Source organism: Danio aesculapii, chromosome 9 (assembly GCF_903798145.1).
Source record: "Danio aesculapii chromosome 9, fDanAes4.1, whole genome shotgun sequence".
Lineage (NCBI taxonomy): Eukaryota > Metazoa > Chordata > Actinopteri > Cypriniformes > Danionidae > Danio > Danio aesculapii.
The window spans coordinates 8,371,460-8,475,144 of NC_079443.1; the positions used below are offsets into that span (position 1 = coordinate 8,371,460).

At 37.1% G+C, this 103,685-nt stretch overlaps 1 protein-coding gene across 1 annotated transcript; it reads left to right on the plus strand.

Moving 5' to 3' along the window:
* The first annotated feature begins 1,733 nt into the window (after positions 1–1,733).
* On the plus strand, positions 1,734–93,109 carry fam117bb (family with sequence similarity 117 member Bb). The gene is made up of 8 exons (XM_056464730.1): positions 1,734–2,563; positions 23,549–23,718; positions 58,655–58,747; positions 65,499–65,612; positions 86,693–86,836; positions 88,750–88,960; positions 90,985–91,108; positions 91,235–93,109. The coding sequence occupies exons 1-8, from the start codon at positions 1,909–1,911 to the stop codon at positions 91,491–91,493; spliced, it is 1,770 nt and encodes a 589-aa protein (XP_056320705.1). The 5' UTR covers positions 1,734–1,908; the 3' UTR covers positions 91,494–93,109.
* Positions 93,110–103,685: the final 10,576 nt, after the last annotated feature.

The window sequence follows — 103,685 nt, forward strand, 5'->3', positions numbered from 1 at the left end:
ACAACAGTTTCAATTCAGATAACAGTGCTTTCAATTCATTCAGTGCATTCAGATAAAAGCTTTACTTTACTTTGCCTTCAGTGCAGTGATCATGTGTGTTTCACACTTGCACACAAATACATAACATGATATTACTATTCACCATAGAGTGAGCATGTTACTATCTATCTATCTATCTATCTATCTATCTATCTATCTATCTATCTATCTATCTATCTATCTATCTATCTATCTATCTATCTATCTATCTATCTATCTATCTTAAAATGCTTTATGTTAAAAATGGATAGCTCATTCCTCAAAAGCAAGTATTGATGTCAATGAAAGTGTCAGTGTCATCAAGATGAAAAGTTCTGACCCCATTGTTTATGAACAAGATAGTCAAATGGCTTTGTCGTGTTTTCATAATGACGGTTTACTCTGTACATTTATTTTCCAATGCAAAAAAGTCAGATTTTGGTGACACTTCCTGAAAATGCTTAAGACAGCACTAGATACTATTTGCACAGCCATTTGAAAACTACAGTAAAGTTAGACATCACTGCATTTAGTGAGGTATCTGAGTACAAGACACTGAATATGTATGTTTCACATTTTTATGTGCTCTTTGCAGCTCTAATTTATTCACAGCATTGTGCAAAAGAATAAATACACCCTTATTTACAACAAACATAAACTTCCTTTGGGTAGAGCTGTGCACAACTGTAAACAACATTGCAGTACATATTGGAACTGAACCTACAACACACAGAGGTTTGTAAATCATTCATGAAATTGTTCAATTTAGAAGACATTATCAGGAAATTTTTTTATAAAATTTGCTACAGATTTTTACAACTAGTTCAACATTTTTAAATGTAATGACTTAAGTAATGAAATGAGGACTATTGGTTTTATATGAAATGACTATTCAGCATTCACAAGTTTAGTTAATTTTGACTGACATGACATGCAAATGTTATAAACAGCAGAGAGTTGTATGAAAGCAATTGATGCATGTCCAAAGGCATTCGCAATTTGTTGGAAGGAATGAGAAACTGCTACTGAGATGTGCACAAATGACTAATTGTTTTGAGAAATGCATTAACTGTTGTGCAAATGTAAATAGTGTTGTGAGAAATGCACCAAAGCCAATAAGAACAACTGTAAAAAGCAATTAGAAATTAGTATAATGGCATATTCTTTTGCGCTAACGTTGTACACTAATGGGATTGCTTCTGCTAACATTGATATATATATATATATATATATATATATATATATATATATATATATATATATATATATATATATATATATATGATGTAAATACTGAATTTATGAAATATTGTGATTTTATGTGTAGAGCGTGATTTCTTTTTATATTTCCTTGTATACTTTTTATTTATTTTTTAATTAAATGGATTTCACTGACAATTTACAGCATTCAACTGACAAAAAGTCTCATTAGGCTGTCAGACATAGTTGATAACTGCTCTTTTTAGACCCATTACACTCAAGAGAAGCATACACTAATAAATAATATTGATAAATCCTTTTATCCTACATTATAAACTATAATTACCTTCGTCACAGCGAAACCATGCAAACTTTTCCCTCATAATAAAATGTGCGTGCTTCACGGAATTAAAGAATCCACTTCCCAGCCAATCAGAAGTTGTGAGTGGAGAGCGAGCAGCCAATCGGAGGCGAGGAGGCAGAGCGCTGGATCGAGTTGACGGTGCGTGGCTCTGAATCTCCCTCAGTTTACTCGAGCTCGCGGAACGGCTCGCTGCGCCAGTCAGTGAGCTCAAAACGGTCTTTAAATGGAGTGACACGAGCACCAAAGAGCATTAATCACCTCAGGCGGGCTTAAACGCACGTTAAAAGTGTTTGTGTTGACTTCTGCGCGATTTCCCTGCGAACATAATGTCTCAAAGAGTTCGCAAAAACGGATCTCCGACGTCTGGAGTGACCGCGGGAAGCCCGAGCGGATCCCCGGGGATCAGCGCCGCTGGAGTGAATTTACTGGGTCGCCTGCTGCCCATGAAAGCCACGGTTCCCTTCCAGCTGAAAACGCAGCCACAGCACCCTCTACAGACACGGACGGTCCTGTCTTCCTCCTCCTCCTCCGGTAACGGTAAATGCCACAGCAGCGGAGCCCACAGCCGGAGCCCCACGCGATCCCTTTCCTCCTGTGCCGTTTCAGCAGCCACGTCCACTTCCTCTGCGTTCATCACACCAGCAGCGGCTTCTTCCTCTCCCTCACCATCATCTTCATCAAGAACTAGCCCCATTATCGTTGTCCACGCGACAAACCCCAGAACCGCTCACGCGCTGGTACCTGTATCCTCCTCGTCCTCAGCCCACTCAGGTGTGCACTTGGGCCCGCAGTGCTGCTCCCCTTCACAGCAGACCAGCTGTGGCTGCTCGGACCCTTCAGCCTTTACCTCTCATTTATCATCCTCTCCGTCTTCATCCTCGCCACTGTGGTCTTGCGGTCACAGAGCCAAACCCCTCCAGACCCCCGAGCATGACAGACTGTCTCCAGAGAGGCTCAGTCCCAGCTCACCTGTGTGCGCAGGTAAACCTACAGTAGAGCTCTTGATTTACAGTAGCATGAAGTCAGAAGTGATGGGCCACATGTTTACTTGACATCACTGTGGTAACTTGTAAACACACACATGGTCTCTAGTGGTTTGTGGGTGTTATTTCCGCTTTCTGAATATTTCACAGTAGTAATAATGTCTCTCATATTTCATAATAATAGAAGGGAACTAATGAGGCTTGTTGTTGCATTAGCAATGACTTGCATTAAAATGCATGCCATGTGGAATGTAGAACAGAGATTAACCTTTTAACTCTGAAAGCCACATATATGACTAAATATATCTTTGAGTAGCCTGTTTCTGCTGTAATTATGGATAAAAAGAACAAATTACAAGCATGTTGATACTTTTATATATAACAACTATGTAATAAACTAATAATTAAATGTAACTAATTGTTTATTAGTAACACATTTTATAAATTTATTTTAAAGTATTAGAAATAATAAAAAACAACTAATCTATAATAGATTTAAATAATCTGGATTTTAATTGGTTTAATACAACTAAAAGTATATATATATATATATATATATATATATATATATATATATATATATATATATATATATAATATATAAATCTGCATTTAAACACAACTGTACAATTACAGTAATAAATATTTAGTATTTTAATATAAAAAGTTTAAATTAAAAAAAAAATGGAATTCATGTAAATTTTAAATTTTTTATGTTTTAATTTTTATTTTTGCAAAAACAAAAAAATTTATTTATTCATTTTCCTTCGGCTTAGTCACTTATTCTTCAGGGGTTGCCACAGTGGAATGAACCGCAAACTATTCCAGCATATGTTTTACTCAGCGGATGCCCTTCCAGCTGCAACCCAGTACTGGGAAAAACAAACAAATTAATAAATGTATTAAATCAATCTATTGTGATGCATCACAGATGAATCTGTTTTTAATGCATTAAAATCATCTGTAGTTTAATGCATAAATTAAATAAAAAATAATTAGTTGTGTTCTGATTATCTGAGGTGCATTCTGGGATGCCCTGTGATGTTCCCAAGCATCAAGCATATATGGGAACTTCACAGAGCATTCCAGTTTGCACATCATGAAGCTGGTAGTATCAAGGTAAATATGAGCTTTTTTTTAAATAAACTTGGTTTAGATCCCATTATTTTATATTTTCTATCATTTCACAATTTTCATGACTTTATTGTTCTACAATTTTGAATTACTGTTTATTTAAGGTAACACTAGATAGTTTGGAATTGGAATTTAAATCTCAGGTGGGAATTGACATTTTGACAAGGGCTGCACGATATTGGAAAAATCTGATATATTTAAAAATATTTTATTTTTCTGCGATATGTATCGCAATACGAATACAATTTCACAAGATAGCTTGAATAGCTCTATTTGGAGGTTTCCTAGTGAGTCTAAGAGGATTCAGGTACAGAAATTTATTATCACTAGGAGTTGGATAAAATATCGATATGCTGATTTATCGTGATATTTCTGGCTCAAGGGCATAGATAAGCTCTTGACATTGCTGGTGACATACATCCTTAGAGCGCATGCATTGAACAGCACAAATTCTGTTTTGTGCGTTTAAAAACATGATTAAAGTACTTCATAATATAAAATAAACACTTAATAATACAAATAACAATCTTGTCTCGTGCTGCAAAAGTCAATTTACATGATTTTACTGCAGTCGAGCTTTGAGGAGGTATGAATGTAGAGAAATTTAGAGAGGTGTGTGACACAATTTTACTGTTTTATCCCAATTATTGATTTTCATAACCATGGAGGCCAAAATTAAAACCGAATTTCGATTAATTGTTTGAATAATTTGGTTTATAGTATTACGGTGAACTCGTAGTGAACTTGACTTTGTGCACTTTTAGGTTACTAACGGTTGATGGAGCGTTATTTCATTCTGAAGTCGATTAAATTACTGGTAGGGACTTTTCAGTAATTGGTGGATATTGGTCGGGACACGTCCCCTCTGTCCATGCCAAGCCTACGCCCTTGTTCTGGCTGCATTACATTATCGATTCTCTGATGCCAAGTATCGATATTTATCTATTACAATCCAAAAAAAAAATTTCTCACTTCGCTTTGTTTCATTTCCAGTTCAAATAGTGCTGCACAATATATCGTTTCACCATTGATATCGCAATGTGATCTTTTGCAATAGTCACATCGCAGGATATATGCAATGTTGAGCTTGTATTATTATTCATCCTTTACATGTGTTTTTGATGCCTGTGATTGTATGATTTTAAAAGCATGCGGGTATGAGAAATTGTACCATTTGTGACCTTAACCACAATTAATGTTATTAAATTATTTTTATTTTTATCATTCAATTACTGTAGTTGAGTACTATTAGACTCTGGAAATGATAAAACACTTTATTTTAATTGTATCTTTGTCTTGATTGTATTTATAGATTGTTAAATACTCACAACACATGCAAATGCACTGCAAATAGCACAGACCACATCGAAAATGTGTCCGGGGACCCCAAAAAGTTTATAGATTGTATATTAGATTTTATGGTGATGTGAATAGTAAACATTAATTCATCAGTCTCTGACTAAACATGTGCATGAAAATGCTCACAACACATGAACACACCATAATGCACTGCAATAGCACAGACAACAATGAAAATGTGTCGAGGGACCCCAAAACGTTTATAGATTGTTCATTAGATTTTATGGAGTTGCACTCCCACTGCAGAATCATCCCAATCAAGCCAACATTATAAATTCTTTCCAAATAGAGATATTCAAGTTATCTGGTGAAATTGTATTCATGTCGCAATATTTATCACAAAATATAGCAATGTAAAATTTTTCCAATTAAAAGTCCAATTACCTAAAAAATGGTTAGATCAAGTAAAACTATTGTTTTGTTTTCACCTTCAGAAGAAACAAGTCAAAAACAAACTAAATTATCCGCCAATGGGATAAGTAAAATAATCTTATTTTCGCTTAGAAATGTAGATATTTGAATTAGAAGCAAGACAAAGCTTTTTTTTTTGCATAAATCGTATGAAATCTGTATAAAGGATTTATTAAATATGAATAAATGTAAAATTATAATTTTTAAAAAATATATAAATTAATTTTTTGTGCCCAAATGTTTTAAACTCCCTCAAAATGCTCAGTCACAAGCCTTAAAAAACACATGCAAATGATAAACCTTCACTCTATTATGGTTAAACTTAGCAGTGACTCTGGAAATCATGTGTTCTGTAGCTCCTGGTCAACTATAATTCAGACTCAACATTGCATATCTTGCGATGTGACTATTGTGTATGCACACATTGGCGATATCAATGCTGAAACTATATAATTTTGACCTTCTTTTACAAATTCATTGATAACCCAATTAAAATGCATAAATATTTTTTCACACACACTTTTAGACAGAATGATGCATTATTTATGTAAGCTCTAATATGCAGATGACCCAAAGTTTCATAACATACAGTATCACACTGTTTTTCAAGTAATTTATAACTAACTAGCTCTCCCTATCAGGCTTTATGAATTTTTTTAGTGTTTGCAGGCTGCAGAGTATTTCAGATGTCTCATTCATAAAACAGCCTGTGGGGAGTCGTGCTGAGAGCAGGCTGTTGTGGTTTGAGGTGGCAGCTCCAGAGGATTTTCTCTTTTGCTGACTGGTAAAAATGCAAATATTTGGTTGCCAGTCACTGGTTTGGACCTTTGACTGTCAAAGGTTTGTTTTGTGATCAGTTTGCCAGCAAGTGTTGCGCTACGTTTGATTTACTGTAACTGTTTGAACTGGTGTTGTGACCGGTACCACATATTTCAAGAAAATGCAATTTCCTCAAAAAGGAAATGTATTTGTCAGCTTTTTATAGGCAAAAAAATCTGTTATGGGCTGTCCCACACCAAATATGCTGTTATTTAAGACCCACCTCGTAGACTGAAGTATAGTAAGTGCTGGTCGCGAAGCAGACCCCGGATTAATAAAGGGACTAAGCCAAAAAGAAAATGAATGAATGAATGAATGAATGAATAACTTGATTGTAATGCAATAATGTGCTCCTTTTGTAAAGCTACTTTGAAACAATAATAATTGTGAAAAGCGCTATACTAATAAGCTCAACATAGGCTCATTCTGAAACGTAGCCCTATATAGATTTCTGGAGATCGCGAATTATGTAGCCAGAAGTATGTATGACTGCAATTCATCTTTAAAACGAACGCAGCAGGGCGGTCACACTAGCAGCTGACCACTTACCTCCGTATGGACGGCTTTTCCACTGTTACCAGTTTGTCTAATGGCTCGCTGCATACGTCGGCGGACATGAGACGTTGACAGTGATGATGGGGTTCGAGTCCAGTGAAGAATGGTTTCAGAAGGTGGGCAAGACAAAAACAAAAGCCAAAAAATAAAATAAACAAGTAAATACAGGGTGACAATGTGGTAAAAATCAGGGGGCTTTTCTTTTTCTGGATTGCTTTTCAAAACACTGTCGGTTGGGTTTAGGGAAGTGGGTGTTCGCTAGTGGTGCAACGGTTTAATCTACTCACGGTTTGGTATGTATCACAGTTTTAGGGTCACAGTTTCGGTACGGTACAGTATGTGCTATGTTTAGAAAAAAAAAAATGGCCTTTCTGAAAAATTCAAAAAAAAAAGAAAAGAAAAAATCATGTTTACTGGGTAACGAACACTGATTAAATAAAAGTATTAAATGTTAAAATAAAATGCTTAAGAAAAATAAAGAGAGAAAAGGCTCAACTTTCATCTTGATTCAACAGTCTCAACCAATTATGCAGATTATAATTATGTCAACACATCTTGATAATTGAAAACATCTGGAGTATTGATTACTTCTGTTTACATTATGCATGCATTACCAAGGCAACAACGTATGTTTACTACCAAATATTCAAGAGAGCTCCATTTCCACTTCTCAGCACCATCGAAGTGAATTAAACTAAAGCAAAGAGAGAGCGTTTGGCTCTTCACTCTTAATTCAGCAGGAATAGTCGGTCAAGAAAAAAACTTCTCTTCGGAGACAGCGGGTAAATAAAATGAATAAATAGCGGGAGCAATAGGGTGTGGAAGAACACCCAGCGGGATCGCGACTTCAGAAACAGACCTGGGTCTAAACACAGACCTCGATCTGTTAGAAACCACTAATCTTTGCAACAACAAAAATCGACAATTGTTATTTTTTGTGTTTGTCTGAATTTGCATTGAGTGTTTTTTGAAACACTGATGGCAATGCGCTGTGTTTTGGTCTCACATGTGCTTTTGCGTGCTCTTTATTTCCTTCACGTGCTGTGCTGAACTCACAGAAACCCCACACACCAACACGTGAGGAAACGTGATGTCAACAACAGATTTACATACTAAGAGATGATTGGACAGATCACAGACATGTGAAATGTAATCGGAAGCGTACATAAGTGGATTTGTTTTTGCTTTGTTGCAGTTGTTTTATCACCAAACCAATATTAATAATGCATATTCTGAACCGCGGATCACAGGGCGCACCGATCCTTGGGAGGACAACAGGACGATACAATTTTTTACAGAGAACTGTTGCATCCCTAGTCGGCACTGGTCAATTGGTGCTTTTTAAAGCACTAAAAGTTGAGTTCAGGGAGGGGGGTGGGTGGGAATATCGGTCGGTTGGTTTGTCCTATCAGCGGCCTTTGGTGGATTTACGTGAGAAGAGCAGGCGCGAATGGCACCCGCGAGAGAAATTCGAGATCTAAAAAAACGTACACAGCGACCTCTGGTGGATTTGCGAAAACAAAAACTGCAAAAAAACATAGCTCCTGGCACGTATTTGGCATTCTCCAGAAATGTATATAGAGGTTAATTTTCAGAATGAGCCTGCAGTGAATAAACTTGAATTGAATGATCATCTGGTTATCTGCTTCAAATAACCCTTTTAGAGAGGGAAGGGTAGAGGTTATTGGGTTGGGAGTGTCATCCTTTGCGTCTTGGCCAAGACCCAGCCCTCATTGTTTTAGTAAATTACCCATGATTCTCTTGGAGCCTCCTCAAACAGCCTGCAAGGCCACGAGTATGTCTTAGCTGTGTTTCTGTGTCAGTGTTGTTTTCTTCTAGTCCAATAATGACACGATCTGTCTGAACAAGAGGAAACTTGATCTCAGGTCCACATTTGACTTCGGGTCAGAGATTCATATGCCTGCTGGAATGCCCTTGTGATTACTGTTTTAGTCTCCTGAGCCATGCCTCCCCTTTTCACTGTATCCCACTGAAAACACTCCGCTCTGGTATGTCCAGTAATTTTCCAGATCACCAGGCTTGCCTAAGATCCCATGAAAGCCGAAGCACACGAGAGGGACTGGAAAGGATGGAGAAAGTTGGGGAAAATCACTCTGAGAGATCTTGTGTCCGGTCATGTGCAGAACTGGCTGCTTTCAAAATTGTCGAGGAGAGTTTGATTGATTGACTTGTCAAATTAATTAGACAGTGAGTCTTTAATCAAAGACAAGTTCACAATAGCTGCTTTTCTAATGTATGGTACTGTACGGGACGACATGGCTCGGCTTGTTTTTTTTTTTTACCTCAGTTTGCTGCAGTGTAGTACCAATTGAAGTCCGTGGAATTATCACTGTAGATTCACCGTCTGTGCTTCTGTGACTTCCTGAAAAACATTTTTTTTCATGCAAAGCAGCAATACATTTTTGAGTATTTGAGTATACTGTAGCAGGTTTGGTGTCTCGTGTCACAAATAAAATTATGCTGGTAGTGACCATAGACTGTAAACATACATGCACGTAGTATCCATGACGTCACCTATAAGTTTCTAAAGAATGCAAAAGAAGCTACAAGTAGGCATGGCCAAGCGTTGGCATTTTGTTTGTGCATCATCGCACCGACCAGGGGATACCAAACAAGAGGCGGAGCGTGAGCAGAGCTACAGACCTCTGCTAGCATTTTGCTTAGATGGGGACAAATGCTAAATACTTCATTACCTGCAACTCGTTTGTGTTCTGACCACATGTGCTTGGTTGTACACTATGTCAATGAAGTATTTAATCTTTTAAAAACACTGTTGTAACAAATTGAGCCACTAAACATTGCTCTTATGACGTTTTTCTACAGGGGGATAATACAAATTACTTCCAAACACTTTAAATATGTGACCAAAATCCAATGTCGAGACAACTTTATATTGATGTCAAATCCTGACATTTATTCGTCAGGTATAGCAACTAAAATCTAACATCTGATAGACGTCATAGTGGTAACGTCCGGACAACGTCAAGCTGTAACATTATTAGACGATATTGATATTTTGTTGTTTTTAGGTGCCATTAGAATGTAACCCAAATGCAACATCTATTCGGTATTGGATATCCATGTTTGTTTCTCGATGTTCATTTCTAAACCAGATGCAAATTGCATTTTGCAAATTGCAACTGCTGGGTAGTCTCTGCTAAAAGATTGTGTTTAAACACCACATAGACTACCACATAGCAGATGTCTACAATTGTCATTTATAAAAATAAAAAATAAAAACAGTCATTCACTGACTGTCTGGGGTCTTTTGCAGCCTTCATTGCTCAAAGACCACCTAAAAGGCAAACTAAAACAACCAATTACAGTTCACATTCAGTAACGCTCTGTTTTATAATCGAGAGTCTATGCTGTGAACTTCACATACTTGTGAATAGGAGAGTTTTGCTATTTTCTCAAATAATTCAAGAAAAACTCAATGATAGTGTTTTCAAGACTTTCAGAAAAAGAATAATATTGTGTGAGCCTGGGACTGACAGTGACCAGGATAGAGAACAAGTGGGCACCAATAGCCTAGTGGTTAAGTGCGACAACATATAGCACCATGGTGCTCAAGGCGATTCCCAGCTCAAGGTCCTTTGCTGACCCTTCCCCTCTCTCTGCTCCCAATGCTTTCCTGTCTACAGCCTCTACTGTAAGAATAGAGAACAATGTGAAATTTACTTTCCTGCCCATAGACGCTGCATTAGAAACACCTTGAATACACTCAAAAATATATAGGCCTAAAAAATAAGATTTATGTATTCTAGTTGCATATAAAATCCATTTGGATTACATCTAACATAATTGTACTAATAAACTTTATGGGATTAATATTTGTTAATTATTTGTTAGGAGTATGGAGCCCCATCAATTTTGCCCCGGGATATTAAGTAAATCATTCATTCATTTTCTTTTCGGCTTAGTCCCTTTATTAATCTGGGGTCACCACAGCGGAATGAACCGCCAACTTATCCAGCACATGTTTTACGCAGCAGATGCCCTTCCAGCTGCAACCCATCTCTGGGAAACATCCAAACACACTCATTCACACATATACATCATGGACAATTTAGCCTATCCAATTCACCTGTACCGCATATCTTTGGACTGTGGGGGAAACCGGAGCACCTGGAGGAACGCAGGGAGAACATGCAAACTCTACACAGAAATGCCAGCTGACCCAGGCAAGGCTCGAACTAGCAACCTTCTTGCTGTGAGGTGACAGCACTGCCTACTGTGCCACCGCGTCGCCAAAAGGCTGTCACACAGCGGATGTGTCGCTCGGCGCCACGACACGGCGCGCACATGACAGTTGAAAGTATCGCACACCAGGTGCGCACATTCACATGCTATTTTAACCGAAACTAATCAGATGGCGCTCTGTGGCGTGGCTGAAAAATGAACAGTGTCCTGAATCGTGGCTGGGCGTCGCCGACAGCCACCGACTTGCGGCACCAGTGTGTGTACCCTGATAGAAACCTATGTTTAGAATTCTGAAATGTACGGCGCTGCATGGCGTGCTTCTGGTGTGCGACCTGCTTTAAGTAAACCAATCTCATCAAATTTAACTAGTTGGGCCAGGCTTTTACTACAGCTACTGTAGATATATTATACCATATTCATATTTTTTACCTGATTAAATCTAATAGTATTCAATTTTAATAGATTTAGATGAATCTGACAACATACATTTACAAAATCTGACAAATTTAACCAAATCAAAAGGCTACAAAGTGTTAATGATAAACTTCATCGTGATACATTTATTTGAGTGTACATTGTAAAATATATAATCACAAAATGTCAAGACAACAAATATTTTTATGCTTCTTTAAATTCATTTAATAAGTTAATCATGTTTCAACAATTTGTTTCAGGTTATACAAAGTTGAACTTAATATTTTTAGTCAGCTTGATGTTGAGATGACTAGAAAGGTTCATTTGATTCACCAAAAAATTGTAAGTGTATACTGTACTTTTTTGTAGTATAATGCAAAGATGATATAACACAAAGTACAGCTTTATAAGTATACATACGTTTTTTTATGATGCTTATGACCATTGAACGTGTCATAACGCTCTTGTAAAACATCCGTCTTTCAAGACAGCTGAAGACATGTTACAGTGTAAGAAAAACAATTTCTCAGAGAGAAGCTTAACTCTCCAACAATCCCAAAAAAAAGTGTCTTGTCATTGTCTTTTTTACAGTGTCCATGTGTTGAAATCAGTTTAGCTTTGAATGTGTTCCTCACCCATTGACGTTCATTGTTCTCAGGATTAGACGACACCATTTCTCATGAGCCGTCCGTGGTTGCAACAAAGCTGACATATGCCGGTGTGTTTCTCAATAGATCTGTTCTCGCTTTTGAAGATCTGCATGAGGACATTGTTCTGTTGCTCTTGGCTGGAGGGGGGGTTTACTGGGGCACAACCGCACTCCCAATCTTTACAGAGAGCGGGATGGTGCAGGCAGGCCAGGGCGAGACCAGGCTGATCTCTCTGTCCTCACAAAGAACACTATTAGGAGTCAGGTCACTATTACACTCTCTTACTTCAGCTGCAGGCCTCTTCTTCTGCTTGGGTTTGTGCATTTAGAGCTACAATGAGTCTTTTGAAGATCGCTATCCCTTCGCTGGATAATCAAAAGTACAGGATGGTTACTTGCATGCCCAAGAGCCTCAGTTCCATTCAAAGACACATGAAACAAATAATTATAATGTGCTGAATAACCTGGCGACATGATGACTGTGAATTGCAGAGCTTGTACAAACATATCCACTTCACTGTGATTTCTGTACTTAACATAATAAAAAAACAGGTTTCTGAATTAGACATTAAGCCATTTAAAAGGATAGTTCACACAAAAATGAACATTTCCCTGTGATTTACTCACACTTTTAAGTAGGCTTAACCTTTAGCTAATTTCTTTCTTCTGATGAACACGAAAGAAGATATTCTGAAGAATGTTGGGGGAAAAAAGCAGCCATTGACATCAATAGTAGGAACAAAAATACTATAGTCAATGGCTGCTTTTTGCCAGCTTTCTTCAAAATATATCTTTATTTGTGTTCAACAGAAGTGGATGAGTAATAATGGGGGAATTTTTGTGTGAACTATCCCTTTTTGTTTAGTGGAGCTATTATGTTTTTTTTCTGTCCCAGGAATGTGTCAGGTCAAAATACCCCAAATATCACTTACTATACCCCATTGGAAATGCCAAGTCTTTGGGTGGGAATAAAAATGAGATGGAATATTTCTTCAAAATATAATCCATTGTGTTTAACAGAAGAAACTCAAACAGGCTTGGAACAAGTGGAGGTTGAGTAAAATCATGGCAGAATTTTTGTGTGAACTGTCCAAAGTTTAGTTTAGTTTAGTTTAGTTTAGTTTAGTTTAGTTTAGTTTAGTTTAGTTTAGTTTAGTTTAGTTTAGTTTAGTTTAGTTTAGTTTAGTTTAGTTTAGGGGAACTATTAGGCTTTTTTTTCAGTCCCCAGAATGTGTCAGGTCAAAATATCAGAGAGAACCCTGAGCTCAAAAGTTCCTTCAGCCCGTGGCTCCCTCCCGTTGCAAGGCGAGAGGGGAGTTTTAACTCAGGTAGAATTCGAGAAATCCCCTGCTGTAGAAACTAATGAATAGATAGTGATTGCTCTTAAGAGATAGCTACTTGCTAAGTACATGCCTATGGTGCTGATTTGGATTAGTCAATAACCTAAGCTGCATGTTTTTGGACGATGAGAGGAAAGCGGGGGACCCGGGGGAAACCCACGCGAGCACATGGAGAACGTGCAAATTCCACACAGAAATGTCTGCTGGTTTTGTTAATGACCAAAACCAAATACGTCCTTGCTGTGAGGCAACAGTGCTAACCACTGGGCCACCGTGCCATCCATCTAGAAAAGGAGGAGGAGTTGGGGTGGAAGGGGAGATTCTTCAAAACGAAGATGTCTGTGGTATGAAACCTAGGGCACTTACAGTGGCCTAGGAATCGTCTGATAATAATAAATTTTAATAATAGGGGGGAGCTGCAATCAATCATAAGCACGTGATCCTCTCGAAATTAGTTTATAAATGAACTCCATTTTTAAGAAATTTTAATACCTGTAAACACTAACTTAGGAAAAACAAATACTATGGAAGTCAATGGTACCACATTTCCAGCTTTTTTCAAAATATATTTCTTTGTGTTGAGCAGATAAAAGAAACTCAAACAGGTTCAACCCAGGCTCATTCTGAAAATGTAGTCCAGTGGAGGTTTCTGGAGACTGCGAAATACGTCCTGGGAGGTACGTATTTTTGCAGTTTTTGTTTTCGCGAATCCACGAGAGGCCGCTACGTGCGCTTTTTCCTGTCTCTCTGTTCTCTCTGTTCTCGCATAAACCCACCAGAGGCTGCTGGATGACTGACTGGCGCAGACTAATCGCCAGACCCACCCTCCTCCTTCCCTAAACCCAACCAATTTTATCGATTGACCCGCCCATCCACTTACTTCCCTAAAACTCAACCAACGATTTTAAAAAGCCGTCCAGAATAAGAAAAGCCCTCGTCTGATTTTTACCACGTTTTCGGATTTTACCACATTCTCACCCTGTTATTCACTCGTTCATTTTATTTTTTGGATTCTGTTTTTGTCTTGCCTGATTTCTAAACTGCTCTTCCTTGGACTCGAACCCCATAGTTGTCATGTTCATCTCTCTGCGTCTCAAGTCCGCCGACGTACACGACGAGCTAACTGGACAAACTGGTTGCGACGGGAAAGCCCTCCACACAGGGTAAGCTGTGGTGCTCTCTAACCCATGTACTGAATAGTGCAAAGTTTTGATATCTCTGCTTCTGTTTACTAGATGTAAAGTTAAATAGCATGAGACGACGTAAAAATAGTGAAGTGAGACGACGTGAAAGTGAGAGTTCATCAGAAGTAACAATCTTGAGAAGTTGCTAATGGAGTTTTTAAAGCTGTTGTGCAAGGATGGATAACCAACGCACACGCAAGAACGCTGTCACAACTTTCACTGTGTGCTATAGCAAAACAACACAAACATGTTAAGCATGTTATGTAATGTTTACTCATTAATGGAATAGTTTACTTTAAAAAGTTTGATTTACTCACCATTTAGCCAATCACATGGCAGAAATTCAATGCATTTAGGCATGTAGACATGGTCAAGACGACCTGCTGCAGTTCAAACCGAGCATCAGAATGGGGAAGAAAGGTGATTTAAGTGACTTTGAACGTGGCATGATTGTTGGTGCCAGATGGGCTGTTCTGAGTATTTCAGAAACTGCTGCTCGACTGGGCTTTCCACACACAACCATCTCTAGGGTTTACAGAGAATGGTCTGAAAAAGAGAAAATGTGGACGCAAATGCCTTGTTGATACCAGAGATCAGAGGAGAATGGCTGGACTGGTTCGAGCTGATAGAAAGGTAACAGTAACTCAAATAACCACTCGTTAAAACTGAGGTATGCAGAAGAGCATCTCTGAAAACACAACACGTCCAACCTTGAGGCAGGTTGGCTACTGCAGCAGAAGACCACATTGAATGCCACTCCTGTCAGCAAAGGACAGGAAACTGAGGCTACAATTAGCACAGGCTCACCAAAATTGGACAATAGAAAATTGGAAAAATGTTGCCTGATCTGATGAGTTTCGATTTCTGCTGCAACATTCGGATGGTAGGGTCAGAATTTGGCATCAACAACATGAAAGCATGGATCCATCCTGCTTTGCATCAACGGTTCTGGCTGGTGGTGGTGGTGTAATGGTGTGGGGATATTTTTTTTGGCACACTTTGGGCCCATTAGTACCAATTGAGCATCATGTCAATGCCACAGCCTACCAGAGTATTGTTGCTGACCATGTTCATCCCTTGTGACCACCAATCTTCCAGCAGAGTAACGTACTATGTCAAAACGACTGAATCATCTCAGACTGGTTTCTTAAACATGACAATGAGTTTAAGTTAAGTTTATGTGACTGTACTCAAATGGCCTTCACAGTCACCAGAGCTCAACCCAATAGAGCACCTTTGGGATGTGGTGGAAAGGGAGATTCACATCATGGATGTGCAGCCGACAAATCTGTAGCAACTAGGAGATGCTATCATGACAATATGATCCAAAATCTCAGGAATATTTCCGTTACCTTGTTGAATCTGCAGTTGTGAAGGCAAAAGGGGGTCCAACGCGGTACTAGTAAGGTGTACCTAATAAAGTGGCCGGTGAGTTTATAATCAGTGGTATATTATGATCTCTGCTCATTGCAATGACAACATATATTACAACAAAAATTCTTTATCATGACAGGCCTACTTCTGTGCAGTTTTTATGCGATTTTTAGAATGGCCGTTTGTTCATTTATTAGCAGATGATGAAGCGTTTGAGGTCAAGAGTGCGTTTGGATGATCCTCCTGTGGGTTGAGAGATGTTTCTCAGAAGATAATCGTTATCTGTATCTGTATCGAACGAACTGGAGGCGTATTCATGGGTCTGTTGATGAATCGCTGTGACGTTATTATTGTTTCGGTCTAGTCACATTCACTCAATTTAGGAGACAGAAGTCAAAAGCACAGGTTTCCCAGGGACGTGGCTTATGGGTGTGTTATCAGTGTGTGTGTGTGTGCAGAATCTGCTGAGTGAGATGCAGGATAGACACAACATAAGAGCCTGCTGTGAATACACAGCGATGATAAGAGAATTCTATACGCAGCAGTGCATCATAGCATCCCTCATGTGAGCCAATCAGAGATGAGATAACATCCCTGACGGTTTGTCGTCTGTGCGCAGTGCTTGTTTGTGTACACGCACGAATGTGTATGTAATTATGTTGTGTATGTACACACATACATAATGCTCTGCCAGTCATTTAGCTGAAAATCAGTGCACAGTTAGGCCGAAAACAAACACAGATGGGAATGTTTGGCCAATGCATTGCAAGCGTGTGGTCCTTTTGTACATACTTGCCATGCATTACTCTGAAACTTAGTGTAAGATAGGGTTCAGCAATCGTGTGTTATTTACAATATAATTTGCTATTAATGGAGAAAGACTTCTTTTTTTTTGATGTTTTTGAATAATTTGTACACTGTAAACATTTTAGAATCAATCTTTCGTAACATTTGGTTTTGTTACTTAAACTTATTAAAATGTTAATCATATTTCAAGTTAATTTTTAAATCATGTAATATTTCAATTGATGATTTAAGTCAGTTTAATGTAATGCAATTAAAAAACTTAATTTGATTCTACTAAAAAAATGTAAGGCATCGACAAAAATTTTGCAGATTATAAACAGCATGTGTTGTATAAATTGTTGTGCGAAATTTAATTTGATCTTTTAAGTCAATTTAATATATATATATATATATATATATATATATATATATATATATATATATATATATATATATATATATATATATATATATTTAAAATGACTTGAAAACTTCATTTGATTTGACTTAAAACATTTATGGCATCGACCATGTTTTTACAGATGTGTGTTGTATAAAATGTTATGCAAGATTTAACTTGATATTTTATGTCGGTTTAATGAAATTGGTCAAAAATGGCTTGAAAACTTCATTTGATTTAACTTACAGAGTATATGAAGAGTTCAGATTCATAACCCTCTAAATCCATCAGACCTCTTTTTTTGTAAATGAGCATTTTCTATCAGGCTCCTCTGATTAGGTTGATTAGTGGAATTTTATATGTAATGATGAGGTTATTAGCTAGAAAATAAAATAACTTTTTTTTTTTTCAAAAATGTCACTTTAGACAATTCTCTGGTTTTTAACAAGGTAGATTTTCTTTTGCATCAAAACCAGCTAAATCCACTTGTGCTTTTATTGCAAAAACCTCTAAATCCACCTATTGAGACAAGACAGTGTAATTAGCTGAAAAATCACTAAAGATGCTATCAGAAATTATTTTACTAAATATAAAACACATTAAACAAACCACCTAAAATTAAAAAAATATATAAATCTGTCAAGTAAGTGGTGGTTTGTTTCACTGTGGTAACCTCTGATAAACCAGAGACTAAGCAGAAGGAAAATGAATGAATGAAATCTGTCAAGTGCATTAATCAATAACATTAAAATTGACATTAATTAAATCTTAACGATCTGTTGATTTGAAGGAAAAATGTTTGTTGAACATGTACTACCTGGCTAGGCATTCATTAGCTAGTTTTTTTGGCAGAAGTGGAGTTTAGCGGCTTTTGCATCTGGACTCTTTATATACAGTATGTGTTGTATAAAATGTAAGGGATTTTAGTTTGATTTTTAAAGAAATACATACTTTGTTGGCATTAATAGGCTAGTGGTTAGTCTGTCAACACAAGTTCAATTTCCGTTTCTTTCTGTTTCCCACACTTTGTAAAAATCTCAAAAGTCTACAGTCACCACTGTCCTATCTCACTAAATGTTCATTCATTCATTTTACTTTGGCTTAGTCCCTTTATTAATCACGGGTCGCCACAGCGTAATGAACCACCCAAAGGTAATGCACTGGCCGAGAATCAAATCTGGGTCAACTGCTTGAAAGGCAGCTATGCTCACCACTATAAATTAAATGTGAACAGTTATCATTAAAAAAGAAGAAATATTCTGCAAGTATGTATTAAAACATTAATAAATAATTCAAAATCTAGTAAAGAGTCTATCCTGAAAAAAAAGCATAATATGTCACGATAGTATTGTATTACTGTATTTAATGCAAGTTTGATGTACTTAAGAGACTTCTACAAGATTGTTTTTGTTAAAAATATCATGATCAAAAATCATGCTGACCCTTAATTTTTGAATGGTAGTAGCTACTGTACAAATATATACAAATTATAACGTGTTTAAAGCAAGTTTTATATTTAATCATTGTTTAGGACTATTTATGAAATCAGATATCCAGCTTTTATGTTTTAATTTCTGCAAACGGTATGAAACGTTCAGTTTCTTGCACAGTCCAATTGTTTTGAATAGTTCATTAGACCTCATTGTTAGGACAGGTATAGTTTTTGTGATTTAGATACATGCATCTTGGTGCATTTAAACAAAACAGATTTATTAAACAGATATATTTATTAAAATAATATTTTAATCTTCAAACATATTTGAGATATTGAAAGATAATGTAATTTAATTCAAGCAAAATATTGTAAAAATTTTACTATATGATAAAAATTTGGGTGTACTAGTTTTTGGACCGTTATCGTAATTTATTTTGTTAGATTAGATCCAGATTTGCCTTCAGTAGTGACTAAACTAATGTATATGCACAAATATAATGTTGTATAGCTTCCTATTAAAAATATGAATTTAAAAGGTAGATTTGTGAGGGGTGTACTGATATATGGTGAGCACTACATATATATATATATATATATATATATATATATGTATATATATATATATATATATGTACTATATAATCCTGTTGCACTGTAGAAGCTCTGTCACGAAAACAAATTCCTCATATGTGTGAACATACCTGGCAATAAAGCTCTTTCTGATTCTAATTCTGATATATATATATATATATATATACACACACACACACACACACACACACACACACACACACACACAGTATATGTAAATTTATGCACATACAATGTTTGGACTGCTAATTAAGCTATGTAGACAATTCCCTTCTTTTTCTTCCTCGTATGAATCCCCCACAAATCCTTAAAGGCTCCTATTGTTTAGATCCTCTCCCGTGTTGTTTAATGTGTAGTACACATGCACAAGTCAGGCAAGCTCTGCATTTGGAAATGTGACACAAGATCCCTCTTCTGCTTTTTGCAAGAATTGAGATTTCTGTCTATCTGTTATATCTAAATATAACAGAAGATCCACCCAACATTAAAAAGCAGTAGTTGTTAGTGTTCACAGCTGAGGACAACTACATTGCAGGTGCATTGGCTGATTTATTTATTATAAACATAATTAGTACATTTGAACTTGATTCTAAGTCAGAAAGTAATGACAGATGGTGTTAAAAAATCACTTAATTGTGAAACATACAGAATCCAGAACATGATTTCAAAAAAGAATTTTTATAAGATTTTCACAAATAGGAGCCTTTACATTTTACATTTACTTTAGCAGACACTTTTATCTAAAGTGAAGGTGAGGATAAAACAAGCAATTCAAATCATCAGAAAGTGCAGTATATACATGTTATGACAAGTCTAAGTATTTTATTTTATTAATTTTTTTTCCTTCAAGCATATGAAAAGAAATGGTGTCTTTCAGGTGGTTTGTCAAGCCCACTTACCCGTTTGGAGCACACACAAAATTGCATTATGTTTTTCAAGAAGTATCTAAGATGGTTTCTGGTGCATGTGAAAAAGAAAAAGAGTCCTACAGGTGGTTTGTCAAGCCCACTCACCTGACACTTTTTAAAGCCAAGCTTAAGACCCACTCGTTCAAAATGGCTTTTAATGCATAGTAGCCGTCTAGCCCTTATAGATCGCTGGAGTGTATACTATCACTTGAACTACAAATCTGCCACTGAACTGCACTACATTTCCCATCAGACACCACACACACACACCAGTTCCGGATCACCCATTATTGACCATACACAGCTGAGGCTTATATGGACTAATGACCTGGACTATATGTACACCTCTGATTCTCACACACATTGTTGAGTCCTGTTCTTGTTTACCTGTAACTTTACCAAGAGTTCTCCTTGTTTAGTTTAGTAGTGGACAAAGTGAGGCTTTATGAAACACTGAAACAGTTGAAGCAAGTGTGTCGAAGCTTCAAAACATTTTGAAACCCGTCTCAGCAGTGACCCCTAGTGGTAATTTTTTATGTATTACTCTGGAGCAGCTTCAGCAAAGAAACAGTTCAGCAAATTGAGGTATTAAACCCCACGTTGTAGAGTTAAAATTTTGAGTGATTTAGTGAAGCGGTGAGAGTTTCTGACTAGCATGCAGAGATAATAGGTTCAAATCCACGGTGAAGCAGCTATAGACATTAGTTTTTAAATGCTCTGTTCTTGTAACGTGTTTTGTTTTAACATTGATCCAACATCGGAATGAACAATTTGTGAATAAATGTGTCTTGTTTTGGTCTTAAAAAAGTAACATTATTAAAATACGTCAAGTCATAAACCACGGTCCACTAGGCTACATAAGATAGAGATTTTTTCTGACCCTGTCAATCTAACGCAGATTCGCCAGGTCTCAAAACACTTCTGAAATGACCAATGTTTTAAATCGCTTTAGTCACGTGACCTGGTGTTTGGAATCACCTTAGTTACATAACCTTTGTGTTTCGGCTCATGCTTCAGTGCAGTGTTTTGAAAACACCTGCCCTTCAGGATCTCGACACCACATCGAAATTTCACATCAGCCATCCTTAGTTAGTCTTTCCATGTTTGATCCCTGTCTTGTTTCCTTGTTTATGTTGTTTGCCACCTGTATCGACCACTTTGCCTGTGACCTCGACTATGCTGCTGGATTACCCTTATGCTCCTGGTACCTGTTGGCCATCGCCTGCCTGACAATTCTTAAAACTGCATATTGGATTCTCGCTTAATTGTCACGCCGACTCACCCTTTGGTTACAGTAACACTGACACTTTTCTCTGTTTTAATGTTTTGCTGTATTTTATGGATATTTCTTGTATTGTTTTTGCATTTTTTGTTTTATAGTTGTGTTGTATAGTTTGTTTTTACTGGTGTAAAGCACTTAGGTCAACCTTGGTTGTAGTAAGGTGCTACTGTATATAAATAAGGTTGATTTGATTGATGGATGGATGAAACTGCATTAAAGTCCGAAGGTATTTTGCCAGAAACATGGAGTGTTGAAAGTGAAAGTGTCGGTGCATATGGAGAAGAGAGAGTGTGTCCTACAGGTGGTTTGTCAAGGCCAGTCACCTGTGTGGAGCACACTCAGAAGTTGCATAATGTTTTGGGACATGATTAATTTAGTACCATTTTAACATTCATTTTATGCCATCAAACAAGTAGCAATTGTACTGACTTTTTATCAATACATTTCCAAACGTAAAAAAAAGTAGATCTTTTTGAGGATTGCTGTTCTGGTCTTGATCTGGTTTAGGGGGTTTTGACTCTAACACTAGTTGTTTGTTGCTGAAATGTGCGTTCACTTTCCCAGTAGACTATATCACAGGCAAACAAAGTTAATGGTTCCCCTCTGACTAGCTCCACTGGATACAACACACAGGGAAAAGCTGATGTCACCTACTGTATGTGGCAACAGAGAATGGGACTTTCTTAAAAACGGTTCTGAAAGACACTCACACTGAACTTCCTGTGTAAAACCCCTTACAAATATAACCTCTTCAGTGCTACACACTTGTACAATATGTGAGTTCTGTGTATTTATCAGTAGTGTAGATTAACATGAAAGAGAATTCTTTAAAGGGCACCTATGATGCAAAACTAACTTTTGAAAGATGTTTGGACAGAACTGTGTAAAGGTATAGTTTGCCCACTCTCATTCTGGAGTGACAAAAACCCAACAAGTCTCTTTTTTTAAATTTCCAGACGTTAAAATAGGATCCAAATCCCAGTGATTTTGAGGCTGACTACAACGTGACGTAAGAGTGTGGTTTTCCCTGCCCACTGAGTTGATTGGCAGGCACATATTGACATGTCTCTGTAGTAATGTGTATATAAACACGTCAACTTACTTGGTGTTTTTGACTAATGAGCTGGATTTCATCCTTATCCGTGTCTGTCTCTGTCACTGACTGCTGTTTATCTGATGTAACGCAGGAGAAAATGGAAAGAAGGAAGTGGGAACGGTTGGCAGAAAGAGCCAGCTCATTTGCAATTAAAGGCACAGGCTACACAAACAGCTACACTTTGCTTTGACTTCAAAATAGGCATATTCTGCAAAATCTGATGGATAATTTGAGTTGAAACTTTACAGACACATTCTGGAGACACCAAAGGCTTATCTTACATCTTGTAAAAGTGGTAAATAGGAGCTCTTTAAGGGGATATTTCACCCAGAACTAAAAATGTACGTATTTACTCACCCTCAAGTGGCTCCAAACCTTTAGGAATTCCTTTCTACCGTTGAACTCAAAAGAAGATGTTTTGAAGAAAGATGTAAACCGGTAACTACTGACTTTCATAGTAGAAAAGAGAAGTACTATGGAATGATTACAGTTTTCGTAAAGATTTGATACAAGTCAAAGGAGTGTGAATGATGACCGAATTTTCATTTTTTGGGTTTATAAAAGACTGGCAAGAAAAGGAAAGAAAGCCATTGATTGTGTGCTGGAAAGATCAGACAAGAGAACAGTGAAGGGGCAATTATTTGCAGATACACACCAAATGTAGGTCAAGACACTCGGGCTTGCTTCCTCCACGCCGCTCGAGCAGTTAATCAGCTTTAGTTTTTATTAAAAGAGCCACTGGACACCAGACTAATTCTGTCTCAATCTGCTGGGTTTTAGCATTCATCGCCACCAGCCCGGCGGACGTTTACACTCAAGCTGGTGTAATTGCGCAAACACAGCCGGACGGGCTCTAAGCGCACTGATGATGTGATGTGTTCATAACACGCAGCTTCTAACGTATGTTGTTCTTGTTTCCCTCCCATCTGTTTTATTCTCGCTCATCCATCTTTCAATCAACCCCCCCTCCCCATCCTTCCTTCCCCTCTTTATCTCCTCTGCCTTTTCTGGCTGTCTCGCAGACAAGCATAGACTTCCTGTGGCAGGGTCTTGGTGCACCACCAGCAGTAACGGTAGCATTCGTCGCACCTCCTCTTTGGATGCACTCACGGCCCCTTACCTGTCTGGACACTGGCCCCGGGATGCCAGCCACGCCCCCTGTGCCCCATGCATGCGAGACAAATCCACTCAGGTGAGCCGCTTCCCTTGCACACAAGATGTTATTGCTCTGTTTAACAAGAAGTTACCCAATATCTGACACACACACACACCTCCTGTCAATCAGCCATTGACATCTCTTCGAAAACTTTCCACCTAATACATACTTGCATAGACGCGTGTTGTGCAAACCAGCTGCATGAATCACCTGAGAAAGACTTGCTTTGTGCAAACACAAACCCATGAAAACACCACACACATGTCTTTTGAATAGCACAGTCAAGTTCAAGCAGTCTAAGCATTAAATCTGATTCCCTTTGCACCTTTAACTGTCTTGGAACTTAAAATTCAAAAATTAAAGTTTATTTGGTTTATTTAGTATTAATAGGTTAGTCTTAAGGTTATCTGTAAACTAGCATGCTTCAAAACAGGGACAACATTCTTATTTAGAAGATATAACCACTGGGTTTTTCACTTTAGGCAAAATTAATCTACAATACTTCTGTTTCTCATCAAATGTTCTGAACAATCCATCTCATTTACTCTTTCCTTGTTATGATCTCTTACCGTCTGGTAGAAGATAAAGAACCTTCCTCTCGGAACAGAACAGACTTAGGCCCAATCCCAATTCTATTTTTAATTCTATATTTGTACCCCTTTCCCCTTCCCCTTCCCCTTCCCCTTGGTCCTTAAAACCAAGTGTGAAGGGGAAGGGCTTCAACAAACAATTGGGACAGCACTACAGCACCTGCAGACGTCATCAGATGTCATCGCGATCTCTTGCTTCATATGAGATCAGACGATCACAACTGCTGTAGTTATTCCAGTTGTGTTATTTTTTGGTATTTATCTTCAGGAAATCCTCTTTAGGCATATATTATGTTATCTTAACGATCTAATGTGGCAATAAGATCGTAACTATACTGTTCATTTACACAGTGATCATATTCATCAATGTAAACACATTAAAACAACATTAACAATATAGCAGACACTGTAAAAAGCCCATTCCCAGCCACTAGACTTTTCTGACAGGGTATTCATATGTGAGAATGTTGTAGAACTGCTACACAGGAGTTGTTATTATGGATTATAGATCGCGAAATTTTGTGTTTTTTACTTTAGCGTTTTTTTTTAAGAATGACTGTAAAACACGAATGCCGTTATGAATATACTAAAACATATTCTTGTTTGTTTAAAAAAATCGTAATAATGACAAAAAATACTAATTTGTGGATCTCCCTACTTCCGGGTGCAGCTATGCTGCCTTTGTGGCTGGTGTATTCTGGGAAATTTTCTTACCCCTTGGTTTCGAGTGTGGTCCTGAAAAATCTCAGTTCAAAGGGCTATCTACCCCTTCCCCTTAGCCCTATGCCTTCAAGCTAAAGAGAATTGGGACACCCCTACCTCCTCACGGGAACACGCAAAACAAGGGGTAGGGGTAAGGGCTAAGGGGTAGAATTGGGATTGGGCCTTAAGAACTCCTATCCCAGTGTCAATCAGACTGTTGAACACTGATCGATAGTGGCCATATGGTTGTCTTCACCTATGTAATTTTTTTGCATGTTTTTTTTTAGAATTTTTATTGTGTCAAAACTTGCTGAAGTGCTCTGTGAGTTCACAGAAAGTTTCCCCTTTAGGCACAATAAAGTATTCAAACAAACAAACAATCAAATGCTCTTTGGTATTATATATGCCCTGCCCACTTCAAGATGCTATGGTTGATGTTGAATTTGGCCATTTATTCACATCTCAAAGAATGTTCAAACCGAGGGTTCGGCTAAGTAAAGTTTATTTATAAACTAATTTTGAGAGGAGCACATGCTTACGATTGACCATGACTAGTTCCGCATTAGTTAACGTATGATCCACCAATCGGATGATTCTTAACTCACCATAAATAACCAGAGTTTTTTTACCTCAGTTGTCTTCACCTTGAAGAATCCCCCCCTTCCACCCCCTACTCCTCCTCCCTTTTCCTTGAAGGGGCGGCACGGCGGCCCAGTGGTTAGCACTGTTGCCTCACAGCAAGAACATCACTGGTCAAGTCCTTACCAGGCCAGTTGGCATTTGTGCGGAGTTTACATGTTCTCCCTGTGCTCGCGTGGATCCTCCCACAGTCCAAAGACATGCTATTGACCATGAATTGACCAAACCAAATTGGCACCATATATGAGCTCTCAATCAGCATTATATCTCAATAGCAATCTCTAATTAGCTATTATCCATAAATAAGTAGGGGAGTTCTCGAGGCCTACCTGTACCTGAGCTTAAACTCCCCTCTCGCCCTGCAAACGGGAGGAAGCCCCGGGCTCAAGGATCTTATGAGTTCAGGACTCTCTCCTGGAACAGCATGCCAAACATTCTTTATAATCAATCATCAGCTAAGTGTGAACTCTTGAAGCACTTGCACTTGTCAAACTGTGTTAATCTGATCTCATTATTAGTTGTTTTGAAACATGCTTTATGTCCCACCCTGTCTTGTTTCAGTTGAGATTGTCAAACGATGAATAAAAATGCACATTTCATAACACTTTATGGCACCTGTAAAGACTATTTCACTCAAAAATGAACATTTATTCAGCATTTACTCACAATCGAGTGGTTCTAAATTTTCTGTTAAACACAAAACGAGATATTCTGAAGAATGTTGGAAAAAGCAGCCATTGATTTCCATAGTAGGAACAAAAATACAGTGGAAGTCAGTGGCTGTTTTCCCCAACGTTCTTCATTTTCCTTTGTGTTCAGTAGAAGAAAGACACTCAAACAGGTTTGGAACAAACAGAGGATGAGTGAATGATGGCAGAATTAACAATTTGGGGTGAACTATCCCTTTATCTTAGTTCTGCATTAACAGTTACTTTTATTTGTCGTGATACATTAAACTGATCCGGACTAACAGTGAAGATGTTTAGACTGTTATAGAAGTTTTTGTGATTCCCAGCTCCCTGGGACAGAACCATTTAGGGCCTTGGATGACAGATACAGTATGTTCTAGGCAATTGTTTTGAGAGAGAACAACAAGATATATTTCTAGTTTCAACAGTATTTCTTCTTTAGAAATTCCTCTTTAAAAGATCTATAAAACATTTCGGCTGTATGCAGAGTGACCCACATTTGGTTTTTGAGCACGGATCAGATGAACAATCTGTTGAACATAGGTTGCGATACAATATTACAACCTTGGTGGACATCAATTACATCTTTCAAATTCATTTTCAAGACACCAGTCATTTAAGTGCCACATGTCTGTTTCAAAAAATATGCAGTATTTCACAGTTGTAACTTACTGGGAGTCAACATTATATCACTTTTACTCACCCTCATGTCTTTTCAAGCCTACAGTATTTGACTTTCTTTCATCTGGAAAAAAAAACTTTAAAACAAAGCCTCAGTGTTCTTTGGTCTCTATAATAAAGTCAATAGGGGGTCGATGTTGTTGGCCAAAGTGAACTTCCATTGTATGGACAAAATAAGCTCTTGAAATGATCGTCTTTCATGTTTTACAGAATAAATAAAGTCTGGCAGGTTTGGAAAAACATGAGGATAAGCAAATGATGGCTGTATTTACATATTGGGGTGAACGGTCCCTTCGAGGCGAGATAAATTTAGCACAATCCTGGTCAAGTAAACAATTACAATCTTGTATTAAGCTTGATTTATTGTGCGCCAACAGAATAATGGCATAATCAAAATAAATACAAACTTTATTAACGGATGTGTGCAAAATAAACACCTCTCAAAACAAACCGTCACTCTTTTTACCTCTACTCTGGTTAATGAGTAGGCCACAAAGATGTGTTCTCACATGCACACTCTTGCCTTTGCTTATCAGCAGCTATTAACATCTATTACTGTGGGATTTTAATGCTGTTTAAACACAGGCGTTAATTTAGCAATGCCTGGAATATTTGACTATACAAAATAAGAGAAGCGTTGTGTGAAAGTTATTATGCATGAAATAAAGATAGGCTGTTGAGAGAGAGAGAGAGAGAAAAGGAGGAAGCCTCTCCCTGGTTTGTTGAGAGATGAGAGGAAACTGCGGCATATTTCTGGTGAAGGCAGATCGTCCACCATCAAGCTACATTCTTTCCTGGAGCTGCCTGTTTTTTCCAACCTATTTTTTCTTACAGAAGCACCACAGAGCCAGTCCATATCTGAACAATAACAAAATGTTATTAACGACATACGGTTTACAGGGACACTCCATAGGCATCATGTATTTTATACAGTGAAAACCACTTATTATATGTGGCCTTACACCACCCCCAAATTTTTAATTTCAATTCAGTTCATCTTTATTTCTATAGCGCTTTTACAATGTAGATTGTGTCAAAGCAGCTTAACATGGAAGTTCTTGTAAATTGAAACTGCGTCAGTCCAGTTTTCAGAGTTGAAGTTCAGTTTAGTTTAGTTCAGTGGTTTAAATTTCACTGCTGAAAGTCCAAACACTAAGAGTGAATCAATCAAGAATCAATGAGGAATTTCAAAAGACCTTATTAAGTATGATTTGTAGCCATTTTGAATTACAGGGACTCAAGGTGTGTCCCTGTAAACCAGCTTAATAGAGTACAACTAAGTCATACCCATGTTATTATACAACATTGTGTCCCTGTAAACCACATAAACCTATACACACACACACACACGCACACACACACACACACACACACACACACACACACACACACACACACACACACACAGACCGATCTGTTTCAAACTTTTAAGAAGATCTAGATTTAGCAATGCAACATTAAGAGGATTATAATGTTATTACTGGTGTAATAACAGAAACGAATGATCAGGACTACCAAACTGTCATTGAAACTAAAAACCCATCTTTTCCGAGAACCCCTGTGAACAAAACCAAGACCCCCTCTTCTCTCTCCCACCTCACCACGTGACAACCCCAAATCATTATTATTTCTGAGTGTGCCTCACACAAGTGAGTGGGCTTGACAAACCATCTGTAAAAAACACACTCTTTCAACACTTTAACCCTGGGTGTCCTCTGGGTCTCAAAAAATCTTAAAATGTCTTAAACCTTAAAAAAACTAAATGTTAGGCCTTAAAAATGTTTAAATTCACTGAAATATTGTGTTGTAGGACTTAAATCAAATTTAAACAGGTCTTAATTTGTCCAAGTAAAGCTACTCAGTTGGGCCGACAACCATTCAATCACCAACAATACATCTTAATAAAACCTTTTTTTTTATATTTAAGTTTTTTTTTGCAGGAAGATACAATTCACAACAGCTATTAGACATTTTTACAGCAAATTCCACAATTTAAAATCCCTAATCAGGAAAAAAATCCTAAAAACAATTACACGATTCCTCATGATAATACCAGGCCATTAGGAACAATCTTAACTCTGCATACAGTAAGTCTTAAAATTCATTCTTAATGGTCTTAAAAGGGTCTTAAAAAGTCTTAAATTTCACTTGATGAAACCTGCAGAAAGCCTGTAACCCGACACTTGCACCAGTCTTTGCACCAGGCACATTTTTGCAATCACTGTATATAAAAAACAACAGCAACAATTCCACCTTCTTACTCTAGCACTAGATTTTAGAGCACAAACATTTGCTTTGTATAATTAGCACTTCTGTGTATAGCTGTGTATCATCTTGTTAAATAGCTGAATTGCCTTCTATCTTGTAAGTTGCTTTGGACAAATATGTCTGCTAAATGACCCAGTTCCTTTAACCTAAATATACAAAAGAAAATCTTAGAAAATAAAACTAAATCTTTATTGTATTTGATGCCAAAATGTACAGTAACTACCAAAATGTAACAACAAAGAAGGGTGCATGCTCCTTACATATTGAACTAAGGGTGTACTCACACTAGGCTATCCAAACCGTGCTCTGTAGCATTTGACTCCAATTTCCTGGTTCGTTTGACAAGTGTGAGTGCTCCGTTTGGTTGGGGAGACCTGGTAGGAAGAGTAGGAAGAGTTGGTAGGAAGAGTTGGTCTGGGCGTGATACCCTTGTAGTGTGAGTTCAATTTGCACCTGGGCATGAGATGTGACATCACATTGTTTCATATGGATTCATTAATCATTTAAACTTTTCAATGAACGCGATCCAAACCCCTCGATGCACGTCAGCTGCCACCTTTAGCAAACCTCCTAATATGTGCAGCAGCATGATGGTTTTATGAAAATATATTAGCGGCAAAAGTGGTGGATCTATTTAGTACTAGATTTGACTGTGTGTAACTGCATCCCAAACGACATAAAAATAATACAAAACAACAAAACTAAAGCAATCAACATTGTATGGAGCGAGACTGCTTCTCTTCCTAACTGAACAGTCGCACCATCAATGACATACAGTGTGCTCAGGCTTGGAAGGTAAAAATTCAGTGCAGTGCGAGGGGGAGAGGGGAGGGGGGTACAATCATGCTCGGGCACAGTTCAAGGCAACCGTGCTAAGTGTGAGTACACCCTAAGGGGCCGGTCACACCGAACACGCTTTTTGTGTTGCGTTTTTTGGATGATTTTCTAACGTCCGTGAGCATTTTGCTCGCTGCTTATGCTTAAAGTTGAAAAACTCTGAGTGAAAAAGCTTGTTATGTCAGTCGCGTCTTTTTCATTCTCCAATCAAATGAAAGCAGAGGCGGGGCTTCCGTTGAGGTGCCTGCTGTGTTTGTGTTGTCTAGACAAAAACTGAGACTTTCAAAGATGGAAGAGAGGCTTGTTTTTTTTTTTTTGTTTTTTTGAAGGAGAGAGAGACTTGGAGTTGCTGTTTTGAATTATCCGTAGTTATCTGACTTCACAAATCTTGAATATCACAATATTATTAAATATTAAAATTATACCAATATCAACAGCAACACTCTCGCACAATACACAGCTGATTCAGTCATTGCCTAGCGACATAAAAAAGAGCACCGCGCTTCTTTTTTATTCTTGTCAACAAAAAAGGCAGTGTGGTGGGCCTCACGTTTTTAGAACGTACATGCGCTTTCGGTGTGATCAGCCCCTAACCAAGCATTTCTACAAGGAAAAATGTATTTTTATCAACCTTACTTATTAACCTGTTCACTTTTTTCACTTAAAGCAGCAAATTCACATCAAAACAAGTTTTATACACGATAGATTTACACAACGAAAAAATAGAAATATAAACATATTCACTTAAACAGAGTGAAAACCATAACACACACGTTGCCCGCCGAAAGACATTTTAAAGCTATGAGAAGGTGATCAAGTTTACACGCCGATGTTTGATTAACTTTTTTCCACTTTAAGGAATCTTTTTGGAATAAAAATTTCTATGAATGTTAAAATGTGCCTGAGAAGAGTCTTTAACTTTAAGAATGCACATAATTGAAAATACATACACAGTTGAAGTTAGAATTATTAGCCCCCCTTTGATTTTTTTTCTTTTTTAAAATATTTTCCAAACGATGTTCAACAGAGCAAGGAAATTTTCACAGTATGTCTGATAATATTTTTTCTTCTGGATAAAGTATTATTTGTTTTATTTCAGCTAGAATAAAAGCAGTTTTAAATTTTTTAAATACCATTTTAAGGTCAAAATTATTAGCCCCTTTAGGCGAAATATTTTTCGATAGTCTGCAGAACAAACCACTGTTATACAATAACTTGCCTAATTACCCTAACCTGCCTAGTTAACCTAATTAACCTAGTTAAGCTTTTAAATGTCACTTTAAGCTGTATAGAAGTGTCTTCAAAAATATCTAGTCAAATATTATGTACTGTCATCATGGCAAAGATAAAATAAATCAGTTATTAGAAATGAGTTATTAAAACTATTATGTTTAGAAATGTGTTGAAAAAAATCTTATCTCCATTAAAAATAAACTGGGGGAAAAAATAAACAAAAAAAGGGGCTAATAATTTAGGGGGGCTAACAGTTCTGACTTCAACTGTATATTTGAAGCTGTTGAGTCTTGTATTTATTTGAGTTTTACATCTGCTATCATGAGTGAGCAGGAAGTGATATCAGAGGCATGGTTTTCATTTAGATTGCTCAAATCCAGTCATCCCAGAATCATTAGCAAGAGCATGACAGATTATACGTCCTGGTTCTCTGGGGTTTTTTCTTACACTTTCTCATCAAAGTTTTTTAGCATGTGTGTGTGTGTGTATGTAGAGTGTGTGTTTTCCTCTGGAGATCCCAGATCTCCACCCAGCTCTTTTTGTCAGCAGTGTGTCTGTCTCACAATGAGCGCAAAGGGAACTTGCCGAGTTGGAGGCGAGTGTGGAATTTGGACGACATTTGCAGAGCTCGCTCTTTTTTCCCTGGACCATCACGCCAAAATAACCAGATCTTGGATCTGTACGCCGGTGTCAGTTGCCAGGGAGCTGAGCTCACACCTAGTGACCAAACAACAACAAGGAATGAAGGCCTTTGCTGCTCTCCCTGCCTCCTGTGTGCAGCAGAGAAATATGCAGCCACACACACACACACACAAATGCGCTCTGTGTGAATCTGTATACACCAGCTGTAACAGATTTATGGCACGTAAAGGATCAGCAGAGTGTGAGACTGCGTTCTGTGAGGTAGCGGTTTTGTGCTTCTATGGAGTGTGCTTCACACACGCGTTCAAGCTGCTGGATCTAATGCTGTAGGTTATGTTTCATGCTTCGTCAGACGTCCTGAGAAAGTCATGGAGACGAGTTGCACATAAGCCCTCTGCCACGGCACATCATAATTACAATAATAAAGAAACCTGATCAGACACGCACACTAAGCTGTGCTCAGAACTGTTCTCAAGAAGCCAGACTTGAAAACTTCCTCATTTAAGATAAATGCGTGCTGAAATTACATCAGCTCACACCCTGGGGAGAAGGTTGATGGAATGAAATTTCTGAAACACTTTTTTTAAAAATGGGGAATGGTTTTTTACTGCATAGAAACTTTTCTCATGGTTATGGACTGGCCCTCTGGGTTCTTGATGGTAAAAAAACAAACTACATTCGTCTTTGAAGTATACAAGATGAAATTTGTCGATGTTGAGGTATTTGTGTGGAAATACATTGTCATACCAGTTTTAGTAGTGCTTGCAAGGGCAAGTATGAGCTCCACTATTATTGTTGCTCATTGGAAGAGGAAAATTTTGAACAAACTCTTTGGCATGGCATCATTTGTGATTGATATCTTAAATAATGTGACTTAGGGATAGGATTTATTCGAAAAAATATCAATACCGCCTCCAAACTCAAGAGATTTCTTTTGTTATATCCACTTGTTAAGTTCTGAGATATGAAATACGGTCTGCTGCTACTCGTTTGAATGGAGAAAATACTCGTTTATGACCACTTTTTGGTCATAACACACATTAAAGTGAATTTTATATAAAATCATGGTGTACACAATAGTCTCTGGACTTTAACAATTTGGATATTTTAACAATTTATCAAAAATAAATCATTTTCTGGCCATTGGACATTAGACATGGATATATATATATATATATATATATATATATATATATATATGTTGCGATTGTGATTACATCTAAAGTATTACAACGCTTTGTAAACGTTTATTATTACCATTTGTTGAGTCTCTCCATACAGTTTGATAGAGCGCTTGGAACCGGAAGCCACTTCGCATGACATCACACTTAACAAGTGGATAGTAAATACAAATTTGGGGCAGAAAATGTTCCATTGGCAAATGTTGAGATTGTTTCCATTACTTTTTGGAATATAAAAACATTTTAACACCTGAAGTATGCTGTGACTCGTATTACAAAATTAATGGTATATAAAATGCAAACACCTTTAAGCAAGGAAAACATGCATAAAATGTTCACGTTCTAATTTCTGCTAAACTTATGCTTTTGTGTAGTGAATTTCCCATTCCTACAAGCAAATAGTTTCAATATCACCTTAAATACATTTATTTAGGCTAGATGTATATAATAAATGTTGTGAATGCCACTATAATAACTGTTTGTTTTTTACTTTGTCATCATTTCTTTCTGTTTTCAGCTAAATTTAGATGATTTTCTTTGGAATGAGTGAAATCTAAATGCATATACTGTATATAATATTCTCATTGTTTATGATAAACTAATAAAAATCTAAATAAATAAGTAAAAATGTATTGTAAATTGATAAATTATATATACAGTGGGGGGAAAAGTATTCAACACATCATGTTTTTTTTTTCTGGGAATGATATGGAATTAAACCAGAATTTGGTAAAAACCCAAACAATGCAAACATAAAAATAAAACAAAACGAATTAAAAAATAAAAGAATTGTTAAGTTTAATAACAACAGAATGACACAAGGAGAAAGTACTACTGAACTACTGAAAATGATTTTATGCTTTATATAAAAGTTTTTTTGGTAATGGCAGCTCTCATATGGAGAATGAAGTCACGTGAGTTTTTTCACAGACTTCAACAGAGTGTAAAAATCTTGATGGTTCTGTGTGTCTCATCTATCAAATCTGATCTTTAATTTGTATTTTCTATTGGATTCAAGTCAGGTGATTGGCTGGGCCATTCTACAGCTTGATTTTCTTTCTCTGAAAGCATTTGAGAGTTTCTTTGGCTATGTTTTGGATCATTAGCTATGTTTCCATCCACCTATTTTTATGTGCATTTTGCATGTGTGCAAAAAAAATGGTTGATGGAAACGCCAAAATGGGTATAAATTTTGAAAATGCACATAAAATCCTACTCTGCACATAACTGAGTAGGATAAACTTTTTATTCGACAAGGAAAGATGCGCATAAACTACGATGGAAACACTTTTACCACACAAATTTCAGTATGCGCATTAAAAAAGGTCATACGATTTTGTGATAAGAGATCACGTGATGATGAAAATGTGTGTGAATGGGCAAACCAGCAGTCTGAGCACACTGTAAAACATCTGAAATGTTGTTTTGGTCATTCTTTTTGATGACCTCTAGAAACAAGAGCGTTTGTGCTCCGCATCTGATACCTTCAAACGCCACCGCGCGTTCACTGCGTGTCAGGATTGCCTTCTGAGGCGCAAGTCATCTATTAGGTGAAGAAAAAAATCAACGCAGCTTCTACTACTGCAGCAAATTCAGTTTTTACGGTTGATATTTGGCGCCAGTTAATCAGGAAGTGACGATTTTGTTCGCTTTGACTCGTCGGATGGAAACGCTGCTTTATTCGCAGGTCATTTATGCGATAATCCAGTTTTGCGCATAAAGTTCATTCGGATTTTTGGGTAGAAACATAGCTAGAGTGAAATGTTCCCCCTGGTTTCGTCTTCATCATCCTGACAATGTAGAGGTTGAACTGAAGCAGCTAATATTAATTTACACTGACAAAGGGCAGAGAGTTGCTTAATAACTCCTGAAAGATTTTAGTTGCTGTCTGGGCTTTTCACCCCTTTCTAGACCTTCCATTCTTCATGTGTTTAATACTTTTTTCCTCTGTGTCATTTCATTTTATTACACATAACTTCATTTATAAACTAATTAGATTTGTTTTCTTTGCACACATGGATTTCTGTGGTTGCTATGAACACCTGGTGAAAGTTTCAAGTCAACAACACCTTTAGAAATATGTTTTCTGAAAAATGGCGATGTGTTGAATATTTATTTCCCCCGCTGTATATATAATTCTGTCTTTAAACACTGTGAAAACTTGATTATAATAATATTTAGAGGCAACATAAATTAAATCAATCTAGCACTGCCTGAAATATACTATACTAGGGGTGCTCAAACTAATTTTTGGAGGGCCGACGTCCTGCAAAGTTTAGTTCCAATCCCAATCAGACACACCTGGGCTCAGCTCTTACAGATCAAGCTCTTACTAGGCTTTCTAGAAACATCCTTGCAGGTGTGTTGAGGCAAGTTGGAGCTAAAATCTGCAGAACACCAACCCTCCAGGACTGAGTTTGGGCACCCCTTTACTATACCATGCCTTAAATATATATTATACAAAAAGAATATATAACGTATCATTTATAATTTCAAAACTAAACAGAAGTATTATGATAACATTTATTTTTATTATAAAAAGTTGCTTACAAATTATGAAAAGGAATGAGCATGTTACTATTGTCCTTTTTAAATGTGTACATATTTGATCGCTCTGCAGTGTCTGGCTGATTTTACTTTTTGGCCAGGTTAAAAGAAGTTCAGATTTCAGAATGTCCTTTTCAATTGTTCCGCACTGTGCCCTACTTTTTTTAAAACTCAAGAACAGGTTCTGTATGAATGGCCTCTCATTGAATAGATAGACAATTACATATTTATCTTTCAAGACGGCAAAATGAACCCCATCACCTCATTTAATGCAGTAATTTGTGAAGTTCAATAGAGACATGTTGTTGAGCTGCCACACAGAACACCCTAGCAACATGCCAACAATTCCATTGCAACACCAAGACAAGTCACATCAATAGGTTTTGCATGGACAAACACCGCTCACATTTCCTTTAGTCATGTCTTTAAAAAAGGCATGCTTTCATTTGAACCACCTACAACTGGACCTAGATTTGGGTTGATATGTGTGGAATGCGTGTGCCATCAGAGAGCTCTCAGTTTATGGAGATAAATGTGTGCACGTGCATTCCTTTCCCAGCATGTAGAAAGACGCTCACCTACATTAAGCAATCACACTGATTTTCTGACGTGACAAGTCCTTTTTTAGGCCAGAAAAATATGCTGTGGGATACATCTGCGCTGTCGCCAGGGGGATTTCCATTAGTAAGCTTTACAACACCGCTTACCTGCGAAAGAAAAGTGTTAACCTTTAACAAGCGCAGTACATTTGTAACCGTGTGCACATTCGGCCCACAAACCTCAGCGGCCCTGCCAGCTTTGTTACTTTTTAACAAGAAAGTTCTTTTTGTCATGATAATCCCCTTCTGCACTGACAGGCTAAAAATCTGAACTATTTTCCAACAGTGGTGTTCAGTGTTCTGAAAGCCTGTGGTAAGGTTTGGCTCTGCCTCAGTAACAGGCCTTGTGTTCTCCAGTGCTGGCGAAAGAGAGACAGGTGAATGCCGAATAACAGCCCGTCCGAGGGGAATTCACGACTTGTATTCCCTTCTGTGTGGCGCTTATAAGGTTACAGAAAAGCTTAGCTGGCAGATTATTCAGACAGTGCTCAGCTCTCAACTGAGGACCTGAAACTGCCTTCTGTCAGGGTTTTAGTGTACCGTTCCCAACCCCTCCAGCCCCACTATCAACAGAGAAATATGCTTAAATGTCAACAGTTCTTTTATCAGTTTTTGCTAGGTGTGTGTCAGTCATTTCTACTGGTGTAGTGTGTCATAGTGCACAACAACCAAAGTCATGTCTGTAGCTTATGTTTAATGTTTTCGTCCATTGTTCCATGATGAGTTCAGTCATGTGGGTGACACTAGCCAATAGGAGCATGTAATCACTTCTGTAAACAACTTGTACTGAAATTACAATCAAAACTAGCAAAGCAGTATCAGACAATTACATTCATAATGTATGTGGATTCTTGATGACAGTAAAATAAATTATAAATCCAACACAGGCTCATTGTGAAAACATGCCCCTGTATACATTTCTGGAAAGCGTGAGTTATGTAACCAGAGTTACGTATGGCTGTATTTCGTCTTTAAAACGAATGCTATGGGGGTGGTTTGACACCGCTGATGGTTTCTTTTCGCGCTGCCAGCTGAATGCTTGCATCCATGTGGACAGCTTTTCTGCTGTTACCAGTTTGACCAGTAGCTCGCCATGTACGTTGGCGGACTTGAGATGCAGAGAGGAGTTTACTGCGACGACGGTGTTGAAGTGTGAGGAAGAACATGTCCAGGAAGCAGGTAAAACAAAAACAAAAGGCAAAAAATAAAATAAAGTAGTAAATAACAGGGTAAACGTGGTAAGATCTGAAAACGTGGTAAAAATCAGGTGTTTGCAAGGGCTCTTTTTTGCTTTTGAAAACACTGTCAGTTGGGTTTAGGAAAAAGGGTGGGTGAGGGTGTTGGTCAGTCAGTCGGTCAGTCAGTCGAAAGTGGCCTCTGGTGGATTTATGTGAGAACAGCAGGTGCAAATGGCACTCATGAAAGAAATTTGAGATCTAAAAAAGCGTACACAGCGGCCTCTCGTGGATTCGCAAAAACTGCAAAGAAACACGTATTTTGCGATCATCAGAAATGTATGTAAGGGTACGTATCAATGATGAGCTTGGGTTGGATAAATCGTGTAATCTGTTATATTGTTATAAAATTAAAATACTGTTATAAAATGATGGATTGGAGGTAATTTAATAGTTTATGTTGAAATACTTCTGCATACTAAGCCTTTTAAATGGTGGGGCCAACATAATGACAACTACTTGGCCTTTAAAAATATATACTGTTGAAGTCAGAATTATTAGCCCCGCTTTGAATTCTTTTACGTTTTTAAATTTCCCAAATGATGTTTAACAGAGCAAGGAAATTTTCACAGTATGTCTGATAAAAAAAAAATTTTCTGGAGAAAGTCTTCTTCGTTTTATTTTGGCTAGAATAAAAGCAGTTTTAAATTTTTTAAACACCATTTTAAGGACAAAATGATTAGCCTTTAAATGTCACTTTAAGCTGTATAGACGTGACTTGATAAATATCTAGTAAAATATTATACTGTCATCATGGCATAGATAAAAGAAATCAGTTATTAGAGATGAGTTATTCTCTCCATTAGACAGAAATTGGGGAAAAAAATAAACATGGGGGGGGGAGAGCTAATAATTCTGACTTCAACTGTTTATATTCTAAGTTACAAGTCCACACTGTAATAATACATATTGTCAATAAAGCTGGCTTGTTTTAAGCGTTCTAAACATGTTTACAACATGCTAAATCATGCTTAACATGCTGGAAACATGTTAACAACACATCAATTTATGTTAGCACCACTTTACACGTCTCAACAACACATCAATCCATGCTAGATCTTAAACATAATCTTAAACATACATGGAAAACTGAAAGTTGGCTGTTTATGCCAATGACATTTCAGTTAATGCAAATATTGTTATCAAATAGCTTTTTACTTGACTTTATTTACATGAATCCAAAAGTAATCAGATTACATTACTTTTCATATCATTGTGCTTGGATTACTTTACCTTTTTTTGATGAAGGAATTTGTAGCAATACATTTTTAAAGAAACCCTTCTAATGCTGTGAAACCAGACGCAGCTGAAGCGTCAAGCACGAGTGATTTACATGTTTAGTCAATGCAGATGCGATTAGACATCCTGTGGCGCAATTTGTGTGAATGAGGCGGCGCAAACGACGCGCTTCGAGAATGAAGCAGTGCAAGTTCAGCGTTTTCTAACGAGTTGGAAAATCTCAACTTCAGCAGACAGTCGCGCCGTGTTAACCAATCAGGAGCTTTCTCTTGTAAAAGTGTAATTATGACAACAGGTGCTACCTGTTGTTGGTGTCACGAGGGGAAATCCTCCTACTGACATGGGACAACAGTTCATCAAACTGGGCTTGGCTCAGTCAGAAGCACTGCTTAAAGCATCCATCATCCAGGTATAATTTCTGGAAAAGTTGATGAACTCACAGAGCTGGGTGCACCTCTGAAAGAATCTACAGGACTCAGACATGGAGCCGAACAAATCTATGCTGTTTTTCAGCCTTCCTAAAGCACATAAAGCACAGCGATTATCTCAATAAAATTAATGTTAGCCATTTAGCAATGGAGCTACAGTCACCGGGCAGACAGAAGCCCTGCCCATGATGTCAATCCACGTCTATTGTGAAGTGAATTTGATGCACGAATGAAGCGAGTAATCTTAAAATATTCAAGCATCTATTTCCGCGCGAATAGCACCATTTGTTCGCGCACGCTACATCTGGTGTAAACACAGCATAAGCCTGTATAATTTTCCAAATACACTTCAGGCCCTTACTAAAAGCAACAACTAGCATTTATTTTGAGTCCTAAGACTATAGTTTTGGTCAGGAAATGCAAATTTTCAGGCTATTGAATGTAACTGGGGTTCTCCCATCTGTCTTTCTTTTTTGTGACATCTGTCACAGTTGATGTGTTGTGAGGGTGGTTTGTGTCCTCTTTTTCGTTTCCACCACAATTTTTGCATATTTTTGCACTTTGTTTCATGCTCTACTAAACTTCAGTGACTTTGCTCATGAGTTTCCACTGGCTGACTGGGGTTACATCACACACCCAGGGCCTCCACTCATGACCTGTGCTTCAAAGCGAGTCCAAACACAGCGCCCCTGTGTTTATAAAGAGCCCTTTGTTTCTGCGTTAATCTACTCTGAGCGTAGGCCCTACTGTAACTTCAGCCATCTCTCTCTCTCTCACACACACACACACCTATACCAAATACAGCCACACTCATGCTTCCCTTTACCTTTGTTACTATTTTTTTTTCTGTTCAAATATCAGTTACCTGGATCCATGGTATTACAAAAATGTTATCACCATGATACCTTACGCAGTGGAAATATTCATCCTCGACCTGTGGCTTTCCAGAAGTTGACAATAAAAGCAATACAAATTTATTTATACTCATTCTACAAAATAAATACATTCATACATGCATACATACAAACTTGGGCTGCACTATATATTCATCATTTCAGCATCGATATCTCAATGTACGCTATGCTGGCACCGCAGGATCTGCAATGTTGAGTTATAACATATTATAGTTTTCCAGGAACCACAATTGCAAAGTGTAACCATAATAGAGTTAAAATTATCACTTGCATGTGTTTGTGCGAGCATTTCAGGAGAGTTTAAAGCATTTAGGAACAACAAATTTTAGAATTTGTAACTTTAATAAAGGTAAAATTTATAGAATTTTTAATACGGTGAAGACTATTCAGTGCTGGTTTACATTTTATTATTCAATTTCTGTAGTTGAATACTTTTAAGACTCCCGAGAAAATTGTAAAGCCCTTTTTTTCATTTGTATCTTTGATCCATCAATGCTTAATATTAGTTAAATACATTTTATGCAAATGATTCAATCCCCTCCAGAATCATCCCAATCAAATTAAATTAATGAATTATTTCCAAATAGAGCTATTTAAGTCATTTATATCGCAATATATATTGCAGGGAATCAAAATATTGCAATGTCATATTTTTTTCAATATTGTGCAGCCCTAATACATATATACAATATATATACATATATATATATATATATATATATATATATATATATATATATATATATATATATATATATATATATATATATATATATATATATATATAAATATATATATATATAAATACATACATTCATTCATTCATTTTATTTTCGGCTTACTCCCTTTATTTATCAGGGGTCACCACAGCAGAATACACATATATATATATATATATATATATATATATATATATATATATATATATATATATATATATATATATATATATATATATATATATATTTACCATATACATATATATATATAAGCCAGGGCTTTATACATGGAAGATTTAGCCAGGGTTGGGCTTATATGTGTCAGGCAATAGAGACAATTAATCCCTGTGTGAGCTTTGCAGAAAAGACAAGTCAAACCACATAGTCCATTATCAATGTCAAATCCATGGCCCAAACTTCTAAATTAGACTGACAAACTGCTTGTGTATCTGTAAATGCGTGTGAAAGCGAGTATCACACGGGCCGCGTCTGTCCTGACAGATGCTCCTCTCCTCAGCAGAGAATCCCCCTCTGCAGCGCGTCCACAGCTGCTGAACAGAGCCGTGTTTGTGTGTAGCCACTGGAAATCTTAAACTGCTGGGAAGGAGGAAGTGATCCTGGCAGTTGGCTGTGGCTCTGAGAGCGAGTCAGTCCTGAGCTCAACACAACAGAATCAGTCATGGAGACGGACTGCTGTAGAGCAGCACAGCTGAAAGGCCTAACACACACACACACACACATACACACAGAAGTGAGAAAAAGAGATTAATTGTTTGTTGTCTATCTCAAAACAGTCGGAAAAGCAGTCAGATTGAGCCATCACAGAATCAAAATATTGCAGGACTGGAAATTAGACTGGAGTCAGATTTTTTTTTGTGTGAGACATAATAACCAGATACAAAATAAACAGCACTTACACACCTAGCAAACAATTTTGTATTTAATAGACGTCTATTAGACATCTAAACGTAGACAGCTTGGCTAAAACAAGGCTAAACTTGAGCTGTATATGTGTAGTCATTCATTTCTGTTTATTTGATGACTAGTCTAGTTCTGGCCTATTCTTAGACGTCTATTAGATATTTACTGACAGTCCAAGTTTAGTCTTGTTTTACCCAAGACGACTATGTTTAGACGTCTATTAGACATCTTTTAAAAACAAAAAAGGCTTGCTGAGACAGGTGCACTGTAAAAACCAATTAGTTTATTTCAAATAAATTAATATACCTAAATAAATTATACTTCTTATAATTATTAAGTAAACAAACTATGGGCATAATTATAAAAGTTAAGTCAGTGGGTTTACTGGCTTTTAAAAGTCAAATCAACTTGCTGCGTTTAAGGCAACGGGTTTACTGTTGTAGCTAATCACTTTTTACATTGTGTAAACAAAGTCAAAACTTTTTTTCAAATTTGGGAAGTGATCTAATTATTCAAACCACATTAATAAATGGATGCTTTAATTAAAATTGTAAATGGCTGCAACATGTTTTCGAATGCGTCACAATGGCTCAGTGGTTAGCACTGTTGCCTCACAGCAAGAAGGTTGCTGGTTCGAGTCTCAGCTGGGTCAGCTGACATTCATGTGCAGAGTGTGCATGTTCTTCCTGTGTTCGCGTGGGTTTGCGCCAGTTTCCCCCACAGTCCAAAGACATGCTTTATAAGTTAATTGACTAAACTACATTGTGTGTCTATGGGTGTTTCCCATTACTGGGTTGAAGCTGGAAGGGTATCCACTGCGTAAAATATATGCTGGAATAAAAATTATTCAAACCACTTTCAGAAGCAGACACTTTACACACAGGTGTAAACATGATCCAATACATTTTCAGATTGAAAAAAGTGATCGCATTACTCAAACCACGTTTATTAATTGATTCTTTATTCACAGGTGTAAACTGGGGCCAAAATATAGCTGAATTTGAAAGGTTATCGCATTTCTTGAACTCCATTCATGAGTGAACAACACTTTATAAACAGATGTGGAACAAGATTCAAAATGTCCTTGTATTGGAAAACTGATCGCATTACTCAAACCACATTCATAAATGGATTCTTTACTCACAGGTGTAAACAGGGTCTAAAATTATTTCAAATTTGAAGAGTTATCATATTTCTTGAACTACAGTCATGAGTGAACAACATTTATAAACAGGTGTAAATAGGATTCACAATTTTATTGAATTACTGAAGAAAGTGATTAAATTATTCAAACCACTGTCATAAGCAGACACTTTACACACAGGTATAAACAGGATTCAAAACATGTTTAAATTGGAAAAAGTGATCAGATAACTCAAACCACATTGATAAATGGACAGTATCTTTCACACAAGTGTAAATAGGGTCCAAAAAGTGATCACATTACTTGAGCTACAGTACATTCTTGAGTGAACAACACTTTATAAACAGGAGTAGACAGGATTTAAAACATTTTTGTATTGGAAAAGTGAGCACATTACTCAAACCACATTCATAAATGGAGTCTTTACTCACAGGTGTAAACAGGGTCTAAAATGTTGTCAAATTTGAAAAGTGATCACAATACTTGATCTGCATTCATAAACGAACAACACTTTATAAACAGATGCAAAGAGGTTTCAAAATGTTCTTATATTACTGAAGAAAGTTATAAACAGGTGTGGAAGTAATTCAAAATGTTTTTGCATAGGAAGCGTGATTGCATTACTCAAACCACATTCATAAATAGATTCTTTACTCACAGGTGTAAACAAGTTCAAAATGTTGTTGAATTTGAAAAGTGATCACATTACTTGAGCTACAGTACATTCATGAGTGAACAACACTTTATAAACAGTATTAGACAGGATTCAAAATGTTTTGTATTGGAAAAGTGATCCCATAAATGGATTCTGTTATCACAAGTGTACATGGGTTCGAAAATGTTGTCGAATTTGAAAAGTGATCATATTACTTGAGCTGAACTACATTCATGAATGAACAACATAAACAGGATTCAAAATGCTATTTAAGTTCTAAAGAAAGTGATTTAAAAACGTTTTTGTATTGGCTAAAAGAATCACATTACTTAAACCATATTCATAAATGGATTCTTTACTTACAGATGTAAACAGGGTCCAAAATGTTGCAGAATCTGAAAAGAGGACAAACTGCTTAAACTACATTCATAAAGGAATAACACTTTAAAAAGAGGTGTAAGCAGAAACCACTATTGATCTACATTAATGAATAATTACAGGTGTAAACTGTATCCAAAAAAGTTTTCAAAATCGAAAATGGATCAAGCTTCTTGAACCAGATTAGTAAATGCAGAACACCTTGTAAATACAGTGCTCGGCATAATTGAGAACACCCCATTTTGAAAATGAATATTTGAAGAGTTCAGATGCAAAAGCCGCTAAACGCCACTTTCGCCAATAATAAGATAATAACACTGAGTGAAAGCTTTAGGCACAAAGTACACCATTAACAAATCGATTTGCTTCAAATCATCTAAATCACAGTGTCAGCGCATTCAGAAATGACAGTTTGTTTGCAAAAGCCGCTAAACGCCACTTGCCTTTGACAGCAAAAGCCTCTATATCCCTAGAACCAATCAGAAAGCGTGAATCTAATCATATGTTTTCAATGTAGCAGCACGCTGACAAGCTGGCTTTTATAAGGAGAGCATTTCATTCTGCTTTCAATTTCGACTTTATAAGATGAAGTTTGATGAACTGCATAAACCTGTCCGACTTTCAGTGAATGGCAAATGAAAACGTCCCTTACCTCAAAACTCACAAGAAAAAGAAAACACAATGTAGGGTCGGAAGTGTAACATGCATTCATAACGATTTTTTGCACAGCGACGCTACTCTGATACTGATTTACTATACAATAAACGGCAACTGCGTTTCACGACAGTTAAGATGCTGAGGACAAACAAGTGATCAAGACCTTAAGTATGGTAACAATGAATGAATGACAGCTTCTAAAAGTGTCTGAGAGACATCCCCTTTTTGCCCAGTAGGCCCACCTTGTGTTTTATTTGCTAATTTAAGCTATTTTTTAAAAAATAAATATAAAGTATAAAACTATACATTATTTATATTACTTTATAACACCTATACATCTGATAAGCTTTTATATAATGGTCAATGCACAGATATTGATGTTTCACAATGTTTTTACAGTACGTTATTTGAATCTACCGAGCTTACAATGCTTACAAAGTTTACATTGCTCTACTTACATTAAATCTAAATCTCAAATGTCAGAAATGACAGCAGATAGTTAAGATTTAGTTAATGTCAATTTTAATGTTATTGATTAATGCACTTACTTGACAAATTTCATTCATTCATTTTCCTTCTGCTTTTTCCCTGGTTTATCACAGCGGAATGAACCGCCACTTACTTGACAGATTTATATATTTTAATTTTAGTGCTTTGTTTAATGTGTTTTATATTTGGTAAAATAATTTCTAATAGCATCTTTAGTGATTTTCAACTAAATACACTGTCTTGTTCCAATAGGTGGATTTAGAGGGTTTTGCATAAAAAGCACAAGTGGATTTAGCTGGTTTTGATGCAAGAGAAAATTGCATTACATTTTTGAAAAAAAGGTATTTTATTTACTTGCTAATAACCTCATCATTACATATAAAATAAAACTTCTGAACTTAATCAGAGGAACCTGATAAAAAAATGGCTATTTACAAGATAAGAGGTCTGATGGATTAAGAGGGTTTTGCATCTGAACTTTTCCTTTCTATCCATTTCTAAGTGAATATAGGCAAAGTATTTTGGTGCATTTAAACAAAACAGATATATTTATTAAATTGCTATTTTAGTCACCAAACATATTTAGAAATTGAAAGAATACAATTAACTTTAAGCAAAATATTGCGAAAAAAAATTACAACCTACAAAATTTCGACTAGATTTTTCCTTTTTTTTTGCTTCTCTTGATTTCTCCTCTATTTTAAATTTGTATTTCATATTTTTCTATAACACAGATATTTGGATGTACTAGTTTTTGGTCCGTTATCGTAAGTTATTTTGTTAGATAAGCTCCAGATTTGGCTTCAGTAGTGACTAATCTATGGTATATGCACAAATATAATATTGTATAGTTTAAATATGAATTTAAAAGATAGATTTGTGAGGGGTGTACTTATATATGCTGAGCACTGTATATAGAAAGTGACCATACTGCTCAAAACATGTTTGTAAATGGATCTAAAATAGTCGATTTTTTGCTTTCTTAATTGCGTTCGATTTTTTTGTTTAAATTTACATAAGGCAGATGTTTATACCCAGTGTAAATGAGCCCATGTGATGCAGAGTAATCTGAATGGCACATAATTACAGGGCACTCGGTCACCATTCACTTCAGCACACACAGGAAAAGAGGAAACCTGCAGAGAGCCTGAAAGAGAAAACGAGGTAGAAAAAGCAAAGGCGTATTAAAGGAGTAGGCAGCGACGAAGAGGAGAAGAAAAAAAAGAGATGAAGAAAAGAGGGATCAGGATGAGTGCGAGGAAACCAGCAGAACAATAGCGGGAGAGCAGAAAAAGAACGATGGAACAAAGAAGCACATGCGCGGATTAATTAAACAAAGAAAGAAAGGAATTTAGAGGAATAAATGCAGGGAGGGCAGGAGAGGTACGCTGTGCTCCTCCGGCTCGGCTCGTGGAGGTTCACAGGCCATGAAGTTAATTATGAAGAGAAACTTTATCCTTCTGCCTCGTTCAGCCACAGCTCACTTTCTCTCATTCTTTTGCTCCGTTCTCTGTTTAAATATTTCATTCAACTTGTCTGATACCTTTCCACCATATATTATAAATCTGCATGAAAAGAGCTAATCATTTTCTTTATTTGTAGACATTTTAATAGTTACTTTTTTTTATTTGAAATGCCTTTCCTGTCAACTGTCATCATCACCAAGGTGACTAATGTTTTAATCAACAGGTGCACACACAGGGTTTAGAATCTGCATGCTACTTTTTTTCTTTGTTCCAGTTTCACTCTTAAGACGTGTCACATCAAAAGTGTGGTAAAGATTGTTTTACTTTAAAAAAACTAATTTAAATGTTTTCACTCGGATGCATTTTTGACTAAAACTTAATTTTGAACTCAGTTTTTTTTTTTTTTTACTCTAAATACTAAATAAGGGGAATAGTAATATTGGTTAAGATGTAAAGAAAGTTTTTATTAACTTTGGTAAACATTACAGTACATATCAAAGTATATTAAACAGCATATGAGTTGAGTAGCATGTCCCAATTTATGCAAAAAAGTCAAATATTTGATCAAATTTTAAAAAAATTATAATGTTTGCTTGAGAAGAAAACAAAGATTTCAAGAAAAACAACTTTATTTTTGTCGCCATAAAAATCCAACTGCAACATAATTGAATAAACGTTCTCTTTATTAAAACTTTGCAAAACAGAAATCCTACAGAAATGTTACAGAAATTCTATTCCAAGTGTGCCACATGTCAAGTGATCAACTGTGCACCATTGTGCTGACCAGGGTTGTGGGTGATGCATTACGCGAGTTGCGTTATATTATGACTTTTTTTAACAAGTAAAGTAACTTTTTAAAAATAAGTAGTAATATTTGAGTTACTTTTTTGAAAATGCAACATGAGTTACTTTTTAGTTTAATTAATCAGATTTAAAAAAATAAATTGCTGAATTAAAATTAGTCACAAATAATCACGAGAATGTACTTATTATTTTGAACGCATAGACGAAAAGAAAAAGGGAATTGTCTCAATGGACAGTGATTTTACTCAAGACAAATAGTACAAAAGTAGCAAACACATTGCTTTAAACTTTTAATAATCTGTATATACGACATGTAGAGCTCTGGGGTCAGGACGGTTTATATGTTTTGCGACATTGTGGCTGAACAACAGCATAAACTACTATGACAATGATCACCTCAGGTTTAATCACCTATGCTTTATTCAGTTTACCAGTGTGAGTCATATTGAAAATAAATACCAGCAGATAGTTTACCTCAGATCTTGAAATTAAGGCAACTAGTAAACATTTAGTTTATATGTTTGAACTGCGACTCAGTCTAAACCAACAACAATGGTCACACAAAATGTGCTTTTAAAAATGTTGTTAATTAAGGGATAAAGTTTATCCAGGCGGTTTTTGTGGCAGAATAAAGCCCAACAGGCTTATTGGTAGCCCGATGCAAAACACTGTTGTACATTTAAGAATGAAGGGCTTTATTCTGCGAAAACAACCACCTAGATGCACTTTATCCCACTTATTACATGATTACTTCTCACAAAACATAAAAAAAAAAAATTTACGCAAAACATTGTTCAGAGCAATAATAGTTTTTTATTTAATTCTTTAATTAAAGGCAAAGCTGACAGAAATGAGACTGGCTGAATGGAGCATACACTAAGCATACACATAGTGTATTATTCAATCACAAGATTGCACCAACTATGGAGGGCTGCATGTTGTATAAGACTAAAGGAGTTTATTCTGCTAATAACATCAGCCTGAATGTACTTAATCCCACTTATTACATGACTACTTGCCACAAAACATAAAATTAGAGATAAAGCATTGATCTGAGCAGTAATAGTTAATTATGCTTCAATTACAAGCAAATCTGTCTAAATGAAACTGGCTAAATGGAGCTGATGGAACATACACTAACCTACGTATTATTTAGTCATAAGATGGTGCCAAACAGTCAAACGCAGCAGCAGAAACAGACAAGTATATGTATGTAAACATATTCACTGATGGTCAAGATGATTCGAAGAACCCGGATGAACCTGAGTTATTCAGTGGTTGTTATCTTGGAATAACACACCCTGGAATGTTGCGACTGACCAATCAGAATCAAGTAATCCAGACAGACATGTAATCATGAGGTTAAATAACTATGAATTGAATTATAAACCTGTTGATTTGGTTGAGAGTGCAGTGACAGCCACATTTCTTGTCTATAAGGTGTAAATGAAGCAAATCAAAACGGCTTCATTTTTTAAATCAACTTGACATGTCAAAAACGTAGTCGGCTTTTATTAACAGTTATTTTTTATTGATGTAAACATGTATTTAATGGTTTCTACTATTGTGTTCCCATAGCTGCAGTGCACCACACATGAAAATGTGATAAAATACATTCTCTTTCATTGAGAAAATGAGACAACAGGAGAGCATCTGTGAATGACATTAAGGCGACACAACTGATGCCATATATGTCACATGACCCTGATGGCAGTAGTAACATAGCAGATATATTATGTCCAAATGTATTAGTAAACTATTTCAACAGCTGTGAAGTTTTAAAACAACAGTAGCACAGGCTATGAACTGTCATTCCTGATGCAGTGCAGGAACATTTATTTGGAAAGTCATTTTTTTTGTACTACTGCCTGCAAGCATGTCGGAGCAAAGGCTTGGCTTTAATCGCACCGTCTTGAATGTATGTACACTTGTGTGTGTTGTCAGCTGACATTAAGTATTTGTTTGAGGGGAGTGTGAATGGGGATGTATGTGTTTTATGTGTCTAGAGACAGAGAGACAGAGCCTCAGGCAGTGCAGAGTTAGAAAAAGAGGAATCACAATGTTTAACCACAATGTTTGTCCCCATTTGTGTTTAAGGCCCAAGGAAAGTGTGTCAATGTGTGTGTGAACGGGTTTGCTAATTAAGAGTTTGCATTAAAGCATTTTTTGATTAAAAAGAGGCTGCATTTTAAGGGATAGTTCACCCAAAAATGAAAATTATGTCATCATTTACTAACCCTTTACTTGTTTCAAACCTTTATGAGTTTCGTTCTTTTGTTAAACACACACACACACACACACACACTCACACGCACACACACACACACACACACATATATATATAGCACATTAGTATATGTGAGTAGGCAAACTTTTCAAGATGGGTGGTGACCATAGTGGCCATTTTGAAGTCGGCCATCTTAGATCCAACTTTTGCTTTTTCAATAGGAAGAGGGTCATGTGACACATACAATTTATTGGGAATTTCACAAGAAAAACAATGGTGCGCTTGGTTTTAACGTAACTTTATTCTTTCATAAGTTTTTTACAAGTTTCTGACCACTTATAAAATGTGTTCAATGTGCTGCCCATTGTGTTGGATTGTCAATGCAACCCTCTTCACACACTGATAGCAACACCGCATGAGAAATGCAAGCACAGGCTTCCAGTATCCATAGTTTGAGGTGCTTCACATCTTGTATCTATCTTGTGTTTATATATATATATATATATATATATATATATATATATATATATATATATATATATGTCATTGATATCATAGTATTTGTTTTCCTACTATGGAAGTCAATAGTTATATGTTTTCAGCATTCTTCAAAGTATCTTCTTTTGTATTCAATAAAAGAAAAACTTTTCCTCTGTTTTTTTGGTGACTTTTGTTTATTTTTAGGTGAACTATTCCTTTAATATCCCAATGCACGTCACTGGAAAAAAGCATGTTCCCTTGTTAAAGTACTTTTGATTGGTTGTGTTTTGACAGCTAGTGCCTCCGGCTGTTTCCAGTGCAAAAGATTTTTTATTATTTCTGTACCGCGTTGTGCAGTTTTGACTCACAGCTTTGAGTGGCTGAGAAAAGGCTGAGGGAAAGATTGCTTTTCCATACCTCCTCAACATAAGATCACTCCTCAACGTTGCCAGATATCTAAATAAGGCCTTCGCCGTCCAGTAATAAATTCCCATCCACCGTTCTGAGTGAAAGTTTGTGAACTTGCTAGCGCAGGCATGTTGAGTGTATTGGGTGTAGAACGATCTGGAGTTGTTTATGGTGTAAACCCACAGGCTGAATCTCTGGTGTCGTGCTGTTAACGGCAGTGGGAGTCTGCATTTGCCCAGCGGGAGGGACATAGACAAACCCTGATCCAGTGATTTAACAAACAAATGTTTGCTTCAGCATGTGTGTCTCTGTGTGTGTGTTATTATGCCCTCTGGAGCATGAAATAAAACTATATTAGCAATAGACATACACCAATATTCAATAATTTAGTGATAAAGTATGTCCAGGAGGTTGTTATCGCAGAATAAAGCCAAACAGACTTATCCGATGTAAAGTGGAGGGGTCTGAAGGGCTTTATTCTGCTAAAACAACCATCATGGATGTAGTTTATCTCGCTTATTACACAGCTACTTGCCACAAAACATAAAAAAAAGACACAAAACATTTTTCTGAGCTGTAATAACTTAATAACTCTTTAATTAAATACAAATCTGACAGAAACGAAAACAGCTTATGGAGTATACAATAACTTGCGATATATTCAGTCATAAGATGGCGCCAAACAGTAAAAAACGCAAAGTTGACAGAAGCGAAACTGGCTAAATAAAGCATAGACTAACCTACGTATCATTTATTCACAAGACGGCGCCAAACAGTCAAAAACTGTTTAAAAATGTGCCGTGACAGACCAGCAGATGCAACACGGGGACCAGGAGGAAACCCACCCTAGAGGAATGTGGATGCAAGTATATAGGACTTAACGTATTCAATGATGGTCAAGGGGATTCCAAGTTCCTGGATGAGCCTGTGTTATTTAGCGGTTGTTATCTCAGAATAACATAACTTATAATGTCACGACTGACCAATCAGAATCGAGTCTTCCAGACAGCTGTGTAATAAGTAGTGATAATGAACATGCACAGCATTGGGTACCTCTTTGCTTGAAGGGGTGTTCAAGACTATGATAACACTTTTATAATCATGATATGTGTGTGAATGAGATTTTATGCGGTGCGATTTTATGAGATTTTTTATTTATATTTAAATGGTGAGAGAACTTTGTTTGAGAGGACAACTTGACATAACCAAAGACATCACAACCTGTTTTTGTCATTGTCATGACAACTTGACATTACCAAGATAACACAAATTGTCATAAACATGATTGCCATGAAGCCATTATAATTGTGTCATGAATTTCCATATCCATCCCAATTTCTCCACTTCAAAATAACTTTTCACTCAGCTACATTTACACTGTAAACAATGTAATGACATAAAGTAAAGACAACAAATGTTTTACGTTGCATTATCTTATTTTAATGCAACACGGTGGCGCAGTGGTTTGCACTGTCGCTTCACAGCAAGAAGGTCGCTAGTTTGAGCCCCAGCTGGGCCAGTTGGCGTTTCTGTGTGGAGTTTGCATAGAGTTTGCGTGGGTTTCCTCCTGGTCCTTGTGTTTTAACCTTAATCCAAAGACATGTGGTATAAGTGAATTTAATAAACTAAATTGGCCTTAGTGTATGATGTATGTGAATGTAAGTGAATGTGATGTGTGTGAATGTAAGAGTGTATGGGTGTTTCCCATTACTGGGTTGCAGCTGGAAGGGCATCTGCCACTTTTGTTAGATTAGTTGGCGGTTCATTCTGCTGTGGCGACTTCTGAAAAATAAAAGCACTAAGCTGAAGGAAAATGAATGGATTAACTTATTTCAATAAGTTAATCATATTTCAACTATTTATTTAGTTTGATTGATGTAAGTTGAGACTTTCATTCAGAAAGTCCTTTTCATTCAGCTAAAAAAAAATTAAAGCAGCAATATTCGTTTACAGCGTAGGAAATGTAGCGGTGTAAAAAAATACAATATTTTTTGGAATAAAATAGCAGTTTCCTTAAATTCATATACTTTAATAAAGTATACATGCTTAAAATATGTACTTAAGTACAGCAGTGAATAAAAAACCCTATGCTGCGTCCCAATTCACATATTTATACTACGCCCTAAAAGTATGTACTTTTTTTGTAAAGGAAAAGTATATACTTTTGAGTATGTAACAGAAAACTATGCAAGCTTTGGGCCATACTACTTTAGGAGCCCTGTCATCCTCCACACATCACTCACATTTCCTTCATATTTAATTTCCTACCTTGTTAATGTTAATGTCCAAACATGTCTTTATATAAGTTCAGTATTGTTGTTGCAGATGAAATATAACACAGAAAACGAGAATATAAATATTTTTCAGTTGGCTAGATATTAATAACATTCATACAAGCATCTTTACCAAAGCCTCTCTACTTCACGGTTGGTCCCGCGCGTCCACCATGTTTGTAATTTATTTACACTTTCACCCGCGTTTGTAGTTCTAATCGAATTCACATCCAACGCGCAATGTATTGTGGGCAATATCAGCGGTTAGAGTATGGTCGGTTTTGCACTTAACATTTTTACCCCAAATAGTAAAAAATCCGGCAACCTTTGGCATACTCTTTTCTACAACCTAATACGATTTGGGACATACTAATTCTATTTTCAAATACTATTTAGGACGGATAGTATGCGAATTGGGACGCAGCATTAGTCACTGTCCTTCACTGAAATAAGCATTATACCAGTTACATCAAAACACCAGTAGGTGGCGACTGATAAAAATAAAATTTATCGTTGAGTCATTGTTTTGGTTATTATTCAAGTTTTTATGTAACTTCTAATTACATTTTGGTCAAATATCGCAGCAGTACAAACAAACGCCTGGAATCGCAGTCATGATTTCTATATTTCTCTATTTCTCTATATATTTCGATTCGATATATTTCATGCAGGCATAATGTTCAATGCTCATTAGCACTTGTGTTTGTACACATACTGTCTGTGATTATGCGCCAGTAGATGATTGGAGTGGATGATAAGTAAGGCCATGTTGTGTACACTCTCACAGCTGAAAAATTCCCATAACAAACTAGGCTGACGTGGACTACAGATTAATGTGGCTGAAGTGTTTTCTGCTTGTGTGTTAGTCACTACAAAGTACCTTCTTTTACACAATTATAACATTCGGCGAGGTTTAACACACACATTTAAGGAATGGTTATGTTTTCTACTATTAGGGTTATCAGGGTGTCTGAAACAGGTTCCCTGTGGCTTTCTAAGAACTGATTGTTCTTAGTTTTACAGCTCTTTTGGATGAGATTGACCTTTAAACCTATACTGCGTCTACTTATTTTGTTTGTATGTATGTTCATAGTAAACAGAACACATTTTCTGTACTGTTTGAATACAAATGATTTACTACAATTTCCAGCATGAGAATAATAATATAAGGCACAGAATATAGTATGGAAATAATAGGAGTATAGCATGGTGCTATGTGAATGATGATGAATTACCACAAGTGAATCCAGTTTAATGAATGAACGCAGACTGCTGAATTATCATCCAATTTGATGAATTACCAAAAGCCAATGCAGACTGGTGAATTATAAAAGTGAATCCTGATTAATGAATTACCGAAAGTGGTTTTAGTTTTGCTGAATTAATATAGAAAACAGTGTAGCATACAGTTTTGTGAAATATTTATTGCATATCGTGTCCAGTTTACCATAAGATATTTTTGTTGCATACAGATGTAGTTCCTATCAGAGATCTTCAATGACCACATCAGCAATGTTATCTTTTTTTTTGTCTTCAGCCAAGGTTTGATTCGATTTAAGATATATATTAGAGAATCTAATGTCATCATATTTTTCCCTTTAAATAGGGATGCTTGAAAATATAGGCAAGGAATTATTTATATAATCTTTGACATCTCATCTTTGACCTACACTGTGAAAACTATCCGTAAATTTGCAGTTTTTCGTATTTTTGGTGTTCGTGTTTTTATTTTATCCCATTTATGTACGTTTTTGAATTGCATTATGGGATCTTGATCTTTTATCCAACAACTTTTAACCTTCACAATTTTGAAAAAGGGACTTTTATTAACAATGTAATAGTTTAAAGTGATATATTGTTCGGGATGGTGTTGTATATAGGGGATATGCGGAAGTATGCTAAAGTACTTTTAATTTGTCAGTAACCTGAGTTTACTCAGGTTTTAGCTTACGGGTAACTGTATGCCATTACAAAAATGGCCCGTTTAAGGTCTCTTAAAAATCAGCGATCTCAACTGGCTGAGTGATATCAGATATAAAGTGGCTCTCATATTGTACAAGAAGCACTGCGATAAATTACATTTTCCCCGCCATGTCTTTAAAATATGAACATTTATTTTACCCCAGTATATTCAATGAAGCTTCTGCACTAGCCTGCCGATTTTGACAGGCACGTGCGAGTAAACAGCTTTTTGTCTAGTTTTACGCTTGAGCAACTAAATGAATGCCAAAGTCTATTTAACTGATTGTATTTTAATTACATTACAACATCAATGCTGTAAAAGGAACCGTATAAAATGGGAAAAGACACATTAACCAGTCACCGGAAGTTTATCAGTATGGGAAGAAACACTAGCTCCGCATATACCCTATGAAGATACAAAAACCTTGTAATAAACTGCCAGTCCATTTTCTGTTATTTCACAGACCTATTTTTCTTTCTTATATATTATAGTATTTTAAACGACTTAAATGTCAATAAAAGTTACTTTATTAAACTGTAGAGTTGACATTAGACATTAAACATTAACATTAAAACAACATTAAAAGTCGACAGAGCAAAGATCAAGCTCTCATAATGCAATTTATAACCGTAAATAAGTGGAAAATACGGAAACTGTTAATTAACATATATTTCTTACAGTGCATATGTATTCTGAGTTCAGTCAAAATAAGTGTGTGTGTGTGTGTACAGTCTCTTTTCTCATGCTGGAGTGTTTGCGGTTATCATACTGTTGAGCAAAAGACACCCTGCACGCTTCTCCATGCTTGTCTTTGGCAACAGCAGCTGTATTTTTGCATATAGGAAGGAAGTTCACAAAGAACAGCACCAAGTTCAAGTGTAAAGATGAGCATTTAGCGGTTTGTTCGCAGGATGAAATCCTAATTTAGATACACCATCCCCCGACTTTTTGCCTATGTGTGTGTGTTTGTATGTTAGTGTGTGTATGGGGTGATCTCTTCTGTCAGGGGTCTTTTAGTGACATTGTGCATGAATGAATTTAAAGGCCAGGCTAAACGGTCCATTGATATGGCCCTAAAACATGAGGGGCATTGTGATCTTCTTTTGGTCTTCTAACAGCAAAAAAATATATATTTACAAAAGACACCAACTAAAATGTAAGTCTGTGTAACAATCAGTCAAACTAGAATGTTTAGATGACAATTTAAGGATCACAGAATATACAAAATACACACAACAAAAAGATTAGTTGACTTAAAAAGTGAGTAAACCCCTTGCTTTAAAAATGTGAACTGTGTACAAATTACTCCATGTTACAGTGGGTTTACTCATTTTTTGAAAGTCAACCTGTTGCTTTTAAGGTCATGGAGTTAAAGTAAAGTAACCAATAGCTTTTTTTTACAGTGTATTAATCTTTTTTTTTTTTTTTCATTTAAATTGTTATCTTTTAAACCACTTGATCCATTTGTTAACAAAAGTTTTTCATCAAATAAAAAATCAAGCATTTTACTATGATTAGTGATTCTTTTGCATATTTTTGAAAAGCTACAGGTCAGAATAATTACATTTTTGACGAATTATAGCTGTTACACTGTATGACGGATGGCGTTTTTTTCCCTTCCTATTTTACACATTTTACTTTCACAAAAGTTATTAGTAGACACTTCACTTACAGTATAATTTATATTCTTCATTTTGTATATGTGCAGTTATTAGCCCCACTTTGATTTTTTGTTTTCTTTTCAAAATATTTCCCTAATGATGTTTAACAGAACAAGGGCATTTTCACAGTATGTTTGATAATATTTTTTCTTCTGGAGAAAGTCTTATTTGTTTTAATTCGGCTACAATAAAAGCAGTTTTTTTATTTTTTTAAACCATGTCAAGATCAAAAATAATAATTAAAATAATTAATTAAGCTATATATTTTTTCCATAGTCTACAGAACAAACCATCATTATACAATAACTTGCCTAATTACCCTAACCTGCCTAGTTAACCTAATTAACCTAGTTAAGCCTTTAAATGTCACTTTATTTCCCAGAGATGGGTTGCGGCTGGAAGGGCATCCGCTGCGTGAAACATGTGCTGAATAAGTTGGCGGTTCATTCCGCTGTGGCGACCCCAGATTAATAAAGGGACTAAGCCGAAAAGAAAATGAATGAATGAATGTCACTTTAAGCTGTATAGTAGTGTCGGATTATTTACTGTCATCATGGCAACGATAAAATAAATCAGTTATTAGAGATGAGTTATTAAAACTATTATGTTTAGAAATGTGTTGAAGAAATCTTCTCTCCGTTAAACAGAAATTGGGGGAAAAAATAAACAGGGGGGCTAATAATTCTGACTTCAATTTATATCATAATTTCTTTACATTTGATGTTGACAACAAAACAGGTGTTGTCTTTGACCCATAATTTGTATATGTGGGTATTTATTTACATTCATACGTATATGTCCCTGTTTCAATTACTTCATTTTCATAGCATATGCATGAAAGTATGCATACTTGTTTATGAAACATTACTGGATCCTGTTATTTTGGTTTTGTTGGCTAAAGTAGACCAAAAACAAATGCACTACCTGACAAAAGTCTTGTTGTCAATCCCAGTTGTAAGAGCAACAAATAATAACTTGACTTCTAGTTGATCATTTGGAAAAGTTGCAGAAGGTAGATTTTTCTGAGGAATCATCCCAATCATCTTAAATACTGCAGAAGACCTACTGGAACCCACATGGACCCAAGATTCCGACAGAAATCAGTTCTAGTGAAGAAATCAAGTTTGGTGAAGGAAAAATCATGATTTGGGGTTACATTCAGAATAGGGACATGCGAGAGATCTGCAGAGTGGACGACAACATCAACTGCCTGAGGAATCAAAACATTTGTGCTGCCCATTACAATTCTTCAGCAGGATAGCAGTCCTCATACCTCAAAATCAAAGTTCCTGAAAGCAAAAAAGCTAAAGATGCTCCAGGATTGGCCAACCCCATCACCAGAGATGAACATTATTGAGCATGTCTGGCTTAAGATGAAGGAGGAGGCATTAAAGATGAATCTAAAAAATCTTGATGAACTCTGGGAGTCCTGCAAGAACGCTTTCTTTGCCAGTCCAGATGCCTTCATTAATAGGTTATTTGAGTCATTGCAGAGATGTATGGATGCAGTCCTTCAAGCTCATGGGAGTCATACACAATATTCATTATTTTCCACTGCACCATGAAATTATATATTCTATACATTACATAATTTTTTGTCTAAGTAAATTCTGACCTTACTGTCCTAATTAAATAATTCAAAATCAAGTAAATAAGCGTAATCTAGAGGCCTTTGTCTTTCATATAAGCCACTTCTGATACTAGATGATTTGCTAGAAGTCAAGTTACTTGTTGTTCCTAAAACTTGGATAGGCGACTTTGTCAGGCAGTGTATACCCAGAATGTATCCAGAAAACACAAAACATCCTTAAAGTGATAGTTCGCTCAAAAATTAAAATGACCTCCTCATTTATTCTCTTTCTGTTGGACACAAAAGAAGATATTTTGAAGAATGCTGGTTTCTGGGACCTATGAACTTCCTCAAAAGAAAAAAAAATACTATAGAAGTCCCATCAACCAGCCCTTTTCAAAAAAAAAAAAAGTGTTCAACAGAAGAAACAAGTTTAAACAAGTGAAGGGTGAATAAATGAGGACAGAAATAATTTTTTTAGTTTGAACTGTCTCTTTAATAAACTTATGATGATACCCTTTAAATCACCTGCACTATTCTGTTTACACCAGTAATCATTACAGTTCCCAGTAAAGTTACCATCCAGCTAAATGGCAAGTTAACCGCTAATTTGGTTCTTGCAATGTGTTTATTTTGGCCGAGGGCCGAAAGACCCCCATCAGTCGTGATGATCAAACTGCATTGTTGTTGTTGTCTCATGTCTGACGGTCTCATGTATGTGTGTCTCCCACAGACCCCCAGCGCCTGGGCCGATGAATGCGGAGAGAAGAAGAGAGGCTGTCACAAGCGCTCAGCCTCCTGCGGCAGCACTGACCAGCTAAAAGAGGTCAGGACGCATTTAGGGCCTGATCTCCTCTCCTCCCCCGGGCTTTGTTCCATTCAGCGTGGAGCAGGGCCGGGGCTGGACCCCCTCGTTGTCTTTCTTTCCCCCTCGTGTGAGATTGTGGACGAGGAGACGGGGCAGCAACAGGCTGTTGGGGGTGATGGGGAAGGGAAGATTGAGGCTGTGTCATTATCATATTATTGGCAGGCTCTAGCCAAGCAGTGTCACCTCGCATTACACCCTCCCTTCCTCCTGTTTGTGTGAGCAACCTTCCTTCCTTCCCTTTGTGTGTCTCCACTGTGTCTCTTGAGCGTCAGGCTCTCGCAGGTATCAGGGCATGTTTTATCTTCCTGCCACCTGTTATCTCAACTGCCATCTTTCAACACTCGGTCGACTCTAAACTCTAGTGTGTGTTCTGGTGCTCCGCTTCACAGTTAATCATTTTCTATACAGTCAGCAGGTCGCATGTGGACATGCTGTGGGCGATTTGAGTGTGCTGCCTACCTAGAGAACGTTTATAGAGAGTAGGGGTCCCACATGTCATAGAATTTCTGCAATATCGGGGAATTTCAAAAGGTCTTTTCCAGACAGTGGCTACGTTTACATGGACATCAGTAATTGATATATTTGCCTTAATCTAAATAAGACAATAATATGATTGTTTATATGAGTAGCTTTTTGAACGTTTTTTTTATGATCCAGTTTTACATGTTATAGCACATAAATCGATTAACGTCATTACGTCACCACGCTTTCTACATTTCCTCCACAGTTTCATGTTTCATGTTTCATGTTTGATGACAGCCTTTCCACAGGTTAGCAGTAAGCTAATGTAATTTCATATTGCAAATCTTAAACTCAAGCTAACCAACAAATGATCAAATGAAATATATTGTAATATAAAATATAAAATGTAATACAAATATATAAAATATGAATTGATGTTTACTTTAAACTTTAATTATATTGTTCTATTAAAATAATTTTTTAAAAAGATTTTGTCAAATAAAAGATTTTTCTAGAGTCATCCACCATAATTTTGTGGCTCAAAAGTATCAGTTCAGGCACCGCTTTGGCACCGGTACCGTTTTAAAAGTATCGATTTAGCACCGGTATCGAAATAACCCCAAACGATACCCAACCCTATCATTTACATGACAATGGGGCTTTTTTTATTGAACATTTTAGATATTGAACTATGCTGTATACAACAAAGGCCAAGATCCACCTAACAGAAAGGTAAAATATAATAAAAACAGTAATACTGCAATAATAGGTACAAAATCAGGATAAAAACATTAAAACAGACTTTCTCATATTTGACCTGTTGGTGTCATTTATTTTGGCTGTGGTACATTCCGAACTAATATTGTTCTGTAGATAAATTTTCTATGAAAGATCAACACAGCACAGGCTCATTGTGAAAACATACCCCTGTATATATTTCTGCAAAGTGCAAACTATGGCTTAATTTCATCTTTAAAACGAATGCCATGTGGCTCTATGATGCCGCCGACAGCTTCTGATTCTTTTCGCAATACCAGCTGACCACTTACCTGTTACCAGTTTGTCCTGTAGCTTGCCAAGTACATTGGCAGACTTGAGACGCCAGCGGTCAGTCAGTTAGTTGACAGCAGGAATAAATGGCACTCGCGAGAGATCTGAAAAAGCATACACAGCGGCCTCTGGTGCATTCGCGAAAAGAAAAACTGCAAAAAACTTACCTCCTGGGACATTTTTTGCAATCTCCAGATATGTATATAGGGGTGCACATGATTAATAAACCTGGGTTGGATCAATAGAAGTAGATGGATCCAGACATATTTTCACGATAATTTTTTTCACAGCAGTCAAAACAACGGACAGAGTCCTTCACAATTTATGATTGAAAATGCATAAATCTGAAAACGCGTTACAAAAGGAAAAGTTTTTAAAACGCTGCTTTTAACGTGTCCATGAAAAACACTCAAAACCAAGAGTCTTTGAATACAATGATGTCATGCGCATGCATGGTACTTGTTTAGGGAAGTGTAGATTAAAGGCAAGTGTGAACAAACACACAACAATTGTGGACAACAGCGGAGATGTTTCTTACTAATAGCAGATTCTACAGCGTCCATTCTACAGCACTTCGTCACATCCCTTACACAGAAATTGTTTACTTAAAGGTGACAGCGGCAAAAACTGGCCTGCCATACATAATTCAGGATATTTGGTAATTTTCTCAGATATCTAGACACTGATCTTTTTTAAAGCGTGTGATGTGAAACTTTTTTTTAAACCCAAGAGAAAAAAGTTTTTTGCCTACATCGCTGTCGAATAAGCATAGCCTAAGGCTAAGATGCGAATAATATCAATTTTAGGAGCTTTGGCTTCAACCGGATCACTGTGTTAAAAAGCTAAAATGGAAAAAACTAAATGGAAAGTTTGTAAAACTACTATTGAGTTATATTTCAAATATAGGAGCCACGCAAACAGTTAGTAAATTAAAGGATCCATTGTTCTTGTAATGCTATTAAAGTCCTGCAAAATGATATTCAAGCCAAAACCACTTTAATATTATGCAAAGCACAACAGTGGTCTGTTTTTTCCTTCAATATAGGTCATGGAAATCAACTTTTTAGTCAGTGAAAGTCAGGTATTGTGATATTTGGCCTAGAGTGGGAAGCCTTAGAGTTGAGGACAAAAAAGTACATCCACTGTAACTGTTGTTAACAAATATTACAGAGTTATGTAACATTTCATTGGTAATAGCCTATTTCTAAAGCAAAAGTGACTGCCTCGAGTGTAACTGAGGCTTTCATTTGAACAATTTGTTCAAAAACACAGATTTGTTCAGTTAAGAAATATTGCTTCATTGCTCTGAGGTTTTCCTGTTAATTTGCTCATCCTTAGGCCATTCAGGATGTACTGTAGGTAACTTTTTTTTCTGTAGAGCATTAAACAATATCGTAAGCTGAACACAATCTTGATGATTCGTAAAATGCAAATCAACTGGAAGCGCTTTGAGACAAATGGAAAACAAATGATGATGCCTTGGATCAAATCAGTTGATACTGTATGTGAAAAATCGGATTATTTACAACATTATTGTTTATTTCACACCCAAGGCTATCAGATCTGAGTGAATTTACAACAATCTATACTTGCAAGCTTCTTGTCACATAATGACCTACTCCGAACTTCAGAAATGTTTCATTAGCCAATATTTTTGATTATGATCTTACACACAAACTGGTGACACGGTGACGCAATGAGTGGCATGATCGCCTCACAGCAAGAATGTCACTGGTTCGAGCCTGGTTTCCTCCGGGTGTTGCGGTATCCCCCACAGTCCAAAGACATCCACTATAGGTGAATTGAATACACTAAATTGGCCGTACTGTATATGTGTGAATGTAAGAGTGTATGGGTGTTTCTCAGTACTGGGTTGCAGCTGGAAGGGCGTCCACTGCATAAAACATATGCTGGATAAGTTAGCAGTTCATTCCGCTGTGGTGACCCCTGATTAATAAAGCCGAAAAGAAAATGAATGAATGAATCTTACACACAAATGTAATCGTACCTATTTATACTGCAGCATCCAGTATAAACACCAGTGTAATTTTATAGAAAATTAAACAACACACCCGTCCTCCCTCTTAGTTTTAAGCAAATGGTGAGTTTGCACCCACAATACACATCAGGAAATTCAAACTCAAAGTTCAGGACTATTTGCGAAGGCTGTGTCCAATCGGAGGCCCCTCGTGTTTCGAGATCCATTTCAAGTGAAACAAAGCAAAGGCCTCTATTGTTTATTATAGGTGAACTGCCTATTCCAGCACAGACAAGATGGTAACCCAGAATTTACCGAGACAAGCACATTAGGGGGGAAAACATATAAAACCACTGACTGAATAAAGGAAAATATAGATTTTATAAAATTCACTCCTGAAAGAAAATGTATTTGTATCATTAAATTGCACAATATTAACCAACTTCTCGCAGAATCTGTTTAGAGCTATTGGTATTTGGAGTTGTGTGGTTAGATGGATTGTTATAAAGTTAGAAGAGTGAATGGATAGATCGATGGGTGGATTGATGGATAATTAGAAGAGTGGATGGATGGATGGATGGATGGATGGATGGATAGATAATTAGACGAGTGAATAAATAGATGCATGGATGGGTAATTAAAATAGTGGATGGTTTGATGGATAATAAGTGGATGAATGTATGGATGGATTGATCATTAGAAGAGTGGATAATTGGATGGATGGATGGATGGAAGGATTGATAATTAGAAGAGTGTATGGATGGATGGATGGATAGATGGATGGATGGATAATTAGAAGAGTGGATTGATGGATGGATGGATGGATAATTAGAAGAGTGGATGGATGGATTGAAGGATAATGAGTGGATGAATGGATGGATGGATGGATGGATGGATGGATGGATGGATGGATGGACGGATGGATGGATAATCAGAAGAGTAGATGGATGGATGGATGGGAGGGTGGATGGATTGATGGATAGATGGATGGATGGATAAATGGATGGATTATTAGAAAGAGTGGATGGATGGATTAATGGATAATGAGTGGATGACTGGATGGATGAATGGATGAATAATTAGAAGATTAGATGAATGGATGGATTCATTGATTGATTGATTGATTGATTGCTTGCTTGCTTGCTTGATTGATTGATTGATTGATTGATTGATTGGATTGATTGATTGATTGATAATTAGAAGAGTGTATGTATGGATGGATGGATGGATGGATAATTAGAAGAGTGGATGGATGGATGGATGGATGGACAATTAGAAGAGTGGATGGGTGGATTGAAGGATAATGAGTGGATGGATGGATAAATGGATAATCAGAAGAGTAGATGGATGGATGGATGGATGGGTGGGTGGGTGGATGGATGGATGAATTGATTGATAATTAGAAGAGTGGATGAATTGATGGATAGATGGATGGATGGATGGATAATTAGAAGAGTAGATGAATGGATTGATTGATTATTTGTTTGTTTGTTTGTTTGTTTGTTTGTTTGTTTGATTGATTGATTGATTGATTGATTATTAGAAGAGTGGATGGATGGATGGATGGATGGATGGATGGATGGATGGATGGATGGATGGATGGATGGATGGATTGATAATTAGAAGAGTGGACAGATAATTAATAGAGTGGATGGATGGATTGAAGGATAATGAGTGGATGGATGGATGGATGGATGGATGGATAATTAGAAGAGTGAATTGATTGATGGATAGATGGATGGATGGATAATTAGAAGAATGGATTAATGGATAATGAGTGGATGAATGGACGAAGGATGGATAATTAGAAGAGTAGATGAATGGATGGATGGATTGATTGATGGATCAATGGATGGATGGATGTATGGGTGTATGGATGTATGGATGGATTGATTGATAATAAGAAGAGTGGATGGATAGATGCGTGGATGGATGGATGGATGGATGGATGGATAGATGGATGGATGGATGAATGGATACAGTATATAGTTAGAAGGATAGATGGATGTATGACTGGATATGTAGTTAGGTATAAAGAAAGATGAATAAATATTTAGATATTTAGATTTGTAGATGACAGAGATAAATATACTTGATTATGGATAAATGGATCATGACAGCTTAGTTTGGCAGATGATCGAAGCTTTAGTTTCAGTTTGGACATTAGTTTTAGACCAAAGCTGTTTTGTCTGGTACAAGTATCACAACATGCACACAAATGACCATCATCACAAAAAAGTCCACACAGACACATTTAACCAGCGTCTGAAATGCTTAAGGGGATTAATACTGTCACATCCTGCCTGCAACAGGCTAATAACAGATGAGATAATGCAAACATCTCACTATGGGCTTCCTCACAGTGTTTATTAAGCTTAAACTCCATTTCCAATCCCATCTTCACAAAGTGAGAGGGAGCAAGATAATGTATCTGTTTTCCTTTTTAAAGGAGCACTTCACTTTTTTGAAAATATGCTCATTTTACAAGCAATTTTACCATTTTTGAATCCATTCAGCCACTCTCCAGGAAGGGAGGGATCACTTTTAGTTTATCTTAGCATAGCATAAATTATTGAATCAGATTAGATTATTAGGATTTTGCTGTCATACCATGGCTGCAGCAGGCGCAGTGAAATTATGCAGCGCTGTTACCTAGTTAGTCCCAGGCTGGGGACTATTTTCAGGTGCTGTACAATATCATTGTGCCAACTCCAGCCATTTTTTTTGCCTTAGTACACTCTATACAGAAGAATCAAGTGACAGTTCACCCAAAACTGAAATTTCTGACATCATTTACTCATCAAAACTTTTTAGATTTTTTTTAGCATGATGCTAACGTTCTAATCCAATTTAATATTTTTGATATCCTATACTATGCTAAAAGTCCTCCCACCAGACCCCGAAGGAAAGAATATCAATCATAAATGTTTTTGCAAGCATGTGTTTAGGGTGAAGGGTTGGGGTGGTTATTTGTGTGTGTGAGGAATGCAATGCCAATATGACAATCCACAATCCCAACTGACCCTGGGCTCTGACTCATCCACTGCCAGCGTTTAATAATACAGTAATTATCATGCAATGCATAAACTCAGTTGTTATCAACACAAAGAGGTTTATTTTGAAATAATGACCATCTGAATGTAGATTTTTCAAATCTTGTGAAAGTTGACTCGAAATGAGGAATAATGTGTCCTGACAGTCTTTCTCTGCATGTTTCAGATTGTAAAGCTGAGGCAGCAGCTCCAGCGCAGCAAACACAGCAGTCGTCACCATCGCGACAAGGACCGCAAATCTCCCTTCAATGGCAACCATGCTGCTTTCAGCCAATCACAGGTGAGCTCTTTCTCACCTGCTCTCAGCTTAGCAGAGGAACACTCAACACTGTTATTTGTCTTCTGCTTTTTTCTCTCGTGGATTCAGTTATTACCTCTATAGCAGAGCCATCCTTCCAGAACCCATTAGCTTGAGGGCTTATTTGTATTTTTTTTTATTTTTGCCAATTTTAATCATGTTAAGATTAAATGTCCACTATTATTCAAAAGGAAGGGCTTTAATAAGATTGTGGCTGCCATTTCTTAATCAAAAAATAAAGTTAAATCTTTTAACACAGGCTCATTCTGAAAAGTAGCCCTATATATGTTTCTGGAGATTGCGAATTATGTAACCAGAGCTACGTATGGCTGCATTTCATCTTTAAAACGAACGCTACGGGGAGATATGATGCTGTTTCTTTTTGCGCTTACCAGTAAACTTCTTACCTTCATGTGGACGGCTGTCTCGCTGTTACCAATTTGTCTAGTAGCTCGCCATGTACATCGGCGGACTTGACCATGACGACGAGATTCGAGTCTGGGGAAGAACGGTTTCAGAGTGAGAATGTGGTAAAATTGTGATAACGTGGTAAAAATCAAGCGAGGGCTTATCTTTTTCTGAATTGCTTTTGAAAACTGTCGGTTGGGGTTAGGTAAGTGGGTGGGTAGGTCAATCTGTGCCTCCTGGAAGGAGGAGGGTGGGTCAGTCAGTCAGTCAGTCTGTCGACAGCAGCCTCTAGTGGATTGAGCAGGTGTAAATGGCACTCACGAGAGAAATTTTAGATCTCAAAAAGTGTACACATCGGCCCCTGGTTAAATCTCTAAAACAAAAACTTCAAAAAACATACCTCCTAGGACATATTTGGTGCTCTCTAGAAATGTATATTGGGGTACGTTTTCAGAATGAGCCTGGGTTGAAAACTTTTCTGTGTATTATTGTCCCTCAAAAAGCATTATGTTATGTTTATTTGGAGCTCAATTAATTGTTGTTATTATTATTATTATATTATTATTATTGTATTCTAGTAATTTCATTACAAATAAATGCTTTTAAAAGCATTGTTGCCTCATGTTTTTATGGCCATTTGTTAGTGATTTTATATTATATTATAATACTCAAATATAACATTTTATAAATATATTATTTGATGACTAAAACATTTACAGAAAAATAAACTTTTGATCACTTTTTTGATTATTTTTTTGGTCACCTTTGAACCAAGCTTCAAATCTCATACATTTGAACACTATTCAAATACATTAGTGATTGTTTTTCCTCTTCGTTGTGGGAATATGTTTTCAGTAGGCCTGCATTGTTTATTAAAAGTAAATAAATTTGTATACTATTCCCATATCACATAGGACCAAGCATAATCCCTTTATTTTCCCAAATTATTATTATTTTGGTTTGAATGCTTCTTTTAATATTTAAAATGTCATCAAAAAGTTTTTTTTTTATAATTACCTGAAGATATTAAAATGATATAATTTAAGTTTTGCATATTTCTTGCATAACAATTTTACAATCCATTTTTTAAGAACTCTGTGAAATGCATTTTATTTTATTTCTCAATTTCCTTATTATCCTTGCAAAAGTTAAAACACTAAGCAGGAACTGTGTAATTATTACTTTATGTTGTTATAATTGTTATATAAAGTGTATTATCACTTTACACTACTGGTCAAAAGTTTGGGGTCAGCAGGATTTTTAAATGTTTAAAATAAGCTTCTCCTATTCACCAAGTCTGCATTAATTTAATCCAAAATACAGAACAAATAGTGAAATTGTGAAATGTTATTTGCACTATAAAATAACTGTTCAAAAGCACGTTATAATTTCATTTAATAATTTATTCCAGTGATTTTAAATATGAATTTTCAGCTTCATTACTCCAGTCTTTAGTCACATGATCCTTCAGAAATTACTTATTATATTAATTATTATTGTTATTAATATTATTATTAATGGTAATAGTAATAAAAGCAATAGTTACTGGAGTAATAATTTAATTTGAAACTACATACAATTAGAAAGCAGTTATTCATTTAGTTATTTCTTTTTTTTACATTTAATAAATGCCGCCTTGATGAACAGATTAAATTTTATTTTTTAAAAAGCATTAAAAAAACTGACCCCAAACTTTTTACCGGTAGTGTATGTTTTGATATTTTTAAAGCATTATTATTGTGATCATGATTGTTATTACTTTTAAGAAGTGCCTTCTCCTGAACAACAGTATTGGGCCTATATTTCTGTCAGTTTCTTCAAGCAAAACCAAACTTTCTCAAATGCGCCATAACATTCAGTTATACAGCTCATTCAATTTTTATGTCTCCACTCCACAATTCCACCCACATTTTCAACATTGCAAAACTCAAAAAGTCTTCTGAAGTCAGACCACATGTCTGTACTGACTGAAAATCTCCTCCAACTGATTCACAAGACCGTCTGTTTGTTGACATAAGCATAACACAGTGCAGCGAGTGCACTTCATGCCATATAAGCAGAAACAGAATCACAAAACTTGTGGATCAAAATCATTTTAGAAGCGCTCATCTCTTGTGTTTCCTCACATTTTGAGCCAGTGGATTTCTCGGCCTCACTCGTTCTGAAAGCACGTGAGTGGCTAAGTGTGCATACCAGTGTGTGAAAGTGTGTGTGTGTGTGTGGGTCATAATTGGCAAGGCCAGGTGCAGGCTAGCAGGCTGTTTGAGAGTGAAAGAGCTCTCTTCACCAAGACAGAAACAGTGAATAAATTACTGCAGCCTCTCGCTTGGCCGTGTCTCCCTCCCTCCGTCTTTTTCTCGCTCTCTCGTTGGGTTTTGTGTTTGTCCATGAATTAGTCCAGCATGTGGTGAATGTGCCGCACGCCTGGTCTTCACTGTACTGTAGCTGCCAGCCAGTCAATTAAAGGCCACACTCTGTCCGGCCCGCTGGATGTGTGTTTTTTTGGGGCTCGTTGTGCGGCTGGGCCTTTTTTTTTTAAAGTGCATGTGGCGGCTCAAGCACCATCTGTCGTCTCACTGTATTCATCTTTTGTATTTAATCCTCTGAACTGTACTCAGACTCAGACTCAAACCTGCTGCTGCACAAAACACCAAACTATTCAAAGCTCCGTCTGATTTGGACCTGCATACAAATTTGGCCAGCACAGAAAGACACGTAAAAAAATTCCCGCTGAATATCTGTGTTCAGAATGGGGGACAGATGTACTATTGGACGTGCAGTATACAGTTGAAGGCAAAATAATCAGCCCTCATGTAAAATTGTCATTCTTTTTTTCAAATATTTCCTAAGTGGTGTTTAAGAGAACAAAATAAATTTCCACAGTATTTTGCAAACTATTTTTTAAAATAACTTTTATTCTTAGCCCCTGATTTTTACCTCGTTTGGCTACAGGACAAACCAATATCTATTAAACTGCCTAGTTAACCTAGTTAAGCCTTTATTTTTCAATTTAAACTGAATACTACACTGTAAACTGCTTTTTACACTGTTTTTAGTTTAATCAAATGAACTTTTCTAGTCATCTCAACTTAAATCAGTCAAACTGGCTGAATATATAATGTTAAACTTTGTATAACTAAACAAAATGTTCTTGAAACCTGATTAACTTATTAAATTAAGTGAAAGTAACATAAAAGCATTTGTTGTCATGACTTTTTGTCATGTTTTTATACAGTGTAGTATCTTGCAAAATAGCTAGTAAAATATGATGTACTGTCATCATACCAAAGACAAAAGAAAATATAGCTGCAAGCAGCAGTGATCGGGGCCAAGCAGCCCAACGGCCACATATGTGCTATGATTTGATTTGACCCCTATAATTATCGAATGATCGCTGTATTTTATCTTTATCAAAAGTGACCTATCATATGTTTTAGGATAACAGTACCATACTCACCACATCTTACCTCAGCTGCTTTGAGCTCACACCATCATTAGCCAGAGATACTCACCCACATTTGCCATATTTCACTTAGGCCCATTTAGGCTCACAACCACATTAGCCAGAATGTGCCAAATATTTGCCAAAAGCGGTCCACATATGTTTTAAGATAAATACTGGGCCATATCTGCCATATCTTCTCTGGACCACTTTAGGCTCACAGCCAGATTAGCCAAAGCTTACTCTTCTGAATATTCGCCAAAGTGGCCCACATATGTTTTAAAATAACCGGGCAACATTTGCCATATTTTCTCTGAGCCACTTTAGGCTCACATCAGCATTAGCCAGAGCTTACTGTGCCAAATATTTGTCAAAAGTGGCCCACATAATTAAAAAAAAAACTGTGCCACATTTGCCATATTTCTCTTGGTCACTTTAGGCTCACAGCCGCAATAGACAGAGCTTCCTGTGCCAGATATTTGTCAAAAGTGGTCCATATGTCTTAAGATAAACGGGCCACATTTGCACCTACACATGTGAGCCACTTTAGGTTTAGACCCAGATTACCCTTAAATGACTATGCCACATTTTTGCCAACTTTGCCAAATTTGTCCTCTGTCATTTGGGCCAAATTCACCATTTTCCACATGGGCCACATTAGGCTCACATTCAAATGACATTTTGCCATAAGTGCTAAATCTTTGCCTTATATGGTCCATATATGAATTGGAATCTTTGCCATTGTACAGGTGGGCCACTTCAGGCTCACATTCATTTTGTCTTGGCTGAAGGAGGACCACAAGTGTCGCATAACTTCCAAAATGGCCTACATTCTGGGACCCTTGTTTTTGAGTGTTTACACAGACACGACAAAGGTGGCATTTTTAAAAACCTCCAATTTGAAACCCGCTATATGTTTTCAGTCATAAAAATGTTGTCCTTGTGTAAACAAGCAGGCAAAATGCATAAAGAATGGGAATCTTATTAAACCTAACATCATACATTCCCCATAACCCTCAGCCTAATATATACCACAGACCTAATAAAGATAGCAAGTAAATTTGCAGTTATGCGCAGCAATACTACCATCAACCTCAATCCTTCAACTTATTGTTTTTCCAGAGAAGGAAAGAACTTCGGTTTGCTTGAGAAGAGACCAAACCTCCCTCGCTCCGCCTCATTCGCTTTCTTCAGTGAGAGATTCGCAGCATTGCCTTAGTGTGAGAAAACATATGGAGGTGCTAACCTGCTATTCCAGGAACCCAGGATACCGTGTGATCATTTCACTGTACACAAACACACACTGTCCCCTTCAGTGGTTGTACATAGGGTTGATTTGAACACTACCGTATTCTTTCTGCCTCCTGACTTCTGTAGCAGTCGAAGTAGAGCTGGATTTGTCTTTTGAACGTTTATTTATTCAGAACGTTTCTCTGCTGTGTATTAGCCATAATTTGAAGCAGCTGAGAGGTTGAGTTTGGAGCCGGAGTAATGCCCAGGCCTGGGTAATTATAACAAGCATGCATTTATTTGGACGTGAGGTGAGGGGGCAAGTTTCTGCGCCTCAGGCTGAGTGGTCGTGATGTTTTTCGGCTGGGCCGTCGTCGGGGTCGGGTGCCACCCAGTGGGTGATGTAGACTATAAACTCTCTCCCGTCTATCACATCAAACCACCTGTAAGTGTTCAGTGACCGTACACACTTTTGATCTGACTAAGTTCAACCCCCAAACTTTATCGTAAACATCCATTTCTCTCTGTCTTCTACTTCCTTTTTTGTCTTGGCACTACAACGTAAAAGCACTTTCCTAAAGAACACACACAGCGTGACCTCTGTGTCGAGGGGGAGGTGTGTGTATGCATGTGTGTGTGTGTGTGTGTGTGTATCGTCTCAAGGGCTGAGTCGGGTATACGTGGGGGTGTTCTCCCCATTATGTGTGTGGAAAGCAGCTAAAGATGAAGTGGCAGTCATGAAAATGGCATTCTTTCCAGAAATAAAAGCCCCGAAGAGAGGGAATGAGAAAAGAGAAGGAATGAAAGTTGCATTTGAAGACCTTTATGAGATGTCCGGCCATAAGGTCAGCAGCTCCACGAGAAGAAAAGAAAAAGAACATCAGAGGAGACACAGAAACAAGGGTGAACAGCCGTGGAGATGCTAGGCGTCTCTTTTTCGAGCTTGGGGAGAATCAATGAACTTGATTATATGCTGTCGATAAGAGTGGACACCATGCTTGAGAATGAGGTGGTAGTGTGGTGCATTGCAGTTATAGTAAATAACAAATTTGGGGTGGCACGGTGGCTCAGTGGTTAACACTGTTGCCTCACAGCAAGAAGGTCGCTGGTTCGAGTCTCAGCTGAGCCAGTTGGCATTTCTGTGTGGAGTTTACATGTTCTCTCCGTGTTGGCGTGGGTTTCCTCCGGGTGCTCTGGTTTTCCTCACAGTCCAAAGACATGTGCTATAGGTGAATTGAATATGCTAAATTGGCCATAGTGTATGTGTGCGAATGTGAGAGTGTTCAGGTGTTTCCCAGTGCTGGAGTGCAGCTGGAAAGGTATCCGCTTTTTAAACCATATGCTGGATAAGCTGGCTGGTTCATTCCGCTGTGGTGACTCCTGATCAATAAAGGGACAAAGCCGATGAATGAATGAATGAATGAATGAATGAATATCAATTTCATCTTGAACATTGTTTTGTCATCCAATATATTATATGGCAAGAATAAACAGCACACTTTTCATCCTTATTTTTTGGTTACCTGGACTTTCAGGGACAGAAACGCCTCAAGTTACGTCTAAATTCTCTAGTCAATCCATATACAGTTGAAAAGTATGTTTTTAATAAATAAATGAAAAACACTACATACACATATTAGGATTTTCAAAAACAAGTTCATTATCCACACTAAAACATCTGAAAACACTTACGCCCCTGTACTAGCCATGAGTAAAACCTGCTTTGTCAGGCGTTTATTTATTTGGGCCTCTTAGAAATGTCATGCCAATGATAGGAAGGGCACAGATCTCTTTTATAACAGACTGCCAGAGAGGTATACATATAGACTGAGGTCTGAAACACAACTGGCCTTGAAGTTCCTCCACCGAACAACAACTGCAAGTAAACAGTAGCTGTCCTTTGAAGAAAAGCAATGTGAAGTATGTACAATAACACATTAATCTTCAACAAGGCTGTCAATCCAGCCAAAAACGAATGCTTTGTTATCCACCATCTCACCTAAATTGGTCACACTGTCTCACACGACTTTATCAAATGACTTGACTATAAATAGGATCGTTCATTGTTTAATAAACATTTTTATAATTTTAATATGCTGTTAATTGACTTTCCAGCTATAAAGAAATGTAGTTGAGTTTTTAAAATCTGAATTAACCGAATAATCTTTGACTCATAAACATTCCGGCAGGTGCAGGATGTCAACATGACATCAGATAGACGTTGCACTATGTGGGACATTGCATTTTGTTTGGAAATGAAAATCGGGTTGACATAAATGACCAACATCAAACAGACGTTGCACTTCGGTTACATTCCGACGCAACCTAAAACCATCTAATGATGTTACAGCTTGACGTTATCAGATGGATTTTAATTGCCATACCTGATGAATAAATGTCAGTATTTGACATATGACGTAGGTTTAAGATGTTGGCTAGACGTTGGGTTTTGGTCTCTTTCCAACACAACCTAAAATCAACAAAATATCAACAGCATTTCAAGCCATCTGAATTTAATTTAATTTAATTAACCTAAATTTAATCTAATATTAACATCTTATGACGTTGTGTGTCTGCTGGGATACATCAAGATGATCAATCTATGCCAGAAATGACAGAATATTTCACAAGTATGCAAATTGGATCATACCTTTTAATTGTGAATAATTAGACGTGAATAGGATGTCAAGATAAGCCTACACCTGATCCTTACTTAAAGTATTAAATATGCCGTCTTTCCACTGTGACTAACATCCATAATAACACCATCCATCAATTTAGTTCGCTGTTTTCACTCCCTGTAGGTGTGCTAGCATGAGGCTAGTTGTAACATACTCATTCGCTGAATCTCATTCATGAAACAACAGCAGAACAAATGGCTATGTAAATCACTCCTAAATCAGTTATTGCGTAAATTGTCCCACTGAATCTAATCTTTACACAAATCTTCAGCGAACAAGAACAACGTGGCTTGTGAAAATTAAACATGACCTAGAATGTGAAGTTGTGATAAACTGAGGAGACTTTATACTTCCCTCAAGCCTTGTTTTAGTATTTTGGCATTTGGAAAAACAAGTCAAAACCTTTCTAAAAGTGTCCATAACTTTGAAATATATATCAGCCTATTATTCTCCCTATATGTGTTAGCATGGGCTAGCTCTAGCATGTTAATTCTGCTGGCCTCATTCATCAGGATGCTAATCTCCAGAAAATCTCAAATCTGATAATGCATTTCATGACACGTATTTCTTTGTTTGGTTAATGTTAAACTAAAACAACAATGTCTACTCTGATCAAAAACATCAGTCATTCTAGCCTTCTGCTTACAGTATATCCCATAGTCAAGCTAGGTGTATTAGCATGGGCCTAGCACTACTGTCCCTTACAACTGTGCAGTTAGACTGTCTATAATATTGGCAGACCTGATGTTGTCTCTCAGATCACCATGACATTCAGTGTTTGAGCGTTCATCTGTGATGGATTGCAGGGTAAAGGCCAGTGATAAAGGATTCTACAACACACACACACACAAATACACACACATACGCACTTCTTGGCTTTGTTCTCTATCTCTTCTGCTCTTCCTTTCTGTCATGTGCTGTGCTCGATGATCAATAATTAACAGTTTTTGGCTGCTTTCTGGGCTGTTTTTAAGGCTGAAGGATTGAGCACATTTTCCTGCATTCCTGCCTTTCTCTGTGTGGAGGCCACAGCGCCTGCTGCTGTCAGACATGAGAAGTGCAGAGGCAGTGTGTGTGTGCGTGTGTGTGCGTGTGTGTGTGTGTGTGTGTGGGCATGCGTGCGTGCATGCGTGTGTGTGTGTGTGTGTTTTCCTTGAGTTCTCAGAGAAAAGTGCTCTACTCTGTTTAGATTTAGTATGATCACATTTCAAAATCTTTAATTTACACTGTAAAAAATTCTGGGTTCCACACAATTCCTTCACGTTGTCCCAACACAAATCGATTAAGATAACTTTGTTTTTGCAAATTTAAGTGGATTGAACACAATAAGTAATAATAAACATTGGCTCCCATAGTATTTTTTTCCTTCTATGGAAGTCAATAGGTCCCAGCTATGAGCATTTTTCAAAACATCTTCATACCAGTCGAATGGTATTTTCCATTTTTGGGTCTTAACCAATTATTAATCTTGGGTTGCCACAGCGGAATGAACCGCCAACTTATCCAGCATATGTTTTACACAGCGGATGCCCTTCCAGCTGCAACCCATCTCAGGGAAACATCCATACACTCTCATTCACACTCATACACTACTGACAATTTAGCCTACCCAATTCAACTATAGCTCATGTCTTTAGACTTGTGGGGGAAACCGGAGCACACGGAGGAAACCCACGTGAACACGGGGAGAACATGCAAACACCTTCTTGCTGTGAGGCAATCGTGCTACCCACTGCGCCACCGTGCAGCTTCAAAATAGTTGTACTTCCCAAAAATTAAACCAACATAAAATACAAAAAGAAAGCATACATGATTGTTGGTATAATCTTGACATGTATCAAGCTTGCAAATTTATCAAGATCCCAAACATTAACAATGTAAGATTTTTACTTTAATTTTAAGGTTTTTGTTGTATAGATTGCATCTTGTTTATAGCTAAATTTATCTTCCTCATCACTCCACATAATGTCCACTTCTGAGATATTTTAATGCTCAGGAACCACTAAAAAGCATGGGCTGACATGTGATGTCCATTGTAATGGACACTGGATCCGAAGGGATTAAACTCAATTAGTTTTTTTTAAAAGATATGCATTTTAAGCTCTCAAATACAGTATAAAGATTTAAAAGCTGTCACCAAGGCAGTATCTATCGAAAAGTACACATTTGTACCTATAGGGTCCATATTGGTACCGTAAAGTTACGTTTGTACCTAAAAAATACAAAAGTGTAACTTTTTAAAAGGTGACAGCATTTGCACCTTTATTTGTGCACACTTCCCCCATTTTTTATACTGATTTATTTATTTATTTATTCATTCATTAATTCATTTTCGGCTTAGTCCTTTTAATAATCCGGGGTCGCCACAGCGGAATGAACCGCCTTATTTATTTATTTAATTATTTATCTATTTCATTCATTTTCTTTTCGGCTTAGTCCCTTTATTAATCTGGGGTCGCCACAGCGGAATGAACCACCAACGCATCCAGCATTTGTTTTACGCAGCGGATGCCCTTCCAGCCGCAACCCATCACTGGGAAACACATACACACATTCACACACACATACACTACGGACGATTTAACCTACCCAATTCACCTGTACCGCATGACTTTGGACTGTGGGAAAAACCGGAGCACCCGGAGGAAACCCACGCGAACGCAGGGAGAACATGCAAACTCCACACAGAAACGCCAACTGAGCCGAGGCTCGAACCAGCGACCCAGCAACCTTCTTGCTGTGAGGCGACAGCATTACCTACTGCGCCACTGCTTTTTTTATTATTTATTTATTTATTTATTTATTTTTTTATTATTTTTTTTTATTATTTATTTATTTATTTATTTATTTTTTAATATATATATATTTTTTTTTTATTAGGTTTTTTTTGCCAAATCTATTCTAAATTACAAAAGGGGAAAATACCTTAACTAGTGTGTAGAACTGAGAAAAACTGCTTTTTCCAGCAATTATAGTTGTAATTATAATTGTACTATAATTTTCCAGCCAAATTATAGTTAGGACACTAGAAATCTTGCAATTATAAAAAAAAGCACAATTGACTTAAAGGAGGTCCTGAATATCCCAAAATATTAATTTTAAAATAATAAAAAAATAATAATTTTCAGTCATAAACATAGTTACAGTTGCACACCATTTTGCCAACTATAAATATTTTCCTTTGTAATCAACAAGTCTCTGTTTATTTACTTAAAACACATCCTTTCTGATGTTGCTGTGATTTTGAATGTGTCTGTTTTTGCGGAGGTTGAATAATTTATTGGCAGAACTTCTGATGGCCAACATTTTTTGATCACTCGTGACTCATATTTTCCTAACCTTCTACTCAAACAGTGACCAGAACAATAGAAGCTTCTCGGGTTCTGCTTGATGTGAGTGTTTCTGAACCTGAAAGCTTTGTGAATCCAGGGAGACTGAACTGAAGAGATGCGTTTGTGAGTCATTTGAGCTTGCGTGGGGTTTTGGAGGGGTCATGTCTTTAAGTCTCTCCACAAACCTTTAGTTAAGCACTGGTCAACAGCTTCAGCCCCATGAATCTCTTGTTTTTATAAAGAGCACAGTGGTCAAAGAAAGGCTGACGTGAAAGTGCTCAGTGTAGCTATCAAGGTCTGGAGGCTTTTCAAAGGAATTCTTCTGTCTGAACTCTCGTTTTAAAGGCAGACTGTGGTAACCAATACAGGCCTCCATACCAGTGAAGAAAAGCCTTTTACATGCTGTCGGGAAGACGTACTCGAACTGTTTTACTAAGGCTTCAGTGCGAGTCCTTGGACATTGAGTTTTATTTTATACTTCTTGTAATTGTGGTGCAGCATAAAGCTACAAGGCAAAATAAGTTATTTATATATGGAGTTTTATTGGAGTCTACATTCAGCTCTTAATTCTGCTTGAATTCTACGACAGCGTCCAAACTAAAATGGAGCCTTGTAAGCTGTCTAATTTGAAACATGCTGCGTAGAAACTCAGAAACAGTGTTGCTCACTTGAAGCTCACAAATAGTAATGCTCCCAGAGATTCCAGTAGAGTTTGATATTAGCATGTAGCTAAGCTAATGTTATTGTTTAATTGAAGGCAGTATTGGGTAAAATTGAAATTTAAAAATTGATTTTACTGACCCTTCACTTGTTCAAAACCTATATGAATTTATTTCTTCTGCTGAACACAGAAGAAGATATTTAAAAAAATGTTGGTACTCATTGCCTTCAATAGAATTTTTCCTACTATAGAAGTCGATGGGTCCCAGCAACCAGCATTCCTCAAAATGTCTTCTTTTGTGTTCAACAGAAGAAAGAAACTTATGAAGTTTCATGAGGGAGAATGGAGATTAATTGATAAGGTATTTTTTCATTTCATTCTAAAGGTCTTTGCACACTGAAGTCCGAAATTTTTCGTATGTGTTTTTTTCGTAGTCATATGCGAAAAATTCATGACGTAAATAAATCACTGAGTTCGATGCGTATTAATCAATCCATCACAAAAAAAAACAAAATCTTTCGAAGTCAGTTCAAGCAGTGATCAGTTTTTCTCCTCTCTCTTCTCCAAAGTAAAAAAAGAAAGACTAATAGGCTACATATTGTGTGCGTTTAATACTAGCCTACATAGAGAGGAAGGAGAGTTCTCCTCTTTATCAAAGAGCTGTGCTACCATTATCCTGAAATGCAAAGTTTATTTCAGGAAATCAGCTGAATTTTTAAACATTGCTTGTGATACTTCACACATTCACATACATAAACAAATCCTAAACAGAGACTAGCATTACCTATAGACATTATAATAGATGGTGGTCGCGTGCAAGGTTCGTTTACGTGATGAATTTTTTCGCATAAGACTACGAAAAAATACGCATACGAAAATTTCTGACATCAGTGTGCAAAGACCTTAACTCTTAAACTCTCTAAAGTTCAGATGCAAAAACTCTCTAGTTCAGATGCAAAAACCTCTGAGTGCCATCTGAAATTTTCTTCTGATATTATCATTTTTATCAGATTCCTATGTCTTGATTCCGTAATTTTACTTTTATGGCAAAGAATAGGTATTTTTATCGCTTTTAATATGAAATAACTGAACATAAACATAAGAGGCTAAGAAAAATGCTTATTGTAGAGAAACTGTAACTTTTAAAGCAGTTAAAGACAGACCTAACTTGAGCTTTGATGTTGTAAATCAATGGTTTCCAAGAAATCTTCACCAATCAGGGAATCGCAACAAGAACTACAGTAGCTAGTGCCCACCAACTGACATGAAGCCTTTGTGTTTTCATCTGATTTCAAATACATCTGATTTCAAATTCACCTCAAAGCTGGTTGGTTTGGTTCATGGTCTGTAACTAAGACCTTTTAAGAATGGAAACATTTTTAAGAACCAAGGTCTCTGGAAAAGTGGTCACTTAATAAATATTTGGAACAGCAATGAGGAAACAAAAGCTGCTGATCTCCATATTGTTTCCTGTTGTCTTGATTGTAATTAGCTCGATTTTATTTCATGATTTCATCTAAAAAAATTAAATACACATTTAAATATATATATACTTACTCCCATTATGAAGTTGATATTTAGCCACACCATATTGGTGTTTCGTAACATCTAGTTTTTATGAGGTGGGTTGTTAGCCCAACACTCAACCTCAAACCTGGAGGACCAGGATATACACACATACACTACGAATAATTTAGCTTACCCAGTTCACCTAAAGCACATGTCACAATAGCACAGGGAGAATATACAATTAATATTATGTATATATTAAGATACCTAACTGAACCTCTGGTCAATCGGTGCCTTTTAAAACACTATCGGTTGGGTTTAGTGAAGGGGAAGGGTTAGTGGACTGGTCGGTTGGTCAGTCAGCCAACAGCGGCCTCTGATGGATTTACACGAGAAGAGCAGGCGAGATCTCAAAAAGCATACACGGCGGCCTCTTGTGGATTCGCGAAAACAAAAACTGCAAAAAGACGTACCTCCTGGAAAGTTATATGGCACTCTCTAGAAATTTGCATATAGGGCTTCATTTTTAGCATGAGCCTGGGTTGCATAAACCATCTACCTAAACTCCATTCTTTTATTACAAGCAGCTACCAGTTCGCTTCATATCTGCCATCATTCCATAAACTACTCAAATCTCTACCAAATATTCTTATTCTTTGACAAATCAATTTCATTTGCATGTCTCATTACTCTAGAAAACATGTCACCATTATAAGCTCTCTACGGTCATGCTTTATTTTGATGGTCCATTTATTGAATTAAGTTACATTGCATCTACAGGCCGACTAATTCTCATTAGATTATAAGTAGACTGTTAGGTTAGGGTTGAGGTTAGGGTTAGTGTAAATTGACATGTACTTGGAAAGTTTCTTATAGTCAGTTAAATGTCTGTTGAAGTAATAGTATCAGCAGATATTAAGCAGACAGTCTACTAATACTCAAGTGGACCATCAAAATAAAGTGTTACCCTCTCTACATCCTCTGTCTCCTGTTTTCCATTCTTTTGGTTTCTGCACTTCAGTATAGTTACCTCTTATCTAAGACTAGCACTTATTATCAAGTGCTTTAGTTTGGGTTTGTTAGCAGTCCTGTGTGGCATCTATAGATATAAGTGCCGAGACACCACCGGTGGTCAGACAGTGTGGGAATGACCTCTGGGTCCCAGAAAACCATGTCGTCCTTCATATCGGTCAGGTCATACATTATTCCTGTTAATGTCACAGCACGCCACTGGAAATCTGAAACGTAAACAAATATTTGCCTCCTAGCAACCGCTCAGCAAAAAGTTGCTAGGAAATAGATGAAATCATGTATTGTTTTGAGGTGACCCCAAGGGTCAGGGCTTCTCTTAGCTGTTTTCTATCCTGATGAGCGCATAAACAACCAAACCGCCCAGAAGAAAAGACTCCAGCCGACTTTTATGTTGAAACAATATGATGTCCGATTAAATGCACACATGCACACTGGAGAGTGGAGATGTTGCGTGTAAGTTTAAAGCCTGCTTCGCTCTTTTGAGATGGTAATGAAGCAGATCTGGCGTGCTTTAAGCAAGGGCCACCGCAGGGCCACACAACTCTCAGCAACGTCCCGCTAATGCCCTCACATTGTTCCCTCCTTAGACTTTGAGAAAAGGAGAGGGGGAGGCCATAGCTTGCAATGTTTTAAGGAAGGGGGTGGGATGGAGAAATGCACTTGGAGAGGAAAGAGAGAGACATGATGAAGAGACACAGGAAGGAGGGGGCCAAAAAAAAGCTGAAATCCAGAGCATGAGCTGAGACTGAGATCAGAACAGAGAGAGAGGGAGAAAAACTGTTGGTCCTGGAGGAAGACCTGACCTTCTAGGACAGGATGACAGGAAGTGGACTCTCTGGAAAGGTGAAGTTTACATGTATGTTCAGCTGTCGCAAAATATCTTGCCGTTAGAATAGATGGCACATTTGCTAGATGTGCATGCTGATTTAACGGAGTAAGCATGTGGTTTGCATGTGTCATGTTGTCCTGGTGTCGTCGTAAGGTGTGAACGAAGAGACACGGCGAACAAGCGAGATTCAGAAATCATCCTGGAGAGACTGAGTTACATAACCGATCTGCAGAGGAGACCATCGTGCTACAGTGTAATGTGTCTGTGATTGTGACAAGGCGGACCAGTGTAAATCCCAATTTACGTTATTGGGTCAAGTGTACACAATTGGAGTTGTACATCGTTGTAGTTGTTCACCTCAACATTCTGAAAACGTACCTCTATATACATTTCTGGAGAGAGCCATATATGTCCCAGGAGCTGCGTTTTTTTGCATTCTTTGTTTTCGTGAATCCACCAGAGGCCGCTGTGTATGCTTTTTCAGATCTCAAATTTCTCTCGTGAGTGCCATTCGCACCTACTGCTCTCATGTATATATCCACTAGAGGCCGCTGTCGACTGTCTACTGACTGAATGACTGACTGACTGAATCACCCACCCTCCCCCTTCCCTAAACCCAACCAATAGTGTTTTAAAAAGCAACGATTGACCCGGTCACCCTCTTCCCTAACCTCAACAGCAGTGTTTTTAAAAGCAATCCAGAAAACGAAAACCCCCCTGATTTTCACGTTTTCAGATTTTACCACATTCTCACCGTGTTATTTACTTGTTTATTTTTTATTTTTTGGCTTCTGTTTTTGTCTTACCCACTTTCTGGAACGGTTCTTCACCGGACTTAAACCCCATTGTCACAGTCCACTCCACTCTGCATCTCAAACTAGTAACAGCGGAAAAGCCATCCATTCGGAGGTAATCTATCAGCTGGTAAGCGAGAAAAGGAACAGCATCACACCGCCCCATTGCATTCATTTAAAAGATGAAATACAGCCATATGTAGCTCTGGCTTTTTCAGAACAAGCCTAAAATGTGGCTAGCAACAAAATTAGATGGACCATGAGATCTGTGATAGGTTGACTTGGTAGAATCTGGTTTACTCAAATGCATTCCCATCATAAATGCACAGAACCGATTTACCTCATCTCCAACATCATCTCTCCCTAAGTGGTTAGCATGGTTGCCCCACAGCAAGAAGGTTGCTGGTTCAAGTCCCGGCTAGACCAGAAGGCCTTTCTGTGTGGAGTCTGCATGTTGTTTGCGTGGGTTTCCTCCAGGTGCTCCAGTTTTCCCCACAGTCCAAGGACATGTGGTATGAGTGAATTGGATAGGTGAAGGTGAACTAAATAGGTTGTAGTATGTGAATGAGAGAGTGTGTGAGTTTTTCCCGCTACTTGGTGTCGACTCTCAGTTCTGGATTGTGGCTGGAGGGGCATCTGCTGTGTAAAACTATTGCCAGAGTAACTGGTGGTTCATTTCTCTGTGGCGACCCCTGAAAAAAGCAGGGTATAAGCTAAAGGAAAGTGAGTGATCTAGTAATTTTATTAAAAGGAACTGTTTTGCAGGGTCAGGAGGCCTTTTTTGTGTGGAGTTTACATGTTTTCCCTTGTTCAAGTAGGTTTCCTCTCTGTGCTTCAGTTTCCCCTACAGTCCAAATCAAAACAGGCTCATTCTGAAAACGTAGCCCTATATAAATTTTTTGAGATCGCGAATTATGTAGCCATAGCTACGCTTGGCTGCATTTTCCCTTTAAAACGAATGTTACAGGGTGGTATGATGCTGTTCCTTTTCTCGCTGACCAGCTGACTGCTTAACTGGCGGCTTTTTTGCTGTTACCAGTTTGTCCGGTAGCTCGACTTGAAAGTCGGCGGACTTGAGATGCAGAGCGGAGTTGACTGTGACAATGGGGTTTGAGTCCAGTGAAGAATGGTTCCAGAAAGCAGGTCGAGCAGACGAGTCAAAAAATTAAATAAGTAAATAACAGAGTGAGAACGTAAAGTCTGAAAACGTGGTAAAAATCAGAGGGCTTTTTGTTTTCTGGATTGTTTTTTAACACAAAGGAGGGAAAGGGGGTAGGGCGGGTCAATCGGTGCTCCTTAAAACACTATTGGTTGGGTTTTGGAAAGAGGGAGGGTGGTAGGTTCAGTCAGTTGGTCTGTCAGTAAATCGACAGCAGCCTCTGGTGGATTTACATGAGAACAGCAGGCGCATATGGCAACCACGAGAAAATTTGAGATCTGAAAAAGCGTACACAGCAACCTCTGGTGGAGTTGTGAAAACAAAAACTGCACAAAAAAACGTTGCTCCTGGGACGTATTTTGCTCTCTCCAGAAATGTATAGAGGGGTATGCAATCAGAATGAGCCTGGTTTGGTTCAAACACAAGCAGTATAAGTGTAATGATATGGGAGATGGATACAAATGGGAGAGTATGTGGGTAGATTCACAGCACCGAGGGCTGCATGAGGTGCACTCTCAGGGCTGTGTTGTGGCAGAAATGGTATTAGCAGGTAAAACAAGTACCCAGTATACAGGGCCGGAGCAAGCTAAACTACTGCTCTAGGCAAAGAACTATCACGCTGCCCTCAACCAGCGTTGCCAGATGTAGCTCACTGATTTCAGCCCGAAAACTATCCAAAACCAGCAGAAATGCAAAAAAAAACCCTGCCCAGTCATCTGGAAATCACGCTAAGTGAGAGGTTGGGGGTGAACAGTCACGAAAATCACACTAAGTTGGGGGGGGGGGGGGGGGGTGATGGTCTCGAAAGTTTCCATATTTTCTATACCCGCTTATGTCATTTCATGGAAACTGACCAATCAGGCAACACTGCCCTCAACCGGAAAGTGACCACCCTCAATATTCTGTCGCCCTATGGGGTGAGGGTGGTGTGTGGTGGGGGTTCTGGGTTTCGTACAGGTCGCCTCTATGGACGCTCCGGCCCTGCTAGTATAATTAGCAGTTCATTCCACTGTGGCAACCCCTTATAAAGAAGAGAATAAGCCAGAGGAGAGTGAGTGAGTGAGTGAGTGAGTGAGTGAGTGAGTGAGTAAGTGAGTGTAAATCAGCTATCAATCAGCTCCAACTACAACATAATCTCCTCAGTTTCTGTCACCATTGTTTCTAGTACTCAAAATAGTGGTTTAGCTGTGAGTAAAGCAAGCCATATGCTGAAGTATAACATATGCAGTTCATTCTATGCTGAAGTAGACTTTTCATGTATAAAGTTCAGTGTGTGCATGTTAAGGGTTTGTGTCATGCTGTGGCTAGAAGTTTTCACACATTGAGTCAGGGTTTTTCCTTCAGGGTTTTTCAGTATCTGCTGTCATGTTGAGGCAGTCTCTCTGTGCTTTGCAGATTGCACCCACACACACCAGCCACACACACATCCACTTATTACACAGCTGTGATGATGGTTTCAGGTGATCACTCACTGTTGCAAATGTGGTTCTAATCAAAACGGTTAGTATGACTTCACCAAGGAAGTGACAAAATTCCAATCAGCCAATCAGATTTAAGGGATACATTTACAGTTTATGTTAAGTTTAGGCTTACAGTTAGACCTATTTGCTTCTGCATAATTGTTATCCAACTATTAATCCCCTCTGAATTTGGGAATGATTTACAGTTAGGTTTTGGAATAGGGATTAGATATGGATTACATTTTCTAACAGGAAGGATGTTTCAGGAGCAACATAGATGTTAATCCAGGATGACATCCTAATTGGCAAAATCCGGGGTTCGTTTGACGTCAGAGTATGATACGTTTAGCTGTCTTCTGAACTCGGGTGCACACCCTTGAACTGTACCCGAGTCTGCCTGAAAGAGGTGGTCTGGGGTACGGTTCGTGCGAACTCTGGTACGGTTAACTTCTAATATGAATGCTTTCGTACCAAATAAAGGAAGTGAACAACCAATTATACAACAAACTTCAGTTTTATAAAGTACATTCGTATGTGTATGTCAGTGTATCACCTACCTTGGCGACAAGCAGGACTGACCCAGTGCAAACAGTGATAAAGTCTGCTTGTTTCCAATAAAAATGACTTCTGCAGAGATCGTGTGATGTTCTAAATGTTTTTAATAGTTTGAGGCAGATAGATGCAAGTGGCTCTGTGTATTTTGGTAAAAAAAAATCAAAAGATTCAGTAAAAGCAGAACGACCGTTATATGTGTACGTCTTTCCATTTTGCCGCTTTGCATGTGGCCGTCACCTAGAAACAGCTATACACAAAACAGCAGCTTGATGACGCAAGTGTACCAGAAGGAAAACAGACAGTGTAAACACAAACCAGCCGAGAAGGTGGCAAGGCACAATCGAACTTGGGTTCAGACCAGGCATTCAGACCAAGTGTGAAAGCACCCTTAAAAATCTTTGTATATATAAACAAAGATTCAATAAGAGCAAAAAAAAGTTGCTCTAATATACAGTAACAGGTTTATATGGATATTAAAACAAAAATAATAAAAAATACATTACATAAAAATGTGTTATAATCAGGGGCATTGCTAGACATAAAGCTCTACTGGGGCACAGCTCCATATATATATATATATATATATATATATATATATATATATATATATATATATATATATATATATATCAGTATTGTATTATACAGTTATTTTTACGCTGAGCGGTGCTTGAGCAGCGTGGCTATTTTTCGTCATGCATGTTCACAACCGGGACACCAGAGCAGCGCATCAGCCTCAAGCAGGAGCGGTGCATGAGGCGCGCGGTTATGGTTTTTTCTGCGCACATGCTCAGTTTGCTTTTTGATTAAACTACATTGCTTTCATCAGCGTTGGTTCGGTTGCATAGAGAATGACATCTTTATTCTGGGATTATCGCTCCTAATAAATTTCACTTGCATTTAAAGTAAATCGGATCTCAAAGCAATTACTGAGGCACTGGTGATTTTTACTGGGGCACGTGCCCCAGTAAATGGGGTCTAGCGACGGCCCTGGTTATAATTTATTTTTAAAAATATCTATTTTTTGGCATTTTGCCTTTATTATGGTAGGATAGTATATTTGTGGCTGAGTGGGGGATGGGATTAGAAAGGTCCGCAAGTCTGGACTCGAACTCAGGATGCCTGCAGCACACTTGTGCTATATGTCGGCAAACTGACCACTAGGTTATCGGCACCTGCAAATATATATTCTTTTATATATATACACAGTACTATAGGCCGGCAGCTAGCTCTCTGCAAGTCTCACATAGTCACCCATTGAAGCTAAGAAAGGCTGCACCCGGTCAGTAGCTGGATGGGGGACCACATGGGAATGCTGGGTTGCTGCTGGAAGTGGTGTTAGTGCGACAAGCAGGGGCTGCCCAGCTTGTGGTCTATGTGGGTATTAACGCCCCAGTATAGGGATGGGGACTCTGTACTGCTCAGTGAGACCCATCTTCTAGATGAGATGTTAAACTGAGGCCCGACAATCTGTGGTCTTTAAAAATCTTAGGATGTCCTTCGAAAAAGAGAAGGGGTTTAACCCTGGCATTCTGGCCAAATTTGTCCACCAGCCTCTGTCCATGATGGCCTCCTAACCATCTCCATATCATAATTGGCTTCATTATTCTGGATGAAGCTGGTGTGGTGTGCAGTCTGGCGTAATATGGCTGCCGTCGCGTCATCCAGGTGGATGCTGCACACTAGTGGTGGATGAGGAGGTTCACCCCAATGTGTAAAATGCTTTGAGTGTCCAGAAAAGTGCTATATAAATGTAAAGAACTATTATTTTATTATTATTTTTTAGGTTTATTGGTAACATCAAAAAGACGTAAGAGAACAAAAGCATGACAAGGAACAAAATCAAATCCATCTCTCACTGAAACACCATTGAGTTGAAGCAGATCCAAAAACCAACACTTTAACATGTGCTGCTCTTAAAACTTCACATAGAGCAAATAATCACACCTTCTTATCCTGTCCTGTTCCAGGCTCCAATTCCAAAGAGTGTTCTGATCTCTATTCCCATCTCCAAATCCTCCGTCTCTCGTTTCCGGAACAGTGTGGAGGGGCTAAATCAGGAGATCGAGCGCATCATTATCCGGGACACAGGAGACAGAGAGGAGCAACTTATTGTGAGTGTGCTTGACGTTATCCTGCACAAATTGTTCTTTAATACATCATCTGATGTCCTCAGAGAATCCCTAAAAACACAGTGTATTATTGTTGTAATGATACCTTAACAATATCGAAATTTGAGACAATTTTTGACCACAAAGAAATATTGCAAAAGCATTAATTAAAGTCACCGTTATTATACATATCTTAATTTGAGTTAAAACCTCACGCATGGCTCAGTGTTGAGGTTTTCTACTACTGCATATTTCACTTGCTCTGGCAATATTTTCACTGGCTCAGTAAATAAAGAAATAAAATAGACTTTGGGTTAAATTTTGGCTAATGATGATGGCAGGTTAAATTGTTGTAAATTTAAGAAAATTTTACAAACAAAATATTATTTTTTTTTACTTATTTAATATTTAACTTTTTCTAGCTGTGTTTATTTTTTGACATATATTTAACCTGTCCATTGAAGCACATGTACAGTATAAATACCTGCCAACACTCCTGTTTTTCCCGTTATTCTCCCGTATTTCAGACTCATCTCCCGTTTTGTTCTGTCTCTCAAAATTTAAGATTAGTTCCAAATTTTGCTTTGGTACTGAATAATCTAATGTATATGCACAAACATATTATTGTAAAGCTGTAAAAAATAATAACCTAAAAATATATAGTTGAAGTCAGAATTATTGATTATAATTTCCCAAATGATGTTTAACAGAGCAAGGAAAATTTTACAGTATGTCTAATAATATTTTTTCTTCCGGAGAAAGTCTTCTTTGTTTTATTTCGACTAGAATAAAAGCAGTTTTTAATTTTTTAAAAAACATTTTAAGGTCAAAATGATTAGCTCCTTTAAGCTATATATTTTTTAATAGACAGAAAAAAACATCATTATACAATAACTTGCCTAATTACCCTAACCTGCCTAGTTAACCTAATTAAGCCTTTAAATGTCACTTTAAGCTGTATAGAAGTGTCTTGAAAAATATCTAGTCAAATGTTATGTACTGTCATCATGGCAAAGATAAAATAAATCAGTAATTAGAGATGAGTTATTAAAACTATTGTGTTTAGACATGTGTTGAAAAAATATGCTCTCCCTTAAACAGAAATTGTGTAAAAAATAAACATGGGGTGGCTAATAATTCAGGGGGGCCTAATAATTCTGACTTCAACTGTATATATATATATATATATACAGTATATATATATATATATATATCAATTACAAAAATTTTATGAAGACAAAAATATTAAGAAAGTAGGCTATATTTCTTAAAGGGCACCTATGGTGAAAAATCTACTTTTCAAGCTGTTTGGACAGACATGTGTGTAGGTATAGTGTATAGACTGTCATATTGGGGTGATATAAACACATTCAGTCCATTTTATCAATTTGACCACATAAAAACGGTGGATCGTTATAAATTTGCAACAATTTCAAAAATCTTTTTTCACCTTGTCCTTATGAGGTATTGTGTGTAGAATCTTGAGGAAATAAACGAATTTAATCCATTTTGGAATAAGGCTGTAACATAAAAAAATATGGAAAAAGTGAAGCGCTATGAATACTTTCCGGATGCACTGTAAATCACCAAAGATCATGGATTCAGCTTCAAATTTTCTTTAACGTTGGACTGAAGACCTTTGGTGGCCTGAGGGTGAGAAAATTAACTAAGCTTTTCTAAGTATTCAACTGCATAATGATAAATCAACTAATAAATGAACAAAGAGTAAAGTTATGGTGGAACATACTAGACTGTGGTGAGCTGTAAACCCATAACAAAACACTTCAACTTGTCTTACGGCCAAGTGAGCTGCAAATATTTCAATATCTATGTAGTATGTATTGACAATGTTAGTGTGCAGTAAATCGTATTTCTGTGTTCTGTTGTATATGACACTGGCATTTTCTTCTGGCCAGCCTCAGGAGGTTCCAGACGGGCATCGGGCTCCTCCTCCCCTGTGCCAGCGCAGCATCGACACACAGACGCCCCTAGGCACGGCAACGGGCAGTAACAGCAGCAGCCGCTCTCAGTCCATTTCACCCACGTTCCTGAGTGTGCCAAGCGAGTCCTGCAGTGATAGTCCATCGCCCCATGAGGATCAGACTCTGGCTGATGGCCATGAGAAAGGTACAACTCGCGGTGTTTCACACCCACATACACACTCAGGGCAGCTCAACATGCCCTGAAGCCATTTCCATCTGTGAAAATGTGCAGGATACACATTTAAAGGGATAGTTCACGCTAAAACATTTGCTCTTAGTTTGCTCATATTTAGACCATGCAAATATATAGTTGTAGCTAAATTGTTTTTGTTTTGCATGTATGTTTTTTGCTAACCTTTTATATAATCCTCGCTATAAATAAACCATTAACTATGACTTTAAGCTCAATAAACTGCTTATTAATAGTTAAGGAATGCAGAATCCGACAAACAAACAGCCAACATCTTCATAATAGGCAGGTAATACACCACTAGTTAGTGAGAGTTGGTACTTAAACTAAAGTGTTACACAGTGTTTTTTGAATCTCAAAGTGAGGGTTGTTGTTAATTTACATTTTACGAATCACCAAGGACCTCAAATTCAGCTAGAAATCTTGTCTATTATTCTATTGCAGAAGTAAGTCTACATGGCTTGAGAGTAAATTAACAGCACATTTTCATTTTGGGGAGATCCATTCTTTTAAACACGATCAAATTTGTATTCCAGGCACCTAATTAATTTTATTTAGGTTTAAGTCAAGCCACCTTTTATTTTAATTGTTGTAGTTTTAGTTAACAGTAACAACACTGGCTGAAGTTGAAGTAAAGTGAAGTGAAGTGAGGTTAGGTGAAGTCAAGTCAAGCTAAGCTAAGCTAAATCGAGCTAAGTTAAGCTAGGCTAAGCTATTCTAAGCTAAGTTAAAGTTTTATCTCAAACTCTGCTATGTAGGTTTTGTGTTTATAGGTTAGGTTAGGTTATGTGAAGTCAAGTCAAGCTAAGTTAAGCTAGACTAAGCTAAGTTATATCTGAAACCCTCCTTTGGAGCTTTTGTGTTGTTTATATGTTAGATTGGGTGAAGTCAAGTCAAGCTAAGCTAAGTCAAGCTAAGTTAATCTAGGCTAAGCTAAGTTAAGTTCAGTTATATCTGAAACCCTGCTGTGAAGCTTTTGTGTTGTTTATAGGTTAGGTTAGGTGAAGTCAAGTAAAGCTAAGATAAGTCAAGTTAAGTTAAGCTAGGCTAAGCTAAGTTAAGTTAAATTATATCTGAAACCCTGCTGTAGAGCTTTTGTGTTGTTTATAGGTTAGGTTAGGTTAGGTTAGGTTAGGTTAGGTTAGGTTAGGTTAGGTTAGGTTAGGTTAGGTTAGGTTAGGTTAGGTTAGGTTAGGTTAGATGAAGTCAAGTCAAGCTAAGCTATGATAAGTCAAGCTAAGTTATATCTGAAACCCTGCTGTGGAGCTTTTGTGTTGTTTATAGGTTAGGTTAGGTGAAGTCAAGTAAAGCTAAGATAAGTCAAGCTAAGTTAAGCTAGGCTAAGTTAAGTTATATTTGAAAACCTGCTGTGAAGCTTTTGTGCTGTTTATAGGTTAGGTTAGGTGAAGTCAAGTAAAGTTAAGCTAAGATAAGTCAAGCTAAGCTAAGTTAAGCTAGGCTAAGCTAAGTTATGTTAAGTTATATCTGAAAGCCTGCTGTAGAGCGTTTGTGTTGTTTATAGGTTAGGTCAGGTCATGTTAGGTTAGGGGAAGTCAAGTAAAGCTAAGATAAGATAATTCAAGTTCAAGTTTAAATTCAAGTTAAGCTAGGCTAAACTAAGTTAAGTTATATCTGAAACCCTGCTGTGGAGCTTTTATGTTATTTATAGTTTAGGTTAGGTTAGGTTATGTTAGATTAGGGGAAGTCATGTCAAGCTAAGTTAAGCTAGGCTAGGCTAAGCTAAGTTATATCTGAAACCATGCTGTGGAGCTTTTGTGTTGTTTATAAAAAATACAACAGATTGTCAGCATAGGAGGGAGAAAATATAACAAAGCGGATCAATTAGAGTGAAGAAAAGGTGCTGTACAGTAAAAACCCAGGATTAACTGTTAACCCATGGTAAATTACAGTATGAGCAGTGTGAAATGGCGTACTGTAGAGGTAGCTTTATCAAGTGTAAAAAAACTTTTTTTTCACAGATCTTGCATCCTTCTCACCCCTACCTAAATACGCCTCATCCCCGAAGCCCAACAACAGCTTCATGTTTAAGCGCGAGCCTCCCGAGGGCTGCGAGCGAGTCAAGGTCTTCACAGAGGAAACACAGTGAGTTCTGCAGCGTGCCCTGCTTTATCTGCACTCTGAAACCATGATAGCTCAACACGTACATCGACTTCAAAGCTGAGTCGGTGCTTCTCACTGTCTTATCACTCTGCATTTACATCTCCTCAGGGCCAGGCCTCCACGAGAGATCCCACAGTTCCTGTGTCCAGATAGGAACAAGGTCAATTTCATCCCCAAGAGCGGCTCTGCATTCTGCCTGGTCAGCATTCCCAAACCACTGATGGCCACACAGGAGCTCAACAACCTCAAGAACCAAAGCTCTACCCGGCTCACGCCCGAACCCGAGCCGAGAGTCCCACGGAGAACCTGCATGCTGTCCCAGCAGCCCTCAGGCTCCGTCCCTTCCTCATGTCTGTCAGAGAGTTAGACACGCCCTCCCCAATTCAGTGTCCTAGCAACTGCATTTCAACTGACTCTTGGAGAACGTTGGGTGAAAGTGTAACGGTTGCCTTTTGCTATGCACACTTTTTTAGCTTTGTGCCCGTTCTCAAAGAACAAAGAGGCCATTTTGGGGGATCTGGGTTTGTAATAAACGCATTTAGCTTTTTATCGTACTTTCCGTAGATATGAGGGAAAGCATCTCAGAATACCAATCTACTGAGCTTTTTCTGGAAGACTCAGTACTGAGGTGGCTATATAGATTAACAAATGTATATTTTATAATAGTTTGCAGTGGATCGAGTCATTTCTTTCACATCATTGAAGCTAAATGATGACATTTCATACCAAGAGACCAAGAGACCTGGTAGAATGAATTCTGGGTTGATGAAGGTCTCTGAATCCCAATAGCTGGCCTTTTCCGTTTAGCTCAGTCAGTCAGGTTTCTGCCTTTTCCCACTGGTGATAAGGAGACAGAAAGGTGCTAAAGATAAGATTAGTAAGTGTGAGAGAGAGAGATAGCTGGTTAACAGCTACACCAGAGGCAGCCTGTAAACCTGATTCTTTTGTTTGCCTAGCTGTAAAATGTGTTTTAAATGCGTATGGGTCTAAACTCTGAACTTCAAACCCAGCAGGGAACAAAGTGAGAGATTGAGAGGAGGGCATGACAGGCTCTGGGTGGACAGATGGGATGTTTTCACACCCCTCGCAATGATTAAGCCGTTTTAGCCAGAGGAGTGGTTAGAAGAAGGACAAGTCCAACATCGAAAAGTCCGGTTAGTTAACAATTCAGAACATTCATGTTGATATTGAAAACTAGTGAAATAGTTTACAAAGTCAGAGCACAATTTTGTCACTAGATTGATTTAATGCATGCATTAATTTCAGTCAAATGTGTGTGCGTGTGTGTTTGTGTATCATTAGATTTCAAGTGATTAAAAACAGCACAGATCTGGTCTCCGTTTCACTGTCTAAATGACTAGGCTGCTGGATTTTCTGTCATTTTCATCATAGACTCTATACCTCGTTGAGAATTGAAACATATTTCCTGTGCTGTCATTGTTTTTATCATTGTTTTGTTAGAAAGCAAGTTGGATCATCTTACTATGCAGGTCACACCAGTGCTTCTGTAGACTTGGCCAAAGTGACAGTTTCCTGTGGCTCAGTCAGTGACAGTCGTGAAGATTGAATTATAAGGGCACTTAAAGAGAGAGTTCACCCAATAATGACAATTCAGTTATCATTTACTCACATCGTTCCAAGGAGGACTTGCTTTCTTTTAATGTCTCAGTTTTGTGTGCACTGTAAAACCCAATAGTTTGATGAGTGTAATTAACACAAAATTGACTAAAAGTGAATTCTACTCATTTGAAAAGAGTTTTGAACTCAGTGTTAAAGGTAATGATTAGTTAAATACCTCATTACTTCAACTTAAATGGAGTAAGTTCACAGTACTCATATAGATTAGCTTTTTAACTCAAATGGTTTGTAGCAATCAGTTTCCTCAAATGGTTTGAGTTGACTTAACTTATTGGGTTTTACAGTACTCAGTTGGTTTGAGTTCTCTTCATTTATTGGGTTTCACTGTGCTCAAATTGCTTCATTTACTCAAATGGATTAAGTTCACAGTACTCATTAGGATTAGTTTTTGAACCTAAATGGTTTGTTGCAATCAGATTCCTTAAATGGTTTGAGTTACGTTAACTTATTGGGTTTTACAGTGTGTGAATAATGAAAGTGAGTGGAGTCCAGTGTAGTTTGGGCCCAACATTCTTCAAAATATCTTCTTTTGTCTTCTGATCGATTTATTTTTTTTCTCTTCCAAATGCAATACATGAACGAAAAGGATATGAATGGCAACTACAAATTTGATTATAATCAGTTTTCTTTTTTGTGGTGAATTATAAATATTTTGTTTTTGTGCACTTTGTTACAGCACAACCAATCACAGTCGTGTTCGGCCAGCAGACAGAAAGAAGGTGGTCTTTACAGCTATTTTAAAACAATTCACACATTTATGTAGCATCGTGCTCTTGTGAACTGATTGACGAAAATCTTTATATTTCCATATATATATCCAATTCAATGTTCAATGTATTAAAAAGCAATACATTTCATGTTTATATACAGTACATGTATGTATGTATGTATATACACTGATTGGCCACTTTATTAGGAACACCTTACTAGTACCGGGTTGGACGCTCTTTTGCCTTCAGTACTGACTGTGGCGTTGACAGCTCAGTTAGTACTAATTGGCCCAAAGTGTGCCAAGAAAATATCCTCCACTCCATTACACCACCACCACAAGCCTAAACCGTTGATACAAGACAGGATGGATCCCTGCTTTCATGTTGTTGATGCCAAATTCTGACCCTACCATCCGAATGTTGCAGCAGATATCGAGACTCGTCAAACCTAACGTTTTTCCAATCTTCTATTGTCCAATTTTAGTGAGTTTGTGTGAATTGTAGCCTCAGTTTCCTGTTATTAGATGACAGGAGCAGCAGCCGGTGTGATCTTCTGCTGCTGTAGCTCATCTGACTCAAGGTTCGACGTAATGTGCATTCAGAGATGCTCTTCTGCATACCTCGATTGTAACGAGTGGTTATTTGAGTTACTGTTGCCTTTCTATCAGCTCAAACCAGTCTGGCCATTCTCCTCTGACCTTTGGCATCCCAGACTGCCTCTCACTGGATATTTTCTCTTTTTCGGAATATTCTCTGTAAACTCTAGAGATGGCTGAAATACTCAGACCAGCCCCTTTGGCACCAACAACCATATCACATTCAAAGTCGCTTAAATCTTCTCACTTAAATCACTTAAGTCACTTAAATCTTCTCCTTTCTTCCCCTTTCTGATACTTGGTTTGAACTGCAGCAGAATGTCTTGACCGTGTCTACTTGCCTAAATGCATTGAGTTGCTGCTATGTGATTGGCTGATTAGAAACTTGCGTTAACAAGCAGTTGGACAGTTGTACCTAATAAAGTGGCCGGTGAGTGTATATATATTAACATAAAATGTACTGTTTGATTCTGTCATTTGCCTTGCTTCATAAGAATGGGTGGGGTTAAAGTTATCTTTTGCCACACTACTGGTTCCAACTCAATAATGATTATCATTTTCAGTACAATAACATGGGTAATGTAGTCTTTCTGCACAAATTCTACTTATAATCCCTGAAGTTTTATTAAGGTGTTGAATTAATGTCAGCAAATGACTTCTCCAGACGCACAAAATGGATAAGCAAACTTTTTAAAGGTTTGTTACTTGAAATATTTTATATGCAGTTGAAATCAGAATTATTAGCCTCCCTTTGATTTTTTTTTCTTCTTTTTTAAATATTTTCCAAATGATGTTTAACAGAGCAAGGACACTTTCACTGTATGCCTGACAATAATTTTTCTTCTGGAGAAAGTCTTATTTGTTTTATTTCGGCTAGAATAAAAGCAGTTTTTAATTTTTATGAACCATTTTATGGTCAAAATTATTAGCCCCTTTAATCGATATTTTTTCGCTAGACTACAGAACAAACCATCATTATACAATAACTTACCTAATTACCCTAACCTGCCTAGTTAACCTAATTAACCTAGTTAAACCTTTAAATGTCACTTTAATCTGTATAGAAGTGTCTTGAAAAATATCTAGTCAAATATTATTTACTGTCATCATGGCAAAGATAAAATAAATCAGTTATTAGAGATGAGTTATTAAAACTATTATGTTTAGAAATGTGTTGAAAAAATCTGCTCTCCGTTAAACAGAAATTGGGGGAAAAATTAAACATGGGGACTAAATATTCTGACTTCAACTGTATACCCCTGGCATTTTCTGACTTAAAGTTACTTTTATTAAATGTTTGACTGGAAATGACACAGGCTTCTCCCAAAAGATGTACAAGATGGACAAACATACAAGAGGCATCATTGTGAAAAAAAATCTCAGCTTTTATTTACATTTGAGCAAAAAACTTTAAGTCAGGGCTATGAATAATTTCGGGCTTAACTGTATACACTACCTGAGAGAAGTCTTGTTGCCTATCCAAGTTTTAGGAACAACAAATAACTTGACTTCTAGTTAATCATTTTTTATCAGAAGTGACTCACATGAAAGGCAAAGGCCTCTAGATTACGCTTATTTCACCAAAATAAAATATGATCATGCCTTGATTTTTAACTATTTAATTAGGACAGTAAAATCTGACTTGACTTAGACAAAAGTCTTGTCACTTAACAGAAATAAAGTACATTATAGAATATAAAGTCATGGTGCAGCAGAAAAAGAATTACTACTGTCTATGACTACCATGAGCTTGGAGGACTGTATCCATACATCTCTGACTGATGACTCAAATAACCTATTAATAAAGACATCAAGATTCTTTAGATTCATCTTCAGTGCCTCCTCCTTCATCTTACCCCAGACATGCTCAACAATATTCATATCTGGTGACTGGGATGGCCAATCCTGGAGCGCATTGACCTCCTTTGCTTTCAGGAACTTTGATGTGGAGGCTGAAGTATGAGGAGCGCTATCCTGCTGAAGAATTTGCCCTCTCCTGTCGTTTGTAATGTAATGGGCAGCACAAATGTCTTCATACCTCAGGTTGTTAATGCTGCCGTCCGCTCTGCAGATCTCTCGCATGTTCCCATACTGAATGCAACCCCAATCCATGATTTTTCCTTCACCAAACTTGACTGATTTCTATGAGACTCTTGGGTCCATTTGGGTTCTAATAGGTCTTCTGCAGTATTTGTAATGTTTGGGATGCAGTTCAACAGTTTGTTGCTCTTACAACTGGGATCGACTTTTGTCAATTAGTGTACATGTAATGTAAATACTTTTTGAAACAATTTGATTACCAATATTCTTACAAATCTATACTTTTGTATTTCACATTGATACAGATTTGAAACTGACGACAGACTGTTCATTTTTGGGTGAACTCTTCCTTTAATAGATAATAATAGACCCAGTTGAAAAAGAGTGATTTCAGATTTCCAGTTTCGACTCTAGTCCATCTCATGTTTGGTGCGGTTGTGTCCAGGCTTCCTCAAAGTTGTTTGAGTTCCTATGTTTCTGTTCACTGTTGTAGTCAAGCTTTAAACGAAACCCAACGCGAACCCAACTTAGCACTTTTTATACCAGCATTGTGAATCGGTTGGAGCTATACAGAGCCTGCATGCTTGAGCTGAAATAATCTCCCAGCCTGTGATTACTATCGTAGATCAGTCCTCAGGAATGTAAAAGCAGCAATCTCTTCTGGCAGCGGCACAAGATTCCGAAAGTTTCTTGCTCAAACACAAATTTGATAATGTTTTATCAAGCGCTTTGCATATCTCCTTAGGATGTGTATTGAAGTAGAAAGAACTCTCGCTGTAGGGCCAATACTTTTACATGTGTGGTGGCCTTAGGTTTTAAAATGAGAGTGAAATATCAGTCAGATGTTTAAGGCGAGACATTGCAGGTTTCTTCACACAGATTTATTCATTTGTGTCTTTATATTTCAATTACAATACTTTTAAAGGGCAGTTGTTCCCCCTCATTGTCATAGCTTTTTTGTCTTGTTTCTAGTCCAATTATCTTAAAAAATAAATCTCAAATCAAGAAACATTTATACAAGTAAAAACATTGTTTTGTTTTTAGAAATAACAGAATAAGTAAAGAAAATTGAGCGTGTGAGTTTTTTCTTAAAACAAGTCAAATAATCTGCCAATTGAGTAAAATGGGACAAAAACTCACTTAATTTTGGTTTATCACTTCTGTAAACAAGACAATGTTTCTTTACTTGTCTAAAAAATGCTTCTTGATTTAAGAATTTTTGGATATTTGAACTAGAAACAAGACAAAAACTCAAAGTAAAAAACATTATTTCTGTACACCAACTTTCAAAGTTTTATTCATGGCCTATTTATTTTCTAAAGTTCCATAGTATAGAGTTCATAGTATTTTCTTAATTATGGAGTGATAAAAAGCGTTACCAAAAAATTCTGTATGTAAAAAAACCCTCGATTCTATTCAGTCAAATAAATAAAGAATGTTGAACCTGACTTCATTCTTTGTTCAGATTTTGTGCTAGACTGATATGCAAATTAGCGCATATTTAATAAATTAATGCCTCATTTGCATATTTAAAGTCCGCATGAACTGTGAGTTGCTGAGACTTTTAATTCAGTATGCTAATATACTTTTAACTGAAACGGTAGGGTGGTGGGGTTTTCTTTTTGCCATCATTTCCTTGTACAAACCGTGGATACAAACCAACGATAAGAGGGGCGTGGTATGGCAAGCTGTTTTGACATTTAATTTATAATAACCCGTACTAGTATTTATTTTCATGTTACTAGTCCTTATTCCCTCTAGTCCTCTAGTACTAGTCCTAGTCCCTCTGCTCACAGTGCTCCACACCCATCTCAGAGCATTTTTTGAAAACTTTCTGAGGTAGATTTAAACAGAAAAATGGGTTTCATGGCCCTTTAATGGAAAAGATAGTATCTAAAAAATACTAGTAGGGGTTATAAATTAATTGTCAAACGGCTTGCTATAGGCGAGGGTAAGAAGTGGCTGAAACAGTCAAAATGACGTCAACAGAGAAGGACCGCAACTCCAAACGTGAATCAAATGGTAAGATTTTGATTGAAGATTACCAAAACAAACTTCTTTTTTCAGTGGATTAACTTTCATGGATTAACTGCTCACCTAAAGAACAACAATGTGCGCTAGCAAAACAAACATTGTAAATTTCGATTTCACACTGACTTAAACCTAACATTTTAGAAGATAAAATAGTATTAGCCTAATCCTTTATTTATTCAATTACTTGAAGAAGTAGGTGACGACTATACGTTTTAATATTTATGTCGTTTTTCTTTTTTTGCTTATTTGACCTGTGGTGTCTTGCCTTAAGAATCCGTCAATACAACTTGGAAACAGTGATGTATGATGGGATACTCTGTTATGTCTGTACGAAGCTCGACAGAATAAAGTTGCACTCGCTCCAAATGAGGGTCTGAGTGTGTTTTTTGAGTTCGGGGTGAGCTGTTTTTCCAGTAATAATCTGGTTTTGTTGGATGATGTGAAGCATGATCATTAGTTGGTGCTGGAATCAAAAGCAGCCCAAAAACATTAAACAAAACCTTCCAGCCTTAAGTGTCATTAGAAGTGCGTTTGATCTCTCGCTGAGAACAAAAATGTGAAGTAATGAAAATATTTGCGTGTTTGGCTCTCTGTCTCTCACGTGTGTGTTTTTTAGACGGGCTCACACACACCGCCTAGTGGAGACAATGATGCTGCATTAATGCATGTCTTCACATGATGGACACGAGTCAAGAGAAGTATGATGGAAATCATTTCTTTCAGTCCCCACAGGCCTGTAGGCTGCCTGGTGAAAGGGGTGTTTTTTTCTTCTTTTTCAAAATGTAGACCTTTTTGCAGTTATCTGCCATTTTCTATTTAATTATGAAGTTTAAATACTGCAGTTTTGTGACATTTTAAGCACTATTTTTAGCAGGACGAGCTTGTTAGGTGGTCAACATAACCACACTTTTGGATATAGCAAAACATTTCCTAAAGATTTAGAATAAAGAAATATTATATGTATTATTTTTTTAAAATACAAATTGATCACATCATGTCATTAGGGAAAAAATGAATCAGTTAAGTTTTTAAATTCAAAACTACCCATTAAGGCAAAGTAAATTGTCTTTTATTTGGCAAATAACAAAGATCAGCACATTCAACTTTCCTTTCAGAATTTGGCCACTTGAATAATAAATAATGTAATCATAATAATAATAATGTAGAGCTACCTGATTTTTCTAACCTCGCTTGTAAAAAGTACATTTGAAAAATCATGGATAACAACAATAGCCTAATTAGTATTAAAATTAACTTTTATAAGCTTCAAAATTAACTTTTGGTGCTTCATACCTTTTAATTGGTCATTAAAGAATAAGGTCCATGATTTACAAAAAAAAAAAAGTTACTTGTAAAATGTCAGTAGTCAAATGTGACGTCACTTAAGTCAGATTCTTCTTAGTCTTAAAGCCTTCTTTGATGAGTTATTTTTACAATTTATGATGTCATAGCAGTCAAAATAGGATGTATGGGACAAATTCTGGACCTTTGTCAGTGAGGGGTGGTCTTTTGAACCACCTGAGCCCCCCAGCTACGAGCCTGCTCCAGGCTGATTTTTTTTTCTTGTTAAAATAACTAGTATATGATTGGCTTGGAAGAAAATGTCAGTTCTAGGGAAAACTACTTTAAATTCTCTCTGATAGAAAAAACCCCATCGCCCAACATATTAATTATATTATATATTTTTTTATTATTATTAGGGATTTATTTTTTGATAAAATACTTACACTTAGAAAATGATCACTTACATCTGTCTATTGAAAAATTGTTTTGCTCAAATTTCCGCAAGAAGGGATTAAGCTGATCAGTTTTGTTACTGAAACAAAAATGTATCTTGTTTTCCACAAAGTATTGTTTTCATCATTGATAATGATAACTGCATCTAATCTGCATGTTAGAATGTTTTGTACAGTTGTGTGGAACAGAAAACCTTTTTTAATGGCTCCTGAAAATTCAGCGTTTTCAGCTAAATCAATTTAGAACACATTTAAATAAAATAGTCATTATAATCTGCAATCATATTTTACAATATAACTTTTTTGCAATGCCAAAGTGAAACCTTTTTTTGTTTGCTTAAAATGTTTTGGTGTATTTAAATAAAAAGAAATTCTAATAATGTACAATTTTTTTAAGAGCCATAGTTTAGAGTCGAATATAATTGCTTAATTATGATTTACCATACTTGTATAAGCAAACATACTTGTGTTTATGTACCAAAAATATCTATGTTGAATATAAGTTGAGGGCAGCATGGTGGCTTAGTGGTTAGCACTGTCGCCTCACAGTAAGAAGGTCACTGGTTTTAAGCTGGGTCAGTTGGCATTTCTTTGTGGAGTTTGCATGTTCTCCCCATGTTGGTGTGGGTTTCCTCTGGGTGCTTCGGTTTCCCCTACAGTCCAAAGACATGTGGTACAGGTGAATTGAATAAACTAAATTGGGCGTAGTGTATGTGTATGAATACGAGAGTGTATGGATGTTTCCCACTACTGGGTTGCAGCTGGAAGGTCATCTGCTGCGTAAAACATATGCTGGATAAGTTGGCGGTTCATTCCCCTGTGGAGACCCCTGATGAATAAAGGGACTAAGCCGAAGGAAAATGAATGAATGAATAAAGGGATAAATATTAGTTGAAAAAAATCTCTGTTAACAGCGCATGGGAAATATTTTAAAAATGTAATATTCTGCAGAAGAGCCGTTAATTTTGTCTTCAACTTCATATTTAAAATATTTATTATATTTAAACAAACAATAACAAAAAACAGCAAATATGAGGTTTTCAGTGTGATATGTGGTAGCATTTAAAATCATTCATTTTCCAGATGCTTCTAGCAACTTACAAATGAGAATTCAGAACGCAACATCGTGATAAAGTCAGAACGCTAATTTGCAATATGTGTTGTGAGATTAAAAACTCAGAATTGAGACATAAACTTGTGACACAAGTCATCTTTACACAGTCGATTTAAGGCAGCTCTAAAGTGGGTCTATCTCTGCACAGAATATAGATGCCATGCCGTATTAAATGGTCTGTATAAAATGACGTGTGTGGTTTTATGCCGCTTCAGGTTTGGTTTCTGCACTCTAAAAAAACAAAGTTGACTCAACTTAAAATTTTAAAAGAAAAAAAAAGTCAGGACTTTTTTGAGTTTACTCAACTTAAATCGAGTCAAGTGCAGTAATTGGGTGGAAAGTTGAGTCAACTCAAAAATGTCCCTAAGTTAGTTGCCTTAAAATTTAAAGTTGTCAACTTTGTTTTTGTTACAGTGTGTGCTGCCTTAAGTTGCTGTGTAAAGATCACAAAAAGAACACGTAAACGTAGCAAACAATTGTAATTACATGATATAATATAAAAACTCAATATTCTGAGATAAGAGGTATCACGGTGGTGCAGTGGGTAGCATGATCGCCTCACAGCAAGAAGGTCACTGGTTCGAGCCTCGACATGTTCTCCCCTTGTTCGTGTGGGTTTCCTCCGGTTGTTCCTGTTTCCCCCACAGTCCAAGGACATGCGCTATACAGTAGGTGAATTGGGTAAGCTAAATTGGCTGTTTGTGTGTGAATAAGTGTGTATGGATGTTTCCCAGTGATGGGTTGCAGCTGGAAGGGCATCCGCTGAATAAAACATATGCTGGATAAGTTAGCAGTTCATTCCGCTGTGGTGACCCCTGATTAATAAAGGGACTAAGCCGAAAAGAAAATGAATGAATGAATTCTGAGATAAAAACTTATACATTTGTGGGTTGTAAACTAGGAATTGTGAGATGTGAACTTACAAGATATATACTCAGAATTGTTAGATGAACTTAAAATTTTGAGTTCCATATACTTTTTTGTATTATTTAGGCCATTTTCCATATTACTAAAAAAATAATCACACACTGTTGACCTTTAAATAAACGTAACATTTATTCATTCATTTTCCTTCGGCATAGTCTCTATTTCAGAGCTCTCCACAGCGGAATAAACCACCAACTATTCCAGCATATGTTTTACACAGCAGATGCCCTTCCAGCCTCAACCCAGTATTGGCAAGCATTCACACACACACACACACACTAAGGCCAATTTAGTTTATTCTATACTGCATGTCTTTGGAGTGTGGGGGAAACCCACGCGAACAAGGGCAGAACATGCAAACTCCACAAAGAAATGCCAACTGACCCAACCGGGACTCGAACCAGCAACCTTCTTGTTGTGAGGTGACAGTGCTAACCACTAAGCCATGCCACACTATAAATATAACAGATGATTTGAATTTTCTGTTGGCTACAGAGCAAATCACTGTTGTCCAAAATGGTTTGCCTAATTAAAGTAACTTGATTAGTTTACTTTACAATTAACCTAGTTAAGCCTTTAAATAGCACTTTATGCACTTTTTTACTAGTATGTAGCAAAATAACTTATAGTAAAATATGTAGTAAAATATTATGTACTGTCATCATAGCAAAGACAAAAGAAATAAGATATTGGGAATTAGTTATTAAAAGGATTTTTTTTAGAAATGTGTTGGGAAAAAACTTTGGACTTTTTCAAATCTGGCCCACTTTCCTCCACTTTTCTCCCACTTCCCACTGACTAAAACTGATGAATGAGTTCATGAGTGAAGCTGTGGGCACATCATGAATGACTTGTATGTGATGTCTGTGTGTGTGTGTGTGTGTGTTTGAAATGGTTCAGTCATGCAGACTCTCCAGCCGTCGTCCACTGACACCCTCCCTTCACTCTCTCTCTTTTTTTTGTAAGGTCTTTTGTGAATGTAGGGGTAAAAATGTTCACACGGAGGGCAGTCCAAACAGGGGCTTTTTTTTCCCCAGTGACTCCCTGCCCCACTGGAGACAGGGCCATTACACAGCAGTATTTGAGGACAGACCCACACATCAGTCCCAGAATGCATCAGCACCTCGTTGCCTCATGCTGCATATAGAGGCAATAAATCATACAGGATAAACACGGTTTTATGATTTTGGGAAATGCTTTTTTTTGTCTAATGGAAAATAACCATCCAAAATTAAATTGCATCACTTATTATTATAGGCCATTTTTTCTAATTACCTCTAAATCCCTAAGTACTGTTGTTATCAGTTTTCAGCCACTCTGGGGTGATTTTGAGGTTTAATGTGACCATACATTTTTCTGTGTTTCAGCTAACTGGATTATTTTTGGTGACAAATCTTTTTTGACACATATTTTGAGAACATTTTTTCTACCCTTTTGTTATGTTTGGGAGGCTGGCTATCTGGCTAAACTTTCAGATTTTAATAAAACGACAACCATTATATTAACCCTTCTGCACTGTGCCAATTCACTACCCTTTTGTTATGTTTGGGATGAAAATATCCACTGAATTAAACTGCTGTGAAATGATAAATATCAGATATATATTTTTATATTTTATATTTTTATATTTTTATATTTATATTTTTCCCAATTTTTTGCATAAATCTGTTAATTAACCTCAGTACTGATCTAAACTACTAAAATGTTTTATAAAATTACAGGATTTTAACTCTTCAATTGCCAAATTCATAAATGATGTCACTG

Coding starts and splice junctions, on each gene's coding strand:
- fam117bb (XM_056464730.1), top strand. CDS start 1,909: ATGTCTCAAAGAGTTCGCAAAAACGGATCTCCGACGTCTGGAGTGACC. Junction 2,564..23,548: donor CAGCTCACCTGTGTGCGCAG/GTAAACCTACAG, acceptor GCTGTCTCGCAG/ACAAGCATAGACTTCCTGTG. Junction 65,613..86,692: donor CTGCTTTCAGCCAATCACAG/GTGAGCTCTTTC, acceptor GTCCTGTTCCAG/GCTCCAATTCCAAAGAGTGT.